This window comes from Ranitomeya imitator, chromosome 2 (assembly GCF_032444005.1).
Source record: "Ranitomeya imitator isolate aRanImi1 chromosome 2, aRanImi1.pri, whole genome shotgun sequence".
Lineage (NCBI taxonomy): Eukaryota > Metazoa > Chordata > Amphibia > Anura > Dendrobatidae > Ranitomeya > Ranitomeya imitator.
Genome location: NC_091283.1, coordinates 353,738,702 through 353,878,862, shown reverse-complemented (window position 1 = coordinate 353,878,862; position 140,161 = coordinate 353,738,702). Strand labels below are relative to the sequence as shown.

At 45.6% G+C, this 140,161-nt stretch overlaps 1 protein-coding gene across 1 annotated transcript; it reads right to left on the bottom strand.

Moving 5' to 3' along the window:
- Positions 1-42,131: 42,131 nt before the first annotated feature.
- LOC138666559 (zinc finger protein 271-like) lies at positions 42,132-113,861 on the bottom strand. The gene is made up of 11 exons (XM_069754764.1): positions 113,688-113,861; positions 110,879-110,988; positions 110,698-110,795; positions 110,409-110,499; positions 104,131-105,411; positions 103,681-103,751; positions 52,173-52,448; positions 51,968-52,091; positions 51,791-51,888; positions 51,401-51,482; positions 42,132-44,102 (listed from the first exon to the last, which is right to left on the bottom strand). Exons 2-11 carry the CDS (start codon positions 110,961-110,963, stop codon positions 43,162-43,164), a joined length of 3,147 nt encoding a protein of 1,048 aa, XP_069610865.1. The 5' UTR covers positions 110,964-110,988; positions 113,688-113,861; the 3' UTR covers positions 42,132-43,161.
- Between the last annotated feature and the right edge of the window lie 26,300 nt (positions 113,862-140,161).

Genomic DNA, 140,161 nt, shown 5'->3' with positions numbered 1-140,161 from the left:
TGTACGGAGCAGAGCCGTGTGTGTACGAGGTGTACGGAGCAGAGCCGTGTGTGTACGAGGTGTACGGAGCAGAGCCGTGTGTGTACGAGGTGTACGGAGCAGAGCCGTGTGTGTACGAGGTGTACGGAGCAGAGCCGTGTGTGTACGAGGTGTACGGAGCAGAGCCGTGTGTGTACGAGGTGTACGGAGCAGAGCCGTGTGTGTACGAGGTGTACGGAGCAGAGCCGTGTGTGTACGAGGTGTACGGAGCAGAGCCGTGTGTGTACGAGGTGTACGGAGAGGAGCCACGTGTGTGCGAGGTGTGTGGAGAGGAGCCACGTGTGTGCGAGGTGTACGGAGCAGAGCCATGTGTGTACGGAGCAGAGCCACGTGTGTACGAGGTGTATGGAGTGGAGCCGCGTTTGTACGAGGTGTGCGGAGCAGAGCCGTGTGTGTATGAGGTGTACAGAGCAGAGCCACAGGTGTACGGAGCAGAGCCGTGTGTGTACAAGGTGTATGGAGTGGAGCCGCGTGTGTACGAGGTGTAGGGAGAGGAGCCACGTGTGTGCGAGGTGTATGGAGAGGAGCTGTGTGTGTACGAGGTGTACGGAGCAGAGCCATGTGTGTACGAGGGGTACAGAGCGGAGCCACATTTCTACGAGGTGTACGGAGCAGAGTCACGTGTGTACGGAGCAGAGCCACGTGTGTACGAGGTGTATGGAGTGGAGCCGCGTTTGTACGAGGTGTGCGGAGCAGAGCCACAGGTGTACGGAGCAGAGCCGTGTGTGTACAAGGTGTATGGAGTGGAGCCGCGTGTGTACGAGGTGTGCAGAGCGGAGCCGTGTGTGTACAAGGTGTGTTGAGCTGAGCTCCAGGCACGTCATTTTAATTCCTTTACTACTCCCTGCTGAAACTCATGAATTGCACTGGTCTATCAATCACATGGTGATTAGGGTGGTCTTTACTTTCGAAAGTGTGTTTTCTTCAGTAGGCATCCATTGATTCTGTTTGATTGTCTTTCTGTATGCAAGTGTGGCCCAAAATGCTCACATATCGCACCATCGCAAAGAAATTATTATTATTATCAGCAGCACATCTACAGTTTACACCGGCGATGTGCTGCTGAGAACAATGATTTTTTTCTGTTCCAATCACTCGTTGAATAGGCAGCATTTTGCTTGTTTAGTATAATACACTCCATAGTCCTCCATATAGTATAATGCACCACATAGCCCTTCACATAGTATAATGCACCCCATAGTCTTCCACAAAGTATAATGCACGCCATTGTTCTCCACATAGTATAATGCACTCCATAGTCTTCCACATAATATAATGCACCCCATAGTCCTCTATATAGTATAATACAACCCATAGTCTTCCACATAGCATAATAAACCCCATAGTCCTCCATATCATATAATGTGCACTATATCCCTACATATACTTTAATACTCCCCATAGTACTCCATATAGTAGAATAGTATAATATACACCCCATAGTCCAATACACTCCCCATAGTCCTCCATATAGTATAATACGCTCCCCATATACTTCCTATAGTATAATGCGCTCCTTATATCCACCTTATAGTATAATGCACTCCCCATAGTCCTCCATATAGTACAATGCACTCCTCATAGTATAATTCAACCCATAATCCTCAATAGAGTATAATGCAGCTCCCTCGTAGAGTATAATGCAGCCACCCTCAAAGTATAATGCACCCCCATAGAGTGTAATTCAGCCCCATCATGAATTATAATGCAGCCCATTCAGAGTATAATGCAACCCCCCCACAAACTCATTATAATGCAGTCCCCGTACACACACGTACAGTATAATGCAGCCATCTCCACACATACGCAGTATAATGCAGCCCCACAGTCCAGCAGTATTACACACACACTATAATGCAGCTTCCCCAAACACACTATATAATGCAGCCCCCCATGCACATTATAAATCAGCCCCTAACACAGTATAATGCAGCCCCCCACACATAGTATAATGCAGCCCCACAGTCCAGTCCTATTACATGTAGTATAACACACAGTATAATGCAGCCCCCCACGCACATACAGTATAATGCAGTGCCCCCCACACATACACATTATAATGCAGCCCCACAGTTTAGCAGTATTACACACAGTATAACACATACACACTATAACGCAGCCCCACAGCATTATAAAAAATAAATAAATATAATACTTACCTTTCCTCCCCGTTCCCACGCTGCACTGGTTTCTGCAGTGCATCTCATCAGCTCCACTGTTGGGACAGCTTGGCGCACGATGAAGTGACATCATTGCACGACCGCTGTATCAGAGGCAGAGGGGGAATGATGGGAGCATCATCTGACTCTCTTTATCATGGCTTTCAACTGTATCAGCATCCATGATGCTGATAAGTTGAATACGTGATGCGTGGGGGGGAGAGCCTGGTCCCCATTGCTCACAGGCCCCATACTAGCAGCATGGTGTGCTGCTACTAGCGGCACGCCAGTGGCTGGGGGCCCCATGAGGAGTGGGAGCCCTAGGCAGCTGCCTTGTCTGCCTGCCCCTAACGCTGGCCTTGTCTGTATGTAAGCTAAAACTGCAGAAAATAATGCAGGCAGACATACACAGATTTAGGGGTCCCTACCTACCGTCAAACTTTCTGGATTTTTCCCTGAGCCAAGTCTCATTTGCACCTTGTCTAAAAGATCAAGATGGCGCAAATTTTGCTCAATATAGCCGGACATTAAAGGGAACCTGTCACCTGAATTTGGCGGAACAGGTTTTGGGTCACATGGGCGGAGTTTTCGGGTGTTTGATTCACCCTTTCCTTACCCGCTGGCTGCATGTTGGCCGAAATATTGGATTGAAGTTCATTCTATGTCCTCTGTAGTACACGCCTGCACAAGGCAAGAGTGTCTTGCGCAGGTGTGTACCACGGAGGACAGAGAATGAACTTCAATCCAATATTGCAGCCAGCATGCAGCCAGCGGGTAAGGAAAGGGTGAATGAGAGAGAGAGAGAGAGAGAGAGAGAGAGAGAGAGAGAGAGAGAGAGAGAGAGAGAGAGAGAGAGAGAGAGAGAGAGAGAGAGAGAGAGAGAGAGAGAGAGAGAGAGAGAGAGAGAGAGAGAGAGAGAGAGAGAGAGAGAGAAAGAGAGAGAGAAGCAAACTGTGATATGAACAATCTCTTTGCAGCAAAACATAAAATAGGTGAAATAGTTGCAAATATACTTTTTGGTGGACAATCCAATAAACCACTATATTTTTTTTATTAGAAACATCATGAGATTTTCTTTGGAGTATCACATCTGGTAAAGAGTCCGAAATAAATAAATATACAAATTAAGTATATTTATCAGAAGCACTGTCTCTCTCCGTTTGAATCAGTTCCTGCACACCATACTTCTTTTTACAGGGGTTACAAAAATAAAACATCAAACATAGCAGCCAGCACCACAGTATGTCAAAGCCAACAACCAGGATTGAAACAGAATTGTGGCTTATTGGACAAATGTCTGATAGCAGTTCATCTTCAACTAAGGCTACTTTCACACTAGCGTCGGCCCGTCGCAGTGCGTCGTGGCGATGTACCGACGCATCCTGTGACAACGCAGCACAACGGGGGCAGCGGATGCATTATTACAACGCATCCGCTGCCCCATTGTGAGTTGCGGGGAGGAGGGGGAGGAGTTCCGGCCGCATATGCGTGGTCGGAAATGGCGGACGCGACGCACAGAAAAACGTTACATGTAACTTTTTTTGTTCCGACGGTCTGCCACAACACGACGGTTGCGACGTGTGGCAATGCGTCGCAATACGTCGCTAATAGAAGCCTATGGAGAAAAAAACGCATCCTGCAGACAACTTTGCAGGATGCGTTTTTTCTGCACAACGACGCATTGCGACGTGCGTCGTACGACGCTAGTGTGAAAGTAGCCTTATTGGACAAATGTCTGATAGATGTCAGTTTAGTTGAAGATGAACTACTGAGAGAGAGAGGTGAGATGGTAATGAGTAGACATTGTTGCAGTATCGGCCTCCGGCCACAAGCGGTCACTGCTGCCTCTTAAATAGACTCTATTGCAGGCCTCGTGTTGTTTTTCAGGTGGAGCAGAGAGCTGACAGAGAGTAGGGCTATCCAATGACATCCTGAAGCTCAGAGTGTGCTCTGTGCTAAAAACTGATCAGAGTACTGAAGCAAAGTGTAACTGTTCCTGTGACTCCTGTTATAGAGAACGAATTACTTTGGGGGGACGACTACAGTTGGATGCAGAGTTGGATTCTCCCCCAAGGAATCTGCTCTGTGACTTTTTGAAGGCTTCTTGTTTTCCTACGCTCCAGGTGATATGTCCAGGATCCACTCCTTGGCCTCCCAGCTAAACGGCAGAACTGGCATTTAGCTAGCCTCATGAAGGACCAGCTTACGGCCGGTAAGTCCTGAGCTCAGACCCCACTGGTGATTCCAGTGGCAGCGTGCATGCAGACTTTAGACTAAGTTCACATTTGCGTTGTGTGGTGCTGCGTCGGCGACGCAACGCACAACGCATGCAAACCGCAGCTTTTTGTGACGCATGCATTCATTTTTGCATGATTTTTGGCGCAGAAATAAATGCATCATGCAGCGTCCTCTGCGCCCTGACGCTTGCGCTAAAATGACGCATGTGTCACAAAATGCAAGACAACGCATGTCCATACGCCCCCATGTTAAATATAGGGGCGCATGACGCATGCGTCGCCGCGGCTGCGCCCGACGCAGCACCGCACAACGCTAATGTGAACGTAGCCTTAGAGACAATTTGGTGCTAAACATAGATTCTCAGAGATTGTTTGCTAGTAGGACTATGTGAACCAGCGCTAGCTACTCCCCTCATTGGGGGGAGCGTTTTTACAGATAGCCCAACAGGATTGTAATCTTAGAGAATTGTTAAAGGGAATCTGTCACCACTTTTATGGCATAGCAGCTAAAAATATCTCATTAAGCGTCTGCTATGCGTTCCCTACATCCTTATAGAACCCCCTGACTCCCCTTGCATACTCACAAAAACTCGCTGTATGGTAATTTCTCTGTCCGGTATGATGGGCGTGGTTTCGGGTCTACATCACATCCATTGGCTGTTGGCCGCTGTTCTACTTCATCGATAACGCCTCCTGCCCCATGTGACATCACGCCTGTTGAGAAATATAGCTTTGTGCGCCTGTGCAATACGCTTTGCCCAACTGCGGGCAAAGCCAAAAAACAGAAGAGCGCATGCGCTGGCAAACGTAGTTCTGTTATATGAGCTTATGTACCGAAACTACGTTTGCCAGCGCATGCGCATTTCTGTTTTTTGAATTTGCCCACAGTTGGGCAAAGCGTTTTGCGCTGGTGCATAAGGCTATATTTTTGAGCAGGCGTGAGTTGTCGCACGGGACAAGACGCGTTACATATGAAGTATGACGGCGACCAACAGCCGATAGGTGTGACGTAGAGACCTTAAACCACGCCCATCGGTCCGGACTAAGAAATTAACATACAGCGCGGAACACATTAAAAAACGTTTTTGTGAGTATACAAGGGGAGTCGGGGGGTTCTATAATGATGTAGGGAATGCGTAGCAGACAATTAATAAGGCGATATTTTTAGCTGCTATGGTCTGTTTAGACACATCATGAGTTCTCCAAACGCAACATGGCAACCGCTGATTAGTTCAGCATATTTTGCATTCAAAAAGTCAAATGGCGCTCCTTCCCTTCAGAGCCCTGCCGTGCGCCCAAACAGTAGATTTCTCCAACATATGGGGTATCCGCGTACTCAGGAGAAATTGTACAACAAAATGTATCATCCATTTTCTCCTGTTACCCTTGCGAAAGTAAAAAAAAAAAAAAAATTAGGTCTAAAGGAAAATTTTTGTGAAAGAAAAGTAAATGTTTATTTTTTTCCTTCCACATTCCATTCATTCCTGTAAAGCACCTGAGGGGTTAAAGTGAACCTGTCATCCCCCCCCCCCCCCCCCAGGGGGGGGATGCCGAAATATTCATTTTTATAAATTGCGCTCCATACCTGTATTGAGTCCGGGGGGTTACATTTTCTCCCCCTGACTCAGCCGCCTATCATCCCACTGGGCTCCGCCTCCTCTGTTTTGTGCCTTCACATGCAACTGCGCTCTGCTATTATTTCTCGGGCATGCGCCGTGCGCGCTGCCCTGGGACTCACATCAAGAACTTGCATCAAGTAGATTGCACCTGCGCACAGTGCCAGATTCCCAGCCCCGCAGTGTGAATACATCATAACACACTGCGGGGCGGGATCTAGGGACAGTGAGGAGGCGGCGCCCGGTGGGATGATGGACGGCTGCGAGGCGGTTGAGTAGCACACTGCTGTTAAAAAGCTGACTTCATCATGATGCTGACACAGGATCAATGTTGAAGCTACATCTCGGTGAATACAGCATATTGGTCATACTCCTACTATAGGTAAGTAGTGATTACTAAGCACTAGTGTTGAGCATTCTGATACTGCAAGTATCTTCGATGACGTCGCGGTCACGTGAGCGCTCAGGTGACCGGTCACCTGACCGCGACGTCATCGAAGGTCCTTCACTCTCTGCAATTCTCGGGAACGGAGGCAGACGCTCGCAGCGGTGACAGCCAGGGTCCTTCGGAGGGGTGAGCATATCCATATTTATTATTTTTATTCTTTATTTTTTACATTAATATGGATCCCAGGGCCTGAATGAGAGTTTCCTCGCCTTCAGACCCTGGGAACCATCCAGGATACCTTCCGATATTTGTGTCCCATTGACTTGCATTGGTATCGGGTATCGGTATCGGCCGATACCATCCGATACTTTCAAATATCGGAAGGTATCGCTCAACACTACTAAGCACTAAAATGCTAGAGTGCTCCGTACTCGAATAGAGCAGGTTGGACGTTTGGAAGGGCTCAACTTGAATACCGAGTGAAGGTGAAATGAGTCAGGGCTGGATAGTATCATCCTGTGCACTTTCTTCCTCCATCTCCACCTGGTCCACAAGCAAAGCTTCCTGTGAGCAGCGAGCGTTCAAGTAGACACAGAAGCGGGATGGTTAAGCCGATAATGGCGTCATCACCGCTCACCATATTGATTTATTCCTCAAAGTTTTATATAACCTCATAGGTGTCAGACCTCTATGCCCACTGGCCGGTTGTTACTGTGTGTGCGGAGGCTGAGCAGAATATCAACCGGCATGTTGATGCTGGTATTTAACTACTGCCCTCTGCTGCCAACAAATTCTTACCAACCTGACGAGGCTGAAGTTGGTTTCTTATTCGGCAATTTTTTCTTTTCTGTTTTTTCTAGGTTTAACAACAAAAAATAATCATCACACTAATAACACACAATGCAGCGAGGTGCCCTGATGTGAATACGCTTAAAAACAGCTACAAAAACAATAAAACTGGCACAAAAATGGGCAGCAAAGAGCGTTGAAGAAAGGGTTAAATGACTTTGGGCCACTGATCTCACAGTGCAGACATATAGAACAGGGAGCCCCACATCTAATCCTGGTATCTCCAGCCTGGCCCAAATGTGTTTTGGGCATCGGAACTGGCATCAAAGTGGGCAGACAGTCAATTTTGACTATTTGAATAAGTAACTGGTGTTTTTAAGGGGTTAAATGACTTTGGGCCACTGATCTCACACTTAGAATACACAGATAGGTTTGATGCAGGGCATCACTATGTCCTTCCAGCCTCGCCCAAATGGGTTCCAGGCACCAGAATTGGCAGCAAAGTGGGCAAACAGCCGATTTTCGCATATTTGAATAAGTGACTGATGTTTTTAAGGGGTTAACTGACTTTGAGCCACTGATACCACACTGCAGACAAAGGCCGGCCTCACACTCAGCGTATAAAAATACGGTCCGTTATTTACGGCCGTAATATGCAGAAAAGTCCCCAAAACAGTGATCCGTATGTCAGCCGTAGGCAGGGTGTGTCAGCGTATTTTGCGCATGGCATCCTCCGTATGTAATCCGTATGGCATCCGTACTGTGAGATTTTCTCGCCGGCTTGCAAAACCGACATACGGACATACAATGGATCCATGGGCTCAAATAATCGTAAAAACATACTGTTATATATACAGTGGGGCAAAAAAGTATTTAGTCAGTCAGCAATAGTGCAAGTTCCACCACTTAAAAAGATGAGAGGCGTCTGTAATTTACATCATAGGTAGACCTCAACTATGGGAGACAAACTGAGAAAAAAAAATCCAGAAAATCACAGTCTGTTTTTTTTATCATTTTATTTGCATATTATGATGGAAAATAAGTATTTGGTCAGAAACAAAATTTCATCTCAATACTTTGTAATATATCCTTTGTTGGCAATGACAGAGGTCAAACGTTTTCTGTAAGTCTTCACAAGGTTGCCACACACTGTTGTTGGTATGTTGGCCCATTCCTCCATGCAGATCTCCTCTAGAGCAGTGATGTTTTTGGCTTTTCGCTTGGCAACACAGACTTTCATCTCCCTCCAAAGGTTTTTTATAGGGTTGAGATCTGGAGACTGGCTAGGCCACTCCAGGACCTTGAAATGCTTCTTACGAAGCCACTCCTTCGTTGCCCTGGCGGTGTGCTTTGGATCATTGTCATGTTGAAAGACCCAGCCACGTTTCATCTTCAATGCCCTTGCTGATGGAAGGAGGTTTGCACTCAAAATCTCACGATACATGGCCCCATTCATTCTTTCATGTACCCGGATCAGTCGTCCTGGCCCCTTTGCAGAGAAACAGCCCCAAAGCATGATGTTTCCACCACCATGCTTTACAGTAGGTATGGTGTTTGATGGATGCAACTCAGTATTCTTTCCTCCAAACACGACAAGTTGTGTTTCTACCAAACAGTTCCAGTTTTGTTTCATCAGACCATAGGACATTCTCCCAAAACTCCTCTGGATCATCCAAATGCTCTCTAGCAAACTTCAGACGGGCCCGGACATGTACTGGCTTAAGCAGTGGGACACGTCTGGCACTGCAGGATCTGAGTCCATGGTGGCGTAGTGTGTTACTTATGGTAGGCCTTGTTACATTGGTCCCAGCTCTCTGCAGTTCATTCACTAGGTCCCCCCGCGTGGTTCTGGGATTTTTGCTCACCGTTCTTGTGATCATTCTGACCCCACGGGGTGGGTTTTGCGTGGAGCCCCAGATCGAGGGAGATTATCAGTGGTCTTGTATGTCTTCCATTTTCTAATTATTGCTCCCACTGTTGATTTCTTCACTCCAAGCTGGTTGGCTATTGCAGATTCAGTCTTCCCAGCCTGGTGCAGGGCTACAATTTTGTTTCTGGTGTCCTTTGACAGCTCTTTGGTCTTCACCATAGTGGAGTTTGGAGTCAGACTGTTTGAGGGTGTGCACAGGTGTCTTATTATACATACTGATAACAAGTTTAAACAGGTGCCATTACTACAGGTAATGAGTGGAGGAAAGAGGAGACTCTTAAAGAAGAAGTTACAGGTCTGTGAGAGCCAGAAATCTTGATTGTTTGTTTCTGACCAAATACTTATTTTCCACCATAATATGCAAAAAAAAATGATAAAACAGACAATGTGATTTTCTGGATTTTTTTTTCTCAGTTTGTCTCCCATAGTTGAGGTCTACCTATGATGTAAATTACAGACACCTCTCATCTTTTTAAGTGGTGGAACTTGCACTATTGCTGACTGACTAAATACTTTTTTGCCCCACTGTATACTAGCTAGTGAACCCGTTCTACGCCCAGGTGGCGAGCAATTATATTGGTATATGGTCTCCATCCTGGTATGTGCTGCTCCATCCTGGTATGTGCTGCTCCATCCTGCATCCCCATCCTGGTATGTGCTGGTCCATCCTGCGTCCCCATCCTGTCATGTGCTGCTCCATCCTGCGTCCCCATCCTGTCATGTGCTGCTCCATCCTGCGTCCCCATCCTGTCATGTGCTGCTCCATCCTGCGTCCCCATCCTGTCATGTGCTGCTCCATCCTGCGCCCCCATCCTCATCCTGTCATGTGCTGCTCCATCCTGCGCCCCCATCCTCATCCTGTCATGTGCTGCTCCATCCTGCGTCCCCATCCTGGTATGTGCTGGTCCATCCTGCGTCCCCATCCTGGTATGTGCTGGTCCATCCTGCGTCCCCATCCTGGTATGTGCTGGTCCATCCTGCGTCCCCATCCTGGTATGTGCTGGTCCATCCTGCGTCCCCATCCTGGTATGTGCTGGTCCATCCTGCGTCCCCATCCTGTCATGTGCTGGTCCATCCTGCGTCCCCATCCTGTCATGTGCTGGTCCATCCTGCGTCCCCATCCTGTCATGTGCTGCTCCATCCTGCGTCCCCATCCTGTCATGTGCTGCTCCATCCTGCGTCCCCATCCTGTCATGTGCTGCTCCATCCTGCGTCCCCATCCTGTCATGTGCTGCTCCATCCTGCGTCCCCATCCTGTCATGTGCTGCTCCATCCTGTGCCCCCATCCTCATCCTGTCATGTGCTGCTCCATCCTGCGCCCCCATCCTCATCCTGTCATGTGCTGCTCCATCCTGCGCCCCCATCCTCATCCTGTCATGTGCTGCTCCATCCTGCGTCCCCATCCTGTCATGTGCTGGTTCCATCCTGCACCCCCTTTCTGTCATGTGCGGATCCTGTGCACACGCTACCTGATTCCTTTCCCGCGCCATTTTCTTGGTCCTCCTGCTGCCGGAATCGGGGCCTGCGCTTTCCGGCGCCATTTTCTTGAAGACACACTGTGTCTTCAAGAAAATGGCTCAGGAAAGCGCGGACTGCGCAGGCCCCGATTCCGGCAGCAGGACCAAGAAAATGGCGGGGGAAAGGAATCAGGTGGCGTAAGTAACAAATTGCTGTGGCATGAAGTGCCACAGCTTCATGCCACAGCAATTTGTTACTTACGCCATTCCTTTCCGCCGCCATTTTCTTGCTCCTCCTGCTGCCGGAATTGGCGCCTGCACAGTCCGCGCTTTCCGGCGCCATTTTCTTGAAGACACACTGCAGTGTGTCTTCAAGAAAATGGAGCCGGAAAGCTGCTCCCCGGAAAGCGCGGACTGCGCAGGAGCCGATTCCGGTAGCAGGAGGAGCAAGAAAATGGCGGCGGCGGCAAGGAATGGCGTAAGTAACAAATAGCTATGGCGGCGGAAAGGAATGGCGTAAGTAACAAATAGCTATGGCGGCGGAAAGGAATGGCGTAAGTAACAAATAGCTATGGCGGCGGAAAGGAATGGCGTAAGTAACAAATTGCTGTGGCATGAAGTGCCACAGCATAATCAGGGCCCAAATTTGTTAAAATAAAGTTCCCGGTAATAACCATGGACCCTCTCCAGGCTATTAATATCTACCCTCGGTCACTGGCTTTACCATTCTGGTGGAGAAAATTGTGCGGGAGCCCACGCCAATTTTTTCCACGATTTAACCCTTTAATAGAGCACCCAAATTTTGCACATACACACTACTAACATTGGTAGTGTGGAATATGCAAAAAAAAAATGGGGATATGAGATGGTTTACTGTATGTAAACCAGGTCTCATATCATGTCGGGTTTGAGAAGGAGATGGGAAAAGCCGGCAATTGAATTACCGGCTTATAAGCTATCTAGTGCTGTATGAAATATTAAAGGGAACCTGTCACCCCAAAAATCGCGGGTGAGGTAAGCCCACCGGCATCAGGGGCTTATCTGCAGCATTCTGTAATGCTGTAGATAAGCCCCCGATGTTACCTGAAAAAGGAGAAAAAGACGTTATATTATACTCACCCAGGGGCGTTCCCGCTGCTGGTCAGGTCGGATGGGCGTCTCTGGTCCGCTCCGGCGCCTCCAATCTTCATTACAAGACGTCCTCTTCTGATCTTCAGCCACGGCTCCGGCGCAGGCGTACTTTGCTCTGCCCTGTTGAGGGCAGACAAAGTACTGCAGTGCGCAGGCGCCGGGCCTCTGACCTTTCCGGCGCCTGCGCACTGCAGTACTATCCTCTGCCCTCAAGAGGGCAGAGCAAAGTACGCCTGCGCCGGAGCCGTGGCTGAAGATCAGAAGAGGACGTCTTGTAATGAAGATGGGAGGCGCGGCAGCGGACCGGAGACGCCCATCCGACCTGACCAGCAGCGGGACCGCCCCTGGGTGAGTATAATCTAATGTCTTTTAATCCTTTTTCAGGTAACATCGGGGGCTTATCTACAGCATTACAGAATGCTGCAGATAAGCCCCTGATGCCGGTGGGCTTACCTCACCCGCGATTTTCGGGGTGACGGGTTCCCTTGAATATACATATGTGTCTCACTGACATATACCGTGTATGTGTGTGTATATATATATCCCTATACTATGTGTAGACCTTTATCTTACCTATTCTAACCTGTCAGTGTGATTTTACTGTACACCGCACTGAATTGCCGGCTTTTCTATAGAACACCGCTGTGTATTTCTCGCAAGTCACACTGTTGGTCCGTGTGTAATCCGTATTTTTCTGGCCCCCATAGACTTTCTTTGGCGTATTTTTTGCGCAATACGGTGACAAACGCAGCATGCTGCGATTTTCTACGGCCGTAGAAGACCGTATAATACGGATCAGTAAAATACAGCAGATAGGAGCTGGGCCATAGAGAATCATCGTACCGTATGCAATCCGTATTTTCTGCACCTCTCATACGTCTGTAAAACTCACTAGTGTGAGGCCGGCCATATAGAACAGGGAGCCCCACATCAAAAACAGGTCTCTTCAGCCTGGCCCAAATGGGTTGTAAGCATCAGAACTGGCATCAAAGTGGGCAAACAGCCCATTTTCACAGATTTGAATAAGTAACTGGTGTTTTTAAGGGGTTAAATGACTTTGGGCCACTGATGTCACTCAACCCTTACATCCCCCATAATTGCTTTATGGTCCGCCGCCATTGTCATTATGCCACTTTTATTAGGGTTAAAATGTAGCAGCAATTTTTCAATATTTTCAAGGAAATTTAAGGGTCTTTGAAGGGTTGAGTTATTTGGAAACCTGTAGAATTATAACAAAAACTGTAGAAAAAAGTGGGCACTCACCATCTGCTAATATTCAGTCTTTATTGTGCCACATGCCAAATGCAGAAATAGGGAGAAACGTGATATAAAAAGACGAAGATCGTTTCGCGCTGCTGCGCTTCCTCGGGTCTTGATGCAGAGTGTGAGTGAGAGGACTCTATATAGCGGAAACCACCACCAGGTGGCCACTCACTCACCTGCATAATCACAATCCTACTAGTCTAATAAAAACATAAGGGTATGTGCACACGTCCGGATTTTTAGCGTTTTTTTTTTGCGGAATTTCGCTATAAAAACGCTATAAATCCGGTAAAAAAAAGCTAACATTATGCATCCTATCTTTTAGAATACATTCCGCATTTTTTGTGCATATGTTAGCGTTTTTTTCCGCAAAAAAAACGCATTCCGCAAAAAGAACGGACATGCTCATTCTTTTTGTGGATTTTTTGCGGTTTCCATAGCAAAATTGACATTCAGGAAAAAAAAAAAAAAACGCAAAAAATCCGCGCAAAAAACGCGCAAATTCCGCGAGAAAAAAACGCGACTTTCTGGCAGAATTCTCAGGATTTTGTCAGGAAAAAATCCTGACGTGTGCACATACCCTAAAGACATTTTAGTCCATAATAATATCAGTACAACCCGATCTAATTGGCTTCAGGACGGGACCCCGCAAGGTAACTACAAATGCGGTCACTGCAATTTTTGTTCGTATCACATGATTGGCAAACTAATAAGGCTAGGTCCTGTCACACATAAAGTGCAGCAGTTTATTTCGTGCAGGACCACATATGTGGTATATGCCTTGTTCTGCCCATGTGGATTTTACTATATTGGGAAAACTATTAGACCGTTGTTAATAATCTTTATTTTTTTATATAGCGCTAACATATTCCGCAGCGCTTTACAGTTTTGCACACATTATCATCACTGTCCCCAATGGGGCTCACAATCTAGAATCCCTATCAGTATGTCTTTGGAATGTGGGAGGAAACCGGAGTGCCCGGAGGAAACCCACGCAAACACAGAGAGAACATACAAACTCTTTGCAGATGTTGTCCTGGGTGGGATTAGAACCCAGGACCCCAGCGCTGCAAGGCTGCAGTGCTAACCACTGTGCCACCGTTGTTTGTGAGGTTCAGAGAACACTTCAATTCGATCAGCACTGGTAAGGGTGTCCCTCGGTTAATATCACATATGCGTTCACATCATGGAGGGGATTCGTCAGTTTTGAGATTTGCGGGACTAGAAAGAGTAGCTCTGTCCTATCGAGGAGGAGATCATAATAAATTACTTCTGAGAAGAGAGGGGAAGTGGATCATGAGGGTTAATGCTACAGGACCCTTGGGGTTAATCGAGAGACTGGATATGTCAGTATATTTATAATGGAGAGTTGGCAATATAATATGTTGGTTGCACAGTTCATGTTCAAGATTTCATATTTATGTAAGGTGCTTATGCTCACATTGTTTTTAATCACTTATGTTTTTGTTAGACTAGTAGGATTGTGATTATGCAGGTGAGTGAGTGGCCACCTGGTGGTGGTTTCCGCTATATAGAGTCCTCTCACTCACACTCTGCATCAAGACCCGAGGAAGCGCAGCAGCGCGAAACGATCATCGTCTTTTTATATCACGTTTCTCCCTGCTATTTCTGCATTTGGCACAATAAAGACTGAATATTAGCAGATGGTGAGTGCCCACTTTTTTCTACAGTTTTTGCTATTTTATGGATTATATTTCTGTGGCAGCAAGCAAGTTCTGCAAGTGGCATATACGCTGGATATCTGACACACACATGTACAGGTGTTTTCACTAGCGGTTGGTGCGGCAATCTGTTTTTATTTTTGCTTTGAACCTGTAGAGTTATAACCTTTTAACAAAACCACCTGTCAGAAAATAGGGAGAAGTTCTGATTACTTCAATTACACATACAGAGCTCTCAGCTGCAGTTTCCTCTGCCTGCCAGCACAAGGCTGGAATTCTAAGGGTATGTGCACACGATGCGGATTTTGCTTTGGATTCGCAGCGTTTCCACAGCTGCGGATCCGCAGCAGTTTCCCATGAGTTTACAGTTCAATGGAAACCTATGGGAAACCAAAAACGCTGTGCACATGCTGCGGAAAAAACGCGCGGAAACGCTGCAGTTTACATTCCGCAGCATGTCACTTCTTTCTGCGGTTTCTGCAGTGGTTTTACAGCTGCCCCTATGAAAAACCACAGTTGTAAATCTGCAGCAAAAACGCAGCGCTTTTGCCCTGCAGATTTATCAAATCCGCTGCGGAAAAATCCGCAGTGGACCATTTTACGTGTGCCCATAGCCTTAGCCTCTCTTCCTCCCTTCCCCCTGCTATATGGCTGTAATGTGAGACCAGGGTGATAGCTCCACTGAGGAATTTTTATGGCTTTGTGCTGTGAAAGCCAGTCCTCTCCCTAAATCCCTCATCCTCCCCTCCCGCCTGATAATAGCTATAGCTGGTACAGCCACTTTCAAACCGCATGGGACTCTTTTTGTTCTTGAAAAGTTATGTTCAAGGACACCGACCTGGTTTTGATGTTGGGCACCCTGTTCTATATGTCTGCAGCAGGGCCGGACTGGCCATCGGGCATTTCTGGCAAATGCCAGGAGGGCCGGTGCCTGTAGTGGGCCGCTCGATCTATTGCTCCTTCCTGCTGTCAGCTTCTGAAGTCAGCAGCGCGCTGCTGTTAAAATCCCTGCCGCTGTATGGGATGAAGTTTGCGGCTGCCCTCTGATGTCCTGGTCACCAGCAGCAGTGAGGTAACTGAGACAGGCAGGGGGGAGGGGGAGGCGCGCTCTGCTCTTCTGTGCTGATCCGACCCTGCTGCCACTTACTGCAGCTGGTGATCAGGACATCAGACCGCCCACTTCCTCCTGTCCAGCGAGGCGGCAGGGACAGAAAAGATTTAGGAGCTGCTGTCTGATAACCTTAAAGTGAGTGTCCTGAGCAGAAGCCCAGGAAGCCCCGGACACGGAGTTGTACCTAGGAAAAAAGAAGCTGCTAAAAGGCAAAAAAAAGCTGTGTCCACTCTGCTCCAATGCCACTGGGTTCACACTTTGTTATGGGCGTCCGTTAGATGGACTACGTTACACCGCGGTGTGACGCAGTCCGTTAACGCCGCCATTAATTCCTATGTCGGACGCATCGCTAGCGAACACCCACAATGGGCGTGCACTAGCGATGTGCCGTCATTGAGTGACGGACCCTGGAACGCGGGCTGCAGCGTTTCCGGGTCCGTCACTGCGAGCGCAGATAGAGCATCTGCTAGCTCTATCTGCACCTAGCGCGAAGACACATCGGCACTTGCAGTAACAGCAGCCCGTTAACACTTGTTGAACGGAATGCTGTTAACGCAATGTGAACCTGGCCTAAGGCTATGTTTCCACAGTCAGTATTGGCAGCGCTTTGGGCGCAGCACATTCCCGCTCCATCGTAAGCGCTGCCGGCTTTTGTTCGTGCGGTGATTCCGCATGTGTTCATTGAACCATGCGGAATCGCCGCATCCTAAACATTGGACTGTGATATTTATCTGGCAGAGACGGAGCGTTTTCACCAGATAAATAGACATGCTGCGGTCTAGAAAGACGCTCCGCATGTGTGTATACGCAGGGAAGCTGCAGGTGTCCCTGCACGCGTAGTGTATATGGGATTTCATAAAATACCTCCACTATGCTGTAACATCTTTACGCTGCGGATTGGACGCTGCGGCTGTGCACAGCGTCCAATCCACAGCATTTACTGACTGTGGAAACATAACCTAACTCAAAAGAAAATTACCACTGCTGTGGTGAACTAGAACTCCCAGCATGCCATAGGAGCTTCTGTCCATGCTGGGAGTTATAGTTCTCCTCAAAGGGATAAGGATAATAGTCAACCATGTGACATAAATGTCACCTATGGGATCTTAAAGGGAATCTGATGGCTGACGCATGCTGCTCGTTCCGCAGGCTGCATGTATCAGACATTGACTGTATGATTCCAGAAAGGTATGTTTGACTCTGAAATGCTGCTGCTGTTTCAGTGAAAACACACTTTAAAGGGACACTGCCACCTGAATTTGGAGGGAACAATCTTCAGCCATGGAGGCGGGGTTTTTGGGTTTTTGTTTCACCCTTTCTTTACCCGCTGGCTGCATGCTGGCTGCAAAATTGGATTGAAGTTCATTCTCTGTCCTCCGTAATACACGCCTGCACAAGGTGCAATCTTGCCTTGCGCAGGTGTGTACTATGGAGGACAGAGAATGAACTTCAATCCAATATTGCAGCCAGCATGCAGCCAGCGGGTAAGGAAAGGGTGAATCAAACACCCGAAAACCCCGCCCCTATGGCTGAAAATTGTTCCCTCCAAATTCTGGTGACAGAGTCCCTTTCAAAGAAGCCGCAAACCAAGGCCACACAGGTGACTAGTCAGACAGGCGGGCCCCTGGTGGCTTCTCCCCATCCGCTCCCACAGAGGGACAAGTTTCTTCCTGCGTGCGAGTACAGAGACAGCCGGAGGGGAGAAGTCAGACATGTTTTTCTCTGTGATGCCGTAGCATTTCAGAGACAAACATACCTGGCTTAGATCGTACAGCCAGTGCTGGATATGTGCTGCCCATGGGTCACACAGCACGTATCAGCGGTCAGGTTCACTTTAAGAGTATGTATAGATGTTCAGTATTGGGGTATGTGCACACGTTGCGGATCTGCAGCGGATTTGACACTGCGCATTCGCTGCATTTTTTCCATGCGTTGTACAGTACCATGTAAACATATGGAAATCCAAATCTGCTGTGCCCATGGTGGAGGAAAATACAGCGCGGAAACGCTGCGTTGTATTTTCTGCAGCATGTCAATTCTTTGTGTGGATCCCGCAGCGCTTTATATCTGTTCCTTTTTTCAGTATCCTGAAAGAGGAGAAAAAGACGTTAGATTATACTCACCCAGGGGCGGTCCCGCTGCTGGTCCGGTCGGATGGGCATCTCTGGTCCGCTGCAGCGCCTCCTATCTTCATTCCAAGACGTCCTCTTCTGATATTCAGCCACGGCTCCGGCGCAGGCGTACTTTGTCTGCCCTGTTGAGGGCAGAACAAAGTACTGCAGTGCGCAGGCGCCGGAAAATTCAGAGAGGCCCGGCGCCTGCGCACTGCAGTACTTTCTCTGCCCTCAACAGGGCAAAGTACGCCTGCGCCGGAGCCGTGGCTGAAGATCAGAAGAGGACATCTTGGAATGAAGATGGGAGGCGCCGCAGCGGACCAGAGACACCCATCCGACCGGACCAGCAGCGGGACTGCCCCTGGGTGAGTATAATCTAACGTCTTTTTCTCCTCTTTCAGGATACATCGGGGGCTTATCTACAGCATTACAGAATGCTGTAGATAAGCCCCTGATGCCGGTGGGCTTACCTCACCCGCGATTTTCAGGGTGGCAGGTTCCCTTTCAGCTCCAAATAAGAAACTGAACGAATAAGAAACCAACTTCAGCCTCATACCAACATGTGTAATGTGGAGTTCCAGCACATGGTCACGTCGCACACCATTCTGTGAGCTGGCACCTGCAAACGCTGCTGCAGCACTGCCAGATCGGCGGCAGCTGTAGCTTACTTGCTTAAATGTGCGCACACGCAGCATACGTTCACAAGTACCTCATGGGTAGGTTTTCAGAAACAGCTGAACGCTTCCCTCGTACAAGTGGACGTGGTTGCTGATGGTGGTTGCGTATGTGCAATGACAGGTCCGGGGGCGGGAGGCAACCACGCCTGCGTCCAGAGGCAGTGGTGTCACCTGCAGACACTGATCGTGGACACAGGCATTAAGCCCAACTAGTCAGGTGCTTGGATGATATGTGCCTGAGCATGCTGGTGGTGGTCGGGCTGGTAGTGGTCTGGCCCCTGCTGAGTTTGGTATGGCACAGGTTGCAAATGACCGTTCTCTTGTTTTCCAAAGTTTCTGTAAAATACACACCAGACTGGGGAACACCTAAACATTGGCCTTAGATCTGTCCATGTGTGGGTGATCTGGGAAACAGTTGACCACTTTCTGCCTGTCAGACCCACTGCCTCTTCCTGCCTGTTGTGGTGCTGCAGATCTCCCTCTCTATGCTGCACTGCTTGCTCTACATGCCACCTTGCCATATTGAGTCAGTGCCTTCATCATCCACCACCTTGTTTCCCACTTGCTCTCTTTGGTCCTCCTGACTTGTTGTCTTAACATGACTTATTGGCAACCGTGTCTCCTCATGATACACCTCTCCAGAAAGTATTTGCCATTGACCACCATCAGTTTCTCCTCACCATGGTTGCTCAAATATTTGGGCATCACCACACACAATCTCCTCATGTCTTTCTTGAAACTTGTACGATGAGAGGCCAGAAGAAGCCTTAAGTGGAAAAGTAAAGAGCTCCTCGGAGTGTCCAAGTGGGGTTACTTGTCTCCTGGGACTCAACGTGGTAGGGGGAAGGAGGATCAGGGTGAGGATTATGTGGTCAAGACTCTTGGCTAGTGAGACTGTACCATGTGGACAGTTTTTTGTGCTGGGAAACAAACTGGAAGCATAATCTGCCATCCAATCCACAACCTGCTTGCACTGTTCTGGCTTCAACAGTGGTGTCCTGCACCCCCTTAAAAAGTGGGGCAGGAAGCCAGGTGTCGTGTATGAGCATGTTTGGTATGCTTCTGCAGCAGGCAGTGTTTCACCTGGACCACAGCTGTGTGCACCATCAGCAGCACATCCACTTCCCCGTCCCCTACCGCACACCTTGCTCATTTTAAATTATCTGCAGAGCTGAAAATGGTATTATTAGAGAACAGAATCTATTTGAATTGTCCCTGAAAGGAGTTTTGGTTGTACATGGCAACACAAAGATCGGTAATCAACCCTCCAGAAGTGTCTTTAACCCCTTAATGACAGCCACTACGTCTTTTAACTGACCTGAGATATAAGAGAGTAGCGTGCCCATACAGGTGACAATGCAGCAGCTGCCGGCTGTACACTATAGCTGACAACTTGCTGCATCAGCCACGATCAGTGTTTGCACCATCCAAATCTGTTTAACCCCTTAGATGCTGCTGTCAATAGTGACTACATCAATATAAATGGATAACAGAGTGTGGAGGCTTCCTATTTAACCAAATTGTTGCCCTCAGATCATGATTGTGTGGTCCTGATGTTTGCAATGGCAATTCATGACCAAATAGCGGCCTTAGAGTCTGACGGCTGTAGTAATCTGTTCAGAAGTTAGAGACATTTAGGTGGTGAAAATACACAGTCATTTCTGTCATGCCACTTTGCATTAATTCCTGTAAAGCACCTGAAGGGTTAATAAACTACCTGACAGCAGTTTTCAATATGTCAGGTGCTGTTTCTGAAATGGTATCACTTTTGGGGGTTTCCCAATATATGGGACCCCTAAAGTCACTTCAAACATGGATAAGTTCGTAAAAAATACATTTTGTAAATTTCCTTGAAAAAATGAAAAATTACTGCTACGTTTTTAAACCTCCTAAAATGCTAAAAAAAATAAAAACCTTTTATAAACGGTGCTGATGTAAAGCCGACATGTGGGAAATGTTATTTATTAATGTTTTGCTGTGGTATGACTATCTGGATTAAAGGGATAAACATTCAAAGTTTGAAAATTGCTAATTTTGTAACATTTTCTCAAATTTCTGATATTTTTTATAAATAAACACAAAACATATCAACCTAAATTTACCATTATCATAAAGTATAATGTGTCACGAAAAAACAATCTGAAAATCACTGGGATTTGTTGAAGCGTTCCAGAGTTATTACCACATAAATTGACACTGGTCAAATTTCAAAAATTTGGCTCCGTCACTAAGGGGTTAATACGCTAATCTCTACTCTGCCAGCTAACCACAAATAAATTTCAGATATCAGTGCTGTTATTAGATAATAGAATCTATTTAAGCTATCCCTGAAAGGAGTTTTGCTTCTACGTGGCAGCACCAAGGTCTGTAAGGCAATCAACTCTGCCAAAATGTCTCTTAATACGCTAATTCCTACTCCGCCAGCTAGCCCTAAGTGACTTGTAGATACAGTTAGGTCCATATATATATTTGGACAGAGACAACATTTTTCTAATTTTGGTTATAGACATTACCACAATGAATTTTAAACAAAACAATTCAGATCCAGTTGAAGTTCAGACTTTCATATTTCATTTGAGGGCATCCATATTAAAATTGGATGAAGGGTTTAGGAGTTTCAGCTCCTTAACATGTGCCACCCTGTTTTTAAAGGTACCAAAAGTAATTGGACAGATTCAATAATTTTAAATAAAATGTTCATTTTTATTACTTGGTTAAAAACCCTTTGTTGGCAATGACTGCCTGAAGTCTTGAACTCATGGACATCAGCAGACGCTGTGTTTCCTCCTTTTTGAAGCTGTGCCAGGCCTTCACTGCGGTGGTTTTCAGTTGCTGTTTGTTTGTGGGCCTTTCTGTCTGAAGTGTAGTCTTTAACAAGTGAAATGCATGCTCAATTGGGTTGAGATCAGGTGTCTGACCATTCAAGAATATTCCACTTCTTTGCTTTAATAAACTCCTGGGTTGCTTTGGCTTTATGTTTTGGGTCATTCTCCATCTGTAGTATGAAACAACGACCAATCAGTTTGGCTGGATCTGAGCACACAGTATGGCTCTGAATACCTCAGAATTCATTCGGCTGCTTCTGTCCTGTGTCACATCATCAATAAACACTAGTGACCCAGTGCCACTGGCAGCCATGCATGCCCAAGCCATCACACTGCCTCCGCCGTGTTTTACAGATGATGTGGTATGCTTTGGATTATGAGCTGTACCACGCCTTCGCCATACTTTTCTCTTTCCATCATTCTGGTAGAGGTTGATCTTGGTTTCATCTGTTCAAAGAATGTTCTTCCAGAACTGTGCTGGCTTTTTTAGATGATTTTTAGCAAAGTCCAGTCTAGCCATTTTATTCTTGATGCTTATGAGTGGCTTGCACCGTGCAGTGAACCCTCTGTATTTACTTGCATGCAGTCTTCTCTTTATGGTAGATTTGGATATTGATACGCCGACCTCCTGGAGAGTGTTGGTCACTTGGTTGGCTGTTGTGAAGGGGTTTCTCTTCACTATGGAGATTATTCTGCAATCATCCACCACTGTTGTCTTCCGTGCCATCTTTCTTTCTCAGGATGTACCGAACTTTAGATTTTGCCACTCCTAGTATTGTAGCAATTTCTCGGATGGGTTTTTTCTGTTTTCGCAGCTTAAGGATGGCTTGTTTCACTTGCATGGAGAGCTCCTTTGACCGCATGTTTACTTCACAGCAAAACCTTCCAAATGCAAGCACCACACCTCAAATCAACTCCAGGCCTTTGATCTGCTTAATTGAGAATGACATAACGAAGGGATTGCCCACACCTGTCCATGAAATAGCCTTGGAGTCAATTGTCCAATTACTTTTGGGCCCTTTAAAAACAGGGTGGCACAAGTTAAAGAGCTAGAACACCTAAACCCTTCATCCAATTTTAATATGGATACCCTCAAATGAAAGCTGAAAGTCTGAACTTCAACTGTATCTGAATTGTTTTGTTTAAAATTCATTGTGGTAATGTCTATAACCAAAATTTGAAAAATGTTGTCTCTGTCCAAATATATATGGACCTAACTGTATGAGAAGTATTATTAGAGAATAGAATTTATTTCAACTAGCCCTGAAAAGGACCGCTGCTTTAATGTAGCAGCACCAAGGACTGTTATGTGATCAACCCAACTCTAAATGCCTCTGATATGCTACAGTATTTCTACTGCGGCGGCTAATCCTACCCCAATTTGAATTCGCCCTAAAAAGGATTGTTAGTTTAGGGTATGTGCACACGCTGCGGATCCGCAGCAGTTTCCCATGCGTTTACAGTACAATGTAAACCTATGGGAAACGAAATCCGCAGTGCACATGCTGCAGAAAAAACCGGCGCGGAAACGCCGCGGTTTACATACTGCAGCATGTCAATTCTTTGTGCGGATTCCGCAGTGGTTTTACACCTGCTCCAATAGAAAACTGCAGGTGTAAACCCGCAGCGGAATCCGCAATAGAAACCGCGATAAATCCACAGGAAAAACCCGCAGCCCTCACAGATACGTGTGCGCATACCCTTAATGTTTCACCAGCAGGTACTGAAGCACTATATAACACACTGTCCTTTCTGCAGCAGAAACTCTCCCTACACTATGTCCAGTTACAATGCGCCCAATGATGCGCCACCGGGTCTTATATAGACCTCATGATGCTATGCAGCCGGCCAATCGCAGTAATACCAGTAGCTATGGTGTTACTGTAACTGGCAGGCAATCGCCGCATTTTTAGATGGGGAATTAAGCATGGCGCCTGAGTACCTGGATACCAGTATAAAAGACCAACCGGAGCACCACTATTAATATAACTATTTAAATGGGGGTGCATTATCAGCAGTAAGAACACATGCTACTAAAAAAATGCTTGTTTTAGTTGCATGAGTACCTGGATACCAGTATAAAAGACCAACCGGAGCACCACTATTAATATACGGTAACTATTTAACCCTGCTGTTCTGTTGGTCAAAAATGACCGAATTTGAACTTCAATATTCTTTAAAATATTCAAGATGCGGCTCTGAAACCCGTGGCCGACCGACCCATCCTCATTTAAGTCAATCAACCACAAGTTTCAGAACCGCATCTTGAACACCCCAAAAAATACCAAAGTTCAAAATAGGTCTCCCCAGACCGAACAGAACAGCAGGGTTAAATGGGGGTGCATTATCAGCAGTAAGAACACATGCTACTAAAAAAATGCTTGTTTTAGTTGCACGAGTACCTGGATACTCGATCGAGCGTCTTGAGCACTAGAATGCCTGATCGGGCCCAGAGCAGTGCTGAATACACTCGCCCATCACTACCTAAATTCATTTTGGTCAGCGTCTATTACTATGTTAATAACCTTAACCCCTTCATGACCGCCGGAGCCCGCATCAAAGCGGGGCTTCTGACCTCGGATGTACTATCCCATCCGAGGTCAGAAAGGGGTTAAAGAGCCTAGCTGCCAGAATTTTGGCAAATAATTTCATATCAATGTTCAGGTATGCTAAGTGATCACTCTTCTGTTTTACAGGCTGACATTTATCTTGGGCTAAACTTTACTAAATAGCTGATAATTAATTTCACCGCATTGGAAAATTTTTGTGACCATGAAGTTATATATATATATATATATATATATATATATATATATATATACATACATATATATATACATACACAAACATGAACAAAATTGTTGGTACCTTCTGGTAAAGTAAAAGAAACCTACAATGGTAACTAGAATAACTTGAAACCGACAAAAAATATTTCCAGTTTAAACGTACTGAATATGAACCAATGAAAACCAAACATTGCTTTTGAATTGTGGTTCAACAAAAAATATAATAATAATAATTAACCCCTTCACCCCCGGAGCTTTTTCCGCTTTTTCATTTTCGTTTTTTGCTCCCCTCCTTCCCAGAGCCATAACTTTTTTGTTTTTCCGTCAATATGGCCATGTGAGGGCTTATTTTTTGCGGGACGAGATGTACTTTTGAAAGATACCATTGATTTTACCATGCCATGTAACAGAAAACGGGAAAAAAATTCCAAGTGTGATGAAATTGCAAAAAAAGTGCAATCTCACACTTGTTTTTTGTTTGGCTTTTTTTGCTAGGTTCACTAAATGCTAAAACTAACCTGCCATTATGATTCTCCAGGTCATTACGAGTTCATAGACACCAAACATGTCTAGGTTATTTTTTATCTAAGTGGTGAAAAAAAATTCAAAATTTTGCTAAAAAAAAAAAAAATGCGCGATTTTCCGATACCCGTAGCGTCTCCAATTTTCGTGATCTGGGGTCAGGTGAGGGCTTATTTTTTGCGTGCCGAGCTGGCGTTTTTAATGATACCATTTTGGTGTAGATACGTTCTTTTGATCGCCCGTTATTGCATTTTAATGCAATGTCGCGGCGACCAAAAAAACGTTATTTTGGCGTTTTGATTTTTTTTCTCGCTACGTCATTTAGCGGTCAGGTTAATCCTTTGTTTTTATTGATAGATCAGGCGATTCTGAACGCGGCGATACCAAATATGTGTATGTTTGATTTTTTTTTTTAATTGTTTTATTTTGATTGGGGCGAAAGGGGGGTGATTTGAACTTTTATATATTTTTTTTTATTTTTTTTTATATTTTTAATCACTTTTTTTTTTTTTAATTTTGGCATGCTTCAATAGCCTCCACAGGAGGCTAGAAGCATGCATAACTCGATCGGCTCTGCTACATAGAGGTGAAGTACAGATCACCTCTATGTAGCAGAAATGCAGGGTTGCTTTGAATGCCGACCACAGGGTGGCGCTCAAAGCAATCGGCCATCAACAACCATAGAGGTCTCCTTGAGACCTCTGGTTGTTATGGCGATGCACTGCTGACCCCCGATCATGTGACGGGGGTCCGCAGTGCGAGCACTTCCGGCCGCGCGGCCGGGAGCGCTAGTTAAATGCCGCTGTCAGCGCTTGACGGCGGCATTTAGCTAGTTAATGGGCGCGGGCGGATCGCGATTCCGCTCGCGCTCATTGCGCGCACATGTCAGCTGTACAAAACAGCTGACATGTCGCGGCTTTGAGATGGGCTCACCGCCGGAGCCCACCTCAAAGCAGGGGATCTGCCAGCTGACGTACTATTCCGTCAGCTGGCAGAAAGGGGTTAAATTGGCCTGGACAAAAATGATGGTATGCTAGAAACAATTGAAAATAATTTTGAATATATGGATATTTTATTTTGTCTTCATCAAATTTGTAATTAGTCAGTCTGCTTGCTTAACAGGTGAAAAGTGGTCACTGTGCTGCTTGGTGTCGAGGTGTGTACCACATTGAATGTGGCTCCAAAAAAAAAAAATGTAAGACAGTTGTCTGAGGAAATTACAAAGAAAATTATAGACAAACATGTTAAAGGTAAATGCTATAAGACCATTTCCTCGTACCATAATTGGATCCAGTTGAATGAACACGTATGTGGGCTGCGAGGCTGGAGTAAATTCTTACCAGCGTCTTTTTCAAGTAAAAAAACAAACAAATGTAATTAGGGTTTTTTTCATTTGAAAAATGACGCCGTTATGGTGTTGAAACTAGTGATGAATGAGTATGCTCGTTACTCGAGATTTCCGAGCATGCTCGGGTGTTCTCCGAGTATTTTGGGCATGCTCGGAGATTTAGTTTGTGTCGCCGCAGCTGCATGATTTGCGGCTTCTAGACAGCCTGAATACATGTGGGGATTTCCTGTTTGTTAGGAAATCCCCACATGTGTTCAGGCTGGCTAGCAGCCGCAAATCATGCAGCTACGGCGACACAAACTAAATCTCCGAGTATGCCCAAAATACTCGTAGATCACCCTAGCATGCTCGGAAACCTCGAGTAACGAGCATACTCTCTCATCACTAGTTGAAACGTGTTGTAAATAAAAAGCATTTTCCTCCTCATCATTTCTAAAGAATTGATTTACTCCAGTATCCCACCTATGTATTCATCCAACTAGACCCAATATCTCCTGGAAGATTTATCCACCAGCCATGGGGCAGCAGCAGCTGTTTTAAAAGCCTACATAGGAGCTGTGTCTGTCACAACTCCACCAGGAGAGGGTAACCAGGACTCTCCTAATCTCCCTCCATGGGGTATCACCCTATTGTGTGCTCTGATTCTCACTTCTAGATTAATAATAATAATAATAATAATAATAAGCGCTTTACAACTTATAGAGGGGACTTCTACAGACAATAGACATTACAGCATAACAGAGATCACAGTTCAAAACAGATACCAGGAGGAATGAGGGCCCTGCTGCTCGCAAGCTTACAAACTATGAGGAAAAGGGGAGACACGAGAGGTGGATGGTGACAATTGCTTTAGTTATTCGGACCAGCCATAGTGTAAGGCTCAGGTGTTCATGTAAAGCTGCATGAACCAGTTAACTGCCTAAGTATGTAACAGTACAGACACAGAGGGCTAATAACTGCATAAAGTGTATGAGAACATGATGCGAGGAACCGGATTGTGTTTTTTTTTTTTTTTTTATTAGGCCACACAGGGATAGTTAGGTTAATGCATTGAGGCGGTAGGCCAGTCTGAACAAATGAGTTTTTAGGGCACGCTTAAAACTGTGGGGATTGGGGATTAATTGTATTAACCTAGGTAGTGCATTCCAAAGAATCGGCGCAGCATGTGTAAAGTCTTGGAGACGGGAGTGGGAGGTTCTGATTATTGAGGATGCTAACCTGAGGTCATTAGCGGAGCGGAGGGCACGGGTAGGGTGGTAGACTGAGACCAGAGAGGAGATGTAGGGTGGTGCTGAGCCATGGAGTGCTTTGTGGATGAGGGTAGTAGTTTTGTACTGGATTCTGGAGTGGATGGGTAACCAGTGTAATGACTGGCACAAGGTAGAAGCATCGGTGTAACGGTTGGTGAGGAATATGATCCTGGCAGCAGCATTTAGGACAGATTGGAGCTGGGAGAGTTTGGTAAGAGGGAGGCCGATTAGTAGAGAGTTACAATAGTCCAGACAAGAATGAATAAGTGAGACCGTAAGAGTTTTTGCAGAGTCGAAAGTAAGAAAAGGGCGAATTCTAGAAATGTTTTTGAGATGCAAATAAGAAGAGCGAGCCAGTGATCGGATGTGGTGGGTGAATGAAAGCTCGGAATCAAGGATGACCCCAAGGCAGCGGGCATGTTGCTTTGGAGTAATGGTGGAACCGCACACGGAGATGGCAATGTAAGGCAAAGGTAGGTTAGTAGAGGGAGAGAACACGAGGAGTTCAGTTTTTGACAGGTTCAGTTTCAGATTAAAGGTAACTTCACACATAACGATTTCGTTAACGATATCGTTGCTTTTTGTGACGTAGCAACGATATCGTTAACTAAATCGTTATGCGTGACAGCGACCAACGATCAGGCCCCTGCTTAGAGATCGTTGGTCGCTGGGAATGATCAGGACCTTTTTTTTGGTCGCTGATCACCCGCTGTCATCACTGAATCGGCGTGTGTGACGCCGATCCAGCGATGTGTTCACTGGTAACCAGGGTAAATATAGTCATGACCTCACCGCTGTGCTCTGCTTTACGGCCGGCCGGCGCTGACAGTCAGTGTGGGAAGCTGACGCCGGGGGACGTGACAGACATCGGAATGTGAGTATGTACTGTTTTTTTCTTTTCAACTTTTACAATGTTAACCAGGGTAAATATCGGGTTACTAAGCGTGGCCCTGTGCTTAGTAACCCGATATTTACCCTGGTTACCCGGGGACTTCGGCATTGTTGAAGACAGTTTCAACGATGCCGAAGTCTTTCCCTGTGTGACAGCTCCCCAGCGACCACACAACGACTTACCAACGTACGCAGGTCATATTGCTGGTCGTGATCATTGGTAAGTCGTTTAGTGTAACGGTACCTTTACACACCTTACCACAATTGCACATATTCAGCAGTGTAAGATCTATGGGACTGTAGCCAACCTCCCTGGACGTGGCCATAAGAGGAAATTAGACAGACAAATGATAAACAGCCCAAAACAACTTCCAAATAGATTAGAGGTGAACTCCAGGGTCATTGAGCATTAGTGTCAGATCGCACCATCGGTCACGATTGTAAAGGAAACCACTATGGAAAGCAAAAAATCAAAAAGAGAGACTGGAGTTTGCCAAAATGCATATTGACAAGCCACAAAGCTTCCGGGATAATGTCATTTGGACAGATGAGACAAAGTGAAGCTTTTTGGCAAGTCACATCAGCTTTATGTTCATAAATGCAAAAATGAAGCCTACAAAGAGAACATTGTACCTACTGTGTGAAACATAGTTGCTTGGTTATGTTTACAGCTTGCTTTGCAACATCTAGTACAAGGGGTCATGAGTCTGTGCAGAGTACAATTAAATCTCTAGACTATCTAGGCACAGGTTATTGGTCCTCCAACAGGATAAATGACCCAAACACACAGCTAAAAACATCCAGGGAATGACTATGAGCTAAACATCGGACTCTTCTGATGTGGCTTCTATAAGGCCTGATCTAAATCCTATTGAACAACTGTGGACAGAAGTGAAACCTCCAGTCTGGAGAAGGTACCGCTACACCTGAGACACCAGGAGTAGTTGCTCACGAGGAGTGGGACAAAATACTTGTGGACAGGTGCAGAAGTGTTATTGAGCGCCACAGAAATCATTTGTTTGTAGTGATGTGTAACAGAATATTAAGTTGAGGGTACCATCACCAGTTTCTTAATTTTTTTTTTTTTTTAGTTTTCTGTTAAAGTAAACCTGTCACCAGGTTTAGCTGATATGAGGTAAGGCCACCACCTTTCAAGCTTGATATACAGCATTCTATAATGCTATATATCTGCCCCCAACCTGACCTGAAAGAGAAGTAAAAGAGCTTTTATTATACTCACCTGTGGGGTGATCATGTCCGAGCAGTGTCAATGTTCTTGGTCCAGCACCATCTTCTTGCGATGCCGACCTCCTTCTTGTTTCATTTTTTTTTTTTTTTTTTTTTTTCAGTAAATATATTTATTGAAATTTTAATGACATTTTAAACAGGAAAACAATAAAAAGAATCATTAAAATGTCCAGAGCTATACATTATGCCTCTGAGAACACAGCACACGTGTAGTTGAACAAGGACTCTTGCACATAAACGGTACATGCTTCTCATTTTGAGAATCACCTCGGGACATGGACCTTATATACAGAACCTGTAAGAAAAGCAATTGTAGAGATAGGAGAAAAGGAACGAAAGAGAAGAGAAAAAAAAAAAAGGGGGGGGGGGAGGGAGGAATGGTGGAGAAGGGGAGTAAGGAGGGGGAGTTAAGGGAGACCCAGCAATGTACACGCCCACGTATTGAGAATTATGAGTCTGTACGCAGTCAAGTCAGGAACCCTGTGCTCTCCTTGAAGGATTGCCAGAGGAACCAGGTGTGTCCCTGGTCATATGCAGCATCACCATCACCCGCCACCAGCGACTCCAGACAATGTAATCTATCCATTTCAGCTATCCATTCCTCCGTGGAGGGGACCTCAGTGGACCTCCAATGTCGGGGAATAACTGCCCTGGCAGCTATGAGGCAAAATCTCAGGATCCCCTTTTTAACGGAAGCTATCGAACTGGGTATCAGGGACAGTAGGGCCGTTTGGGGGGGAGGGCCCGTGGCGGACCCCAGTCATCAAATGAAAGGCATCAAACTTAGTTCCAGAAGGGTTGCAGGGGACCACCAAACATGAAGCATAGAGCCCGTGGCGGAACCACATCTCCAGCAGGCGTCCGAGATCTCCGGGTTAATCCTGTGGAGAAGGGTGGGACACCTATACCAGCGTGTCAGTAATTTATAATTCCTCTCCTGCGCCTGACTGGACATCGTCATCTTATGTGCAAGAGTGAAGATTTTCAGACTATCCGCCTCAGAAAAGGTGATCCCCAGGTCCCTCTCCCAAGCCTCCATAAATCCAAGCGTAGTAGGGGGAAGTGAATTCAAGACCAGGCCATAGAGCACCGAAACCACATGGGAGGGACCCTCGGTAGGGAGCATCAGGGACTCAAATGGCATCAGCGCTCCCATCGGCACACTGGAAAGAAAGCTCCGCATTTGAAGAAACTCTAGCCAGGACAGCGGTGTCGTAAGACCAGAACCTCGTAACCCCCGCATGCCGGAGAGCCCCGCAAGCTTATCCTTTACCTGACCCAGTCCCACTCCGTCAAGTCGCGACCAACACAGATACGTAGATCTATTCATTGCTGGGGGAAAGGCCGGATTGTCAAAAAGGGGACTCAGTCTGCTCAATCGGGAGGTCAGGCGTAATTTCACATAGGATCTATCCCAGAACCTCAAAACAATCTGTGAGTGTGGAGCAAATCTCGACACAGATAGGCGTCCGGTCCCCCCCAGCCAAGGCAGCCAGTACTAAGAAGAGGGCGATAAAAGTTTCTCCAGGAGCACCCACTGTTTATGAGCATCACTGAACCTCCAGTTGACAATCCTAGAGAGCAAGACTGCCTGATAATAATGTTTAAAATCAGGAAGACCTACCCCCCTTTAGTCTTGGGTCTCACTAACACTGAGAATCGAGTCCGCGGCTTCTTAGTTCCCCAAATAAAGCTATTGATGGCCGACTGCAGGCGCCTGAAAAAGCAATCCGGAACCTGCACTGGAGCAGTCTGAAAAAGATAGAGGAATTGGGGTAAAATATCCATATTGACCACTCCCACCCATCCGAACCAAGATAGCTGAGGTCTGCCATACCGTTTAAGGTCCGAGATGGTTTTCTGCAGGAGCGGGATGTAGTTCAGAGCATATGTTGCGCTAATGTCAGCAGGTATTAAGACTCCTAAATATTTTAAGGCATTGGTCTTCCACTTAAAAGAGAAGGACGCCTGGAGCTGAGAGACTAGATCATCAGGCAGGGAGATATTGAGCGCCTCCGTCTTGGAGTAGTTGACTTTAAACTTTGAAACCTCCCCGAACCTACGGAACTCTCGGAGGAGTACAGGAAAAGCCACGGTCGGGTTGGTAATGTACAGCAATAAATCATCCGCATACAGGGATATCTTAAACTCATGTTGGCCAATCTGCAGACCCTCAATATCAGGTGTCTTCCATAATGCCACTGCCAGATGCTCCATCGCAAGGATATAAAGTAAGGGGGAAAGGGGGCAACCCTGACGGGTCCTGTTTCTTATGTCAATGGGCGGGGAAAGGGTACCGTTCACTCTAAGACGGGCCATAGGCCTATGATACAGAGCAAAAATCCTCTCCAAAATGTTGGGTCCCACTCCCAGTTGCTTCAGGGAGGCACGTAGAAAGGTCCAGCCTAGGCGATCAAATGCCTTCTCAGCGTCAATAGATAATAAACATGCTGGTACCTTTCCTGTGCGCATGTACGAGGTCAGAAGCAACGTCTTCACGGTGTTATCCTTGGCCTCCCTGTGCGGCACAAAGCCCACCTGATCACTATGGATGGACCCAGGGAGAATAGGGTTCAGTCTACCAGCTAACACTTTCGCGAACACTTTCACATCCACATTAATGAGGGATATAGGCCTATAGCTTGCACACAATAGGGGATCTTTTCCCGGTTTAGGAATCACGGTGATTGTGGCCATTAGCATTTGGGGGCAAAGGGGCAGCTGGCCGAGATGGAGTTAAACAGTTTGGTCATGAAGGGGACCAGGGAATTCGCATATAACTTATAGAAAGCGACGGAGAATCCGTCAGGACCAGGGCTTTTACCATTAGCCAAAGATTTTATCGTGTCTAAAACCTCCTGTTCCGAGAGAGGACTCTCCAGGCCTCAGACTCCTCCACCGACATAGGTGGGAGCTCAGTGTCCTGGATGTAGCCGTCCACCCATGCTTGAAACTCGGAAGGGGACATATCAGACAACGGGCTGCTTAAATTGTAGAGAGAGTCATAATATGCTCTGAATGAGTCCACAATCTCCTCAGGAAAATGGACCAGTTCACCCGTAGCAGACCTCATGGTAGGGATATAAGTGGTGGGGGCACGGGGGTGCAAAAACCTCGCTAGAGCTCTCCCGGGTTTATCAGAGTACTTATACAGAAATTTATGAAAGCGGTCCCTCTGTCGTGCTAACGTCGTGTCCAACAAGGAACTCAACTCACAGCGTGCCCGAAGGAGATCAGCCAGCACCCCAGCATCTCTAGTCCCTTTATAATCCAACTCCAGAGTTTGGATACGAGTCAACAAACCCACAATGTTAGTCTCCCTCTCTCTCTTCAGTCGGGCCCCCTATTGTATAAATACTCCCCGTATAACTCCCTTCAAAGCCTCCCATTGGTATGGGATGGCCGTGGGGTCATGCTTGTGAAAATCTAGAAAGTCCGAGATTGCTGTTCGCACGGCCGCCTGACACGTTAGATCTCCAAGGAGACCAGGGTTTAAGGACCAGGTCCATTCTCTCGGAGGAAGGCTCGGCAGCCGAAGGGTGAGCAAAACTGGGGCATGGTCTGACCACAACATTGTGTCAATGTCAGACTTTATGTCAAGAGACAGGAGCCCGTGGCTGATCAAAAAATAATCCAATCTACTATAGGAATTATGTACTGTGGAGAAGTAGGTAAAATCTCGGGTAGTGGGGTTTAGTAACCTCCACACATCTACCAACCTTGAGTCCATCAGGGCCCGCCGCAGTCTCTCCAGCTGTGAGAGGGACACCGCCGACCTGCCCGAAGAGGAATCCACAGCGCGGTCCAACACATATTGAAGTCCCCTCCCATAATCACATAGCCTTCCGGAAAGGCCGAGAGGTCCCGTAGGTACTTTCTGCACGCTCTGACCTGGTCTTGATTGGGGAGATAAATGTTAGCTATGGTGAACAAATCATGGGCAATTTTGAGCTTTAAAAACACATATCGACCATTAGAATCCGCTTTAGAGGCAACTACCTGAGCCTGTAAAGACTTGTGCAATGCAATGCTGATTCCTTTAGACTTGGAGTCAGAGTTACTGCCATGGAACCACTGTGTGTAGTATTTATGGTTAAGCTTGGGGATTCTGTCTGATCGGAAATGTGTCTCCTGCGCAGAAGTATGTCAACCAGTTTCTTATCCATACCGTATAAAACCTTCGATCGCTTTTCAGGGACATTAAACCCCCTGACATTAAGCGAGCAGAGTTGTAGGGATGCCATAGGAACTATAGGGCCTGCGGGTGGTACAATCTGGTCGGAAAGGAGTAGGAGGGGTGGGAAGTTGGGAAAAATAGAAACAGAGAAAGTAAAAGCACCAAGGAAAGAGCGTAGTTCAGCCGGAAGACAGGGTTCCGACCAAAAAGAAAGCGAAAAACCAAGAAGCCACTAGGCCTCAAGGGGACAGGACGATATCAGCGAAAACTCTGAGAAGTAGTGTCAGAGACACACCTTAGTGGGGAGGTGATTGAGCAGAGAGCAACCAGCCGAGCCCCTGCAGCAAAAAAGAAAATAAAGAAATCCAACTCTACCCAATAGGCCCATGACCCTAGTAACATAAACATTGTTAACGAACATAACAGCGGATCGTGGGCCAAGTACATTTGTCGAAATGAGCAGAGTCATAACAAGCCCCCGAAGGGGTATCATCAAAAGTCACATTTCAGGAGAAAGAGCAGCGTTAGCCAACATAAAATAACATTAGCACATTAATGCGGTAGTGCAACAGTTGAGCACAGTACATGAGGAGTCAATTGAAGTAGGTGGACATTCATAAATAGTGCAAAATGAACCATGCTAGGAACCCCGCTCAGGAGTCCCAGGTAGAATCAAATAGAAATGGAAATGTCACCGCTACAAAACATGTGGCTCCAATCCATCCACAATTAACAGTCTAAAGCAAAGTCATGACCAAGCCCCCCGTGGGAGCCCTGCAACATGGAGGGACAATGTTGGCGGCAAGAAAGCAAAAAGAGAAAAGGGGCAGTAGTGATCATAAGGTCTGAATTAGGTGATCAAGTGTCATCAGGATGAGAAATTGAGGCACGTCTACGGTGGGAGCCCCGTTTCCTCTTTCCCAGCGACCCGACGGGAGTGCCTCCAGGACGGCGTGGGCCCCATAGGTCAGACGCAGTAAGGAGAGGCCAGTCTCCCAGTGTGACCATGGGTAAGCCCAGTGCAGCGGTGAAGTTCTGCAGATCTGACGGGGATCTCAAAATTATCAATCCTTTATCGCTGCGTACTTGTAATTGAAATGGGTAACCCCAACTGTAGGGGATCTTATTTTCCCGCAGCACCTCCTGGAGGGGGCGCAGAGCCCTCCATTTAGCCAGGGTGAAGCATGACAGGTCAGACAAGAGAAGGACATCAGACCCATTAAAGTCAAAAGCATCGTGGTCCCTCGCCTTACTCATGATGTCATCCTTAGTTTGGAAGTAGTGAATCCTACAGATGATGTCCCTCGGCTTAGATGTATCGGGGTTCTTTGGGCCTAGCGAGCGGTGGGCTCTGTCAATTTCAATGTGTTCAGTGGGTGACCTCCCTGAGAGAATTGAAAATTCCATGGAGGGCCGAGAAGAAGTCACGTGGGGCTACGGACTCAGGGATCCCACGGAGCATGATATTATTCCTCCGGTTCCTGTTCTCGGAGTCCTCCAGCATATCTAGGACCACATTGAAAGTCTCCGAGTGCAGGTCCAGAAGCAGCTGCTGACTCTGCAATTGTGAGGAAAGCGACTCCACTTTAGCTTCTAATGCAGAGACAGTGGTGGTAAGGTGGGACACGTCCTCCTTAAGGGACCCCACTTCACTCCTGCACACTGCCTCCAGAGGCTGTATATAGCCCTCCATGTCAGCCTTTGTAGGGAAGGCACTCAGCTGCGCTCTCAGCTCAGAGGCAGTTATATAGTCATCAGAGCCTAGGGACTTAACAGGAGCCTGTGTGGGGAGGCCATGAGATGCAGTGATGGTGGGCACAATGTCCTGGGGCACTAAACTGGGAGAGGCCCCTCTCTCATGTCTCCCTGGTGGTAGTAGTGGGGGGGCCCATTTCAGTTTCCTGAGCCTGATAAGGGTGCAGTATAGGGGGAGACAGGTCCTCAGCCAGCTCAGCCTGTGACATGATCTGTCCAGGGGGGGAGGGGCAGGTCACAGCTCTCACCTCTCCCTTGCTCTGTGCTGGGCTCCCTCCTGTCAGCTTCTGTGGTGAGCGGCTGGTCCCTGGTGCAGCAATCACTCGTCCTCCTGTGCCTTCTATGCTGTGGCCCCATTCTTCTGTGAGCCTGCATTCCCAGGTGGAGAGCTCCTGTGTGCGTGCTGCTGCATGGAGGAGGATGCACCTCCCCCCTCCACCATGGCTGAAAGAGCTGCTCTCTCTTTCCTGCCCTTCCAGACACCGACATGTACCTGGTGATGCTGGAGCCTGCGGGACCCGCTGTGAGCTCCCTGGGTGCGGACCCCGACCTTGCTCTTCAACATCGGTGGGTGAGTGGAGCTGATGGTGGCTATATAATTGCTGCAGAGGTCTCAGGCACGCTGGAGCTCAGGAGAAATGTGTGCTCACAGCTCCATGCCCAAGCCACGCCCCCCCTTCTTGCTTCATATGAATAACACATCTCTACGTCATCCACACAGTCTTCCTGGCATGGTGCTGAATGGTGGTGGCCTTACCTCATATAGGCCAAACCTGGTGACTTGTTCCCTTTAACTTAAAATACAATTGCAATATCTGATTTTCACTAGTTGATATTCAATAAATTTAAATTGCAAATTACTTTTGTCAGTTTCACGTTATTTCAGAGACTATTGTGGGCTTTCTCTTCTTTTAACGGAAGGGTAATTATCCACATGTGTAGATGTGAAATATTTTATGACATGATTGATACGTATGTTTATTTGAATTTAATTTGCTGTTCTATAACATATCTTTATGGGTTATTATATAAATTTCCTAATCATATAGATGATGTTCAATAACAAATTTTATTTTGGTACCGTGCTAGCCAGAAAAATCAATGTGAATATTTTTCTGCCCAGTGATGACAGAAGTATTCTAGGAGTGATGCCTATATTGGCTAACCAGAAAATGTTTGCAAGCTTTCAGAGCACAAAAGGCTCCTTCTTCAGGCAAGATTACAAATAGATTAATAAGAAACAAGCACATTTAAAGAATAGTACAGGAGGACATTTGTTAGGGGGTGGGAAGTGTGAGGACTCCATAGATAAGCCAAGGTAATCAAATTAGGCATTTTCTTACAAATGGAAAGGCAGTGGGAATAATGTTCTTAGGGTACCGTCACACTATACGATTTACCAACGATCACGACCAGCGATACGACCTGGCCGTGATCGTTGGTAAGTCGTTGTGTGGTCGCTGGACCACCGCTGTGCTCTGCTTTCACTTTACGGCCGGCAGTCAGTGAATGCGGGAAGCAGACGGCAAGGGACCTGACGGACACAGGAATGTAAGTATGTACTGTTTGTTTGTTTTTTACGCTGGTAACCAGGGTAAACATCGGGTTACTAAGCGCGGCCCTGCGCTTAGTAACCCGATGTTTACCCTGGTTACAAGCGAACGCATCGCTGGATCGGTGTCACACACACCGATCCAGCGATGACAGCGGGAGATCCAGCGACGAAAGAAAGTTCCAAACGATGTGCTACGACGTACGATTCTCAGCAGGGTCCCTGATCGCTGCTGCGTGTCAGACACAGCGATATCGTATGGATATCGCTGGAACGTCACGGATCGTATCGTCGTAGCGACAAAAGTGGCACTGTGAGACGGTACCCTTAGTTATCTGGAGTCCATCTGGTGGAGGTGTGAATTGTATCCATGTAGTGACTCATAAATCCAGGTGTTAAATTGAGTCCTAGTGTCAAAGAATTGAACATCTTCATTAGTTTGTATTCCCAAATTTTTCTTTCCCTGTGGTCCTTAAAATTACCTTTTAGTATTAAGACTTTTAAGTCTGCCATACTGTATCCAGGTCCAGAGAAATGTTTTCCCACAGGTGTGTCCACTTCATTCCCGATTGTGTGTCTGTGTAGATTCATCCTAGTTTGTAGTCTTTGCATAGTTTCCCCAATATAGATACTTCCAGGGCACCTCGTACATTGTAACATGTACACCACGTTGGAGGATGCACAAGAAAAGGAACCCATGACCTTATAGTCCTGATTGATAGGGCTCAGTTTTGTAGTGATATCGAGGAATTCTTCCGCAGATTGAGACTCAAAGAATTCTTTCATAACCATGCAGATATCACATCACAAGACAATGTGACCCACACAGCAAAAAAGAAAAAGAGGACAAACTGGACCCCCCCATCCTGGGCACAACCAAACGTTGGATCACTACACTGACTTTCCGTAAAAAAGTTAAATCTGACATTTTGGACAGACACCATAAAGTGCCACAAAATATCACTATGGAGGAAACAAAAGCCATACAATCCTTAACAGACAATAACAATATCATCAGACCAGCTGACAAAGGAGGAGCTGCAGTCATCATGAACACGACAGATTACATCCAGAAAGCAAACAGACAACTCTTGAATATAAAATACTACACTCCACTTCAGGGAGATCCGACCAAAAAATACACAGTGGAACTAACACATATCATCAATGGATTTGATTCCACTTCATCCTCACTGCTGGAACTAATACCAGACAATCCCCAAACAGGTACCTTCTACATGTTGCCTAAAATACATAAAGAACCTAATCCTGAGAGGCCTATCATCTCTGGTATTGGGACTTTAACTGAGAATATCTCAGGTTGGGTGGAGAACATTCTGAAACCCTTGGTGAGGCGCACACCCAGCTATATCCAGGACACCACGGATATTCTTTGCAAATTGAAAGAAAAAAAGTGAGCTGCAAAACTATAGAATCCAAAGAGAGGCTGAATGGAGACTTTGGGTACCGTCACACAGTGCCATTTCGATCGCTACGACTGTACGATTCGTTACGATATCGCTGTGTCTGACACGCAGCAGCGATCAGGGATCCTGCTGAGAATCGTACGTCGTAGCAGATCGTATGGAACTTTCTTTCGTCGCTGGATCTCCCGCTGTCATCGCTAGATCGGTGTGTGTGACACCGATCTAGCGATGCGATCTAGCGATGCGTTCGCTTGTAACCAGGGTAAACATCGGGTTACTAAGCGCAGGGCCGCGCTTAGGAACCCGATGTTTACCCTGGTTACCAGCGTAAATGTAAAAAAAAACAAACAGCACATACTTACATTCCGGTGTCCGTCAGGTCCCTTGCCGTCTGCTTCCCGCACTCAGTGACTGCCGGCCGTAAAGTGAAAGCAGAGCACAGCGGTGACGTCACCGCTGTGCTGTGCTTTCACTTTACGGCCGGCAGTCACTGAGTGCGGGAAGCAGACGGCAAGGGACAGACACTGGAATGTAAGTATGTGCTGTTTGTTTTTTTTTACGCTGGTAACCAGGGTAAACATCGGGTTACTAAGCGCGGTCCTGCGCTTAGTAACCCGATGTTTACCCTGGTTACCGGGGACTTCGGCATCGTTGGTCGCTGGAGAGCTGTCTGTGTGACAGCTCCCCAGCGACCACACTACGATTTACCTACGATCACGGCCAGGTCGTATCGCTGGTCGTGATCGTAGGTAAATCGTATAGTGTGACGGTACCCTTTAAGTAAATGGTAATCCGATGAGTAAATGGAGGCGCTCGCGTGAAAATGAGAAATCAAGTCATGGTAAATCAGAACAAACGCGTCAGCACTCACCGGTCCTGTAGTCAGAAGTTCCTTTATTCAAACATAGACAAACATCTTCACGGCTCGGGGGAACAGGGCAGTGAGAGGAGTGTGCAGGAGGAGACGGCCGTTTCACGCTTGAAACAGCACTTCTACGGGTCCATTCTTTGCAAATTGTCAGCACTGTGCCCACTTCCAGAGAACACGCTACTACCCACCATGGATGTAGAGTCTCTCTATTCCAACATTCCTCATGAGGATGGAACTGCAGCATGTAAACATTTCCTGCAGAAGAACAATCTAGCCACAGAACCAACACTGCAATTTATCAGGTTTGTGCTCCATCACAAATATTTTTTTCTTTTGGGAACAATTTATACCAACAGTGTATGGGCAGCGCCATGGGAAGCAAAATGTCCCCACAATATGCTAATTTATTTATTGCGAAACTAGAGGAAGAATTTTTGTCATCTTGTTCTGTTAAACCTTTTGCATACTTCAGCTACATTGATGATCTGATAATAATATGGACAGGCTCAAAAGATAATCTACTCGCCTTCCACGATAACTTCAACAAGTTCCACCCAACCATCAAGCTCACCCTCAACGTTTCAAAGACCCAAATACACTTTCTGGACATGACCATGCAAATCAAGGACAATGCCATACAGACATCCATTTACCACAAGCCCACCGGACTTCCGGCTTACATTGGATGGAACAGCTTTCATCCAAGACACACTAAAAAATCCATCATCTACAGTCAAGCTCTGAGATATATTCGGATCTGTTCAGACTGCAAAGACAGGGAACTACAGCTACGAGGAATACATTCCTACAACAAGGATACCATCCACTGGTAATAGATGAGCAGATCCACAGGGCTACAAGGATCCCAAGAAGCAGCCTCCTGGATTACAAACTGTGAGAGGATAACAGGGTGGTCACATACAACCCCCACATGAACATCCTGAGGAAAATTGGTGCTGATCTCCAACCCATATTCCATAGAGATCACAAATTGAAAGACATATTCCCAGAACTACCACTTCTCCCCTATAAACAGCCCCCTAACTTAAGGAATCTGCTTGTCAGAAGTGTCCTATCATCACCATCAGTGAATGGCACATTCCCCTGTAACAATAAAAAATGCAAAACGTGTAGCCACATATTACCAACAGATATAGTCCGTGTACCAAACACAAATCAGGACTATAAGGTCATGGGTTCCTTTTCTTGTACATCCTCCAACGTGGTGTACATGATGCAATGTACGAGGTGCCCTGGAAGTATCTATATTGGGGAAACTGTGCAAAGACTACAAACTAGGATGAATATACACAGACACACAATCAGGAATGAAGTAGACACACCTGTGGGAAAACATTTCTCTGGACCTGGACACAGTATGGCAGACTTAAAGGTACCTTCACACTAAGCGACGCTGCAGCGATACCGACAACGATGTCGATCGCTGCAGCGTCGCTGGAGAGCTGTCACACAGACAGCTCTCCAGCGACCAACGATGCCGAGGTCCCCGGTAACCAGGGTAAACATCGGGTTACTAAGCGCAGGGCCGCGCTTAGTAACCCGATGTTTACCCTGGTTACCATCGTAAAAGTAAAAAAAAAAAACACTACATACTTACCTTCAGCTGTCTGTCCCCGGCGCTCTGCTTCCCGCACTGACTGTGAGCACAGCGGCCGGAAAGCAGAGCGGTGACGTCACCGCTCTGCTTTCCGGCTGACCGGCGCTGACACAGGATGCAGGAGGAGTGCAGAGAAGCGGACGCCGGGGGACAGAAAGCTGAAGGTAAGTATGTAGTGTTTGTTTTTTTTACTTTTACGATGGTAACCAGGGTAAACATCGGGTTACTAAGCGCGGCCCTGCACTTAGTAACCCGATGTTTACCCTGGTTACCAGTGAAGACATCGCTGAATCGGCGTCACACACGCCGATTCAGCGATGTCTGCAGGGAGTCCAGCGACGAAATAAAGTTCTGGCCTTTTAGCTCCGACCAACGATGTCACAGCAGGATCCTGATCGCTGCTGCGTGTCAAACACAACGATATCGCTATCCAGGACGCTGCAAGGTCACGGATCGCTATCGTTATCGTTGTGAAGTTGTTTAATGTGAAGGTACCTTAAGTCTTAATACTAAAAGGTAATTGCCTTGCGCAGGCGTGTACTATCGAGGACAGAGAATGAACTTCAATCCAATATTGCAGCCAGCATGCAGCCAGCAGGTAAGGAAAGGGTGAATCAAACACCTGAAAACCCCGCCTCTATGGCTGAAAACTGTTCCCTCCAAATTCAGGTGACAGAGTCCCTTTAAGGACCACAGGGAAAGAAAAATTTGGGAATATAAACTAATGAAGATGTTGAATTCGTTGACACTAGGACTCAATTTAACACCTGGATTTATGAGTCACTACATGGATACAATTCACATCTCCACCAGACAGACTCCAGATAACTAAAGGTACCGTCACATTAAGCGACGCTGCAGCGATAGACAATGATGCCGATCGCTGCAGCGTCGCTGTTTCGTCGTTGTGTGGTCGCTGGAGAGCTGTCACACAGACAGCTCTCCAGCGACCAACAATGCCGAAGTCCCCTGGTAACCAGGGTAAACATCGGGTTACTAAGCGCAGGGCCGCGCTTAGTAACCCGATGTTTACCCTGGTTACCATTGTAAATGTAAAAAAAAAACCACTACATACTTACATTCCGGTGTCTGTCGCGTCCCCCGCCTTCAGCTTCCCTGCACTGTGTAAGCGCCGGCCGTAAAGCAGAGCGGTGACGTCACCGCTGTGCTCTGCTTTACGGCCGGCCGGCGCTGACACAGGATGCAGGAGGAGTGCAGGGAAGTGGATGCCGGGGGACACGACAGACACCGGAATGTAAGTATGTAGCGTTTTTTTTTTTGTTTGTTTTTTTTTTTTTACATTTACAATGGTAACCAGGGTAAATATCGGGTTACTAAGCGCGGCCCTGCGCTTAGTAACCCGATGTTTACCCTGGTTACAAGTGAAGACCTCGCTGAATCGGCGATGTCAGCGGGTGATCCAGCGACGAAATAAAGTTCTGGCCTTCTAGCTCCGACCAGCAATCTCACAGCAGGATCCTGATCGCTGCTGCATGTCAAACACAACGATATCGCTATCCAGGATGCTGCAACGTCACGGCTCGCTATCGTTCTAAAGTCGCTCAGTGTGAAGGTACCTTAAGAACATTATTCCCATTGCCTCTCCATTTGTAAGAAAATGCCTAATTTGATTACATTGGCTTATCTATGGAGTCATCACACTTCCCACCCCCTAACAAATATCCTCCTGTACTATTCTTTAAGGCTATGTGCACACGTTCAGGTTTTTTCGCGGTTTTTTTGCGCTATAAAAACTCATTAAAAACGCATACATTATGCATTCTATCATTTAGAATGCATTCTGCATGTTTTGTGCACCTGAATGCGTTTTTTTCCACGGAAAAAACGCATCGTGGTAAAAAAATGAGCATGTTCATTATTTTTGCGGATTTTCTGCGTTTTTCCCGCAATTCTATGCATTTGGGAAAAAACGCATCAAAAACGCGTGAAAATCGCGGTAAATACACATGCGGATTTCTGGCAGAAATGTCCGGTTTTTGTCAGGAAAATTTCTGCAAGAAATCCTGACGTGTGCACATACCCTTAATGTGCTTGTTTCTTATTAATCTATTTGTAATCTTGCCTGAAGAAGGAGCCTTTGTGCTCTGAAAGCTTGCAAACATATTTTCTGGTTAGCCAATAAAGGTATCACTCCTAGAATACTTCTGTCATCATTGGGCAGAACAATATTCACACTAATCATATAGTAATTTTACGTGTTCTTTCTTTCTATTGTGGACATGTGAGTTTACCTTGGTTTTATCGGTTGTATTTTTCGTTTTACATTTTGTCAATACCTTAAGTAAGAAAAGTAACTGGCTTGTCCCCTGTGTGATTTCCTTGATGTTTAAGAAGATGAGATTTCTGGGTAAAACATTTTCCACATTCTGGGCATGAAAATGGCTTCTCCCCTGTGTGAGTTCTGTGATGTGTAACAAGATGTGATTTCTCTATAAAACCTTTACCACATTCCGAACATGAAAATGGCTTCTCCCCTGTATGACTTCTCTGATGTCGAACAAGATGAGATTTCTCAATAAAACATTTTCCACATTTGAAGCAAGAATATTGCTTCTCCCCTGTATGAATTCTCTGGTGTTTCAGAAAATATGATTTGTAGGTAAAACACTTTCCACAGTCTGAACACGAATATGGCTTCTCCCCTGTATGAGTTACCTGATGGGCAACTAAAACTGATTTTTGGTTAAAACATTTTCCACATTCTGTACATGAATATGGCCTCTCCCCAGTATGAATTCTCTGATGTATAACAAGATGTGATTTGTCTATAAAACATTTTCCGCATTCTGAACATGAAAATGGTTTCTCCCCAGTGTGACTTCTCTGATGTCTAGCAAGATGCGATTTCTCTATAAAGCATTTCCCACATATGCTACAAGAAAATTGCTTATCCCCTGTGTGAATTCTTTCATGTTTGAGTAAATGTGATTTGTAGGTAAAACATTTCCCACATTCTGAACATGAATATGGCTTCTCCCCTGTGTGAGCAAATTTATGTTCAACATTCTTTCTCTTATTTTTCTTTTGCTTAACAGTCTGTGATGAATTAGATTGATCTTTTTCAACAGAATCAGATGATAGATGTTTGCTGTAAAGATCTGGAGGTGTAGCTGGGATAATACTGTGCTCTTCATATGTATCTTCTGTGATACCATAATCATCTGCTTTAAAGTCTGAAGATATTGGATATCCATCTAATGTCCAGGTACAGTCATCTGCTAAGAATAAAAGTGATTTTATTACTTTTCAATTACAGTGTGTTGAATTTATATGAGTCATTACATTTTATAAAATACTATTTTTCAGAAAAAAAAACACAATTGTTCATATAACTGTATATAGAATTGTGAGGGTACTCACAAGCTAAAAACTAATTTTTATTTCTTTATAGCAGGGGTCCCCAACTCCAGGCCTGGAGGGCCGCCAACAGTGCAGGTTTTCAGGATTTCTTTAGTATTGCATCGGTGGTAATGTGATCATCTGCACAGGTGATGATTCCAACCCCTGTGCAATACTAAGGAAATCCTGAAAACCTGCACTGTTGGCGGCCCCCGAGGCCTGGAGTTGGAGACCACTGCTTTATAGTGAAGACAATAAAAAATGGGGTAGCGAAAGAAGGATTTGGAGGCTAGTGAAGGCCATTTAGCTTCACATAAGCTTCAACTAACGTACACGTGCACATGAAGCAGAATCCCCTTTAGGTAAAGCCATCTCTGAGGCGGGGGTCAAACTAGAGAGAAATACAGACGTATGAGAAGCGCAAAAACAACGCATTGCACTCGGACCAATGTTTCTCTATGGGGCAACTTCCATCAGACGTATATTTCTCAGCCGTATTTTATGGGCTGAGAAAATCGGAGCATGCTGCGATTGTCAGTGTATTCCGAGAACTTAACTTGCGCGAAATACGCAGCGGTGTTCTATAGAAAAGTTGGCAATTCAGTGCGGTGTACAGTAAAGTCACACTGACAGGTTAGAATAGAATAGCTAAAATAAATGTCTACACATAGAATGTGTGTGTGTATAAAAAATATATATATTATATTACAGAGCTAGACAGCATAAAAGCCGGTAATTCAATTGCCGGCTTTTGCTATTGCTAACTCCTTACCAAACCTGACAGGATATGAGACATGGTTTACATACAGTAAACCATTTCATAGCCGTTATATTTTTACATATTCCTCACTAATAATGTTAGTAGTTTGTGTGTGCAAAATTTGGGAGCTCTAGGTGTTAAAATAAAGGGTTAAATCACTGAAAAAACTGGCGTGGGCTCCCACGCAATTTTCTTCCGCCAGAGTGGGAAAGCCAGTGACTGAGGGCAGACATTAATAGCCTAATATTTGCACACACACCACTAACATTATTTTCTGCTATCTAACTCTGTATTAAAAAATATATACCGTATATACTCGAGTATAAGCCGAGATTTTCAGCCCAAAATTTTGGGCTGAAAGTGCCCCTCTCGGCTTATACTCGAGTCAAGGTGGGTGGCAGGGTCAGCGGGTGAGGGCGCTGAGGCATACTTACCTAGTCCCAGCGATCCTCGCGCTGTCCCTGCCGTCCCACGGTCTTCTGTGCTGCAGCTTCTTCCCCTCTTCAGCAGTCACGTGGGACCGCTCATTACAGAAATGAATAAGCGGCTCTACCTCCCATAGGGGCGGAGCCGCCTATTCATTCCTCTAATCAGCGGTGTCGGTGACCGCTGATAGAGAAAGAAGCTGCGGCACCGAAGACCAGGCAGAGGGACAGCGCGAGGATCGCCAGGACTAGGTAAGTATAGCATATTCACCTGTCCTCGTTCCAGCCGCCGAGCGTCGCTCCATCTTCCCGGCCGGCGCCTCCATCTTCCCGGCGTCTGCGCTCTGACTGTTCAGGCAGAGGGCGCGATGACGCATATAGTGTGCGCGGCGCCCTCTGCCTGATCAGTCAGAGCAGAGACGCCGGGAAGATGGAGGCGCCGGAACGAGACGCCGGGAGCTGCAATCAAGGGAGGTGAGTATGTGTGTTTTTTTTTTTTTATTGCAGCAGCAGCAGCAGCGGCGGCGGCAGAGATTTATGTGGAGCATCTATGGGGCACAATGAACGGTGCAGAGCACCGTATATGGCACATCTATGGGGAAATATGAACGGTGCAGAGCACCGTATATGGCACAGCTATGGGGCACCGTGAACGGTGCAGAGCACCGTATATAGCACATCTATGGGGCACAGTGAACGGTGCAGGGCACCGTATATGGCACATCTATGGGGCACAATGAACGGTGCAGAGCACCGTATATGGCACATCTATGGGGCACAGTGAACGGTGCAGAGCACCGTATATGGCACATCTATGGGGCACAATGAACGGTGCAGAGCACCGTATATGGCACAGCTATGGGGAAATATGAACGGTGCAGAGCACTGTATGGCACAGCTATGGGGAAATAATGATCTATTTTTATTTTTGAAATTCACCGGTAAATGCTGCATTTCCACCCTAGGCTTATACTCGAGTCAATAAGTTTTCCCAGTTTTTTGTGGCAAAATTAGGGGGGTCGGCTTATACTCGGGTCGGCTTATACTCGAGTATATACGGTATAATTTTTTTGAGCCCCTGGATCCATTATGTCCATTTTGCAAGCCAGCGAGAAGCAAAATACGCAGCCACACCTTGCCAACGGATGACATACGGATCACTGTTCAGGAACTTTTCTGCGTATCTCTGTCGTAAAGAACGGACTGTATTTTTATATGTTATGTCTGACCCCGGCCTTAGCCTCCACCACCTCATTTTCATTTAAGTAGCCAGACTTCATTAAAAGTAGTAAACAAAAGAGAAACAGGAGTACCAAACCACCCATAAATAAAGTCAAATATTTATTAGTAGTAAATATAAAAACGTGACATAAGTACAATATAAAATACAATAATATATCAAGGACAAACAAGTTAAAAAATGTGAAGGACACAGACAGAAAGCAACCAAGTTTACATAGTGTAAAAAGGACCATGGGTGTATAGCATAATGTGTATATCACCATCTAACACTGGCTATAAGGAAAGATCCAGGGTAAAAAAACCGCATAAATCACCACAAATGTGGCCCAAGGTTCAGAATCCAAACCCAGTGTGATGTGTATCGATATAGCTAAAATTACATCTCACCCGAGTAGGTCCGTATACGAGGTTGCACGCAGCCCCAACGCAAGTTTCGCGTGGGCTTCCTCAGGGGGCTATTAAAAGTAGTGCCTGGTCATTGTCATCATCTTCATGCTTGTCGTATGCGGAATATTCCTCATCCATAGCTGAATGTGTGGACAGGAAACAATATGTGCCCACTCATCCGCTTGTATGCCAAATGAAACCTTACTTGGCCGAGTAGTTGGTGGTGTAATTGTCACTTTGTATTTTCACATGTTGTAAAAGGCGGACTGCTACTTGGAATTGTCATTGCACTGTAAAGTGCACTCTACCATCGAAGCATAGAGCAGAAAGGGGCAGTATATGTTTTTCACAGCTCGCTAGGTAAATATTTTGCTTGGAGCAATGACAATGTTAACTGCAAGGCCAGGTGAGGGGCCAGTAACACCTCAACAGTTGGGCAGGTCAAGCACATCTCTACTTCAATGAACATCTTTATGTGCACAACAGCAATACAGCAGATTGTAGTTTCCACTCCCCTTTACTCCTTTCATATGTGTAAATTGAAGCTCTGCATTGCTGAAATGGCTGATTAGCCAAAGCAATAGAAGCGACAGAGTGGAAGAGTTGCTGACCTCCACTGAGCAGTAGATTTCCTACTGGATGTCTCTCCGCTAATTGATTCAATAAGGGATAGAGAATGAACCGCTTCCACATAATGATTGCTACCCTGGGGCTGTTGGGGAATTGAAGAAATATGGTCATCTGTAGGAGGATGTAGAAAAGGATGCGGAACGAAGGAGGCTGAGGAGATGGACACAGTTTTGTCAGTTTTGGCTATGGATGAGGCTGACACCATAGTGATGATGCACAAAGCACATTCATACGGGTAACATACAAACCAGGGAGATAAACACCTCAATCTGATCCCTGTTCAGACTAGGAAAAGCCCTTTTCTGACCCTGCTTGACCACGCAGTTTGACACCCTAAGACAGTGAAATAGCACCCCCACTCGATGGCTTACCATGAATGTCCTTAGCAGCTCTTAGGTTCAGTAGACAAGTAGTCTTCTAAGGAGTAAAGGAATCGCACACAAAACAACTGCAACCAACACAAACTACAGCAAAGTGAATGAATCCAGAAAAGTCTTATCACCAGCACGAAACACTAGAAGTGAGTGGGAAGGTGTTTAAAGCTGCATCTGAAAGGTGATAGGACAGACAGAGTAAATGAAAATCACCTGTTACCCAAAACCGACAGAAAAACAGAATTAAAACTCCCAAAGAAAAGGTGTATCTGTTGTGGCTCAGCAGGAAGAGTTGCTGAGAACAGAACACAGAATCAAGGGTTCGAATCCAGAAGCATGACAGTCGCTATGACATGGCGGTGTGTGGTGGAGTATGAAATAATTGAGCTCTTGGTCACACTGGTAAGCACAGAAAACAGAATTATATCAATGCTAGATATGCCCAACCATTGCAGTAAAGGGTAGAGAACAAAGTAAACTGACACTGACAATCGTGACACTGACAAGGAAGGCAAGTTACATGCTTTGTTCCCTACCTGCTGACAGGTGTATAGTTAGCATGAAGCATAGAGATGTCTATTGAATAGACCCTTGGTATAAAAGAAAAATGGGGGAAATTTTTCATGCTTTTGAAAGCAAAATTGCTGGATTATCAGGATTAGTTGTGTATCCAACTTTACCCCAAGATTTGCTCAGCAGATACAAGCTGGTACCATGTCTAACTGGAAAGCTTCTCTTTGCTCCCCACTGAGTAACAACTCTACCACCTCTGACAGTACCACGTCTATAACAAGTAGCCGAAGCAGTAGTAGCCTACACAATTTCTGGAACAAGATGGATCAGTTATTTTTTTTCATAGCTTATATGCATCAGGTCGCTGTAGCAAACGGACACAAAGCCTGAACAACCAGATTCAGTAGTATCTGAGTTGTGCCTCTTTTCTATAAGATACCCTAAATTCTTACCCAGTGGACCTCATATTCAGAAGACTGGGCCTGCAGCAAGAACTGTCCTAGTTTGCCAGTGGTCTTTTCCAACTTCAAGCTTACTATCAACGAGGCTATTTAGATATGACAATGCCATCTGCCACTCTGAACGGACAAGGCTGTCCTCCACAAGCATGGAAAATGTATGAGAAAATAAATCACGCATGGATCCATGAGGATTTTCACACTATTACCGCTGATGGCAATTATTACACAAGTTTTTGTTGACAGTAGGTACTAAGTATTTAGCACTAGTCCAATGAAACCACTGCTGCTGTTTGTCTATCACGTTGCATGCTGTACTGCTGCTTTTACCCCCCAAACAGCTGGACATATCCTGTCTATTATGTTCCATACTATACTGCTGCTGCCACAACCACTTTCTTTACGTAGCCTGATGCAACGTGCTTGTCCATCATGTTCAAGTCTACATTGCTGTTGCTACCACTGACCCTACATAGCCTAATATCTCCTGACTGTCCATTATGATCCATACTGTACTGCTGCCACTCTGTGCCCCTACGCTGTTGAACAGCTGATGCATGTTCTTCAAACTTTAGGCATAATGTTGCTGCTACCACTCCCATTACACAGTCACACATCTCCTGTTTGTCCATCATGTTCCATATTGTTCTGCTGGGAACCATAGACTTCACAGGGCAATTATAACAAACCTGAAACTGCTCACAAAAAGGGAAAATTCTTGGATGGCTATTTGTTTCTTTATTCTCAAATTAAACCTGCTGCTACTCCCATAAGTATATTAACACCTGCAGGCATCTGCCCCAAAGGGATAATTTTTTGGCCGTTGCCACCAGTTCCTATCCATTTATCCATAGCCATATGTGTTTTATGTGACTTTGACATTACTAAGGCTGTCTTTGTGTTAAAGGATTTAAAAGAGGTTGGACACAGTCACTGGAGACCTCAGCATGCCATCCATGTCTTTTCATCCATATCTTTTCAGGGCAATTGGAGGATTTGGAACACTTTTGATTTGTACATAATCAGTTTTTCAAAAAACAACTTTTGGGCTGAATCAGACCCGAAATGTATCTCTCTAGTTGATACATCCTCTGTTTGATCTGGCTCTGCATAGTGTTGCCTAATGGCTAGTCTGTTACATTAACTCCTGACTATGCCTCAAAAGGCAAAACAAGTCAGGACGACATGGCTTTCTGATTTCAAGTAAACTGTTACATACCCACTGTCTGCTGCTTTCTTTTTAATCAGTGGTGATGTCACATCAGTCAGAGGCCAAATGCTCAAAAAGGCTACTTTTGACAGATTTGGCACAATGCATTCAGTCTGTCAGATTCCAAAGGAATTCAACTTTGCATAACCCCTTTATAGGGAACTGGTCTTACAATGGGGTCCACTGGATTGCTTCCACGGAAGGGCTGCCGGCTGAACGAGCGAACCAGTGGCAAGTGTCGCCACGCAGGGTCAATGCCAAGAAGTCAAGTCAGAAAGGAACAAAAGTGGTAAACTAAACAGATGAAAAGAATTCGAGCAAAGGTCGGAAAACAGGAGGGATCAGGAAGACCACACAACAGCAAAGACAAGCGTTACAAGCTACGTAAGAAGGTTGTTGCTAAATGATGCGCAAGCAAGGTACATGGTGAATTAGTTCCTCTGTGCATGTGTCCAATTGTCCATTGTGCTGTGGATGATTATAGGTGAGGTAATAGGCCAGAATGAAATATCACCCTCAGTCCAAATGCCATGTTAGGCTATGTTCACACTTTGCGGATTTTGCTGCGGTTTCTTCTGCGGATTTTCATCTGCAGTTTCCTATTGGAGCAGGTGAAAATCCGCAGAAAAGAAGTGACATGCTGCGGAATGTAATCCGCTGCGTTTCCGCGCGTTTTTTTCCGCAGCATGGGCACAGCGTTTTTTGTTTCCCATAGGTTTACATTGTACTGTAAACTCATGGGAAACTGCTGCAGATCCGCAGCGGATTTTCACCTGCTCCAATAGGAAACTGCAGATGAAAATCCGCAGAAGAAACCGCAGTAAAAACCGCGATAAATCCGCAGTAAAAACCGCGACGGGTTTTCACTGTGGATTTTGGAATTCTGCTGCGGAAAAATCCGCAGTGGAATCCGCAAAGTGTGAACTTAGCCTTAAACTCTGGCTGGTGATTAGCTGCAGTGGTCTCATCTGTACGGCCAGAACAGAATTTCTGGAGATAGGATCTGCCAATTTTGCTCACTGAAATTTAGCATTGAAACTGTTTTAATAAAAAAACATTTTTCTGACATTGATTACAATACAGATTTTTTTTAAATCAAATACTCTGTAACATACCATTGAAATATAACATATAATAGCATCAGCCAGTGAATGTGTACAATCTATTATACTACTCACCTGGGAGGTTATCTGTTGGAATCTCCTCTTTACACCAATCATCACCTATCACATATGTAACAATATTGTCCAGATCTTCATCCTGAAATAAATATTTTTTAAATATTACAGAAAGCTTAATAATTAACATGATGTATAGAAACCAAAATGTTATGACATACATTGGTATTGTAGTTAAATTAGATTCATACCAAAAACCTGCAGTAATTTGTTTGTTCTTTATTCCAGCCAACAGTGTCCATAACTAGACATTTGTAAGATGCTTCAAACAACTAATGTCTATGAGCAGCTCTAATCCTGCCATCTTCACCATTCTTATTACACAAGCATGAGCACAAGACCTTCACAGCCGTCTACACATCATAGGAAAGATCTCATGACTCGATGTACCTGATGATCCTGAGGAACATCTAGATTTTCTTGCTTACAGTCCTGTGGAAGAAAAGGACGGGAACATCTCTCTGGTGTTGTCCTCTTACTGGATAGATCTGGAGGAAACACAAACAGCGACTGAATTAATTCTTTACATACAGATAATTATAGGCCGTGTGTATTTAGTCCTATTACCTGGTGATGTGAGGGGCTGGGGAACCTCCATTATGACTTCCTGGTACAGATCTTTGTGTTCTTCTAAATACTCCCACTCCTCCATGGAGAAATAGACGGCGACATCCTGACACCTTATAGGAACCTGACACATACAATGATACCGTCATCCCCGATCCCTTCATAGCATTACTGTATAATGTCCCAGCATTCACAGCAGTGTCACCTCTCCAGTCAGCATCTCAATCATCTTGTAGGCGAGTTCTAGGATCTTTTGGTCATTGATGTCCTCATCGATCAGCGGTTGAGGTGGGGGCCCTGTGATTGGGCTCAGGGGTCTTCCCCATCTCTCAGACACAGGGGTCTGACAGCGCTCACTAGAGGTTTTCTTCACTACAGTGTAATCCTGGTTATGGAGACACACATTAATAAATCTCACTACAAATATTTCCAGAGTCCTCACCTCTCCAGTTCTGTCCATCAATCCCATAGATAAGAATAATGTAATGTTAGGTCATCAGATTCTCTCACCTCTCCAGTAAGCTGGAAGAGAATCTCTAGGGTGAGGTGTAATAACTTCTCAGCCATCTTGTCCCTGTCCCTATCCATCCTTGATGGGTCAATCAGGAAAATTCTTTAAATAGAGAAGATTTTCACTGAGGATCTGATATCGTACGGTCCTGAATGTGAAGAAGATGAGCCGATGTAACATCATAAACGAACCCATGTAATAATGCAATTACTGGAAATAATAAGGGGAAACATATGAGGAGATAGTAAAGATGTTGTCCCAACTTGGACATTATTGGCATTTTAATAGGTTGTGCTATCAATGTCCAATAGCCTATCATATAGTTAATAGTCCTAATGTTTGAGCAAGACACGAGTCTATTGGATTCAACCTGTAACCTAACGCTGATCCAGAGGAAGGCAAAGAAAACATGAGTCAGATGCTAATTGCCCCATATTAGGGGAAAAATTCCATTCCAACTCCACATATGGCAATCAGACTAGTTCCCTGTATCATCCCCATCACCTGTAATGTTAGATTTTTCAAGTAAGGCAGCTAGGCCTCCTTGAACTTTGTTTGACTGGTTTCACATTTGCAGTTGTGTCTGCAGCGTTTCTGATGCTAGCGGTGGATTCCACGTCGGCAGCTCTACATGTTAGGCCGCTTGCATGTTGTTCCTTATAAGTTCATTTTCTCCACTCACGGGATACCAGTACCGATTTGTCCAATTCACTAGTTAAGTGTAATCATTCACCTCCGTAGTGCTTACAAAACGCAACTGATGAAGGTCGCTGTTGAGACCGAAACGTTTTCTGTTACTGAACCACAAGTTGGAACAGAATAAATCCACTTGCATTACAACAAGTTGAGTGCCAGGTTCTTATTATACAGGAACTGATTTAGACACACCCATTGAGACATGCCCTCATGGAAATATCAAACACATGCGCATAAAAAGCGCAAACGCACGTAAAAACCGCAAACGCTGCTTTTTTTGCCGTCATGCGTAAGCTGATGCGGATAAAAAATGCTGTGTAAGCATGCGTTTGCGTATGCAGATGATACACTGCAGCCTCCACTGCAAATGTGAACCTAGCCTTAGTGAATCGACCGTTACATCATCATGTGGTAGAGGGTTCCATAGTCTCACTGTTGTTACAGTAAAGCATCATCTTTTGCGTTGATTATTGCAGGGGTTATCCAGTCTCAGACACAAAGTCTGTAGCTATTTTATATGACTTCAGGTTTCTGAATCATGACTTCGATTCATATTTCTTGTTTGCATGCTGCAGCGCTACAGCGTGCAACTTTATTTGTTATTATATATAGAGGTTACAACTCTTAGTTTGCACACACTAAGTACACACTTGTTTTGTGTTTGGAAGTGATGGCCAGTCTATTTGAGATATATACTTCAGAAGGCATTAGCACCGAAACGCGCGTTGGGGTGGACGCTGTCCTGGAGCCTGGGTCCCATACTACACTTTGTAAGTTTCTGTAACTTAATTATTATCACAATTCCCTGTGACCCCGTGTTTACCACCGGCTCTGCACTAATTTTTAAGTGCCTGCTTACATATGCCAGCACACTTTTTATGATTGCATTTTGCCTATTACTTCACCGTGTTGATATACTTTTTTATCACTAGTTGCACTTTATTTGCTTTGAATTATTTACAGTTTGGGACATTCATTTTTTTTTCTTTTTTTTTTGTTTCACTACCTACTCTGCATTTTATATATTTTTATTGTTGAATATTATGTCCTCTTAGCACTAAAAGTATTGGCTTGGTTTTTATCAAATGGTGCCTTGCAGCTGTATAAATTTTACCTGGGACAGCGTCTTGATATATCTGTGAATTTTCCCTTTATCATGTCTTTTTAATATTGTAATTTAACATAATAAATCTTATTTTAGTGGATTATATGGTCAGTTCTGGTGCTCTTTTTTTTGGTTGTTTCTATCTTGGTATTGCATCTCAAACATTCTCTTTAAAAACCTTGGTCGCTCTTCTTTGCACTTGATCTAGTTCAGCTATGTCCTCTTTATATACCGAAGGCCAACATTTAACACAAAATGTGGCCACACTAGTGACTTGTATAGAGGCAAAACTATCATCTCAACATAAGGATCTGTCTTATTTAATACATCCTATTTATTTTATTTAACTTGACAGCAGCTGACTGACACTAGTCACTAAAGTTGAGTTTACTGTCCACCCAAACGTCCAAACCTTTTTCAGTGACAGTTTTTCTCAGTGTTTTACCATTTATTACATATAGGTAGTTCGTAGACTACAAATTCATTACATTCTGTAGCTTAGTTCGTAACCCGAATATGTATGTAAGTAGGATCAGGGCCTCACATCACTGATCTCTATGGCTGCCATATGATCCTCTTCTTTCTCCATCACATGCGACAACTCCAGCCCCTTTATTAAAGACAAGGGCTTCCATTCGTATCCAGGCCCTGGAGGTTATTGTGCTTCATAAAGTCTCAACGTTGATGTTGTGATCTTATGACGTGCAATGACCTCTGGGGCTTAGATGCAGCCAGAAGTCTCGAGGCCGTGGGACCTTATACCAATGAGCTTCTGCTAAGTTCTGGTCTAAAGTGAAGTGGCCAAAGATTTGGATTGCAATGGTGGAAAGAAGAAGCAGCTGGACTGCTTGTAATTATACATTTAATTTCCTCGGCCTAAGTACATGATGTTACATTTATCTATAATAAACTTAAATTTCCATTTCTCCTTCCAATCTTGAGCTTTCATAAATCCCTCTGTAATATCAATCCTTTTCTGTTTTGTTTGGGGGTTTTTCTCCCCTTTTTTTTAAGTCACAATTTTTTTTTTTTTTAGTCAAGCCATATGATGACATGTTTTTTTTTTGCAAGACGAGTTGTGGTTTTGAATAGCATCATTCATTTTATCATATGATGAACTGGAAAATAGAAAAATAAAATCCAAGTATAGTCAAAGGGTGAAAGAAGTGTAATACTGCCATTGTGAGGAGTATATAAGGGAGGGTCAGGCAAGGGCCTGATAGATTGTAATGTAGCGCTTACCACTTCCTATACTTTCATGTAAATGGTGCTGAGAGTTTTCATATTGTGATTAATATTAATCACACTGAACTCACTTAAATATGCAATTTAAAGTTTTATTGATAAGTCAGAATATGAAAATGGATACGACAGCCCATGTTTTGGTCTGTCTCAAGCCATAATCATGAACAATGTTGATGGACATAGGCCGGGAACCAAAGTCTGTGACAGACCAAAATGCTGACCGTCCTATTTTCCCATGCTATCCTATCAATAAAACTGTAATTCATAATCCTGCTTAATGTAAGTGAAGAATGGGCGCTCCCACGCATTTGTCATGTGGGTCTCTTGACAAAGGCGAGAGAGCACATGTTTTTCACTTACATCAAGTGATATTATAAATAAGACCCGGGAAGTGTCGAAACCAGGGCTGTGGAGTCAGTAAGGCCGGTTTCACACGTCAGTGGCTCTGGTACGTGAGGTTACCGTTTCCTCACGTACCGGAGACACTGACTCACGTAGACACATTAAAATCAATGTGTCTCTGCACATGTCAGCATGTTTTCACGGATCATGTATCCGTTTGAAAAACACGGAGACATGTCAGTGTTTGTGGGTACCGCAAACGGATGCTGTCCGTGTGCACTCCGTGTGCCATGCAGGAGACAGCGCTACAGTAAGCACTGTCCCCTGAGCTTGTGGTGCTGAAGCCCCATTCATTCCTTCTTCCCAGCAGCGTTCGCTGGAGAGAAGGAATGAAAAATCTTTTTTTTTTTGTAAAAATAAAGTTCCCGGTAATCTCCCCACCCCCTGTGTGCCCGCCCGCTGGCATTAAAATACTTACCCAGCTCCCTCGATGCTTCCATCCTCTCAGCGTCACAGCTCTTCCTGTATGAGCAGTCACGTGGTGCCGCACATTACAGTGATGAATATGCGGCTCCACCTCTCATAGGGGTGGAGCCGCATATTCATCACTGTAATAATAGTGACCGCTCATAAAGGAAGAGCTGCGACGCTGAGAGGAAGCATTGAGGGAGCTGGGTAAGTATTTTAATGCCAGCAGGTGGGCGCACAGGGGGAGGGAGGAGATTACCGGGAACTTTATTTTAACAAAAAAAATAAAAAACTTTCATTCCTTCGCTCCAGCGAACGCTGCTGGGAAGAAGGAATGAATTCTGGATTCAGCACCCAAAGCAGGGGACAGCGCTTAACTCTAGCACTGTTCCTGCACGGTGCCACACTGATGTGCCACGTGAGCACACGGACACGGATACCTCCGGTACCGATTTTTCCGGTACCGGAATTATCTGGACGTGTGGGACAGGCCTAAGACAAACCTCCGACTCAAACTTGAATTCAGACTCCACAACTCACTCTACAGCACTGGTCACTACTGATTATATACATAAAGTGCAGCACAGATCCATCTCAACTAAAAGCCAAGATCCTTAGATCAGGGATAGAACAGACCTTTTATAGGACATTTCACAACTTTCCCAAATTGTTATGAAAAAAATTACATCTCAAACTGCATTGTACTACTGTACCCAATTTATTATATATTTTTGGAGTCTGAGTCAATCCGTTTTATACCGACTCCACCAAAATGGACACCAACTCCACAGCCGTGGTTGAAACGTTAAAAAAATAACAGTTCATGTCTCTACTTTCTACACCCTTAAATGTCTGTGCTTGAGTCTGCTTTTCTACACGTGCAATAAATTGTTTGCATATCTAAAGAAGTGAATTTCTAAGTCTCTAGCAGTGGGCGGGGACCGACCTTTCTGAGCAATATCTCTTATGACCTATATGCCTGTGTTCGTACAGCCAATGTCTCATACACGCTGTCCATGGATCGGGCAGAAGGTATCAGAGACAAATATATATGGCTGTGATCGTACAGCCAACATCTCATAAATCCTGTCCGTGGATCGGGCACAAGGTATCATACACAAATATATATGGCTGTGATCTTACAGCTAACGTCTCATAAATCCTGTCCGTGGATCGGGCACAAGGTATCATACACAAATATATATGGCTGTGATCTTACAGCTAACGTCTCATACCTTCTGCCCAATCCATGGACAGGATGTATCAGACTCAAACATAAAATGGCTGCGATCGTACAGCCAACATCTCATCCATCCTGTCCATAGATCGGTAGAAGGTATCCGCTATTAGATTGGTTCCCTTTATAGTGGGTGATGTGGCATTTTGCACTATTGTTTGTACCCTGCGACAAACCATCACTGTCTTTCTAGATACAAATGCCAGCCAGATGATTGATATTAGTCACACTGATCGCCCAGGTCCAGTTTCTAGTCCTCTATGATTACTTTAATAGTATGTGACAGAAAGCACCTGAAAATACTATTGATTAACCACTGGGATCAAGTTATAACAGCTGTTATTAGAGGTAACCCCCAGCCTCAGCTCTTTGACCTCTTTATGGGGGATACAAAGTTAGGGAGCTGCCTATGTGACCCTATTAAGACCCTCCAACATAATAAGATGCAATGGAAGTCCAGGGTCTAACAACGTAAGCCACGAGTGGTTCTATTAACAAATATGACTCATAACGCAAAAAAATAAGAGAAAATATAGCTGGAATTATATGCCCCCAAAATGCTTCTATTACACCGCAGATACCGGCCCCTCACACAGCTACATCACGGGGAGATGAAGAATTGTCACCTGGAGTGTCACCACAGAAAATCACCAAAATAGTCCTAGTGCTGAAGGGGTTACTGCCCCCGCCCAGTATTGGGGAATCTCCAGCACCTACCTCCACCTGCAGAGCCGCCCACCACATATATGGCTGTTCTGTGCCCACAGGACCTGTGATGAGGTCACAGGAGGGGAGGAGTCAGGGGTCACATGATCAGGGGCCTCAGTGTATGCAGGACTCTGCTGTGCTGGTTGTCATGGTGCTGGAGGAGGGGAAGTTTGTGTGGGGTCAGGAGGGGTTTACTTCTTTTAGCTAAAATCAAGTGTAGTATCCTTCAAGAAGGCGGATTGTTCAGGGGGCCGTCCTGTTAATACAATATGCACACTGGGCATGGCACGCTGGGTACTATGAAGGGTGGCGTATATAGTCATACGGTGGAAACCGCGGCCCTCTACGTTTGATGCAATTACATAGTTATTAAGGTTGAAGGAAGACTTTAAGTCTATCTAGTTCAACCCATAGCCTAACCTAACATGCCCTAACATGCTGATCCAGAGGAAGGCAAAAAAAAACCCATGTGGCAAATAGTAAGCTCCACTTTGGGGAAAAAAATTCCTTCCCGACTCCACATACGGCAATCAGACTAGTTCCCTGGATCAACGCCCTATCAAGGAATCTAGTATATATACCCTAGGCTGGATAAGTTTGAAAGCCCGAGGTGTGAATTGCTCCAGGAATGGTTACCCCGAGGAGCCTTAACTCGTCAGGAAAGGGAACCAGACTTGAGTTTTGGCACTTTTGCACAAGCACTTCAAATTTTCACATACATTTGTGCACAAACCCTTTTCTGGCCTTTTTGGCTAGGCTGGGTGATTTGTAAATTCAACGTCAAAAGTCCGGCTAGAATTACAGTGGATTACCTTCATTTTTCTATTCGCCACGACAGCACCCACTAGAGAGAGGGGATCTGCCCCTAGGAACAGGAAACCTACAGAGAGATAAAAGGGGCGGCCCCCCCTCGCTCCTCAGTTGGTTTCCTGTTCCTAAAGGGGAACCCACAGAGAAGACTCTATGGATGCTGAAGAAGAGGAAAATCCACCTGGATGCCGACTGTCCGTCTCTGCTGAACGACAGGGGCTCCAGGGCGGGTAGACAGAGTCGGGGGTTCCTGCTGGCTCCCCCCTCATCTGCTGCAGCCTGCTGCGAGGATGGACAACGATCTCCCTGCTGGGACATCGTTGCAAGGAAAGACCGATGGAGCGGCATGTACCTCGTCCGACCCAGACCTGGGTCAGGTAATGGGCTTCTGAACGTGTAAGGAGCCGTGTTGCGGTGTCTCTTTCCCCGGTCCCTCAGAAATGGAGGTGGCTGGATGCGGGGGCAGCGGTAAGATCTGCCGACAGGCTGCAGAGACGCCGGCGCATGCACAGTACAGCGGCGTTCCCTGAACTTCCGGGGTCGGAGGATCATTTCCGGGGGAACCGCCCTATTGGATTCCTCTAGGCGGTTCCGTCCTCCTGGTGCCATACTGGAGCGCAGGTAATAAAAAAAAAAAATAAAAAAAAAGGAAAGCAGGAAGGGGTGTGTGAGATCTGGCGCTATAAATTGCAGCTCGGCGGTGCAGAGGGTGCGTCGTCATGTCGTCCCATGAGGAGGTTTGTGAGCGCCCTATAGAAGTGTTAGCTGTACCCAGTGAGGATACCAGAAAGAGGAATAGTGGACACTCGAAAGTGAGTGACTCCACTGACAAGTCAGGGAGGAGGTCGTCCCGTGGCACACCCCAGGCCGAACAAAAAACCCGAGAGCCGGTATAGAGATATACTTCGGGGTGAGTGTTTATGCAGCTTCATGGAAGCTTATGTTGGTCTCCTCTCCTTATGTTTTAGGCGAAGAGGACTGGGAAAACCAAGCACAAGCAGTGTGCAATATGTACCGAGCCTTTACCTGATTCTTATAGTAAAAAACTGTGTCAGGCTTGTATAGATAACACCTTGCGGCAGGAGGCGTCCGTTAAAATGAATGAGATTTGTCTTATGATTCGTGAGGAGCTTCAGTCTTTAGGAAGTGGTCCATCCGTGAATATTGAGAGGAGAAGTAGGAGAGCATCCTCGCCTAAGGCTGACACGTCGGCAGAGAGTGGGGAAGTTGAGTCAGATGTCTCTCAGTTATCTGGTTCCTCAGATGAAGAGGACTATGTCTGTTTTCCTACTGATGGCATAAATAACTTGGTTAAATCAGTAAGGAGTACTATGGGGTTTTCAGAGTCAAAAGAACCTCAAACACAACAGGAGGTTATGTTCGCAGGTCTCTCTCAACGGAAGGGACATGTGATTCCAGTAAACCAGGCTATAAAAGACCTTGTTAAAAAGGAATGGAGTAAGGGACAAAGGGGGTTTGTACCAGTGTCCTGTAAGAGGTGCTACCCCTTTGATGATGAGGACTTGGCCACCTGGGCGAAAGTGCCAAAAGTTGATGCGGCTGTAGCATCTGCCGCTCGCCGTTCCTCTTTGCCGGTAGAGGATGCGGGTTCTTTGTCCGATCCTATGGACAGAAAATCTGACGCACTTCTTAAAAAATCATGGGAAGCCTGTGTCACTGCCTTTTAAACCAGCAATCTCAGCCTCGTGTACTAGCAGGTCTATGCTGGTTTGGTTGGAACAACTGGATCAAAATATCAAGAGTGGCGTTTCCAGAGAGAAGTTGCGTGCCTCTATTCCGTTGGCTGCGGCTTTTATATCCGATGCCTCAATAGACTCACTCCGCCTGGCGGCCAGATCAGCTAACCTCTCTAATACGGCTCGTCGAGCGTTATGGTTAAAAAACTTGAAGGGTGATGCCCAGTCCAGGTCTAAGTTGTGTGCCATACCCTGTCAGGGTGAGTACCTCTTTGGAGCTGTTCTGGATGACATACTTACTAAGGCGGGTGAGAGGAAAAAGGGGTTCCCTAATCCCTTTATTCCTTCCTACAGAAGGGCGTTCAGGAAGCCGCCATTTGGAAAGAAAGGAGGCTTTAAGGACCGCTGGAGTAACAGGGAGTTCAGGCAAAAGGGAAACTTGTTCAAAAAGCGTCCCTTCAGACCAGCGGATAAGTTCCGAGAACCAGTGGCGTAACTACAAAGTTAGGGGCCCCGGTGCGAACTTCCAAATGGGGCCCCCCCCCTGCAGCCCTGCCATACAACTCAATGTAACCCCCATAGAATAATGGCCACACATGATGCTCAATACTGTATAACGGCCACCACACATGATGCTCCATACTGTATAATGGCCACACATGATGCTGCATACTGTATAACGGCCACACATGATGCTCAATACTGTATAATGACCCCCCTCCTGTATGCATGGCTCATCTCCCTCCTATCCCATATACATAGCTCATATTACCCCTCCTGTATGCATGGCTCATATTCCCCCCTGCATGGCTCATATTCCCCCCTGCATGGCTCATATTCCCCCCTGCATGGCTCATATTCCCCCCTGCATGGCTCATATTCCCCCCTGCATGGCTCATATTCCCCCCTGCATGGCTCATATTCCCCCCTGCATGGCTCATATTCCCCCCTGCATGGCTCATATCCCCCCTGCATGGCTCATATTCCCCCCTGCATGGCTCATATCCCCCCCTGCATGGCTCATATTCCCCCCTGCATGGCTCATATTCCCCCCTGTATGCAGGCTTAGCTCTCCGCTCCTGCTCGGCGCGCCGGCTTATGTCCTCCCTCATCCCCCCCCCCTCGTCCCCCCGTCCCCCCGTCCCTCGTCCCTCATACTCACCTGTCTTCCCACTGCACGGCCGTGCCGACATCCCTCGCGCTCTGTCCCGACTCCAGAAGGCGGCGCCGGCGCAGCACCTTCTTCCTGCTTGAGCGGTCATGTGACACCGTTCATTAAGATCATGAATATGCGCATATTCATGATCTTAATGAGCGGTGTCACGTGACCGCTCAAGCAGGAACGAGCTGCAGTGCAGACGCCGAGACCATCGCTGGAGCAGGGTGAGTATTCAAGGCGGCGGCGGCGGGGAAGGGGGGGGAGGCCCTGGAGCGGGGGGAGGCACTGCCAGTCCGAGCCTGCCTGCCGGGCCCGGGCCCCTGACCTGCCGGGCCCGGTCGCACTGGCGACCGCTGCGACCGCGGTAGTTACGCCACTGCCGAGAACCCTATTCCACTGGTGGGCGGTAGACTACTACAATTTGTTGAACAGTGGAAAGAAATAACTGTTAATCCATGGGCCATAAATTTAATTTCTTCAGGCCTCACCTTAGACTTCATCCGGACACCTCCGGATTCTTTTCTTCTTACCTCCCTAAAATCCAGGCCACAGCAAGAGGCACTGGAAACTGAAATTAAATCTCTTTTGTCCAAACGAGTTTTAATAAAAACACAAAAGCTATATTTTCTCTCTGAGCCCTGTTCATACAGGTACTATACAGATGATCAGGTTTTTAAATACATCAGATAGGGATTATATACATTAGGCAGGACTGCTCTATTATGGGTATACCTTGGCGATTGGTGGAGCAGCTTAACATACTTTTTTTTTTGCAAAAAAACGTATTAACTAAATACCCTGTATTTTTTCATTTTTTGACTAGCACTTGCTTATTTACTGTGACTTTTTTACAACAGAGTATTTTTAGACCTCTCTGTGCGCTTTTGTGTTTTCAAGTTCTTTGGTGGTGTGAACAGGTTCCTACAGACTTGTTCGCTATGCAGGTGGCCCATGTGTTTTTGAGTTTTAATAAAAGTTCCATCATCTCAAATAGGGAAGGGGTTCTATTCTCCCTTATTTCTAATTACTAAGCCTGATGGGTCCTTTAGAACTATATTTAATTTGAGGAAATTGAACACCTTCATAAAACCTAAAGCTTTTAAAATGGAATCTATTCGTTCAGCTATTAAAAATTTGTTTCCCAACTGTTACATGGTAGTACTGGATCTTAAGGATGCTTATTACCATCTTCCTATACACCGGTTACACCAGCAGTTTCTTCGGGTAGCAGTTGTAATAGATGGTCAGGTTTGTCATCTGCAGTACAGAGCAATGCCTTTTGGCCTATCAATGGCTCCGAGGGTGTTCGCTAAATTATTATTGGAAGTAATGTCCTTTCTGCGATTAAAAGACACACTGGTCATTCCATATCTGGATGATTTACTAATAGTGGGAAAAGACTCCCTACAGTGTGAGCAGAGGTTGGAGGAGGTGGCATTTTCTTTACAAACGCTTGGCTGGATTATCAATTAGGAAAAATCCAGACTCCGACCTGTAACATGTCAAAAGTTCCTTGGGCTCCTTTTGGATTCAGTTGATCAAGTATGTTGGCTGCCAGAGAATAAAAAAGCGTCCATAATTGATAAAGTGAGCTTAGCAATCAAGAGACGTAGTATGTCATTGAGGAGTGCCATGTCATTGCTAGGTTCATTAACTTCTTGTATTCCTGCAGTTGAGTGGGCACAATTTCATACCAGGCAGCTGCAGAAATTTACATTACAAGAGAGTATTAAAGGTCAGGGACGTTTAAATCAGACAATTTTTCTACCGTCAGAGGTAGTACACTCCCTTACATGGTGGTTGGATTGGGAAAATCTGTCAAGAGGAGTCCTATGGGTAATTACTCCTTCAAATTTAGTGACCACAGACGCTAGTCCTGAAGGTTGGGGGGCACATTTTCAGGATCAGATGTTTCAGGGTCTTTGGTCCAGATCAGAGTCTAATAATTCTTCTAATGTTAAAGAATTAAGGGCTATATATTATTCCCTACTCCACTTTATTCCTCAGCTGCGAGACCCTCACACAAGGGTCCTCTCAGACAACACCTCGGCGGTGGCCTATCTAAACCATCAAGGAGGTACACGGTCGGATACTCTCATGGAGGTGGCATCAGACATCATGATGTTAGCCGAAAATCATCTGTTGTCCTTGTCAGCAGTACACATAAGAGGCATAGACAACTTTCAGGCCGATTTCCTCAGCCGTCACACCCTTCATCAAGGAGAATGGATGATCAACAGGAGGATTTTCAGATTGATAACAGCCCGATGGGGCATACCTCAGATAGACTTGTTCTCAACAAGGTCCAATCGTCAGGTCAGAATGTTTGCCTCCCTATGCAGGCTAGACAATCCGGACATATTCGATGCCCTTCAGGTACCATGGACATTCAACCTGGCGTATGCATTTCCCCCATGGAATCTATTGCCCATAGTGATAAGAAAAATAAGGGAGGAAGGGACAAGAGTTCTGTTGATAGCCCCTTTTTGGCCCAAAAGGCCATCGTTTTCATGGCTCAGGGCAATGTCAATTACAGACCCTTGGATTCTGCCTCAGACCAAGGACCTGCTGTCTCAGGGACCGTTTTTCCATCCTCAGGTAAAGGGCATGAACTTGACTGTTTGGAATTTGAGAGGCAGTTACTAAGTCTGAGGGGGTTTTCTAGTGGGTTAATAGATACCCTCATGAAGAGTAGAAAGCCTTCTACTACCAAAATTTATGTCAGGGTCTGGAGAAAATTTCTTGAGTTCCATACAACACAAATTTCAGAGGTGCCTATATTTTCAATACTAGAGTTCTTGCAAAAAGGACTAGAGTTGGGGCTCTCTGTAAATACTCTGAAAGTTCTGATTTCAGCTTTAGGAGCCCTCTTCAGTTATGATGTTGCAGGTGATATGTGGATATCCCGTTTTATATCTGCATGTGAACAGTCAAAACCAATAAATATACCACAGGTGCCTCAGTGGGATCTATCTTTGGTCCTGGATGCATTGACACAGAGCCCGTTTGAGCCTCTTCATACAGCCTCATTAAAGAACATCTCGTTGAAAGAGATATTATTAGTAGCATTGGTATCGGCTAGAAGAGTGAGCGATCTACAGGCCTTGTCAATAGATCCTCCATTTTTATCTGTAACACCTGATAGGATAGTTTTGAAAACGGACCCATGTTATCTCCCTAAGGTAGCCACTAGTTTTCATAGATCCCTGGAGATCTTGTTACCTACTTTTTATAGAGACCACTCAACTCCAGAAGAAGTAAGCCTTCATACCCTAGATGTAAAAAGGACTATTCTGGCCTATTTAGAGAGAACTAGGGACTGGAGGAAGAGTAGGGCCCTCTTTGTGTCTTTCCAAGGTAAAACCAAGGGATCCAGAGTCACAAAGAACACATTATCTCGCTGGATCAGAGAAGCCATAATCTTGGCGTATAAAGCTAAAGGAAGAGATCCTCCAATGCATGTGGGGGCACATTCTATAAGGGCCTTGTCGACTTCCTGGGCAGAAAGGGCAAACGTGCCAATAGACCTTATATGTAAGGCCGCAACTTGGGCTTCGCCTGGTACCTTTTATAGGCACTATAGATTAGACCTATCTGCTGCTTCTGATCTAACTTTTGGGGTTTCGGTTCTTGACTCAGTTAACCCACCCAATCTATAGTCTCTGTAAATCTCTCTAGTGGGTGCTGTCGTGGCGAATAGAAAATACCGGATTACTCACCGGTAATGCTCTTTTATAGAGCCCACGACAGCACCCATTCACATCCCTCCCTTTTCTTTATATAGTTGCACGTGGTGCCGTTGTGGTGAGGTGTAAATATTAGAAAGATATAGTATAAGGTTGTAAATATGTATATATGCCTGAGCCTATTAACTAAAACCTGGCGGCGGTTCCTCCTATTCTCTGTAAAACAACTGAGGAGCGAGGGGGGGCCGCCTCTTTTATCTCTCTGTAGGTTTCCTTTTAATAGGGGTGGATCCCCTCTCTCTAGTGGGTGCTGTCGTGGGCGCTATAAAAGAGCATTACCGGTGAGTAATCCGGTATATTTATTTCAATTGTTTTTCACTGTCACCCTATCACTGGGCGTTTGTCACTAGGACTTTTAAGGCTGTGGTTCCCTAAGGGTAGGTGCACACACGGTCAGTAAGCGCTGTGGGTTGGATGCTGCGTACTTGCACAACGTCCAGATGTTACAGCATAGTGGATGGGATTTCAAGAAATCCCATGCCAAAAATGGTCCAGAGACATGCAGCGTCATATTTAGACATGCTGTGTCCAAAGCTCTGTCAATTATTAAACATCTGCACATACACTTACAGGGTCAATCCTGATTGGTCTAGGCAGGGACTGTGTGGTTATAATGATCTGCTTCCTCTGACTCTCCTCTCTCGGGAGGGGAGACGACTATCGATGGCTCCTAGTTCTCGCTTGGAAGGGAGCCCAGGCAGACGCTAGGGGCAAGATTGGTTCTCTCTTGGCTTTGACTAGAGGAGGCTACTTGTTCCTTACCCTCGCTGTAGTCTTCTGGCTCGGGAGGAGAGTTATTGGGGGCCTTTCTGCTGTTGGAGAGGGCTATGACAGACTGCATCCTAGTGCATTTTTTGTGACATTTTTTGGTACTCACTTATTGGGGTTTAAAAAAAAATCAGGAAAAATTTATAGAATCATGCAGAATTGCATCTCAAGATGAGCACATTTTTTTTAAAATTAATTCGGTAAGTGGAGAAAAAAATTGGATTTTGACAAACTATAAGTTATGAATTGAAAGTTCTCCAAAAGCCCCCAATTGGTTCAACAAAATGTGGATGTCACTCTGAGGTCTCCTAGGACTGTATCCAACCCCTTTTGAGCTCTTTAACTCAAACCCATCCTTAGTATGGCTATGTATCCACAACATATATGGGTAAATGGTTGGTAATCAGGTTATTTAAAAACACCATGCACAACCAGCATTTCTCTGCTTTTTTTAAATAAATTAAAAAAAAAGGTCTAAAAAATGATCCCTTTTCTATTGCAGATGCATATGTGATGGTACTTAAACACATGCAGTGTGTAAAAAGCAGCTATGGCTTTTTAAGAGCACTTTTTAAAAACACAAAAATAACTTTTTAACCCCTTAGTGACAGAGCCAATTTGGTACTTAATGACCGAGCCAATTTTTGCAATTCTGACCACTGTCACTTTATGAGGTTATAACTCTGGAACGCTTCAACGGATCCCGCTGATTCTGAGATTGTTTTTTCGTGACATATTGTACTTCATGTTAGTGGTAACATTTCTTCGATATTACTTGCGATTATTTATGAAAAAAACGGAAATATGGCGAAAATTTTTAAAATTTTGCAATTTTCAAACTTTGTATTTTTATGCCCTTAAATCAGAGAGATATGTCACGAAAAATAGTTAATAAATAACATTTCCCACATATCTACTTTACATCAGCACAATTTTGGAAACAAAATTTTTTTTTGTTAGGGAGTTATAAGGGTTAAAAGTTGACCAGCAATTTCTCATTTTTACAACACCATTTTTTTTTAGGGACCACATCACATTTGAAGTCATTTTGAGGGGTCTATATGATAGAAAATAACGAAGTGTGACACCATTCTAAAAACTACACCCCTCAAGGTTCTCAAAACCACATTCAAGAAGTTTATTAACCCTTTACGTGCTTCACAGGAACTGAAACAATGTGGAAGGGAAAAATGAACATTTAACTTTTTTTTGCAAACATTTTAATTCAGAACCATTTTTTTTATTTTCACAAGTGTAAAAACAGAAATGTAACCATAAATTTTGTTATGTAATTTCTCCTGAATACGCCAATACCCCATATGTGGGGGTAAACCACTTTTTGGGCGCACCGCAGAACTTAGAAGTGAAGGAGCGCCGTTTGACTTTTTCAATGCAGAATTGGCTGGAATTGAGATCGGACGCCATGTCACGTTTGGAGAGCCCCTGATGTGCCTAAACAGTGGAAACTCCCCACAAGTGACACCATTTTGGAAACTAGACCCCTTAAGGAACTTATCTAGATGTGTGGTGAGCACTTTGAACCCCCAAGTGCTTCACAGAAGTTTATAACGTAGAGCCGTGAAAATAAAAAATCGCTTTTGTTTACACAAAAATGATCTTTTCGCCCACAAATTCTTATTTTCACAAGGGTAACAGGAAAAATTAGACCACAAAAGTTGTTGTGCGATTTCTCCTGAATACGTCGATACCCCATATGTGAGGGTAAACCACTGTTTGGGCGCACGGCAGAGCTTGGAAGAGAAGGAGCGCCGTTTTACTTTTTCAATGTAGAATTGGCTGGAATTGAGATTGGACGCCATGTCGCGTTTGGAGAGCCCCTGATGTGCCTAAACAGTGGAAACCCCCCACAAGTGACACCATTTTGGAAACTAGACCCCTTAAGGAACTTATCTAGATGTGTGGTGAACCCCCATGTGCTTCACAGAAGTTTATAACGTAGAGCCGTGAAAAAAAAAAAATATTTTTTTTTCCACAAAAAAGATTTTTTAGCCCCCAAGTTTTTATTTTCACAAGGGTAACAAGAGAAATTGGACCCCAAAAGTTGTTGTCCAATTTGTCCTGAGTATGCTGGTACCCCATATGTGGGTGTAAACCACTGTTTGGGCGCACGGCAGAGCTCGGAAGGAAGGAGCGCCGTTTTGGAATGCAGACTTTGATAGAATGGTCTGCGGGCATTATGTTGCGTTTGCAGAGCCCCTGATGTACCTAACCAGTAGAAACCCTCCACAAGTGACCCCATTTTGGAAACTAGACCCCCCAAGGAACTTATATAGATGTGTGGTGAGAACTTTGAATGCCCAAGTGCTTCACAGAAGTTTAGAATGCAGAGTCGTGAAAATAAAAAATATTTTTTTTTCCACAAAAAAGATATTGTAGCCCCTAAGTTTTTATTTTCACAAGGGTAACAGGAGAAATTGGACTGCAATAGTTGTTGTACAATTTATCCCGAGTACGCTGATGTGCCATATGTGGGGGTAAACCACTGTTTGGGCACACGGCAGAGCTCGAAAGGGAAGGAGCGCCGTTTTGGAATGCAGACTTTGATAGAATGGTCTGTGGGCATTATGTTGCGATTGCAGAGCCCCTGATGTACCTAAACAGTAGTAACCCCCCACAAGTGACCCCATTTTGGAAACTAGACCCCCAAAGGAACTTATCTAGATGTGTGGTGAGAACTTTGAATGCCCAAGTGCTTCACAGAAGTTTAGAATGCAGAGTCGTGAAAATAAAAAATATTTTTTTTTTCACAAAAAAGATATTGTAGCCCCCAAATTTTTATTTTCACAAGGATAACAGGAGAAATTGGACCACTAAAGTTGTTGTCCAATTTATCCTGAGTATGCTGATGCCCCATATGTGGGGGTAAACCACTGTTTGGGCGCACGGCAGAGCTCGGAAGGGAAGGAGCACCGTTTTGGAATGCAGACTTAGATAGAATGGTCTGTGTGTGTTATGTTGCGTTTGCAGAGCCCCTGATGTACCTAAACAGTAGTAACCCCCCACAAGTGACCCCGTTTTGGAAACTAGACCCCCAATGAACTTATATAGATGTGTGGTGAGAACTTTGAATGCCCAAGTGCTTCACAGAAGTTTATAATGCAGAGTCATAAAAAAAAATATATATATATATTTTTCCACAAAAAAGATTTTGTAGCCCCCAAGTTTTTATTTTCACAAGGGTAACGAGAGAAATTGGACCCCAGAAGTTGTTGTCCAATTTATCCCGAGTACGCTGATGCCCCATATGTGGGGGTAACCCACTGTTTGGGCGCACGGCAGAGCTCAGAAAGGAGGGAGCACCATTTGACTTTTTGAGCGCAAAATTGGCTGTCGTGTTTGGAGACCCCCTGATGTACCTAAACAGTGGAAACCCCCCAATTCTAGCTCCAACCCTAACCCCAACACACCCCTAACCCTAATCCCAACCTGATCCATAATCCTAATCACTAACCCTAACGATAATCACAACCCTTACCCCAAAACAACCCTAATGTCAACCCTAACCATAACCCTAATCAAAACCCTAAATCCAACACACCCCTAATCCTAATCTCAACCCTAACCTCAAACCTAACCCTAATCCCAATACACCCCTAATCCCAACACTAACCCTAATCCCAAACCTAACCCTAATCCCAATACACCCCTAATGCCAACCCTAACCCTAATACCAACCCTAATCCAAACCCTAACCCCAACTCTAACCCTAACTTTAGCCCCAACCCTAGCCCTAAATTTAGCCCCAACCCTAACCCTAAATTTAGCCCTAACCCTAGCCCTAACCCTAGCCCTAACCCTAGCCCTAACCCTAGCCCTAATTTTAGCCCCAACTGCTGTTCTCCTGCCGGCCAGCAGATGGAGACAGATGGCGGGCGCACTGCGCATGCGCCCGCCATTTTCTTTTGCCGGCGGCCAGGAGGAGCAGCAGGAGGATCCAGGGACACAGGTGAGTATGCTAGGGTCCCCGAATCCTCCTATTTCTCTGTCCTCTGATGTGCGATCACATCAGAGGACAGAGAATTACTTTACTTTTTTTTTTTTTTTTTTTGCGGTCGCCGGTAAACAGTTAGTTACCGGCGATCGCAAAACAGGGGTCGGTAAAACCGACCCCGATCATGTTCTTTGGGGTCCCGGCAGCCGAGACCCCAAAGATTCTCCCGGCGGCGGGCGCACTGCGCATGCGCCCGCCATTTTGAAGATGGCGGCGCCCACCGGGAGACACGAGGAGCACCGGGGGAGATAGGTAAGTATTGGGGGGCTACCTGGGACCCCTTTTCTCTGTCCTCCGATGTGCGATCACATCGGAGGACAGAGAAATTAAAAAGAGATCGCGTTTTTTTTTTTGCGATCGCCGGTAAACTGTTAATTACCGGCGATCGCAAATGCGGGGTGGGTAAAAAAAACCCCGAATCATGTTCTCTGGGGTCTCGGCTACCCCCGGCAGCCGAGACCCCGGAGAAAATCTGACTATTCACTTTTTCCACAGCGCCGTTAATTAACAGCGCTGTGGTTTAAGTACCCTTAGCGGCCGCCGTTAAAAGGCGTATCGGCGGTCGCTAAGGGGTTAAACCAAGTATAGGCACTTGGTGTACATTTGGCAAGGCCAGACAGTTCAGTGAACGTTCCCATCTAGTTGTTTTCTCTCCATCTCTGCCTCTTTCCGCTCTGGCTTTACAAAAGCCAAACCTGTCTGTCAAAATAGAGGAAGGGGAGTGGAGAAAGATGGAAATCCAAGTAGCTGGAATGTGCACTTAAATATCTGGCCATGCCAAAGGGAGCACCTATGGCCTGTACTTGGTTTGAACAGTCATTCTGTCCTGATCGTGTCACTTTCAAGGGGTTGCCCACTACTAGGACAACACCTTCTTGATCTAAATGTATGGCCCTAATAAAATATAAAAGCTTATGCCCACCTTTCATGTCAGCGCTGTTCCAGCAGGTCCCGGATCTCTCGTGCAATTGTTACAACCCGTGAATCTGGCGCCCTATCAGCACTGGCGTCATTGTCCCCATTGTATGTGGAATTGAGCATGAAAAGTAAGTCAGGGCTGCGGCTGATCTGACTTACTCTTCTTGTTCAATTCGCCAGAAGACATTGATGCCAGGGGTGATTGAGTGACGGACTAACGTGTCACAACAACCGCATGGGAGCCTCGGGGGGAGCGAGTGCCAACATTGCAGGAACGGTGCAAGCATGGAAGTTGAGTATAAGCTTTTTTTATTTTATCTGGCCGAAGTGTGGGGTATGATAAGGAGTTGTCCAAGTAATGGACAACTTCTTTAATAAACTGCAGTCTAAGAATTATCTCTTTTTTTGGAGTAGCAGAAGATTTGGTGTTTGTAAACATAGATCATCACAGAAAAAGAAACATCCTTTCCATGGCGATTGATGCTGGGGAATCTGAATCCTCTGCTGACATCATTTCTACAGAGCCGAGGCTTCTTTTTCCTTACACTCTGTCGACAGGGAGGGACTTCTGGCGTCATTCTGATTGACAACCAGATTACCGCAGCCTAACTGGGGGGAGCCGGCTGTCAATCACCGGGGAGTTACTCGGCATCACCCAACATGTCTGGGACTCCTCGCTAGAGGTAGCCAAAAATTATGTTAAGGCCCCAATCTCACAGGATCCCTGCAGGACTTCTTCAGGGTCTGTCACTGGTCCTGTTATCTTACTGGATGACGAGGGTCCAGAAGGCAGGACGTTACCTGCGTTCTGGGCTCTCGGGCCGTGGGTGACCGCACCTAGACAGGCAAGGTGATAACATTTTCCTATTTGTCCAACAGGCTGTGGGACATACCTGCCCACCACCCTGACCGTCTGTGGATCCTGCATTTCAATCACCTTGAAGGACTCGGTACAATTTTCCACCCTTCTGACAGGCTATAAGTAGCTTTTTCCCATCTTCCTGACAGACAGTGGGACACATATTTCCCTCACCCTGCCGTGGGACATACCATCCCACACCATGGATGGTGTCACGATTCACACTGTGACTGTCACCCCTACGTCACGAATCGGGGTGAACTTAGGCCAACAGACAGCTATCACATGTGCAGGGGGGCTTATCTTAGTTATCCCTCCACTGCTACACTGTGATGAAAACACACAAGGCTATTGACCTTTTAGTTTACCGCAGGGGCTTATTTTAGTTATCCCACTGCTCCTACAATATAACACGAACTGCAGGGATTTATGTATATCCAGCTTTACAGTTCCGCTCAAAAACTTGCAGCTCTCTGGCGCCCCCTTATTCTCAGGTCAGATTAGGTACTGCACGTAGGGTAATTAGTCGCCAGAAAGGCTGCCTGCTATGTACTGGCTATTGGGCACGCTGCAGCGAGGCGATATAACTACTCCAACTCAGGCAGGAACAATAATTATCAACGCCGCTGTCGCTACAACGACTCCCAAAGGTACAGAACAAGGTATGCTGCCACCAGCTTTGTTTAACGGGGCCGAAGCTAACCCAAAACAGTAGCATAATTCCCTTCAGAAGACTTAGGGTACATTTTAGAGTAGGAAGAACAAAAACTAGTAATTTAAATATTTTACTCCGAAAGATTTAAGGCAGTGTTTAGAAAAAGGTATATAAAGATGTTACAATATGAGACAATTGAAAACATGTACAAAGGTAATTATAAAATAACAGGGGTTAAATGAGAAGTTAACACTTACATGTGTTCAGGTCATTTCAGGCCAAAACCAGGCTGGTGGATGGAGCTCCAAATATCCCAGTTCATCAGGGCTAGCAGTAAGAGCTCCTCAGGTAAGACTGAAGGCTGGGTGAAGTGCAGAAACTTAAAAACTGCAGCCTTGTGACATCACTAAAGGGGTTGAGTTAACATCGCCCTCCCCTCTCCTCAGCTGTACAGTTTTCTCCAACAATTCTTATAATTCTTGTATTTTCGCTCCCGAACGTGTCAGAATCATAACACACCCAGCATTCATCTTATTTTAAAATTGGCTTTCTAATGAGACCAAATTTGTCCTAGCTGGGACACCCAGGTCCGGAGAAATCTGTACTCAGTACCCGTTGGACTCAGAAGCTCGCGCTTACTGTGGCCGACAGATCCGCCGATGGAGATTCGCAAAATGGACTTATTATTTTACTAGCCAAAATCGTTGGCCCAATATCTTACAATATTAGAACAAAGAACCTCCTGTCTTAGAGAGAGATCAGACCAGTTTCAGCTAGAGGGAGATTTGAGCCTACACAAGCGCCATAAAAATTCTTCTGGGAGGGGCATGAGGGGTTTGGGATCTATTAGTTCCCAATAACACATTTGTGGGGAGATTCTCCAAGACCCCCTCTTCCCTTATCCCCCTCCCCATGCTGCAATCCAGAAAAACGCAGGCCATCGGTAAGAGATGCCGAACACCCACAATCAGGGTCTTCCCAGGAATGAGTTCCTCCGGTAACACAAACTCAGGGTGGATGAGAGTACATTCTGCGCTAGTGTCCTTAAGCCCGGTTGCAAATTTTCACTGGCCCTCCCAACTACTCCACCCACAAAAATGGCTGCAGTCGGCAGACGGGATTCATGCATACACGATGTGCATCTCTCTACAAGAACAAAGATCATAATTCGGCTTGATCTTTTATCAGACCGAGTGCCACCCACACACCCTCCCCATGATGACCTCACATGGGCTGGGTTGTGGGCTGTTCTCAGCCATTCAGGATTTTATGAAATCCCGACTTATGTGATAACTCCTCACTGGATGACCATATAAGTTCAAAACTGATGCCACATTTTTTTTTATCGGGATTTTATCTTTACTTAAAAACCAAACATGTCATAGCTGTTGGTAGTTATATGGCACCTATGGATATGGGGCCTTTTGCTGAGGGTTATAGTTATGAAAAAAATATGTATCTTTTTCCCTGGTTAGCCCGGCACCGAAAATGTATGTTTCATTAATATCGGATTCATACAAATTCCCATATTCTATACTAGCTTTCAAAGACACACTGTCTGAGCTCAGTTATTGTAACGTTTCCCCTGGCAATAACCCAATGTCATCTGAATTCAACATGCATCTCTTGTAGACAAAAGGGGCTTCCATTGTCCTGTTTATGTGTAGGCTGCGTGACCATGGCTATTTCTAAAGGGTGTGAGATATTCCCTTTAATTCGCTCAAAACTTAAAAAGCCTTTTCCTGTCCAAACTATTTGTCCAATCTGTACTCTTTATGCACAATATACATCCTCGTTCAGTCACCTAGTCATAAAGAGGACTCCATACATTTTAATTAAGATGGTTCACATCTCTTTGTACACCGCCATTTTACGTAACGGCAGCTTTAGATTGCCATCTTCTATTTCCTTACTGCAAATGGGAGAGGAAGAAGAGGGGTTTAGTATCGGGTCCTCTTACTCTTACTGTAAATTGGTGTGAGAAAAAAAGGAGGGAGGGGGATGTGAGGGACTTCAGAGATTATTAATATTTTCTATGACAACGGGTATGGGGAATTTTAGCCTATACACAAATATCACATGACGGAACATACGCTTACAATCCTACAGGCCAGGAAAGTGAGAGAAGGTGTGGCTTATGCTTACAACTCCACTCCCCATGCCATTACTGCAACCATCATGGAAGCAGGAGCAACACAACGCTAATTTGAGTGATGGAGGCAGAAAGGATAACCGAGGGCAGCATGTATTATAAGTTTAAATGATAAAAGGGAGTCACGGGGGCGTGTCCAGCTTAAGGGGCGTGTCCAGCTTCTGGAGAAGAAGGACGCATGGTGGAGATCTCCAGCAAAAAAGGAGACATAGGCTTTTCCCCGGCCTTATTCAAGACGCAGACCACCAGATATCCTACACCAATATACCTGGATCAAGGGGGACCCTCTGCTTGTGGCTCCTCGCGACGAGGAGTCGGCACATCGGACCCTCAGACGCGAGGCGGCCCTGCAGCACAGCCGCGTCAGAAGCAGGCCGGCACAGTGAGGACACCGCAGGCCCTGCAGAAGGCACAGAGCGGACCGGCAAGTGGTACACATTAAGGAGCGCGGCGGTAGAGAGACGGCCGCGGACCCTCCACCGAGCCGAGGGGGTGGGGAGGGAGAGGTGAGAGTGGCCTTCCCGCCCTTGGATCTCCCATAGCATCTGAGCGGAGTGTGCCGCGGACGTGCCCAGCCGGAGCTCCTGCAGAGAAGGCTCCAGGGAATACGCGGTTCGTGCCCCAGCATAGAGACCGAGGTAGGACTGGTGCAAGTGAGACAGGGGGCCCCTGAAGCACCCGCCATTGTGTCTCTCGCTCCGGTTGTTTTCCCGCCATTGGGAGGTGGACGCCATAAATAAAATAAAAATAGCTCTTCTTCAAAAGAGCCACAGACTTCACATGTCTCTCCTATAAAATCAACAGACAACAGTAAAGGAGATAAAGACCTGCCTGAAGACATGAATATAGCTGAACTAAGCAAATATATTAAAGCTCTCCCAACAAAAACAGACTTAGAGGGCTTTGCATCCAGGCTTGAGAACTTGTACAAAAAGGAGATACATAACCTGCAGATGGAATTCACATCGCGTATAGAGGACGTGGAAAAGATGCAAGAAGATTTCTCTGTGTGTCTGAAGTTCTTGTGAGATATCTTAATGGATCATACTATGAAACTGGAGGAAATATCATCTGGTCTTGAGGACTTGGAAACCCGCAACAGGCGTAACAATATCCGTATACGAGGCCTCCCGGAGTCCGCCAGTCCTCAGGATTTAGACCGCACAGTTCAGAGAATATTTCTGGACATTCTTGGCGACTGTGAGGACAACACCATTGAATTTGACAGGATCCATAGATCTCTTGGTCCCAAACCCACATCTGATTCACGCCCCAGAGATGTCATCTGTAGGGTGCATTATTTCAGAATTAAGGAAGCCATCATGATGGCCTCTAGGAAAAAGGGATCTCTCCAGTTCGAAGGCCAACCAATTCTACTCTTGCCAGGGAGAGAACAGCTGACCGCACCACCGCTACTCACACCCGCAACATGAAACCCACAGACTTTAGCCGGGCAGCAGACCTGAGGTGCTGTAACCAGAAAGACGACCATCAATGATGCAGGGATAAGGAAGAAACTGTGCAGCACTCACCGATCTTCTAAAACAGGTACTTTATTAGCCAAACTTCACGGCTCGGGGGGGTGTACAGAGAATGTAGCAACCGAACCATCGGTAATAAAGTACCTGTTTTAGAAGATCGGTGAGTGCTGCCACAGTTTCTTCCTTATCGCTGCAATTCTACTCTTGTCAGACCTATCCAGACGTACCCTATTTTTACGCAAAGCCTTGAAACCCCTGTTAGCGGTTTGCAAAGAGAGAGATATCCCCTATAGATGGGAGTTCCCATTCCAACTAACAGCATTTAAAGTTGGCAAAAGCGCATACTGTCGTCGGATTGGGGACCTGGCTAACTTCCTCGGAACATTTGAACTTCCGCTAATAGATCTTCCAGAATGGCCTTTAACCCCAGCACTTCCAGATGCTCCTCCAAGGTGGCTTAAGGTCCCTCATTCTTCGTGTTCTATTACTTTTTCTTTACCCTGCCTTTCTTCCCTCTCCGCCATTGTTCTCTCCCTATCACACTTGGCTGTCTTGTGTTTCAGCGGACGGGGTGCATGATGCTACGAGATACTGTTAAAATTTTAGATAATGGATAAAATCTAATTTTGCTCCTTTAACGTAAAGGGGCTAAATATCCCAGAAAAAAGAAGGCGGGTCTTGTATGATGGTCACAAACAACAGGTCTCTGTGTTACTGCTCCAAGAGACACATTTCAAAACTGGAGTGGTGCCACACTGTATCATGAAAAATTATCCCAAATGGTACCATAGCCCAAATCCATATTCTAAATCAAAAGGTGTTTCAATAGCTTTTCACAAATCCTTTATGCCTGAGATCCTGAATTCTTTAATCGACAAAAATGGTAGATACCGTATATACTCGAGTATAAGCCGACCCGAGTATAAGCCGACCCCCCTAATTTTGCCACAAAAAACTGGGAAAACTTATTGACTCGAGTATAAGCCTAGGGTAGGAAATGCAGCAGCTACTGGTAAATTTCAAAAATAAAAATAGATGCTCCATACCGTTCATTATTGCCCCATAGATGCTCCATATACAACTGTGCTATATAGAATGCTCTGCACTGTTCATTATGGCCCCATAGATGCTCCACATAAAGCTGTGCCATATATATATTGCTCTGCACCGTTGATTATGGCCCCATAGATGCTCCACATAAAGCTGTGCCATATGGAATGCTCTATACCATTCATTATGGCCCCATAGATGCTCCATATAAAGCTGTGCCATATATATATTGCTCTGCACTGTTCATTATGGCCCTATAGATGCTCCACATAAAGCTGTGCCATATGGAATGCTCTATACCGTTGATTATGGCCCCATAGATGCTCCTTATAAAGCTGTGCCATATATATAATGCTCTGCACTGTTGATTATGGCCCTATAGATGCTCCTTATAAAGCTGTGCCATATATATAATGCTCTGCACCGTTGATTATGGCCCCATAGATGCTCCTTATAAAGCTGTGCCCCATATATATAATGCTCTGCACCGTTCATTATGGCCCCATAGATGCTCCTTATAAAGCTGTGCCATATAGAATGCTGCTGGTGCTGCAATAAAAAAAAAAATCACATACTCACCTCTCTTGCTCAGGATGCCAGCGCTTTCAATATTTACCTGCTCCTTGTGCGGCTCCGTCCCCAGCACTGACGCTCAGCAGAGGGCGCGCACTGACTACGTCACCGCACCCTCTAACCTGAGCGTCACTGCTAGAGGACGCTGGAGACGGAGCCGCACCAGAGCGAGGAGCAGGTAAATATAGCGCAGCTCTGCGCTCCCCGTATACTTACCTGCTCCTCATGCGGCTCCATCTCCAGCACTGACGCTCAGCAGAGGGCGTGCACTGACTACGTCACCGCGCCCTCTAACCTGAGCGTCACTGCTAGAGGACGCTGGAGACGGAGCCACACCGGAGCGAGGAGCAGGTAAATATAGCGCAGTGCTGCGCTCCCCGTATACTTACCTGCTCCTGGCGCAGTCCCTGCAGTCCCTGGCTTCCCCGGCGCTGCAGCTTCTTCCTGTAATTGAGCGGTCACAGTTACCGATCATTTACAGCAATGAATATGCGGCTCCTCCCCTATGGGAGGTGGAACCGCGTATTCATTTCTGTAATGAGCGGTGCCATGTGACCACTCAGTACAGGAAGAATCTGCAGCGGCGGGGAAGCCAGGGACTGCAGGGACCGCGCCAGGAGCAGGTAAGTATAACTACACAGCCCCCACTCCCCCTCCCCTGCCGACCTCCCGGTATATGACTCGAGTATAAGCCGAGAGGGGGACTTTCAGCCCAAAAAAATGGGCTGAAAATCTCGGCTTATACTCGAGTATATATGGTATATCTTCCTACTTATCACATGGGCAACACATAAACTTGTAATAGCTAACGTATATTTCACAAACCAAGGGCAGCAGAAATTTGGAGCTGACTGCAAAAGACGTCTCGAGGAGTTTGCTGGCTCCTCTCCTGTGATACTTGGAGGCGACTTTAATATTCCAATGAACCCTGCCGTGGATGTCTCTTCAGGTAAGTCTTTCTATTCATCTTCTATTAATAAAATAAGATCCCAGCTGCGCAGTTTGAGACTGGTAGATGTCTGGAGGGTTCTGAACCCTACAGTTAAGGACTATAGCTTCTTCTCGAAAATCCATAATACCTATAGTAGAATAGACTATTTTTTTGTTTCACATAAGCTGCTTGATTTACAGGTAAAGGCAGACGTGGGGTCGATACTATGGTCGGATCATGCACCTATTTACTTATCAATCTCACTTCATACTGCCTTGAGACCTGGTTTCTCCTGGCGTCTGAATGAAAATCTGCTTCAGGATCCCATATGTAAATCCGAGATTGAACAGACAATCGCGGATTTCATGACAGACCACGAGGAGGACACCACGTCTCCCACTGTGAAATGGGAAGCTTTGAAAAGCGTAGTGAGAGGTGTTCTCATCTCCCATGGTGCTCGGTTGAAAAAAGAAAGAGCGGCGGAAATAATTAACTTAACGGAGCAAATCCATCAACTAGAAAACCAACATAAACGAGATCTTGAGGCCAGTACATTTGCTCGGCTCTCATCAGTCAGGCAGAAATTGTTGACTATTATAGATCAAAAATCCAAATGTCTTAGGGAGAGACTCAGGAGCCGCTTCTACCAACTCGGCAATAAAAGTGGTAAACTCTTAGCCAGAGCTCTTAACCAACGCAATCCTAATACCTACATTCCTTTTATTAAAAACAAAGAAGGGAAAAAAGTGTACAATACCAGAGATATTCTTTCCAACTTCAGCGAATATTACAAATCTCTATATAATCTAGCAGGACACTATAAAGATGCACCACTACAATCTCTCCGTAATAAAATTAAATCATACTTACAGGAACACAAATTACACTTACTGCCTGAGGACGACCTAGTTGATCTTGAAAGGGAATTCTCAATGGAAGAGGTTTCTGAAACCATTAGCACCTTAAAACAAGGAAAGAGTTCAGGCCCTGATGGGTTCTCAGCAGGCTTCTACAAGTCGTTCAACACACGGCTTAGTCAAATATTCCTGAAAGCTTGTAACTCTGTCTCTCTTGGAGGTTCTTTCCCTACACAGGCACTTACCGCCCACATCACGGTGCTTCCCAAACCTGGTACAGACCTTTCTACGTGTAATAATTACCACCCGATTTCTTTGATAAACTTAGATATTAAAATATATGCGAAGATGTTAGCAAATAGATTATGCCCCCTCTTACCAAAACTAATAAATCAGGACCAGGTAGGCTTTGTCCCAGGACAGGAGGCGAGAGACAACACAATCCGAACTATCTCTCTACTTGACAGAGTGGGCAGAGAGGGGGATCCCCTGTGTATCATGTCAATTGACGCTGAAAAAGCTTTTGACCGGGTTCATTGGGAATTTATTTTTCAGACCCGAGAGAAAATTGGCTTAAAGGAAAATATGCTGCGTAGGATCTCCGCTTTATATGCCTCTCCTAATACCCAGGTCAAGGTCAATGGCACACTTTCAAATGTGTTCCCGGTCAGAAATGGTACAAGGCAGGGGTGCCCACTCTCTCCCCTCTTATACATATTAACAATGGAGCATTTTTGCAAATGATATCCTTCTATATATCACATCCCCATCTACGAGCCTACCAAACATTATTTCGGAACTGCACAAATTTGGCCTCGTAAGTAACTTTAAAATAAACTCCCACAAATTCGAAATCTTAAACATTTCATTACAACTCCCCTTGGGTGACCAATTAAGGACGACCTTTCCATTCAAATGGCGTTTTGACTTTTTCACTTACTTGGGCATTAAAATTACAGGCAAGACATCTAAATTGTTTGAGGCTAATTTTACAACAGCCCTGCAAAAAATCAACTTAGACTTAAAAAAATGGCATAGGCTTCAGTTATCTTGGTTAGGCAGGATTAACGCAGTTAAAATGGACCTCTTACCACGCCTCTTATATTTCTTTCAAACAATACCTTTATACCTACCAGCTTCCTTCTTTTACTCGCCTCAAACAAATAATCACCCAGTTATATGGCCTCCCGAATCTTGCGATCTATAGTTATGCATCAATAGGAGCATGTATCCTGGACCTCTACCACAGCAAAAATAGCAAAAAATGGGTAAAGCTAGAAAATGATCTTAATGGCTGTGACTCTCATGGGGCCAGGTGTCTACATACCCTTCCTCACACGAAACGTATTGCTTCTTATTAAAAATAGAAACAAAGACCTTCAGATCACAACCCTCCCCGGCCCTTTGTTCCCAATCTATGATAACCCTGCCTTCCCTGCGGGGTTAAATAGAGAGATGTATCTAAACAAGAGAAAAGATTCCAAACCCATTCTTCATGATTATTTAAAAGAGGCTGGGATGAAGTCCCTTCAGGAACTATTTCCGGAGGAGGAAGCACCCCCTGCTGATTGGTTTTTCTACGAACAACTTAAAGGTACCATCACACTAAGCGACGCTGCAGCGATACCGACAACGATGTCGATCGCTGCAGCGTCGCTGTTTGGTCGCTGGAGAGCTGTCACACAGACAGCTCTCCAGCGACCAACGATCCTGAAGTCCCCTGGTAACCAGGGTAAACATCGGGTTACTAAGCGCAGGGCTGCGCTTAGTAACCCGATGTTTACCCTGGTTACCAGCGTTAACGTAAAAAAACAAACACTACATACTTACCTTCCGTGTCTGTCCTCCGGCGCTCTGCTTTCCTCTGCACTGTCAGCGCCGGTCAGCCGGAAAGCAGAGCGGTGACGTCACCGCTGTGCTTTCCAGCTGGCCGGCGCTCACAGCCAGTGCAGAGAAGCACAGCGCCGGAAGACAGACACGGAAGGTACAGTGGGGCAAAAAAGTATTTAGTCAGTCAGCAATAGTGCAAGTTCCACCACTTAAAAAGATGAGAGGCGTCTGTAATTTACATCATAGGTAGACCTCAACTATGGGAGACAAACTGAGAAAAAAAAATCCAGAAAATCACATTGTCTGTTTTTTTTATCATTTTATTTGCATATTATGGTGGAAAATAAGTATTTGGTCAGAAACAAACAATCAAGATTTCTGGCTCTCACAGACCTGTAACTTCTTCTTTAAGAGTCTCCTCTTTCCTCCACTCATTACCTGTAGTAATGGCACCTGTTTAAACTTGTTATCAGTATAAAAAGACACCTGTGCACACCCTCAAACAGTTTGACTCCAAACTCCACTATGGTGAAAACCAAAGAGCTGTCAAAGGACACCAGAAACAAAATTGTAGCCCTGCACCAGGCTGGGAAGACTGAATCTGCAATAGCCAACCAGCTTGGAGTGAAGAAATCAACAGTGGGAGCAATAATTAGAAAATCGAAGACATACAAGACCACTGATAATCTCCCTCGATCTGGGGCTCCACGCAAAATCCCACCCCGTGGGGTCAGAATGATCACAAGAACGGTGAGCAAAAATCCCAGAACCACGCGGGGGGACCTAGTGAATGAACTGCAGAGAGCTGGGACCAATGTAACAAGGCCTACCATAAGTAACACACTACGCCACCATGGACTCAGATCCTGCAGTGCCAGACGTGTCCCACTGCTTAATAATAATAATAATTTTTATTTATATAGCGCCAACATATTCCGCAGCGCTTTACAAATTATAGAGGGGACTTGTACAGACAATAGACATTACAGCATAACAGAAATACAGTTCAAAACAGATACCAGGAGGAATGAGGGCCCTGCTCGCAAGCTTACAAACTATGAGGAAAAGGGGAGACACGAGAGGTGGATGGTAACAATTGCTATAGTTATTCGGACCACCCATAGTGTATGGCTCGGGTGTTCATGTAAAGCTGCATGAACCAGTTAACTGCCTAAGTATGTAGCAGTACAGACACAGAGGGCTATTAACTGTGTCACGCCCGCACATACTTACCCATCTTCTTCCATCCAGCGGCGCACTCGCGATCCCGTTCCTCGCCGCTCTGCTGCTTCGTTCTCTGGCTCCCGGCGTCCAGCGTCTTTGCGCATGCGCGGTCGCGTGTCCTCCAGCGCTGAGCCCTCTGGGAGGTCGCGACCCGATAGCTCCGTCCCAACATGGCGGCGCCCATCGGCTATTTCTTCCCGGCGTCTTCCTAGGTAAGACGCCTTTGCTTTGTAGGTGCACTGTCTGCCGCCAGTGTCCCTATGCCCTAGGCTCCCCTGTACCAGTGTCTTTTCTCAGCCCAGTCTTTACTTTGTCTCAGTATCCTGCCAGTCCGTGTTCCTGCTGTGTCCTGCCTGTCCATGTCCCTGCTGTGTCCTGCCTGTCCGTGTTCCTGCTGTATCCTGCCAGTCCGTGTTCCTGCTGTATCCTGCCAGTCCGTGTTCCTGCTGTACCCTGCCAGTCCGTGTCCCTGCTGTGTCCTGCCAGCCCGTGTTCCTGCTGTATCCTGCCTGTCCGTGTTCCTGCTGTATCCTGCCAGTCCGTGTTCCTGCTGTATCCTGCCAGTCCGTGTTCCTGCTGTATCCTGCCAGTCCGTGTTCCTGCTGTGTCCTGCCAGTCCGTGTTCCTGCTGTACCCTGCCAGTCCGTGTTCCTGCTGTGTTCTGCCGTTCCGTGTTCCAGTCATTTTCAGTTAAGTCTTGTTTTCCTATTATTCCCTGCCATCCTTATAGCCTGTGGTTTCCTTCTTTATCTTGGGTCGCCCCTTTGGCTCTAGCTGTTGTGTCTCCATTCCCTCGAGGTCCTGCTCCTAACACTCCCTGTATAGGGGGTGATTCCATCTGGTCCGCTCGACCCCGGGGGCTCTAGAGTCACGACCCAGAGGGTCCACTCTCGGATTTCTGCCCGAGTACTTACAGTAAGCAAAGGCCATGGACCCCGCTGGGGCCTCTGCTGCGCAGAAAGAGCTACTCTTTTTGCGAGAGAATCAGTCCCGCATGATGTCTTTCATGAAAGCTATGGATTCTCGCTTGTCCACGCTCCAGTCCTCCGATCCTGGCAACGCCGCTCTACTCGTTGGCTTACAGCAAGAGTTAGCTCAGCAGCGTGACACCCAGGCCCATATACTTAGTTATATGTCTTCTATTGACGACCGGCTGCTTTCCATCCAGACAGCCACTTCTACGTCTGCTCCTGCGTCCCGCCCTCCACCCCGCTTGGCTAAACCGCCTCGGTACAATGGGGATCCTAAGTCCTGCCGAGGATTTCTAAACCAATGCCGTCTTCACTTTGAGCTTCTGCCCCAGCATTACCCGACGGATCGGTCCAAAGTTGCGTTTTTGATTTCCCATCTGGAGGGTGACGCCTTGGCATGGGTTAACCCACTCTGGGAGAGAGACGATCCCCTAGTCTCCCGGTTGTCTGAATTTTTGGAGACTTTCCGTCTTGTCTTTGACGAACCTGGACGTCTGGCCTCTACAACTGAAGCTCTATTTTCTCTCCATCAGGGATCATTATCCGTAGGCCAGTACGCTATTCAGTTCCGCACCCTCTCCTCTGACTTGGGCTGGAACAATGAGGCATTGGTGGGTGCTTTCTGGCGGGGGCTCTCTGGGCGCATAAAAGATGAGTTAGCTGGTCGGGACACCCCTACTGTTTTGGAGGAATTAATTTCCTTAGCTACCCGTATTGACCTTCGGTTCCAAGAACGCGCCCGCGAGCGGAGATCTCTTCGCCCTTCTTCTGCCACCCGTAAGCCACTCAGTCCTCAGCCTAGAACCTCCTCTCAGGCGTCCGCACCAGAACCTATGCAAGTGGACCGTCTTAAGATGTCCGAACAATGTCGTAAAGAGAGGCGCACTCAGGGGTTATGTTTTTACTGCGGAAGTTCTGCTCATTTATTGCGCTCTTGCCCTGAACGTCCGGAAAACTCCTCCGCCTAGGTCAGGTAAGAGAGGCCTCCCTAGGTGTATGTGATTCCTCTCAACCCCTTACTTTGTCCGTTCTTTTGCATATTGCGGGCAAGGGCATTTCTCTATATGCGTATGTGGATTCGGGCGCAGCAGGGAATTTTATCAGGTTGGAAGAGGTTTTGAAATTCTCCATTCCAGTCAAAACCTTAGAGGCTCCTGTGGTTCTTGCATCTGTGGATGGTAAACCTTTACAAGAGACCATTATTCAAGTAACACTTGAGGTGGAACTTCAAGTTGGGGCTCTGCACAAGGAGAGAATTGCATTTTATGTTTTAGCGGGTCTGTCTCATCCTATGCTCTTAGGTCTTCCTTGGTTACGGTTCCACGAGCCCGTTTTAGATTGGCGCAATGGCAATATCTTGCGCTGGGGTGAGCTTTGTCGGGAACGTTGTCTGCTGCCGGTGCGTCCTGTGGGGTCTTCCTCTAATTCTTCTCCTTCCTCTTCTCTTCCCGCTTTACCCTGTGTCTACAGCGCTTTTTCTGATGTCTTCAACAAGAAGGAGGCTGAGGGCCTTCCGCCTCACCGTCTCTATGATTGTCCCATAGATCTCGTGCCAGGAACTAATCCGCCCAGGGGCAGAATCTATCCTCTCTCTCCTGCTGAGACTCAAGCTATGTCTGAGTACATTCAAGAAAATCTTGCTAAAGGATTCATTCGCAAGTCTTCTTCACCGGCTGGAGCAGGGTTTTTTTTCGTGAAGAAGAAAGACGGTTCTCTCCGCCCCTGCATTGATTATCGAGGCTTAAACAACATCACGGTGAAGAACAAATATCCTCTGCCACTCATTCCGGAACTCTTCGACCGTCTGCGGGGTGCGCAAATTTTTACCAAATTAGATCTACGTGGCGCATACAATCTGGTTCGTATTCGTGCAGGCGATGAGTGGAAGACTGCCTTCAATACTCGTGACGGTCACTACGAATACTTGGTTATGCCGTTTGGTCTCTGCAACGCCCCCGCGGTTTTCCAGGAATTTGTGAACGATGTATTTCGGGATCTTCTCTACTCCTCAGTCGTGGTTTACCTTGACGACATTCTCATCTTTTCTCCGGATCTCTCCACTCACAGGCGAGATGTCCGCCGAGTTCTGCAAAGGCTAAGAGAGAATCATCTGTTCGCTAAGATTGAGAAGTGCGTCTTTGAACAATCTTCTCTTCCCTTCCTTGGGTATATTGTCTCAAGATCTGGCTTAGAGATGGATCCAGAGAAGGTTTCGGCTGTCCTGAATTGGCCTCGTCCTCTTGGAACAAAAGCAATCCAACGTTTTCTTGGCTTTGCCAATTACTATAGACAATTTATTCCTCATTTTTCTTCCATGACCAAGCCTATCTCTGCCCTAGTTCGCAAGGGAGTCAATTCCGGTCTTTGGACCCCTGAGGCTGAAGAGTCCTTTCTGTCCCTTAAACAAAGTTTTGCTACGGCCCCTGTACTTCATCGTCCTGATGCTAATAGACCGTTTGTCCTTGAGGTCGACGCATCCTCTATTGGAGCTGGAGCAGTACTTTTGCAAAGATCTTCGTCCGGACGTTTGGTGACCTGTGGTTTCTTTTCTAAAACTTTTTCCGCTCCTGAGCGTAACTACTCTATAGGGGATAAGGAACTATTGGCTATCAAGCTAGCCTTGGAGGAATGGCGTTATCTTCTTGAGGGGTCTCTTCATCCATTCACCATTTACACAGACCACAAGAATCTGGCCTATATTCAGTCAGCCCAAAGACTAAATCCACGACAAGCCAGATGGTCTTTATTCTTCGGACGATTTGAGTTTGAGCTTCATTTCCGACCCGGAAATAAGAATGTCAAAGCAGATGCTCTTTCGAGATCCTTTCAGCCTCAGGACATTGAGGATTCTCCGGCTCACATCATTGATCCTACGAAGATCGTCACTCTTGCTCCTCTAAGAGTGATTTCAACTCCTCCTGGCAAGACTCTTGTGGCTAATCAAGACAAGGAGAGAGTTTTACGTTGGGGTCACTCCTCCAAAATTGCAGGACATGTAGGAGTCAAGAAAACACTTTCTCTTATCTCTCGGCACTACTGGTGGCCATCTCTCCGATAAGACGTCACCAAATTCATCGCTTCTTGTCCTTCTTGTGCTAAAAATAAAGTTCCTAGGCAGCCTCCTTCCGGTCTCCTGCATCCTCTGCCTGTACCTTCCGTTCCTTGGAGTTTTATAGCTATGGACTTCATCACTGATCTACCTTGTTCCTCGAATTGTTCTGTCATCTTGGTTGTTGTAGATCGGTTCTCTAAAATGGCTCACTTCATCGCATTGCCTGGTCTGCCTTCCGCTCCTGAGTTGGCAAAGATCTTTTTACACCAAGTCTTCCGTCTTCATGGTTTCCCACATCATATCGTCTCTGACCGTGGAGTACAATTTACCTCACGTTTTTGGAGAGCTCTCTGCAGTCTATTAAAGGTTAACTTGGACTTCTCTTCCGCCTATCACCCTCAGTCCAACGGACAAGTGGAGCGAGTTAATCAAGTTCTGACTACATATCTGCGACATTTCTCCAATGCACACCAAGATGACTGGGTCTCTCTTCTCCCCTGGGCTGAATTCTCTTACAACAATCTTCCCAGCGAGTCTTCCTCCAAATCTCCCTTTTTTGTAGTCTATGGTCAACATCCGAACATTCCTCTTCCTGTTTCTCTCTCCTCGGGGGTACCGGCAGCGGATTTCTTGTCCCGGGAATTCTCTACAATTTGGAATGAGACCAAAGTGGCTCTTGAGAAAGCTAGCCTTAATATGAAAAAGTTTGCTGACAAGAAGCGTTTGGATGCTCCGCCATATTCTCCGGGTGATAAAGTTTGGCTCTCCTCTCGCTATATCAAGCTTAAAATTCCCTCTTGCAAACTGGGTCCTCGCTATATTGGTCCGTTTCCTATCTTGAGTCGCATTAATGATGTCTCTTATAAGTTGAAGCTACCTGCCTCTTTGCGCATTCCCAATGCCTTCCATGTGTCTCTTCTCAAACCCGCAGTCTTTAATCGTTTTCACTCCGCTACCTCTCCCTCTCCTTAGCTCTGTACTTCTGATGGAATCTTTAACGTTAAAGATATTCTTGCCAAAAAGGTAGTTAGGGGTAAAACTTATTTTTTGATTGATTGGGAGGGATTTGGTCCTGAGGAGAGGTCCTGGGAGCCTTGAGAGAACATCAATGCTCCCCTTATCATGAAAAGATTCCTTTCTAGCCTTAAAAAAAGGGGGACTAAGGAGGGGGGTACTGTCACGCCCGCACATACTTACCCATCTTCTTCCATCCAGCGGCGCACTCGCGATCCCGTTCCTCGCCGCTCTGCTGCTTCTTTCTCTGGCTCCCGGCGTCCAGCGTCTTTGCGCATGCGCGGTCGCGTCTCCTCCAGCGCTGAGCCCTCTGGGAGGTCGCGACCCGATAGCTCCGCTCCAACATGGCGGCGCCCATCGGCTATTTCTTCCCGGCGTCTTCCTAGGTAAGACGCCTTTGCTTTGTAGGTGCACTGTCTGCCGTCAGTGTCCCTATGCCCTAGGCTCCCTGTACCAGTGTCTTTTCTCAGCCCAGTCTTTACTTTGTCTCAGTATCCTGCCAGTCCGTGTTCCTGCTGTGTCCTGCCTGTCCGTGTTCCTGCTGTGTCCTGCCTGTCCGTGTTCCTGCTGTATCCTGCCAGTCCGTGTTCCTGCTGTATCCTGCCAGTCCGTGTTCCTGCTGTACCCTGCCAGTCCGTGTTCCTGCTGTGTCCTGCCAGCCCGTGTTCCTGCTGTATCCTGCCTGTCCGTGTTCCTGCTGTATCCTGCCAGTCCGTGTTCCTGCTGTATCCTGCCAGTCCGTGTTCCTGCTGTATCCTGCCAGTCCGTGTTCCTGCTGTGTCCTGCCAGTCCGTGTTCCTGCTGTACCCTGCCAGTCCGTGTTCCTGCTGTGTTCTGCCGTTCCGTGTTCCAGTCATTTTCAGTTAAGTCTTGTTTTCCTATTATTCCCTGCCATCCTTATAGCCTGTGGTTTCCTTCTTTATCTTGGGTCGCCCCTTTGGCTCTAGCTGTTGTGTCTCCATTCCCTCGAGGTCCTGCTCCTAACACTCCCTGTATAGGGGGTGATTCCATCTGGTCCGCTCGACCCCGGGGGCTCTAGAGTCACGACCCAGAGGGTCCACTCTCAGATTTCTGCCCGAGTACTTACAAACTGCATAAAGTGAATGAGAACATAATGCGAGGAACCTGTTTTTTTTTTTGTTTTTTTTTAAATAGGCCACACAGGGATCGTTAGGTTAATGCATTGAGGCGGTAGGCCAGTCTGAACAAATGAGTTTTTAGGGCACGCTTAAAACTGTGGGGATTGGGGATTAATCGTATTAACCTAGGTAGTGCATTCCAAAGAATCGGCGCAGCACGTATAAAGTCTTGGAGACGGGAGTGGGAGGTTCTGATTATTGAGGATGCTAACCTGAGGTCATTGGCGGAGCGGAGGGCACGGGTAGGGTGGTAGACTGAGACCAGAGAGGAGATGTAGGGTGGTGCTGAGCCATGGAGTGCTTTGTGGATGAGGGTAGTAGTTTTGTACTGGATTCTGGAGTGGATGGGTAGCCAGTGTAATGACTGGCACAAGGTAGAGGCATTGGTGTAACGGTTGGTGAGGAATACAATCCTGGCAGCAGCATTCAGGACAGATTGGAGCGGGGAAAGTTTGGTAAGAGGGAGGCCGATTAGTAGAGAGTTACAATAGTCCAGACGAGAATGAATAAGTGAAACAGTAAGAGTTTTTGCAGAGTCGAAAGTAAGAAAAGGGCGAATTCTAGAAATGTTTTTGAGATGCAGGTAAGAAGAGCGAGCCAGTGATCGGATGTGGGGGGCTTAAGCCAGTACATGTCCGGGCCCGTCTGAAGTTTGCTAGAGAGCATTTGGATGATCCAGAGAAGTTTTGGGAGAATGTTCTATGGTCTGATGAAACCAAACTGGAACTGTTTGGTAGAAACACAACTTGTCGTGTTTGGAGGAAAAAGAATACTGAGTTGCATCCATCAAACACCATACCTACTGTAAAGCATGGTGGTGGAAACATCATGCTTTGGGGCTGTTTCTCTGCAAAGGGGCCAGGACAACTGATCCGGGTACATGAAAGAATGAATGGGGCCATGAATCGTGAGATTTTGAGTGCAAACCTCCTTCCATCAGCAAGAGCATTGAAGATGAAACGTGGCTGGGTCTTTCAACATGACAATGATCCAAAGCACACCACCAGGGCAACGAAGGAGTGGCTTCGTAAGAAGCATTTCAAGGTCCTGGAGTGGCCTAGCCAGTCTCCAGATCTCAACCCTATAGAAAACCTTTGGAGGGAGTTGAAAGTCCGTGTTGCGAAGCGAAAAGCCAAAAACATCACTGCTCTAGAGGAGATCTGCATGGAGGAATGGGCCAACATACCAACAACAGTGTGTGGCAACCTTGTGAAGACTTACAGAAAACGTTTGACCTCTGTCATTGCCAACAAAGGATATATTACAAAGTATTGAGATGAAATTTTGTTTCTGACCAAATACTTATTTTCCACCATAATATGCAAATAAAATGATAAAAAAACAGACAATGTGATTTTCTGGATTTTGTTTTCTCAGTTTGTCTCCCATAGTTGAGGTCTACCTATGATGTAAATTACAGACGCCTCTCATCTTTTTAAGTGGTGGAACTTGCACTATTGCTGACTGACTAAATACTTTTTTGCCCCACTGTAAGTATGTAGTGTTTGTTTTTTTATGTTAACGCTGGTAACCAGGGTAAACATCGGGTTACTAAGCGCGGCCCTGCGCTTAGTAACCCGATGTTTACCCTGGTTACCAGTGAAGACATCGCTGGATTGGCGTCACATACGCCGATTCAGCGATGTCTGCAGGGAGTCCAGCGACGAAATAAAGTTCTGGAGTTTCTGCAGCGACCAACGATCTCCCAGCAGGGGCCTGATCGTTGGTCGCTGTCACACAACGATTTCCTTAACAATATCGTTGCTATGTCACAAAAAGCAACGATATCGATAACGATATCGTTATGTGTGACGGTACCTTAAGAGTTTTATTTACGCGATCTCTAAACAAACCAATATTGGCAGGCTGCTAACTCCTTTTGAGATGCTTTGCACATCAACAAACCCTCCGGACCATACTGTCTCACTGCTATATAAAATCTTCCAGGGAGGGAGGGCTCCGCTGCAGGGTTCGCCAATGTTCTTCTCAAAATGGGAGGGCGATCTGGGAAGGCCCTTATCACCTGAAGACAGAGAAAAAATGCTTCTCTTCACGTTTAGATCGTCATTATGCGTGGTGTCACAGGAGAGGAGCTATAAGATTCTAACACGATGGTATAGATGTCCCTCTATGGTGCATGCGGTGTTCCCCACGACTCCTGACACCTGTTGGAGATGCTTAAGAGATAGGCTCTTATATGCATATTTGGTGGGACTGCCCCCCCATAAATGTCTTGTGGTTGGCCGTCTTTGAACTTCATAATAAGATGTCTATCACACAGATCCAACCCTCAGCAAGCCTAGCATTACTGTCCCTATGTGATTTGTCGATTTCTCGGTTTAAGAGGGGCATCCTCAGACACTTACTGCAGTTAGGAACCTAATCCCACGCTTCTGGAAACAAGAAAAATTTCCTTCACGTGCGGAGTTAGTGGCAGAGCTCAATGACATTTATAGAATGGAGCAGTTGATAAATCAGTCTCCAGGCAATGTAGACAAAACTTACAATACATGGGCTCCCTGGATTGCTTTTAGGGAAACTCCTGATCTAGATCTCTGGATTTCTAGAACCTGACGCACTACGTAGCTCGCTCTCGTTTATTACTGAACCATCTTTCAGTCCGCGCCCTGGCTGCTGGAACAGGATGACAGCCACACTTCTTCCCAGCATATCCCACTCCCCCACCCATTCCTCTCCTCTTCTCTCTATCCCCCTTCCTCTTATCTTACTTTCTTTGTTTGTCTTCCCCTTATTTAGTTTGAATGAACATTGTGATTCTCGAACAATCTTAAAGAGACTTAAGGCCCCTTCACATTAAGCGACGCTGCAGCGATACCGACAACGATCCGGATCGCTGCAGCGTCGCTGTTTGGTCGCTGGAGAGCTGTCACACAGACAGCTCTCCAGCGACCAACGATGCCGGTAACCAGGGTAAACATCGGGTAACTAAGCGCAGGGCCGCGCTTAGTAACCCGATGTTTACCCTGGTTACCATCCTAAAAGTAAAAAAAAACAAACACTACATACTTACCTACCGCTGTCTGTCCCCGGCGCTCTGCTTCTCTGCACTCCTCCTGTACTGGCTGTGAGCACAGCGGCCGGAAAGCAGAGCGGTGACGTCACCGCTCTGCTTTCCGGCTGACCGACGCTCACAGCCAGTACAGGAGGAGTGCAGAGCAGAGCGCCGGGGACAGACAGCGGTAGGTAAGTATGTAGTGTTTGTTTTTTTTACTTTTACGCTGGTAACCAGGGTAAACATCGGGTTACTAAGCGCGGCCCTGCGCTTAGTTACCCGATGTTTACCCTGGTTACAGTGAAGACATCGCTAGATCGGTGTCACACACGCCGATCCAGCGATGTCAGCAGGGAGTCCAGCGACGAAATAAAGTTCTGGACTTTCCTCAGCGACCAACGATCTCCCAGCAGGGGCCTGATCGTTGGTCGCTGTCACACATAGCGATTTCCTTAACGATATCGTTGCAACGTCACCAAAAGCAACGATATCGTTAACGATATCGTTATGTGTGAAGGTACCTTAAGTAATGGTTATCAACTATTCTTGTTGTTCTTTATTGTTAATACTTTATAATACCAATATAACCAGTAGTATTATATACCAGAATGTTAAATTGCAAGATTCATGGTGATGTCACAATTTCACAACGTATTACTTGATTAACTTGTAACTCTGCCTAGTATCCTGCTGATTTACTTGATTGTACCATTTACATTTATTTTTTTTTTGCTTTGATCAATAAACCTGATTTATACAAAAGGGAGTGACTTTCCAGTGACAAGTGGAAAGTTGCTTTAACCCCTTCCCGACCTGTGACACAGCGTATGCGTCATGAAAGTCGGTGCAAATCCGACCTGTGACACATATGCTGTGTCACATAATGATTGCGCTCCTGCAGGTCGGGTGAAAGGGTTACCTGTAATTTTACCCGACCTGCAGGTACAGGAGGAGTGGTACTTCAGCCCAGGGGGGGTGGCTTCGACCTCCCCCCCCCCCCCCCCGCGTGGCTACGATCGCTCTGATTGGCTGTTGAAAGTGACGGTTTCACTTTCAATCAGAGCAATAGTAATGTTTTGCCAACGAAAATTGGTGAAATATTACAATCCAGCCATGGCCAATACTGCAATATCATTGGCCTTGGCTGGAGACCCCGATCTGCCCCCGCCACTGATCTCCTCCCCTCCGTCCTGTCCTCCGCTCCCATCCGTCCTCCTGTACGCTCCTCCCATGCTCCGATCCCACCCCCCATACTTACCGAGCTCCGGTGTCCCTCCCGGCGTCTGTCCGTCTTCTCCATGGGCGCCGCCATCTTCCAAAATGGCCGGCAGATTCATTCCAGGTACATTTTGATCACTGTGATAGAACCTATCACAGTGATCAAACTAAAAAAATTGTAAATAACCCCCCACCTTTATCACCCCCATAGGTAGGGACAATAATAAAATAAAGAAAATATATTTCCTTTTAGACCTAAGACTAACATCCCCTGTAATCCGAACCTCACACCTCCGTCTCCAAGACTTCTCTCGTGCTGCGCCAGCTCTCTGGAATGCACTTCCCTAGACGATCAGACTGATACCCAGCCCCGACCTATTCAAGCGCGCTTTGAAAACCCATCTCTTCAAACAAGCCTACCACATCAACTACTCAGTAAACTAACTTTGCCCTGTTCCCACCTTCCAAATATTACTCTGAATCTGCACCCTACTATTCATCTGTCTCCACACCCTCCATACACATGATAACTGCACTTAATACTTGACTATTGCAATTAAAAACACAGGCTGATGCAGCTTTGTATGAAAATCCCTATTTATTATAATTGCCAGACCTGAAATACCAAGCACTTTTCACCTATTGTGTCCCATTTCCTTGTAGATTGTAAGCTTGCGAGCAGGGACCTCACTCCTAATGTCACTGTTTAAATTGTCTTAACTCGTACCGAATTTATTGTCGGTACATGTCCCCACTTAATTGTAAAGTGCTGCGGAATATATTGGTGTTATATAAATAAAAATTATTATTATTTTATTTTTCCACTAGGTTTAGGGTTAGAACTAGGGTTAGGGTTGCAATTAGGGTTAGGGTTGAAATTAGGGTTAGGGCTGCAATTAGGGTTAGAATTAGGGTTAGGGTTGCAATTAGGATTAGGGTTGCAATTAGGGTTAGAATTAGGGTTGCAATTAGGGTTAGAATTAGGCTATGTGAACATGGTGCGGATTTGGCTGCGGATCCGTAGCAGTTTTCCATCACGTTTACAGTACCATGTAAACCTATGGAAAACAAAATCTGCTGTGCCCATGGTGTGGAAAATACCATGCGGAAACGCGGTGTTGTTCCTCAATAGGAATCCGCAGGTGAAATCCGCACAAAAACACGGGAAATCCGCAGTAAATCCACAGGTAAAATGCAGTGCCTCTTACCTGCGGATTTTTCAAAAACAGTGCGGAAAAATCCTTACACGAATCTGCAATGTGGGAACATAGCCTTAGGGTTAGAATTAGAGTAAGGGTACCGTCACACAGTGGCATTTTGATCGCTACGACGGCACGATTCGTGACGTTCCAGCGATATCCTTACGATCTCGCTGTGTCTAACACGCTCCTGCGATCAGGGACCCCGCTGAGAATCGTACGTCGTAGCAGATCGTTTGAAACTTTCTTTCGTCGTCTAGTGTCCCGCTGTGGCGGCATGATCGCATGGTGTAACAAAGGTGTGCACGATATTGTATACGATGTGCGCATAGTAACCAACAGCTTCTACATCGCAAATACGTCGTGAAGTTATCGCTGGAGCGATATTGGAGCGATGCTGGAGCGTCACGGATCGTGCCGTCGTAGCGACCAAAGTGCCACTGTGAGACGGCACCTTTAGGGTTGGAATTAGGGTTAGCATTGGAAATAGGGTTAAGATTAGGGTTAGGGGTGGGTTGGGGTTAGGCTTGTGGTTAGGGTTAGGATTAGGGGTGTGTTGGGGTTAGGGTTGTGGTTGGGTTTAGGGTTGTGGTTAGGGGTGTGTTGGGGATAGAGTTGTGATTAGGGTTATGGCTTGAGTTGGGGGTTAGGGTTAGGGGTGTGTTGGGGTTAGTGTTGGAGTTAGAATTGAGGGGTTTCCACTGTTTAGGCACATCAGGGGTCTCCAAACGTGACATGGCGCCACCATAGATTCCAGCCAATCTTGTGTTCAAAAAGTCAAATGGTGCTCCCTCTCTTCCGAGCCCCAACGTGCACCCAAACAGTGGTTTACCCAAACATATGGGGCATAAGCGTACTAAGGAAAAATTGCACAACAACTTTGGGGGGGTCTAATTTCTCCTGTTACCCTTGGGAAAACAAAAAAATGGGGGCTAAAAAATTATTTTGTGGGGAAAAAGAATGATTTTTTATTTTCACGGCTCTGCGTTATAAAATTCTGTGAAGCACTTGGGGGTTCAAAGTGCTCACCACACATCTAGATAAGTTCCTTGGGGCATCTAGTTTCCAAAATGGGGTCACTTGTTGTGGGTTTCTACTGTTTCAGTACATCAGGGGCTCTGCAAACGCAACGTGACGCCCGCAGACCATTCCATAAAAGTCTGCATTTCAAAACGTCATTACTTCCCTTCCAAACCCCGACATGTGCCCAAACAGTGGCTTACCCCCACATATAGGATATCAGCGTACTCAGGACAAATTGGACAACAACTTTTGGGGTCCAATTTGTCCTGATACCCTTGTGAAAACAAAAACTGCTTGCTGAAAAATAATTTTTGAGGAAAAAAAATGATTTTTTTATTTTCACGGCTCTGCGTTATACATTTCTGTGAGGCACTTGGGGTTCAAAGTGCTCGCCACACATCTAGATCAGTTCCTTGGGGGGTCTAAGTTTCCAAAATAGGGTCACTTGTGGGGGGTTTCTACTGTTTAGGCACATCAGGGGATCTGCAAATGTAACATGACGCCTGCAGACCATTCCATCAAGTCTGCATTCCAAAACGTCACTACTTCCCTTCCGAGCCCCGACGTGTGCCTAAACAGTGGTTCCCCCCACATATGGGGTATCAGCGTTCTCAGGACAAACTGGACAACAACTTTTGGGGCCCAATTTCTCCTGTTACCCTTGTGATAATAAAAAAAATGCGGGCTAAAAAATAATTTTGGATGAAAAAAAAATGATTTTTTATTTTTACGGCTCTGCATTATAAACTTCTGTGAAGCACTTGGGGGTTTAAAGTGGTCACCGCACATCTAGATTAGTTCTTTGGGAGGTCTAGTTTCCAAAATAGGGTCACTTGTGGGGGAGCTCCAATGTTTAGGCACACAGGGGCTGTCCAAACACGACATGGTGTCCGCTAACGATTGGAGCTAATTTTTCATTCAAAAGTCAAATGGCGCTCCTTCCCTTCCGAGCCTTGCTGTGTGCCCAAACAGTGGTTTACCCCCACGTGAGGTATCGTTGTACTCAAGAGAAATTGGCCAACAAATTTTACAATCCATTTTATCCTGTTGCCCATGTGCAAATGAAAAAAATTGAGGCTAAAAGAAATTTTTTGAGAAAAAAAAAGTACTTTTTTATATTTACGGATCAATTTGTGAAGCACCTTGGGGTTCAAAGTACTCATTATGCATCTAGATAAGTTCCTTGGGGGGTCTAGCTTCCAAAATGGGGTCACTAACCCCAACACACCCCAATCTTTAGGCACACAGGGGCTCTCCAAAGACGACATGGTGTCCGCTAAAGATTGGAGCCAATTTTTCATTCAAAAAGTCAAATGGCGCTCCTTCCCTTCCGAGCCCTGTCATGCGCCCAAACAGTGGTTCCCCCCACATATGGGGTATCGGCGTACTCAGGACAAATTGTACAATAACTTTCGTGGTCCAGTTTCTCTTTTTGCCCTTGGGAAAATAAAAAAATGGTACTAAAAGAATTTTTGTGACTAAAAAGTTAAATGTTCATGTTTTCCTTCCATGTTGCTTCTGCTGCTGTAAAACACCTGAAGGTGTCTTGAATGTGGTTTTGAGCACCTTGAGGGGTGCAGTTTTTATAATGTTGTCACTTTGGGGTATTTTCAGCCATATAGACCCCTCAGACTGGCTTCAAATGTGAGGTGGTCTCTAAAAAAAAATGGTTTTGTAAATTTTGTTGTAAAAATGAGAAATCGCTGGTCAAATTTTAACCCTTATAACTTCCTGTAAATAGCAAAATAAGGGGACCTAAAACATAACATTTATTATACTAGTTAAAAATGACATAACCCAACACACATAGACAAACATGTAAAATACCAACAGTTGGTCAAACAATTATCCAAGAAAAATCACAAAGACAAAACGGTACTTAAAGCAGAAAAAAAAAATCAAGATTAACAACTGCTTTTCCTGCTAGCATGTTCCTACCCAGGACTCCAGAAACACAGCTGAAGGAGGGTATATACAATAATGCTGCTCTTTGTACCTATGTGCTTTTGCTCAGAAGTATGACCTCAAAACAATATCATCAACTGCATCTGCAAAAGTCACAAACAGTGCACCACATAGTATGGAACAATCTCACCCGTTCCTGAAGAAGCCATACACAGGGTGCACGCCACCACTCGGTCATTTAGGAGGTTTCAAAAAATTCAGTATCACACTCCATAGACCATCTCTTGCTCAGGACCACCTCCCTACGCGTTTCATTCTCCTGGGTGGAGAGAAAGTATTGATGGCTGGGTATTCCATCATACATGACCGCTACCTGACCTTTATCTCCCCTGATGAGTTCCTTTTCCCGGAATGAAACGCGTAGGGAGGTGGTCCTGAGCAAGAGATGGTTTATGGAGTGTGATACTGAATTTTTTGAAACCTCCTAAATGACCGAGTGGTGGCATGCACCCTGTGTATGGCTTCTTCAGGAACGGGTGAGATTGTTCCATACTATGTGGTGCACTGTTTGTGACTTTTGCAGATGCAGTTGATGATATTGTTTTGAGGTCATACTTCTGAGCAAAAGCACATAGGTACAAAGAGCAGCATTATTGTAGATACCCTCCTTCAGCTGTGTTTCTGGGTAGGGACATGCTAGCAGGAAAAGCGGTTGTTAATCTTGATTTTTTTTTTCTGCTTTAAAGGGACACTGTCACCTGAATTTGGAGGGAACACTTTAAGTACCGTTTTGTCTTTGTGATTTTTCTTGGATAATTGTTTGACCAACTGTTGGTATTTTAAATGTTTGTCTATGTGTGTTGGGTTATGTCATTTTTAACTAGTATAATAAATGTTATGTTTTAGGTCCCCTTATTTTGCTATTTACATTAATATTTTTGGGCACCCTTGGCTTTCATAAATATTGTGGTTGGCCTCAACCATTTTGCTTATTTTCCTTATAACTTCCTAACAAAAATTTTGTTTTCAAAATTGTGCTGATGTAAAGTAGACATGTGGGAAATGTTATTTATTAACTATTTTGTATCACATAACTCTCTGGTATAACAGAAAAAAAATTCAAAATTTGAAAATTGCGAAATTTTCGCCAAATTTCCATGTTTTTCACAAATAAACACAAAAATTATCGACCTAAATTTACCACTAACGTGAAGCCCAATATGTCATGAAAAAACAATCTCAGAACCGCTAGGATCCGTTGAAGTGTTCCTGAGTTATTACCTCATAAAGGGACACAGATCAGAATTGCAAAAAATGGCCAGGTCATTAAGGTCAAAATAGGCTGGGTCATGAAGGGGTTAATAAAGACTATTTGTACAAATTATTATAGTTGTTTGGACTCAGTTTATTATGTATATTTTTGTGCGAGCTTTTGCTCCTTTTTGCGCTTTGTAGGATAAGATAAAAGTACAATAGAATACAGGGAATTGGCCTTTCACCTATTCTTTGAGTCGGCTATCAGTTTAACAATCAGTTTGGAGAATGGGCAAAATGCCGCCCCAAGCATGAGGCAGCCAACTAGGCCCCACGGCTGCTGTGACTGGGGCACATGCAACCCTCTCTAGTCACCTGTTTAAGGAAGAGCCGACAGGCATTTTTCATATATGTGTACCGGTCATTTGTTTAAAATATAAAAAAGATGCATAATCCAATGTATCATGTGTTATCTGTGCTATTCTCGCACATTTTATGCTCCCTCCAGTTGCTTGATCCTCTCACCATTCTTCAAGTTCTCCCAAGAGCAAGGTGGGTGCATACTGTGCTAGCTGAGCTTGCAAGCAAGCAGTGTGTGCACCAACTTCTCTTCCCTTACTTCCCACAATGCACTAGGCAGATGTGCATTACGGAATAAAGAGGAAAGCAGATTACGGGTGGGAAGAGATAGCAGACAAAGCTGGGATGAGAGAGAAGGGTAGAATAGAAGTGCTAATTTTCTATAAAATTCAAAGAGGCAATCATGCGACGAGTGAGGCGGCAATCACAGCAAATGTATCCGGAGGACAGCAGGAAGTACAAAAGTGCTGCTGTTATTTTCATCAGCCTGCTAGTCTGTAAAATCCTAAAATAATCACTGCTTAACCCCTTAGCGACCGCCGATACGCCTTTTAACGGCGGCCGCTAAGGGTACTTAAACCACAGCGCCGTTAATTAACGGCGCTGTGGAAAAAGTCCATAGCGCCCCCCAGAGGCCGATTTTCTCCGGGGTCTCGGCTGCCGAGGGTAGCCGAGACCCCAGAGAACATGATTCAGGGGGTTTTTAACCCACCCCGCATTTGCGATCGCCGGTAATTAACTGTTTACCGGCGACCGCAAAAAAAAAAAAAAAAAAAGTAAAGTGTAATTCTCTGTCCTCTGATGTGATCGCACATCAGAGGACAGAGAAATAGGGGGATTCGGGGACCCTAGCATACTCACCTAGGTCCCTGGATCCTCTTGCTGCTCCTCCTGGCCGCCGGCAGCAGAACATGGCGGACGCATGCCCAGTGCGCCCGCCATCTGTCTCCATCTGCCGGCCGGCAGGAGAACAGCAGTTGGGGCTAAAATTAGGGGTAGGGTTAGGGGTAGGGTTAGGGTTAGGGGTAGGGTTGGGGGTAGGGATAGGGGTAGGGTTAGGGGTAGGGTTAGGGGTAGGGTTAGGGGTAGGGCTAGGGTTAGGGTTGGGGCTAAATTTAGGGTTAGGGTTGGGGCTAAATTTAGGGTTAGGGTTGGGGCTAAACTTAGGGTTAGGCTTCTTTCACACTTACGTCGGTACGGGGCCGTCGCAATGCGTCGGCCCGACATACCGACGCACGTTGTGAAAATTGTGCACAACGTGGGCAGCAGCTGTAGTTTTTCAACACATCCGCTGCCCAATCTATGTCCTGGGGAGGAGGGGGCGGAGTTACGGCCACGCATGCGCGGTCAGAAATGGCGGATGCGACGTACAAAAAAACGTTTCATTGAACGTTTTTTTGTGCCGACGGTCCGCCAAAACACAACTGATCCAGTGCACGACGGACGCGACGTGTGGCCATCCGTCACGATCCGTCGGCAATACAAGTCTATGGGCAAAAAACGCATCCTGCGGGCACATTTGCAGGATCTGTTTCTTGTCCAAAACGACGGATTGCGACGGAATGCCAAACGACGCAAGTGTGAAAGTAGCCCTAGGGTTAGGGTTGGGGCTAAAGTTAGGGCTAGGGTTGGGGCTAAAGTTAGGGTTAGAGCTGGGATTAGGGTTTGGATTAGGATTGGTATTAGGGTTAGGGTTGGCATTAGGGTTACGCTTGGGATTAGGGTTAGGTTTGGGATTAGGGTTAAGGTTAGGGTTGTGATTAGGGGTGTATTGGGATTAGGGTTAGGTTTGAGGTTAGGGTTGAGATTAGGATTAGGGGTGTGTTGGATTTAGGGTTTTGATTAGGGTTATGGTTAGGGTTGACATTAGGGTTGTTTTGGGGTCGGGTTGTGATTATGGTTAGGGTTAGTGATTAGGATTATGGATGAGGTTGGGATTAGGGTTAGGGGTGTGTTGGGGTTAGGGTTGGAGCTAGAATTGGGGGGTTTCCACTGTTTAGGTACATCAGGGGGTCTCCAAACACGACAGCCAATTTTGCGCTCAAAAAGTCAAATGGTGCTCCCTCCCTTCTGAGCTCTGCCGTGCGCCCAAACAGTGGGTTACCCCCACATATGGGGCATCAGCGTACTCGGGATAAATTGGACAACAACTTCTGGGGTCCAATTTCTCTTGTTACCCTTGTGAAAATAAAAACTTGGGGGCTACAAAATCTTTTTTGTGAAAAAAAAAATATTTTTTATTTTTACGACTCTGCATTCTAAACTTCTGTGAAGCACTTGGGCATTCAAAGTTCTCACCACACATCTAGATAAGTTCCTTGGGGGGTCTAGTTTCCAAAATGGGGTCAATTGTGGGGGGTTACTACAGTTTAGGTACATCAGGGGCTCTGCAATCGCAACATAATGCCCACAGACCATTCTATCAAAGTCTGCATTCCAAAAAGGCGCTCCTTCCCTTCCGAGCTCTGCCGTGCGCCCAATCAGTGGTTTACCCCCACATATGGCTCATCAGCGTACTCGGGATAAATTGGACAACAACTATTGCAGTCCAATTTCTCCTGTTACCCTTGTGAAAATAAAAACTTGGGGGCTACAATATCTTTTTTGTGGAAAAAAAATATTTTTTATTTTCACGACTCTGCATTCTAAACTTCTGTGAAGCACTTGGGCATTCAAAGTTCTCACCACACATCTAGATAAGTTCCTTGGGGGGTCTAGTTTCCAAAATGGGGTCACTTGTGGAGGGTTTCTACTGGTTAGGTACATCAGGGGCTCTGCAAACGCAACATAATACCCGCAGACCATTCTATCAAAGTCTGCATTCCAAAACGGTGCTCCTTCCTTCCGAGCTCTGCCGTGCGCCCAAACAGTGGTTTACCCCCACATATGGGGTACCAGCATACTCAGGACAAATTGGACAACAACTTTTGGGGTCCAATTTCTCTTGTTACCCTTGTGAAAATAAAAATTTGGTGGCTAAAAAATCTTTTTTGTGGAAAAAAAAAATATTTTTTATTTTCACGGCTCTGCATTATAAACTTCTGTGAAGCACTTGGGCATTCAAGGTTCTCACCACACATCTAGATAAGTTCCTTAAGGGGTCTAGTTTCCAAAATGGTGTCACTTGTGGGGGGTTTCCACTGTTTAGGCACATCAGGGGCTCTCCAAACGCGACATGGCGTCCAATCTCAATTCCAGCCAATTCAACATTGAAAAAGTAAAACGGCGCTCCTTCACTTCCAAGCTCTGCGGTGCGCCCAAACAGTGGTTTACCCTCACATATGGGGTATCGACGTATTCAGGAGAAATCGCACAACAACTTTTGTGGTCTAATTTCTCCTGTTACCCTTGTGAAAATAAGAATTTGTGGGCGAAAAGATCATTTTTGTGTAAACAAAAGCGATTTTTTATTTTCACGGCTCTACGTTATAAACTTCTGTGAAGCACTTGGGGGTTCAAAGTGCTCACCACACATCTAGATAAGTTCCTTAAGGGGTCTAGTTTCCAAAATGGTGTCACTTGTGGGGAGTTTCCACTGTTTAGGCACATCAGGGGCTCTCTAAATGTGACATGGTGTCCGATCTCAATTCCAGCCAATTCTGCATTGAAAAAGTCAAACAGCGCTCCTTTACTTCTAAGTTCTGCGGTGCGCCCTAACAGTGGTTTACCCCCACATATGGGGTATTGGCGTATTCAGGAGAAATTGCATAACAAAATTTATGGTTACATTTCTGTTTTTACACTTGTGAAAATAAAAAAAATGGTTCTGAATTAAGATGTTTGCAAAAAAAAGTTAAATGTTCATTTTTTCCTTCCACATTGTTTCAGTTCCTGTGAAGCACGTAAAGGGTTAATAAACTTCTTGAATGTGGTTTTGAGAACCTTGAGGGGTGTAGTTTTTAGAATGGTGTCACACTTCATTATTTTCTATCATATAGACCCCTCAAAATGACTTCAAATGTGATGTGGTCCCTAAAAAAAAATGGTGTTGTAAAAATGAGAAATTGCTGGTCAACTTTTAACCCTTATAACTCCCTAACAAAAAAAAATTTTGTTTCCAAAATTGTGCTGATGTAAAGTAGACATGTGGGAAATGTTATTTATTAACTATTTTTCGTGACATATCTCTCTGATTTAAGGGCATAAAAATACAAAGTTTGAAAATTGCAAAATTTTAAAAATTTTCGCCATATTTCCGTTTTTTTCATAAATAATCGCAAGTAATATCGAAGAAATGTTACCACTAACATGAAGTACAATATGTCACGAAAAAACAATCTCAGAATCAGCGGGATCCGTTGAAGCGTTCCAGAGTGAACGCCTCATAAAGTGACAGTGGTCAGAATTGCAAAAATTGGCCTGGTCATTAAGTACCAAATTGGCTCTGTCACTAAGGGGTTAAAGGTAAAAACTGGTTTGATGAAGAATCCAGCAGCTCGCTAAGGTGTGCTTGGCTTTGTGCAGCAAGGATGTTGTTTCACACTGTATACGATCTGACAGTGATAGCAGGCACATAATGACATGCCCTCACTTCCTGTAACCTGTACTGCTTATCTGTTTCAATAGATGGATCAGTCTTGACAACAGCCAGTGAACAGATAACTGCAGGAGACAATTAGTACCCATAAATATAGAACAATTTTACACCCCGAAAAACATCATTGCCCAAATATTACATGCACATAAGGAAGCAGACACACTTGATGTTTAATATTAAACAATGGTTTATTAAAGTTTGGAAACCAGGTATATATATTTATTAGTATATTTATTAGTGTCAAACATTCAGTGCATGCTTTATCTATTTGATTTTATTTGCTGGTCAGATAACAGACGTCTATTAGTAATTGCATACATTTCTTAATTCTAATTAAGGTACTCCCTTTGATAAAGTCATGTGTTCTTAAAAACCCATGTGACTTTACTTGTTTTCTTGTACAGTTTGTGTGGCTGTTTTCATTTGTGAGTTTTCCAAAGTTTTAGTCACCTTCTGAGAATGTAAATGAATTCTCCCCTGTATGAGTTCTTAGATGTTTAACAAGAGTTTTTTTGTGAAAGTAACATTTCCCGCATTCTGGACACGAAAATGGCTTTTCTCCTGTATGACTTCTCTGATGTGTAACAAGACTTGATTTATGCCTAAAATCTTTCCCACAGACTGAACATGAAAAAGGCTTCTCACCTGTATGAGTTATTTGATGTCTAACATGATCTATTTTCCGGTTAAAACATTTTCCACATTCTAAACATGAAAATGGCTTCTCTCCTGTGTGAATTCTCAGATGCGCAAGCAAACATGCTTTCTGGTTAAAATATTTCCCACATTCAGAACAAGAATATGGCTTTTCCCCTGTGTGGATTCTTTGATGTCTAATAGCAACCGATTTCTGGCTAAAGCATTTCCCACATTCTAAACATGAATATGGCTTCTCCCCAGTGTGAGTTCTCTGATGTGTAACAAGATATGATTCCTGCTTAAAACATTTCCCACATTCTGAACATGAAAATGGCTTCTCCCCTGTGTGACTTCTTTGATGTCTAATATGTTCTGATATCTGGTTAAAACATTTCCCACATTCTGAACATGAAAATGGCATCTCTCCTGTGTGACTTCTTTGATGTTTAATGTAATCTGATTTTTGGTTATAACACTTCCCACAATATGAACATGAATATGGCTTCTTTCCAGTGTGAATTCTCTCATGTATAACAAGACTTGATTTCTGCTGAAAATATTTCCCGCACTCTGAACATGAATATGGCTTCTCCCCTGTGTGACTTCTTTGATGTCTAACAAGATCTGATTTCTGTTTAAAACATTTCCCACATTCTGAACATGCATAAGGCTTCTCTCCTGAGTGAATTCTCTCATGAATAACAAGACTTGATTTATGCTTAAAATATTTCCCACATTGTGAACATTTAAATGGCTTTTCCCCTGTGTGTGTTCTTTGATGTCGAACAAAAACTGACTTTATAAAAAAATACTTCCCACATTCTGAACATGAATATGCCTTCTTTACTGTGGAATCTCTTTGATTTTTAACAACCTTTCTGTGACTTTCATTTTTATTAAAAGTTTGTGATAAATCAGAAGTTAGGACTTGTTTATAAGGGTCTGTTGTTAGATCCTTGTTGAGCAGAGCAGAGGGTGGATTTGGTACAGTGGGATGCTCTTCATAAGTATCTTGTGTTAAACCAATATCATCTGTTTTAAATTCTGAAGATGTAATATATTCCTCTGATCTCAAATCATAATCATCTGTCAAGAATGAAAAATAATTATTTCTGAACATCACCTTGAAAATAATTATTTAAATAATTTCAAAAAAATCTTCATATAGAAATTGAAAGATTAATTATCATTGATTGAGGCAGTCAACTAAACCATTGACACTTATCAGTAGGGCTTGGAGTCTATGGTTGGCCATTGTTCTGTTTTCTAACAATTTTTTAATTCTGTATTGAAGTGAGTATATCCATAGGCCATTCTAGTAATGACATTCTGGTTCTCCCCTCCAGGCTTTGTGCAATTGGTTGCAGTGATGACTAGCCATATATAACATGTGACAGATGGATCATGTGTTCTATACCATAAGGCCAGTGATGGTCTGCAGTGCTCACAGTAGTATAAGGAACGTTACCATGGTGTTGGAGAGCTGAAACATCTGAGAAATGGGAGATTTGAATAAACTTTCTCTTGCTTTTATATCATATGAAACCCCTTGCCCCTAGAGGGGATAGGCAGAATGGACAACAGGATGTCTGAAAACTGTAAGCCCCACAATTAAAAAAAAAAAAAAGATAGACATGTAAGTGAATCCTTTAGATTCTGCTAAATGAATGATCACAGAAGATAAACAATAGGTAAACAATCATCCCAATCAACAACGTGGGACGTCATATAGTGGTAATAATCTTGGCTAAAGAAGCTTTATTTTGAAGAAATACAGAAAAACAAATTATGGTTCTGTATTCTTTCTTCAGAACAAGGAATTAAGGACATCACATGGTCTTTTTCTCCAATTTCAGGGTCACAAAAAACGCCAAAAAACAATTAAAGGGACCTGCCAACTTAATCTATAAGACACCTCTCCATTAAAGGGACCTGCCAACTTAATCTATAAGACACCTCTCCATTACTAACCCCATAGTCATGTTTTAAATAAACACACAGCAAGAATAAAGTCCTTTATTTGAAATAATACAAAACACACTTTCACATATAAAAAAAACAGTTATTCTCACCTTACACCCATTCCATTTAAACCCCTTTCCCCTGTAAAAAAAAAAAACAGAAAAAAAAAACGTGTACTCACCTTATGCCCATTCCATTGAAGACCTTGTCTCCGGTAAAAATAATAAACCACTATATCCCTCACCTGTCCGATAACTGCTGCACAACCTGGACTGTGCATTTCTCGTGGTGATCTCATTGAGGTCACCGCAGTTCAATGTGCCGCACACAATGAAGTGTGGGAAAGAAGCAACAATGACCGGCGGTGAACTCTATAACGTCCCTACTCATCACTGTAGCTGCGCTCATAGCACCTCATTGTATCCTGCACTTCAGCCTGGACGGACGCATCTTAGCACCGTCCAAGTTGTGAAACAGTTATCACTGAGATGGATTATGTCATGGTATATGGTTGCTAAAAAAAAAAGAAAAACAGAGGATGAGGGCTTCAATGGAATGGTCTCAAGGTGAGTATAACTGTTTGCTTTTAAATAAATGTGTTAAAAAAGGGTGTTTTGTATTATGTCAAATAAAGGACCTTGTTCTTGCTGTGTGTTTATTTACAATATGATTTTGGCGCTAGTAATGGATAGACAGACGCCTTATAGATGCCTCTCCATTCCTAACTCCTGGGCTTGATGTCACCTGACAATACAAAGGAACCATCAATCCCCAACCCAAATTACCCCACTTGCCAAAACCACAGGGCAACTGGAAAGAGCGAGGCTAAGTGCCAGATTTGGTACATCTTATTGATGCGCCATTTCTGGGGCGGCTGGGGTCTGATGTTGGTAGCCTGGGGGGTGGGAACATTATCACTGACCCCTGTACAGGCTATTAATATCAATCCATCACTGGTTTGAATTTACAGGAGGGCCCTACATCATTTTTTTTTCTGGGGTTCTCAGTAAATTCACCAGGAGAGGGTAAACAAACAGCTGTGAGCTGTTATTAATAGCCTGGGAACCTCATGGGGTATTGTCCCAGGCTAATCATTCCTCCGCTATGGGCTTTCCCTTTGCTGGTTAGGAAAACTGCAAGGGAGCCTACACTTTTTATTAATTTATTTATTTATTTTACACAGCTGCGACTAGGTCCAACTCAAATCATGGTCTCCTGGTCACATTGAGATCAGCAAGAGCAGGAGACAATGATGACAGCTGCCTTCAGCCGCTGGTCAGAGGCAGTGAACAGCGCAAACTGTACCACTTGCTCCCAGGTGCCGATATGTGTCACACTGATGACACACAGATGTCATCCTTCTGCACATGTGCAGCACGCATTTTGTCCATGTTGCGCAAAACAAACTGCAGGTTTTTTACAATGACACATGTCCATTTGGAAAAACCTGACAAATGCACCCGGCCATTGAATACCATGAGTGTGTATGTCCGCATTTGCGGTCCTTAAAAAATGGACGACTGAAGAAGGCCTAAAACAGCTCACCTCTGTTCTATATTCGTGGAGTTTGTCTTATGAACTACTTGCTGCGGGTCCTTCCACAACATTTTTAAAAGATTAAAATCAGGACTTGTTCATTCCAAAAGTTTATTCTTCTTAATCTTTAACCATTCTTTTGTAGAATGTCATGTGCTTTGGTGTTACTGTGTCTCTCGAGGGTCATGTTTAACACAGAACTTTCCTTTTTTCCCTATATCCAATCACTCACTTGCTCATGTTAACTGCATCTTAATAACATCTCCAGAATCTGATCTTCTCTCACTGAAAATGTAAAAACTCTTGCTGTCGCTCTTATTCATTCCTGTCTGAACTACTATAACTCTATACTGATCAGTCTCCCTCTAACCAAACTTTCTCCTCTCCAATCGTTTTTGAATGCAGCATCCAGGGTCACATTTCTGTCCAGCCATTTCATCAATGCCTTCACCCTGTGCCAGTCATTACACTGGTTACCCATACACTACAGAATACAATGTAAACGTATCTCTCTCACTCACAAACGTTCTACATTGTTCTGCACCACCCTACAACTACTCCCTTGTCTCTATCCATCATCCCACCTGTGCTCTCCGCTCCACATTTGAACCAAGACTAACATGCTACATATTCCGAACCTCCCAATTCTCCAAGACTTCTCTCGTGTTGTGCAAGTTTTCTGCAATGCACTACCCTGGACAATCCGACTAATACCTAGTCCCCACATTTTTAAGCCTGCTTTAAAAATCACGATCTCTTTAGACAGGCCTATCACTCAGAATCTGCTCCCTCCTACTCATCTGTGTCCACATCTTCCATGCTCCAATAGCACACTGTAACTACAATTACACAGATCCTGCCTGATGACAAAATCATGCAGCTTATTTGAAATGCCCTATTTATTATAAAGATGGTTGCACTGTACATAAAAAGCAAGTTCTACCTATTCTTTCCCCCCATTCCATTTCCTTAGATTGTAGTTTGCGAGCTGTAATCCAACTCCTCCTGCAACTGGTGAATTACTTGTTACTTTGCATTGTTTTTAATGTCGGTACATTTTCTTTCTAAATTGTAAAGTGCTACAGAATATGTTGCCACTATACAAATAAAATTATTATTATTGTGTCCTAAAGAGGTGTCTTGGCATTTTTCTTCAGCATTTAGAATTCATTGTTCCATCAATAATGGGAACATGTCCTGGCCAAGATGCAGAAAAACAGAGCGAAACCTCGATACCATCATGTTTCACAGATGCTATGAGAAGTTTATCCTGTAACACAGGTTTTTTGTTCTCCAATCATCGTGATTCTCATTTAAATAAAAAATATAAATTTTGATTTTATCTGTCTACAAAACATTGTTCCAATAGCCTTCTGGCTTGTCCAGGTGATCTTTACCAAACTGCAGAGGGATGGCAAGATTCTTTTGTTGAGCAGTGGCCTAATTGCAATACTTCCATACATAACATTATTGTTCAGTGTCCTAATAATGGTGAAGCATTAGCTAATGTGACAGATGCCTTTAGTTGCTCAGAGAGTAACAGAGTGGGAGAGTAATAATAGTATTCAATTTCTGCCATTTGTACACAATCTGTCTGACTGTTTATCAGTGGAGTCCAAACTCTTTCATTTTTTAACCTTTTCCACCTTGATGAGCATCAATAACTTTTCTTCTGAGGTCCTCAGTAGTGATGAGAGAACATGCTTGGATAAGGCGTTATCAGAGCATGTTTGTGTGCTAACCGAGTGTCTTCGGTGTGCTTGAAAAATCTGTTCAAGTCCCTGTGGCTGCATGTCTCGTGACTGTTCAACAGCCACAACAAATGCAGAAATTGCCTGTTTGTTAGGAATTCCCTACATGCGTTGTGGCTGTCTAACAGCCACGAGACACGCAGCCCCAGGGACTTGAACATAGAATTTGAGCACTCTTAGCACATGAGCATGCTTGGATAGCACTTTGTCCGAGCATGTTTGCTCATCACTAGTCCTCAGAAATCTTCTTTGTTCGTGCCATGACATACATCAAGAAAAATGAGTTGTGAAAAATCAAACTTTGATAGATCTCTTTCATATATATAAAATAGTTTGATCTTGATAGATTTTCATGCCATAGATTAAGAACACCAGCCATCTGATATTGAATCATTTTTCTCATTTTAAAAAAATGACAATGTCTAATGCAGTGGTCCCCAACTCCAGGCCTCGAGGGCCGCCAACAGTGCAGGTTTTCAGGATTTCCTTAGTATTGCACAGGGGTTGGAATCCAACCCCTGTGCAATACTAAGGAAATCCTGAAAAGCTGCACTGTTGGCGGCCCTCGAGGCCTGGAGTTGGGGACCACTGGTCTAATGTTTTTGAATTGGTTCTGTTTATCTACTTTTAGGGCTTACGTGAAAATCTTAAGTAGTTTTAGGTAAAATTTGTGCAGAAGTATGGACAATTTTGAAAGGTTCACAAGCTTTCAAGCACCACTGTGTTGGAAGAAAACACAACATCAAACCTGACAGACAACAGAACATAAAGAAAATAAAAAATGTAGCAGCCAGTGACTGAGGAAAATGTGTGAATTTAAAGGTTACTACTCACCTGTGTGGTCATATGTAGGAATCTCCTCTTTATATCGCTCATCACCTCTCACATATGTCTCTGTAGTATTAATATGGGTCAGATCTTCACCCTGAAACAGATATTGTAAAAGTCACAGACAGATGAAGAAGTCGCATCTATGATCAGCTCTAATCCTGCCATCTCCACCGTTCTCATTACACAAGTATAAAACATATAATACTGGTGGATAAAACAAGACTGAACACAAGACCTTCACAGCCGTCTACACATCATAGAGGAGATCTCATGACACCTTCTCTCCATCTACCTGATGATCCTGAGGAACATTGGGATCTTCTTGTTTACAGTCCTGTGGAAGAAGAGGACGGGGACATCTCTCTGGTGTTGTCCTCTTACTGGATAGATCTGGAGGAAACACATACAAGGACTGAATTCCTTTTTTACATACAGATAATTATACCCCAAATGTATTTATTCCTGTCTATTACCTGGTGATGTGAGGAGCTGGGGAACCTCCATCATGACCTCCTTGTACAGATCTTTGTGTCCTTCTAAATACTCTCTCTCCTCCATGGAAAAAAAACTGTAGCCTTCTCTTCTACAACAAAAAACATTGATTCCTCACTTTGTTCACACAAATATTCGAGCAATGAGCAAATCTTTTGAAATTTAAATTAGCCAACTTTGTTGAATTGCCAAAAGTCAGAGGGAAACCTTAACCTGGGCATTGAATCAATGACAATACTGGAGCCAAAATGAATACTTACACATACGTTGACGAGCAAAAGGGTAACAATTAGTGAATGAGCGAATATACTCATTACTCGAGATTTCTCGAGCATGCTTGGGTGTCCTCCGAGTATTTTTTAGTGCTCGGAGATTTAGTTTTTATTGCCGCAGCTGAATGATTTACATCTGTTAGCCAGCATAAGTACATGTGGGGATTCCCTAGCAACCAGGAAACCCCCACATGTACTTATACTGGCTAACAGATGTAAATCATTCAGCTGCGGCAATAAAAACGAAATCTCCGAGCAATAAAAAATGCTCGGAGGACACCCGAGCATGCTCGAGAAATCTCAAGTAACGACTATATTCGCTCATCACTAGTAACAATGTTTTGAACTTTTGATTTTCAGGCTCCATATCTCACCATCCGCTACTGCTTCTAACGTGAGACTACCATCATTTTATAGACAATCATCTTGGCCATCTCATACATAAATTTGTCTTGTAACTATGTAGCATATGATTAGCTTTTCAGATACTTGTCATGTCACTGCATGGTTATGGTTTTGCTCCTGGTGGTGGAAAAAAAAATCTTTTTCTTCCTGTATACTACAAAATACAACCTGTTCTCACATTCCCTAATAGCTCAGTGTATTATTAGGTTGATTCCCAAGTGAAAGGTCACTGGTTCGAATCGACGAGCTGCCATGTAGAAGATTTCCCAACAAGAGAGAAAAAAAAGCATCATTCAGCTCATTGATAGCGGTCTCTTGGCCAAGAAAATTGCCAAACTGCATCATGTGAGTGCCCTGACAGTTGGAAGAATATGAAATGAAAGCCAAAAGGTGAATATCCATGCAAAATGTCAGAAATCAACAAGTTGGTCATCACAAGGTCTATTAGTTTTGGCGTGACCAACACAGCAGTAGAGGTGGCTCATATGCTTCGTAATAGTGAGATCACAGACGTCCATCCAAGCACCGTACATTACACAATTCTGGAATGGTGGCCCATAAAAAGGTGAAGAAATCTTGACATCAATATCATGCAATAAATAAGGGAATACGGTGGTTCAGAGCCCGCGCTGCCCGAGGTTCAAAGGTACAATCATACACAAAGGTGAAGCATAAATGCAGTTTATTGTGTCAACGTGTTTCAAAGTTTTCAAACCTCTTTATCTGATCAAACCACAATTTTCAACTTCAATAACGTCATAAAAAGTGTCAGATTGAGTTTGCGAAAAAGCACGAAAAGTGGAAACAGTTAATTTGGAGCAATGAGACAAAAGTCAATAGACTAGGCTATGATGGGTGCCAATGGGTCTGGAAGAAATAAGGGAAAAAGGGGCGGACAGATTGAGAAATTGAGGGAACTGTCAAGTTCGGTGGAGGAAACCTGATGGTATGGAGTTGTTTTAGGCTACGTTCACATTAGCGTTCCGCTAATGTGCGTCGCTGTTGCGTCGGCGACGCAGCGGCGACGCAGCCCTATGTTTAACATGGGGGACGCGTGCCTTTTTTTTGTTGCGTTTTCCGACACGTGCGTCGTTTCCGACGCTAGCGTCGGACGCAAGAAAATGCAACAAGTTGCATTTTTCGTGCGTCCAATTTTCATCAAAAAACGACGCACGCGTCGCAAAACGCAGCGTTTTTGCGTGCGTTTGCGCGAGTTTTTTTGTGCGTCGTGCGTTGCGTCGCCGACGCAGCGGCGCGCAACGCTAATGTGAACGTAGCCTTACAGCCAAAGGAGTTGAATATTTGACTAAGATCTATGGTGGTCTCAATGTTGAGCTATATGCGAGTATCCTACAAGATGAGTTAATTTGCACACTCAAGTACTATGGGTATGAAATGGACAACATTGTGTTCCAACACACTTGTGGGTAGAGTTGAAGAAAAAACTGTATACATACTCAAGTAAGTCGACCAGTATCTACAAACATCGGTAACGTATAGAAGAGACCTGAGATCAGAAGATTTCGGTCTAGACATGGTGGAATTAGATTGGGAGTATGAATAGAAAAATTTAAAGTGGAAAGGTGGATATACAAAATGATAAAAATTTAAATATAGATTTTTAGGCGCAAAACATTAACAATGCAATGACATAAGAATCTGCATAACTAATCATATGCTAAATAGTTGCAAGTCAAATTTATGCATGAGATATCCAAGATGATTGTCTATAAAATGATGGTAGTCTCACTTTAGAAGCAGTAGTGGATGGTGAGATATGGAGCCTGAAAGTCAAAAGATCGTAACCCTTTTGCACGTCAGTATATATCTGATAGTCGCACATAAAAAACTGAACTATAATGAAACCACTAACGATAATCGAATCCTGCTCACTTATACACGGACATATAATGGGCCACGGCTTAGCTCCGATCGCTGCTGTTAGAGGCGGATGGAGGCTGTGTAGAACTTAAGGTCAGATACACCTGCGCCGTACATAGACCATGCCAGTACATCCGATGTCGGGAAGGGGTTAACCTAACGCTGAACTCCAGCACACAGTGATGTATTATTATGTAGTTAGTACAGATGGGCGGCCCCTCGGCCTTCTCACCTCTGGTTTCCTCTGTCCCCACCGGTATTCCCACTCCTCTGTGGCAGGAGCCTCCTGCTGTCCGTCTCACCGACCCTTATGCAGACACGCGCTCTCCTCAGAACAACAGATCACAGCTCAGCAGCTACACACAATACATAGCTGGCGGTGTATTGTTCTGTGTGCACAGGACCTGTGCTGAGGTCACAGGAGGGGAGGAGTCAGGGGTCACATGATCAGAGGCCTCAGTGTATGCAGGACTCTGCTGTGCTGGTTGTCATGGTGCTGGATGAGGGGAAGTTTATGTGTGGGGTCAGGAGGGGTTTACAGTGTGGAGGTAGCAGAGCCATGTGTGTACAAGGTGTACGGAGCGGAGCCGTGTGTGTACGAGGTGTACGGAGCGGAGCCGTGTGTGTACGAGGTGTACGGAGCGGAGCCGTGTGTGTACGAGGTGTACGGAGCGGAGCCGTGTGTGTACGAGGTGTACGGAGCAGAGCCACGTGTGTACGGAGCAGTGCCGCGTGTGTATGAGGTGTACAGAGCAGAGCCACATGTGTATGAGGTGTATGGGGCAGGGCCATGTGTGTACGAGGCGTACAGAGCTGAGCCGTGTGTACGAGGTGAGCGGAGCGAAGCCGCATGTGCACAATGTGTACAGAGCGGAGCAGATTGTGTACAATGTGTACGGAGCAGAGCCGCGTGTGTACGACATGTGCGGAGCCACGTGTGTACAAGGTGAGCGGAGCAGTGCATGTACTGTATGTTTACAGAGCAAAAGCATGTGTTTATGATGTGTATGGAATGGAGTGGAGCCGCATGCGTGTATGATGTGTACAGAGCAGAGTCGTGTGTATGGAGTGGAGGTGTATTCGTGTATGATGTGTACAGAGCAGTGTTGCGTGTATGATTTGTATGGAGCCGACCTGTGCTGTGTGCACACGATGCAGATTTAGTGCTTTGCGGACCGTGCTGCCGGAGAAACGTGGACATGTCTCTGTGTTTTGCACACGGACATAAGGTCCGTGAAAACACGCTAACATGTGCAGAGACATTTATTTTGATGTGTCTACGTGAGTCAGTGTCTCTGCTCCGTGAGGAAACTGTCACCTCACATACCGGAGCCCCTGACGTGTGAAACCGGCCTTGGTCTGTTTCAGTAGGCTCCATAATCATGGGGAAGACTGCTGACTTGACACATGTCCAGAAGGCAGTCACTGACACACTCCACAAAGAGGGTAAACCACAAGGAGTAGACTGCTGCTGGAGTCATTGCTTCAAGAGCCACTACACATAAATGTATCCAGGACATGGGCTACAAGTGTCGCATTCCTTGTGTCAAGCCACTTATGACCAATAGACGTCAGAAGCGTCTTACCTGGGCCAAGAAGAAAAAGAACTGGACTGTTGCTCAGTGGTCCAAGGTGTTGTATTCAGATGAAAGTAAATTTTGCATTTCATTTGGAAACCAAGATCCCAGTGTCTGGAGGAAGAGTGGAGAGGCCACAATCCAAGCTGCTTGAGGTCTAGTGTGAAGTTTCCACAATCAGTGATGGTTTGGAGAGCCATGTCATCTGCTGGTGTAGGTCCACTGTGTTGTATCAAGACCAAAGTCAGCGCAGCTGTCTACCAGGAAATGTTATAGCACTTCATGCTTCCTTCTGCCAACAAGCTTTTTGGAGATGGAAATTTCATTCTTCAGCAGGACTTGGCACCTGTCCACACTGCCAAAAGTACCAATGGCTGGTTTAAAAACAACAGTATCACTGTGCTTGATTGGCCAGCAAACTCGCCTGACCTTAACCCCATAGAGAATCTATGGGATATTGCCAAGAGGAAGATGAGACACCAGACCCAACAATGCAGACGAGCTGAAGACTGCTATCAAAACAACCTGGGCTTCCATAACACCTCAGCAGTGTCACAGGTTGATCGCCTCCATGCCACGCTGCACTTCAACCCCCGGAATACTGCAATCAAACAAGATCGCAGCGTTCTGGTGGCATAGGGAAGCATCGCGCAGGGAGTGGGTCCCCTCGTGCTTCCCTGAGACCCTCAGAACAACGCACTGCGCCCTGTTAGCCTCACATGAGCACAAGCTTACTGCCAAGCTGATAGCAGTCTGTGGTTATGCAACATGCAATCTCCTCACCGGAGAAGCCAGTATTCTAGGGGCTTATTTCAGCCGGGTCCCTGAACACTCTCACACAATCTCCTCACCGGAGGTGCCGGTATTCTAGGGGCTTATTTCAGCCGGGTCCCTGAACACACTTATGCATAACCACACTGGCGCAAAGCACATATGAATTGATACTAGCGCATGGCAGTGCGGCCATGCGAGCCTTAAATAGCTGCAGCATGTTTAGGACTTTTCAAAGAAGGACCAATGGAGTGCTGCAGCACCTGAGCATGTGACCGTAGATCTCCACTGAGAGATCTCGCCCTGGGCATGCTCAGAGTGCAAAGCAGGATTTAATCCTAGCAGCTACAAGGACCTTAGCTGCAGTATCTGATCATGTGACCCTCGATCTCCACTGAGAGATCTTACTCTGGACATGCTCAGAATGTGAAAAGCAGGACTTAGCCCCAGAAGCGTCCGCTCGCCGCTGCCCAGCACTGACTTCAATGGGAGAAGCAGGAAACGCAGCAGTAACTCTTAGCACAGAGTCAGACTGAGCGAGACGCTGGGATCGACGTCTCCGCTGAGCAGGATCCACTGCGGCAGGAGAAGAATGGGAGACCTCAGCGGAGATGGCCCGAGATTCCCCCTGTGCAGAGGCAGGAACTCGACCCCTAACATTACCCCCCCTCCTAGGGCCCCCCCCCCTTGGGCCTCACTACGTTCGAAGGCAGCAATGAGCTGCGGAGCCCGAATGTGCTCAGCAGGCTCCCAGGACCTATCCTCAGGGCCGTAACCCTTCCAGTCCACCAAATAAAATTTTTTGCCACGTACCACCTTGCACCCCAAAATAGCGTTCACCTCGAAATCGTCCGTAGACGAACCCGATGTCCCGGCAGACGACACATAAGGAGGGACACATGAAAGGTGTCGGTGATACCAAGGCGTGGAGGAAGGGCCAGACAGTAGACCACAGGATTAACCTGTTCGAGGACCTTGAAGGGACCCAAGTAGCGAGGTGCAAACTTAGTGGACTCTACACGCAGCCTGATGTTACGGGCGGAGAGCCACACTAAATCGCCAGGAGCAAAGGTCGGGGCAGGGCGCCGATGTGCATCGGCAGAGGACCTCATTCTCTCCTTCGAGGCCCGAAGGGCATCCTGAGTGCGGTCCCAAATGTCCCGTGCCTCCACTGCCCAGTCTGCCACCCTGGAGTCAGCAGAGGACACGGGCATAGACACAGGAACCCGTGGATGCTGGCCGTAATTAAGGAGGAAAGGAGTCTGACCGGTGGAGTCGGCTACAGCGTTATTAAGGGTGAACTCTGCCCATGGTAATAAAGATGCCCAGTCATCCTGCCTGGCAGAAACAAAATGTCGTAGATATGTGACCAGAGTCTGATTGGCCCTCTCTACCAACCCATTCGTCTTGGGATGATATGCGGAAGAGAGATTTAACTCAATGCTGAGAAACGACAAAGCTCTCTCCAGAACCGAGACGCAAACTGGGGACCCCGGTCACTGACAATTTTGTCTGGCATGCCGTGTAGGCGGAAGATGTGTCTTATGAACAACGCTGCCAAGGCCCGTGCAGAAGGTAACCGTGGGAGCGGCACCAAATGCACCATTTTCGAGAAATGATCGGTAATAACCCAAATGACGGTACAGCCGCGAGACTTGGGCAAACCCACTACAAAGTCCATCCCGACCATCTCCCAGGGCCTGTCTGACACCGGCAAGGGATAGAGTAACCCAGACGGCCGTTGTCGAGGAGACTTATTTTTGGCGCATGAGACGCACGCCAGAACGTAATCTCTGACATCTCGGAGCATATGCGGCCACCAGTACGTCCTCGCCAGCAGCTCAGATGTCCTTTTTGTCCCAAAGTGTCCACCCACCCTGGAGGAATGAGCCCAAGAGAGAACCTCCGGTCGCAAATTTATGGGCACAAAAGTCTTGCCCGGAGGCACAGACTCAAGCGACACCGGAGCCACGGTTCTCAAGCTCTCAGAAGGAACAATAAGCCGAGGCTCTCCTTCCTCCTCCTCAGATGACACAACAGAGCGAGAAAGGGCATCAGCTCGAATGTTCTTCTCCCCAGCGAGATAATGGAGGGTGAAGTGGAATCGGGAGAAGAATAAGGACCATCTGGCCTGGCGAGAATTTAGCCGCTGGGCTGTTTGCAAATATAGCAAATTTTTGTGGTCTGTGAAAACTTGAAAGGGAAAACGAGCCCCCTCCAAGAGATGTCTCCACTCTGAGAAAGCCAATTTCATCGCTAGCAACTCCCTGTCCCGGATGGAATAATTCCTCTCCGCTGGTGTGAAGGTCTTAGAGAAGAAGAAGCACGGATGCTTCCGACCTTGAGCATCCTTTTGGAAGAGGACTGCTCCAGCACCAACGGAAGAGGCATCCACCTCCATTATAAGCGGCTTATCGACATCGGGACGATGTAGGATGGGAGCGCTAGCAAAATGAGACTTAGTAGAAGAAAAGGCCCTGGAGACCTCTTCAGACCACACTTTGGGATTTGCTCCCTTCTTGGTGAGGGCTACCAAGGGAGCTACCAAAGTTGAGAAATGGGGAATGAACTGGCGGTAATAATTAATGAACCCCATGAAGCGCTGCACTGCTTTAAGTGAATGGGGCTCTTGCCAGTCCATCACAGCCTGTAGTTTGGCAGGATCCATAGCCAATCCCTGGGCAGAGATGATATAGCCCAGGAAAGGTAAAGACTCCTGCTCAAACACACACTTCTCCAACTTTGCGTAAAGAGAGTTTGCCCGTAAGAGATCGAAGACTCTGCCAAAATCTCTCCGGTGGGAGTCAATATCTGGAGAGAAGATGAGAATATCATCCAGATAGACTACGACCGAGGTGGAAAGCATATCCCGGAAGATGTCGTTGACAAAGTCTTGGAAAACGGCTGGGGCATTACAGAGCCCGAAGGGCATCACCAGATACTCATAGTGCCCATCTCTGGTGTTAAACGCCGTCTTCCATTCGTCCCCCTCACGGATGCGAATCAGGTTATAGGCCCCCCGCAGGTCTAATTTGGTAAATACCTTAGCTCCCCGTAGCCTATCAAAAAGCTCAGAAATCAGGGGCAGCGGGTACTTATTCTTAACGGTGATGGCGTTAAGACCCCTGTAATCTATGCAAGGACGCAATTCTCCATTCTTCTTCTGTACGAAGAAGAACCATGCCCCTGCTGGTGACACTGACTTCCTAATAAACCCTCTTGCCAAATTCTCCTGGATGTATTGGGACATAGCCTCCGTTTCCAGGAGAGAGAGGGGATAGACACGTCCCCGAGGAGGTTCTGCTCCAGGCAAGAGATCTATAGGACAGTCATAGGGATGGTGAGGCGGAAGGGTCTCCGCGGCCTTTTTGGAGAAGACGTCTGCATAGGACCAATAGTATTTGGGGAGAGTAGAGAGATCTGCGGGTATCTCAGTGGTGGAAACCTGAACGTACTCTTTCACACATCTGCCCTTACAGGATTCACTCCAACCCAATATCCTCCCAGAGGTCCACTCAATATGTGGGGAGTGGAAACGGAGCCAGGGTATTCCCAGCAGAATCTCATCCATTCCCTCGGGAAGGACAAGAAGGGAAATAATCTCCTGGTGGGATGGAGACATGGCTAAGGTGAAAGGGACAGTCTGATGTGTGATCTGTAACGGAAGTGTCGAGCCATTCACCACTCTAACAGTTACTGGTTTGGCAAGCATAACCAGAGGTATTGCGTGGCGCAGAGCAAAAGCAGAAGACATAAAATTTCCCTCTGCTCCTGAATCCACACAAAGCTCTACTGTAAGAGTGGATGTGCCTAACAGGATTGTCCCTTTAAAGGACAATTTGGAGGAAAATGCCGCTGTGTCCAGTGAACCTCCTCCAATGGTCACTAGACGCGATCGTTTTCCCGACCGCCGTGGACATTTATTAGCGTAATGTCCAAGTTGCTGGCAATTTTTACACACCACAGGTACTCGAGCGGTCTGAGACCTAGGTCCCGCTCGACAAACCTCCATGGCCTCATGGGAGTCGGACGCCATAACAGGAGATTCTAGAGGTTTGGCAAAGGTGGGAGCCAGCCGAAACCTCTGCCTACACTGGGTCCGCTCCAACCTCCGCTCGTTAAAACGGAGATCGATGCGGGTAGATAAAGTAATGAGCTCCTCCAGTGTGGCAGGAATCTCCCTGGTGGCCAAGACGTCCTTTACATGATTTGCCAGTCCTTTCCAGAACACCGGAATAAGGACTTTATCCGGCCATTCCAGCTCAGAAGCTAGAGTCAGGAATTGGATGGCGAACTGGCTGACCATGGACGAACCCTGAGTAGTTGCCAACAATTGGAGCGCGGTTTCGTGGGTGACACGGGGTCCCAAAAAGACCTGCCTCAGAGCGTCCAGGAAGATAGGAGCACTCTGTACCACATGATCATCACGTTCCCAAAGCGGCGTTGCCCACTCCAACGCCCTGCCCGACAAAAGAGATAAAATGAATCCCACTTTCGCCCGTTCCGTAGGAAAACGTGGAGCCAGCAGCTCGAGATGTATGGAGCACTGGCTCACGAATCCCCGACATAGCTTACTGTCACCAGCAAACTTGTCTGGAAGCGGGAGACGGGATAAAGTCGGAGCAGGGGTGGCAGCGGACAAACTGGCTGCAGCTATACTTGCAGCCTGAACAGCGACAGCAGTAACGTCCACAGCTGAGGTTGCATGCTCTAGAGCCGCCAACCTACCCTCCAGCTGCTGGATGTACCGCTGTAGATGCTGATCGTCCGCCATTTACTAGCCAGACCCTGGCGCTAGTATTATGTTAGGGCTAGCGGAACGCTCCGAGTAAAAATAGATATGTATTATAAATGGTGCGTTCGCAGCCCGGGGTCCACCGTGCAGGAAGAACCTGCTGCTAGTGAATGGTGGCACTGTTTGGCGGTATAGACTAGCTCTGTTACCTCACAGAGCAGCCGCGAGAGGAAAGCACTGCGCCCTGTTAGCCTCACAGGAGCACAAGCTGATAGCAGTCTGTGGTTATGCAACATGCAATCTCCTCACCGGAGAAGCCGGTATTCTAGGGGCTTATTTCAGCCGGGTCCCTGAACACTCTCACACAATCTCCTCACCAGAGGTGCCGGTATTCTAGGGGCTTATTTCAGCCGGGTCCCTGAACACACTTATGCATAACCACACTGGCGCAAAGCACATATGACTTGATACTAGCGTATGGCCGTGCGGCCATGCGAGCCTTAAATAGCTGCAGCATGTTTAGGACCTTTCAAAGAATGACCAATGGAGTGCTGCAGCACCTGAGCATGTGACCGTAGATCTCCACTGAGAGATCTCGCCCTGGGCATGCTCAGAGTGCAAAGCAGGATTTAATCCTAGCAGCTACAAGGACCTTAGCTGCAGTATCTGATCATGTGACCCTCGATCTCCACTGAGAGATCTTACTCTGGGCATGCTCAGAATGTGAAAAGCAGGACTTAGCCCCAGAAGCGTCCGCTCGCCGCTGCCCAGCACTGACTTCAATGGGAGAAGCAGGAAACGCAGCAGTAACTCTTAGCACAGAGTCAGACTGAGCGAGACGCTGGGATCGATGTCTCCGCTGGTCAGGCTCCACTGCGGCAGGAGAAGATTGGGAGACCGCAGCGGAGATGGCCCGAGATTCCCCCTGTGCAGAGGCAGGAACTCAACCCCTAACACACGCGATCAAAAAGACGGGTGTAAATAAAAATGGTACTGCTGAAAAAATCATCTTGTCCCCCAAAAACGAGCCGCCATATAGCGTCATCAACAAAAAAATTAAAGTTATAGCGCTCAGAATAAAGCGATGCAAAAATAATTAGTTTTTATGTAAAATAGTTTTTATTGTATAAAAGCGCCAAAACATAAAAAAAATATGAATGAGATATCACTGTAATCATACTAACCCAAAGAATAAAACTGCTTTATCAATTTTACCCCACGCAGAACGGTATAAACGCCCCACCCCAAAATAAATTCATAAATTGCTGGTTTTTGTAAATTCTGCCTCCCAAAAATCATAATAAAAAGCGATAAAAAAAAAGTCATGTGCCCGAAAATGGTACCAATAAAAACGTCAACTCGTCGCGCAAAAAACAAGACCTCACATGACTCTGGATCAAAATATGGAAAAATTATAGCTCTCAAAATGTGGTGACGCAAAAACTATTTTGTGCAATAAAAAGCGTCTTTTAGTGTGTGACAGCTGCCAAACAAAGCCCACTATAAATAGTAAATCAAACCCCTCTTTATCACTTATCCCCTTAGTTAGGGAAAAATAATAAAATTAAAAAAATTATTTATTTCCATTTTCTCATTAGGGTTAGGGCTAAAGTTAGGGTTAGGGTTGGAGCTAAAGTTAGTGCTAGAGTTGGGGTTAGGATTACATTTACGGTTGGGTTAGGGGTGTGTCAGGGTTAGGGGTGCGTTGGGGTTAGGGTTGGGATTAGGGGTGTGTTGGGATTAGGGTTGGAGTTAGAATTGGGGGTTTCCACTGTTGAGGCACATCAGGGGCTCAGCAAACGCAACATAACGTTCGATCTCAATTACATCCAAATCTGTGTTAAAAAAGTAAAACGGTGCTCCTTCCCTTCCGAGCTCTGCCATGCGCCCAAACAGTGGTTTACCCCCACATATGGGGTATCGGCGTACTCAGGACAAATTGGACAACAACTTTTGTGGTCCAATTTCTCCCGTTACCATTGGGAAAATAAAAATCTGGGGGCTAAAAATTCATTTTTGTGGGAAAAATTATTATTTTTTTAATTTCACAGCTCTGAGTTATAAACTTTAGCGAAACACTTGGGGGTTCAAAGTTCTCACAACACATCTATATAAGTTCCTTGGGGGGGTCTAGTTTCCAATATGGGGTCAATTGTGGAGGTTTCAACTGTTTAGGTACATCAGGGGCTCTGCAAACGCAACGTGACGCCCGCAGACCATTCCATCAAAGTCTGCATTCCAAAACGCCACTTCTTCTCTTCCGAGCCCCGACGTGTGCCCAAACAGTAGTTTTCTCCAACATATGGGATATCAGCATACTCAGGACAAATTGGACAACTTTTGGGGTCCAATTTCTCTGGATATCCTTGGGAAAATACAAAACTGGGGGCTAAAAAATCATGTTTGTGGAAAAAAAAATGTTTTAATTTTCCCGGCTCTACATTATAAACTTTAATGAAACAATTGGGGGTTCAAATTGCACACCACACATCTAGATAAGTTCCTTAGGGGGTGTACTTTCCAAAATGGTGTCACTTGTGGTGGGTTTCCACTGTTTAGGCACATCAGGGGGTCTCCAAGCGCGACATGGCGTCCTATCTGAATTCCAGCCAATTTTGCATTGAAAAGTCAAATGGCGCTCCTTCCCTTCCGAGCTCTGCCATGCGTCTAAACAGTGGTTTACCTCCACACATGGGGTATCGGCGTACTCAGGACAAACTGTACAACAATGTTTGGGGTCCAATTTCTCCTGTTATCCATGGTAAAATAAAACAAATTGGATCTGAATTAATTTTTTGTGAAAAAAGTTAAATGTTTATTTTTTTTTAAACATTCCAAAAACTCCTGTGAAGCACCTGAAGGGTTAATAAACTTCTTAAATGTGGTTTTGAGCACCTGGAGGGGTGCAGTTTTTAGAATGGTGTCACCTTTTGGTATTTTCTATCATATAGACCCCTCAAAGCGACTTCAAATGTGATGTGGTCCCTAAAAAAATGGTGTAAAAATGAGAAATCGCTGGTCAACTTTTAGCCCTTATAACTCCCTAACAAAAAAAAAATTGGTTCCAAAATTGTGCTGATGTAAAGAAGACATGTAGGAAATGTTACTTAAGTATTTTGTGTAACATATCTCTGTGATTTAAGGGCATGAAAATTCAAAGTTGGAAAAATGCGAAATTTTCAAAATTTTTGCCAGTTTCCATTTTTTTCACAAATAAATGCAAGAAATATCAAATAAATTTTAACACTATCATGAAGTACAATATGTCACGAGAAAACAATGTCAGAATCACCAGGATCCGTTGAAGCGTTCCAGAGTTATAAACTCATAAAGTGACAGTGGTCAGAATTGTAAAAATTGGCTCGGTCATTAACGTGCAAACCACCCTTGGGGGTAAAGGGGTTAAAATCATTTTTCAAGCTGGTGTTCTAAAGTATTCTCATTTACTGAGATAATGACTTTTGGGTTTTCATTGACTGTAAGCCATAATTATCAATATTAACAGAAATAAACACTTTAAATAGATCACTCTGTTTGTAATCACTATATAATATACAAGTTTCACTTTTTGTATTGAAGAAGTGAAATAAATTAACCTTTTGATGATATTCTAATGTTGTGAGAAGCACCTGTATATGGAAAGCATACGATTATTACATAGGACATAGGTTAAGATTTAGCTATAAGATAGGATTGGGTATACTGCAGTGATGGGCACAATATGTTTAGGAAGTAGACAGGTTTAGGATAGAAACAGTTAATGTGTTCTGGAACAGCCCCATGGTGGAAAGAGCAGGGACAGTTAACAAGAGGAACAATTCATGGTTAGTGCAGTCAGAGTAAGAGATTAGATGGTGAGAGACTAGTAGTTGGAGGTCTGAGGGCACAAGGAGCATGGGCTGTAGAACAGGAAGAGCATGTCAGGCATAAACTCAGAGCAGACTTTCCTGAAACCTCCGGGCCTATGGTTCAACTGTGGCACTGAGAAGAGCGCCTCAATATCTTCCTAGGAGAGGAAGTTGGACAGGGAATCGCATAAGGGAGTTGGGACGAGACTCATGGAAGCTGCAGAGATGCCAGAAAGGAAAGGGACAGCTCAGGGCGAGCGGACATCAGAGCATGCTGTGCTATGGACTTTGAAACCGGAAAAGTTTGTGCCCAATGCTGCGTGTTTCAATATGATGAAAAGGGACAGGTAAGTAAATTTCTTTATTATAAAACAAATATGATGTCCCTAAAGTGCGTGCAGCGGGTCCTGAAGTTTAAGAACCAGAGACGGCAGAGGCCTACGACCAAAATGTGTTATGCACCTCACGCATAGCACGGGATAATCGGGACACTATATTTGCAGGGTGCAGGAATACAGCAGCCCCTCACTCATGACTACCGCGCCATGCACCTTACACCCGGATCAGGGTAGGATACAAATTGCCCAGCAGTACAGTAGTGCAGTTCTGAGTGATACTGTGTGTAAATTGCCTCATGTATCACAATATGTCATGTTGGTCAACACTACTGCCTTCCGCAGATGACAAGTCAACCGGCAGGAAGGAGACAATAGACCTCAGCTATTTCTTAGGCCATGTTCACACGTTGCGGATTTTACCGCGGATCCGCAATGTTTTTGACACTGCGGATCTGCAGCCGTTTCCCATGTCGTTTACAGTACCATGTAAACCTATGGAAAACCCAATCCGCTGTGCACATGCTGCGGAAAAAAAACACACGGAAACGCAGCATTTTTTCCACAGCATGTCAATTCTTTGTGCAGATCTGCAGCATTTCTGCACCCATAGACTTGAATTGAGTTGGGCACATCCGCAGCAAAACCACAGATGTAAAAAAGATCTGCGGTTTAGCTGTGGATGAAACGCAGATCGGGAGGAGGGAGTGTGTGGGTGGTTACGGTGTGTGTTTATGTGTGTGCGGGCGGGGTCTGCCGGTGCATCTGCGGGGCTGTCGTGGGACTGTCGGGGGTCTGTGCATGTGTGTGTGTGTGCGTGCGTGAAGGCATTGTCCGATGGGACTACAAGTCCCATATGGCTATGCCTGCTACAGTGACAGTGATTGACACATTAGCCAATGATGGGACAGTAGTAGTCCTATCATCCGGCTAATGTGTTACATGTTAAAAAACAAACAAACACATACAGTACATACAACATAACATACTACATACAACATACAGTACATGCAACAGAACATACAACAGTACATACAACATATGACTTACTGTACATACAACATATAACATGACATACAGTACATACAACATATGACATACAGTACATACAACAGTACATACAACATATGACATACAGCACATACAACATACAGTACATACATATACACATACAGTACATATACACAACACATACAGTACATACAACACAGTACATACTCACCATCACCTTTATCCCTGAAGCCATTGCTCACCTGTAAAAAATATTAAAATAAACAAACAATATACACCCTGTGTCCGCAGATATCCAATTAATACGAGTGTCCCACAACGGTCTCCCTGATGCGACCGCTCGCCAGGGGCACTGACAATACAATGACGGAAGGTATCCTTCCACACTGTATTCCTCTGCCGCTGTGAGAAATAGTCCTTATTCTCACTTGTGGCACTGCTGTTGGGAAAATTCCCACGCAGCTTTGCCACAAAGTGAGACCCTGAACTCAGGTAACTTCTTCAGTGATGCACTGCAGGAGCCATTGTCTCCTGTCAGTGTGTCACTGGGAGGCCCTATAGAGCAGTGACATCACCCAATGTCACTATTCTATAGGGGAGATCGTCGTGATACACTCGTTATTAATTGGACTACGGCAGAAAGTGAATATACAGTTGGTTTATTATTTTTCATTTTTTGCAGGCAATTGAGTATGGTAAGTATGGTGAAATTAAGAATATTAACCCCTTTCTGACCTCGGACGGGATAGTACGTCTATTCTGCCACCGATATATGTGGATGAGATGTGTCTGAGGGATGTGATCACAAATCGCTATATAAGCAATGGCAGGTAGCGTTACTCGCCAACCTGTGCCACCAGTCTCTATCAGCCGCGCGTGGTGATCCGGAAGGATGATGCAGTGATACATTCAACAGGTTTATTTACAGTACCTTGGTGAGAGTGAGGACTGTAGGTTAGAGCTGTTACAGAATCACCAGATAGAGATAATAGAAGCTTCAGGTTAGAGGTAACAAGAGAATCCTTTCTCCAGCTCTGCAGCACATGTGGGATCCAAGATGGCACGGAGTACAAAACAGGAAGAGAAGGAAAAAGATAGGAGGAGCTAAAGACAGAAAGGTGTTGTGGGAAAATTCCATAACAAATATTACAGTGATATAGCAAACGGCCAGTAGATGGCAGCAAAGTATAACAAATGATAGAACCAGGCTTATTAGCACTACATAATGTCCATGTATGGCTGAAAGTCTATCATAATAAACTGAGCAGCACACTCCCCGTCTGAAATCCTTGGATTTCACTATACCATAAGTCTCGAATTGGGAGAGTTCACCAGAAGTGCATGGAGGGATACCTCAACCTTTAAGATAAAAACAACGCATGCAATGCAACAATAACATATTGAATAACAAGTCTAGAACGATTTCTTGAAGTAATCCAAAGGATAACCCATCTTCGGATTGGAGAAGCCGCGCTAGGCCAAACTGTCTCCAACCCATTTGTAATCCAAAGGTTGAAGTTCCTTGAAAGAGTTCCTACTGATTGGATGGATAATCAATCCTCAACCGGTATGAGTAAAATAATCTCTGATATAGGCCTAATGAAAGTTTTGGGGTCACCTTGCTTAGTAACTGTCACTTCTACCTTGCGTACCTTGCCATCGTCACTTGGAAAGGTTTTAGAGATAAGTCCCATAGGCCATGTGCTTCTTTCCTCCTTCTGGTCTTTCATGAGGATAATATCTCCTACTTGTAAATTTGGCTTTACGTGTTGCCATTTTCTTCGTTTTTGGAGAAGTGTCAGGTACTCCTTCTTCCATCTATTCCAGAAACAATTAGCCAGATGTTGCACATATTTCCACCGTCTCTGATATTTGTTACCGGACACAGAGTCTTCAGGCGGGTTAGGAACAGTTCCAAGTTTCTGGGTGAGGAGAGTTGCCGGAGTGAGAATTGTAGGAGATTCTGGATCCGTAGATATGGGTACAAGTGGTCTTGAGTTTACTATAGCAGAGACTTCTGTGTTATGGCTGGCAATCAGGCAACACAGCGTGCAGTAATCAGCGCACATACAGAGATCTGGCAATAACCAAAAACAATAGGACGAGCTCTGAGACGTGGAATCTCTGTAGACTGCAGTACCTGATCTATCCTCACACAACTATAAGCAGCAGTGGATTGCGCCTATCACTACCTATGCAACTCGGCACTGCCTGAGGAGCTGACTAGCCTGAAGATAGAAATACAAGCCTGACTTACCTCAGAGAAATACCCCAAAGGAATAGGCAGCCCCCCACATATAATGACTGTTAGCAAGATGAAAAGACAAACGTAGGAATGAAATAGATTCAGCAAAGTGAGGCCCGATATTCTAGACAGAGCGAGGATAGCAAAGAGAACTATGCAGTCTACAAAAAACCCTAAAACGAAAACCACGCAAAGGGGCAAAAAGACCCACCGTGCCGAACTAACAGCACGGCGGTGCACCCCTTTGCTTCTCAGAGCTTCCAGCAAAAGTTAATAGCAAGCTGGACAGAAAAAACAGAAAACAAACTAGAAGCACTTATCTAGCAGAGCAGCAGGCCCAAGGAAAGATGCAGTAGCTCAGATCCAACACTGGAACATTGACAAGGAGCAAGGAAGACAGACTCAGGTGGAGCTAAATAGCAAGGCAGCCAACGAGCTCACCAAAACACCTGAGGGAGGAAGCCCAGAGACTGCAATACCACTTGTGACCACAGAAGTGAACTCAGCCACAGAATTCACAACAGTACCCCCCCCTTGAGGAGGGGTCACCGAACCCTCACCAGAACCCCCAGGCCGACCAGGATGAGCCACATGAAAGGCACGAACAAGATCTGGGGCATGGACATCAGAGGCAAAAACCCAGGAATTATCTTCCTGAGCATAACCCTTCCATTTGACCAGATACTGGAGTTTCCGTCTAGAGACACGAGAATCCAAAATCTTCTCCACAATATACTCCAATTCCCCCTCCACCAAAACAGGGGCAGGAGGCTCCACAGATGGAACCATAGGTGCCACGTATCTCCTCAACAACGACCTATGGAATACATTATGTATGGAAAAGGAGTCTGGGAGGGTCAAACGAAAAGACACCGGATTGAGAATCTCAGAAATCCTATACGGACCAATAAAACGAGGTTTAAATTTAGGAGAGGAAACCTTCATAGGAATATGACGAGAAGATAACCAAACCAGATCCCCAACACGAAGTCGGGGTCCCACACGGCGTCTGCGATTAGCGAAAAGCTGAGCCTTCTCCTGGGACAAGGTCAAATTGTCCACTACCTGAGTCCAGATCTGCTGCAACCTGTCCACCACAGAATCCACACCAGGACAGTCCGAAGACTCAACCTGTCCTGAAGAGAAACGAGGATGGAACCCAGAATTGCAGAAAAATGGAGAGACCAAGGTAGCCGAGCTGGCCCGATTATTAAGGGCGAACTCAGCCAACGGCAAAAATGACACCCAATCATCCTGGTCAGCGGAAACAAAACATCTCAGATATGTTTCCAAGGTCTGATTGGTTCGTTCGGTCTGGCCATTAGTCTGAGGATGGAAGGCCGAGGAGAAAGATAGGTCAATGCCCATCCTACCACAAAAGGCTCGCCAGAACCTCGAGACAAACTGGGAACCTCTGTCAGAAACAATATTCTCAGGAATGCCATGTAAACGAACCACATGCTGGAAGAACAAAGGCACCAAATCAGAGGAGGAAGGCAATTTAACCAAGGGCACCAGATGGACCATTTTAGAAAAGCGATCACAGACCACCCAAATGACCGACATTTTTTGAGAAACGGGAAGGTCAGAAATGAAATCCATCGAAATATGTGTCCAAGGCCTCTTCGGGACCGGCAAGGGCAAAAGCAACCCACTGGCACGTGAACAGCAGGGCTTAGCCCTAGCACAAATTCCACAGGACTGCACAAAAGCACGCACATCCCGTGACAGAGATGGCCACCAGAAGGATCTAGCAACCAACTCCCTGGTACCAAAGATTCCTGGATGACCGGCCAGCACCGAACAATGAAGTTCAGAGATAACTTTACTAGTCCACCTATCAGGGACGAACAGTTTCTCGGCCGGACAACGATCAGGTTTATTAGCCTGAAATTTCTGCAACACTCTCCGCAAATCAGGGGAGATGGCAGACACAATGACTCCTTCCTTGAGGATACTCGCCGGCTCAGATAACCCCGGAGAGTCGGGCACAAAACTCCTAGACAGAGCATCCGCCTTCACATTTTTAGAGCCCGGAAGGTATGAAATCACAAAATCAAAACGAGCAAAAAATAACGACCAACGGGCCTGTCTAGGATTCAAGCGCTTGGCAGACTCAAGATAAGTAAGGTTCTTATGATCAGTCAAAACCACCACGCGATGCTTAGCACCCTCAAGCCAATGACGCCACTCCTCGAATGCCCACTTCATGGCCAGCAACTCCCGGTTGCCCACATCATAATTACGCTCAGCAGCAGAAAATTTCCTGGAAAAGAAAGCACATGGTTTGAACACTGAGCAACCAGAACCTCTCTGTGACAAAACCGCCCCTGCACCAATCTCAGAAGCATCAACCTCGACCTGGAACGGAAGAGAAACATCAGGTTGACACAACACAGGGGCACAGCAAAAAACGACGCTTCAACTCCTGAAAAGCTTCCACGGCAGCAGAAGACCAATTAACCAAATCAGCACCCTTCTTGGTCAAATCGGTCAATGGTCTGGCAATGCTAGAAAAATTACAGATGAAGCGACGATAAAAATTAGCAAAGCCCAGGAATTTCTGCAGACTTTTTAGAGATGTCGGCTGAGTCCAATCCTGGATGGCCTGAACCTTAACCGGATCCATCTCGATAGTAGAAGGGGAAAAGATGAACCCCAAAAATGAAACTTTCTGCACACCGAAGAGACACTTTGATCCCTTCACGAACAAGGAATTAGCACGCAGTACCTGGAAAACCATTCTGACTTGCTTCACATGAGACTCCCAATCATCTGAGAAGATCAAAATGTCATCCAAGTAAACAATCAAGAATTTATCCAGATACTCACGGAAAATGTCATGCATAAAAGACTGAAAAACAGATGGAGCATTGGCAAGTCCGAACGGCATCACCAGATACTCAAAATGACCCTCGGGCGTATTAAATGCCGTTTTCCATTCATCTCCCTGCCTGATTCTCACCAGATTATACGCACCACGAAGATCAATCTTAGTAAACCAACTAGCCCCCTTAATCCGAGCAAACAAGTCAGAAATCAATGGCAAGGGATACTGAAACTTAACAGTGATCTTATTAAGAAGGCGGTAATCAATACACGGTCTTAGCGAACCATCCTTCTTGGCTACAAAAAAGAACCCTGCTCCCAATGGTGACGACGATGGGCGAATATGTCCCTTCTCCAGGGACTCCTTCACATAACTGCGCATAGCGGTGTGTTCAGGTACGGACAAATTAAATAAACGACCCTTAGGGAATTTACTACCAGGAATCAAATCGATAGCACAATCACAATTCCTATGCGGAGGTAGGGCATCAGACTTGGACTCTTCAAATACATCCTGAAAGTCCGACAAGAACTCTGGGATGTCAGAAGGAATGGATGACGAAATAGACAAAAATGGAACATCACCATGTACTCCCTGACAACCCCAGCTGGTTACCGACATAGAGTTCCAATCCAATACTGGATTATGGGTTTGTAGCCATGGCAACCCCAACACGACCACATCATGCAGATTATGCAGTACCAGAAAGCGAATAACTTCCTGATGTGCAGGAGCCATGGACATGGTCAGCTGGGCCCAGTACTGAGGCTTATTCTTGGCCAAAGGTGTAGCATCAATTCCTCTCAACGGAATAGGACACCGCAAAGGCTCCAAGAAAAATCCACAACGTTTAGCATAATCCAAATCCATCAGATTCAGGGCAGCGCCTGAATCCACAAACGCCATGACAGAATACGATGACAAAGAGCACATTAAGGTAATGGACAAAAGGAATTTGGACTGTACAGTACCAATAACGGCAGAGCTATCGAACCGCCTAGTGCGTTTAGGACAATTAGAAATAGCATGAGTAGAATCACCACAATAGAAACACAGTCTGTTCAGACGTCTGTGTTCTTGCCGTTCTACTTTAGTCATAGTCCTGTCGCACTGCATAGGCTCAGGTTTACTCTCAGACAATACCGCCAGATGGTGCACAGATTTACGCTCGCGCAAGCGACGACCGATCTGAATGGCCAAGGACATAGACTCATTCAAACCAGCAGGCATAGGAAATCCCACCATTACATCCTTAAGAGCTTCAGAGAGACCCTTTCTGAACAAAGCCGCTAGTGCAGATTCATTCCACAGAGTGAGTACTGACCACTTCCTAAATTTCTGACAATATACTTCTACATCATCCTGACCCTGGCATAAAGCCAGCAGATTTTTCTCAGCCTGATCCACTGAATTAGGCTCATCGTAAAGCAATCCCAGCGCCTGGAAAAATGCATCAACATTACTCAATGCAGAATCTCCTGGTGCAAGAGAAAACGCCCAGTCCTGTGGGTCGCCGCGCAAAAAAGAAATAATAATCAAAACCTGTTGAATAGGATTACCAGAAGAATGAGGTTTCAAGGCCAAAAATAGCTTACAGTTATTTCTGAAGCTCAGGAACTTAGTTCTGTCACCAAAAAACAAATCAGGAATCGGAATTCTTGGTTCTAGCATCGATTTCTGATCAATAGTATCTTGAATCTTTTGTACATTTACAACGAGATTATCCATTGAGGAGCACAGAGCCTGAATATCCATGTCCACAGCTGTGTCCTGAAGCACTCTAATGTCTAGGGGAAAAAAAAGACTGAAGACAGAGCTAAGAAAAAAAAATGATGTCAGGATTTCTTTTTTCCCTCTATTGGGAATCATTGGTGTGGCTCCTTGTACTGTTATGGCTGGCAATCAGGCAACACAGCGTGCAGTAATCAGCGCACATACAGAGATCTGGCAATAACCAAAAACAATAGGACGAGCTCTGAGACGTGGAATCTCTGTAGACTGCAGTACCTGATCTATCCTCACACAACTATAAGCAGCAGTGGATTGCGCCTATCACTACCTATGCAACTCGGCACTGCCTGAGGAGCTGACTAGCCTGAAGATAGAAATACAAGCCTGACTTACCTCAGAGAAATACCCCAAAGGAATAGGCAGCCCCCCACATATAATGACTGTTAGCAAGATGAAAAGACAAACGTAGGAATGAAATAGATTCAGCAAAGTGAGGCCCGATATTCTAGACAGAGCGAGGATAGCAAAGAGAACTATGCAGTCTACAAAAAACCCTAAAACGAAAACCACGCAAAGGGGCAAAAAGACCCACCGTGCCGAACTAACAGCACGGCGGTGCACCCCTTTGCTTCTCAGAGCTTCCAGCAAAAGTTAATAGCAAGCTGGACAGAAAAAACAGAAAACAAACTAGAAGCACTTATCTAGCAGAGCAGCAGGCCCAAGGAAAGATGCAGTAGCTCAGATCCAACACTGGAACATTGACAAGGAGCAAGGAAGACAGACTCAGGTGGAGCTAAATAGCAAGGCAGCCAACGAGCTCACCAAAACACCTGAGGGAGGAAGCCCAGAGACTGCAATACCACTTGTGACCACAGAAGTGAACTCAGCCACAGAATTCACAACACTTCTGCTAAGAAAGTGATCAAGGTCTTGTGAGTGAGTCTTGAAAGATTTGAGTCCATCAGCATAGATTCCAGTTCCTTGTGAAAAACATTCTGCTGCACATTGCGTATCACAATGAGTTCACTCAGAGCAATGTCTTCTGCAGAGAGAGGCTTATGGCAGATATGCCAACCATGACAATCAGTGTTACTGTCCTTATTGCGATAGCATTGTACAATGTGTACTAACCTTGCAATGGCTTGAACCAGCCTCGTCCATCTTGAGAAGCGATCAAAACGCCGACAGTCCAAGCCAACCTCCTCCTTGAGTTTGGTGATGAAGGTGCTGACATCAGGACGGATCTCTGGGTCGACATCTGGATCCCGAAGGCTGAAGCTGTCTTCAACGGCAGTCTCTTTGCACTGTTCATGAAGAAACTCCGGTCCTGTCAACCAAGAAGAGCTTGCGAAGGCACCAATAGACACTGGTCTAGTAGCAAGGTCCGCAGGGTTAAGATGGGATGGGACGTGCTGCCATTGCTGGGGTTTGGAGGATTTCCTGATCCTTTCCACTCGGTTACTGACATAGACGTAGAAGCGTTTCGTCTGGTTGTATATGTAGCCCAGAACTACCTTACTGTCTGTGTAGAATTTTGTGTCAAACACGTGAATAGCTAGTTCGCTCTGTATGAAGTCTGCAATCTCTATGGCTAGTACAGCCCCACAGAGCTCGAGTCTGGGTATGGTGTGCTCGGGTTTAGGAGCCAGTTTAGCCTTTCCAAACAGAAATCCAACATGGGCTTCATTGTTAGAGTCTACAACCTTCAAGTAAGCGACAGCGGCAATAGCTTCAGTGGAGGCATCAGCGAATACATGAATCTCCTTCCTTTGACTTGTAGTTAGGGATGCTGGAGTGTAACAACGTGGTATGTGGATCTTATCCAAGGCGCAAAGAGATTCTCTCCATGACTTCCACTTTAGTTGTTTGTCTGCAGGGAGTGGTATATCCCAGTCCTTAATGTGCTCTGAGAGTTGTCTCAGCAGGAGCTTGCCTTGTATAGTCAGGGGTGCGACAAACCCAAGTGGATCATATAGACTGTTCACCACTGACAGAACCCCACGCTTAGTAAATGGTTTTTCTGCACCACTAACCTGAAAGCTGAAGGAGTCATTTAGCAAGTTCCACCTCAGGCCTAGACTTCTCTGTACTGGTGGATTGTCTGAGCCTAGGTTCAAGTCCCTAAATTCTGCGGCATGATCATTAGGGTGAAAGGCCTTCATGACAACAGCACTATTGGAGGCAATTTTATGCAATCTTAAATGAGCTTTAGAAAGCATACCTTGTGTCCGTTGGAGCAGATCTATGGCTTCCTCCACTGTAGGAAGGGATTTAAGACCGTCGTCCACGTAGAAGTCCTTTTCAACGAACTGTTGAGCATCCTTCCCGAACTCTGCTGCACCATCGGAGGCGGTCCTACGTAGGCCGTAGGTGGCGACTGCAGGAGGACTGTTTCCGAAAACGTGCACCTTCATGCGGTATTCGATCATTTCCTTGTTGGTGTCGTTGTCTCGGTGCCATAGAAAACGGAGATAATTTCTGTGATCTTGTTGCACGATGAAACAATGGAACATTTGTTCGATGTCGGCGGTAATGGCGACCGGTTCCTTTCTGAATCTCATGAGCACTCCCACCAGGTTATTAGTCAGGTTCGGACCAGTGAGGAGAACGTCATTCAGAGATACGCCGTCATGTTTGGCGCTTGAATCGAACACCACCCTGTTTCGGCTTTCTTGGATGATACACTCCAAAGGAAGGTAGATACCAGCATTCTTCATCAGCTTGCAATGGTGGAGCTGGCTCTGCGTGATCATTGCGAAATATCTTGTCCATAAAAGCTATGAAATGTTCCTTCATTTCAGGCTTGTTCCTTAATGTTCTCTGCAGTGAGATGAATCTAGATAAGGCCTGTTCTCTGTTGTTAGGAAGCCTGGTCCTTGAAGCCTTGAAGGGTAAGGGAGCAACCCAGCGGTCAGATTCATTTTTGAAGAATCCACTGTCCATGATTTTAAGAAACTCCTTGTCTTCTATGGATATGGCAACTTTGTTGTCATCTTTTGTTGTGTGAAACACTGTTCTCCCTAAGTCATCACCGTAGGGAGTGGGAATGTCAGGCTCCTGGATGGAATCAGAGAACCTCTCTTTCACTTCGTAGTGATGAAGGCATGGCTTAAAGTGAGTTGCGCGACCATTTTGGAGCACATACGTTTTACAGGCGTTGACTTCGGATGCCTTGTGACTCCTATCCAGACATACATCGCCCACGATTACCCAGCCTAGGTCGAGTCTTTGGGCTTATGGAGCATCATCTGGGCCGTTGCATTGTTGGCGTACCTTGTGGACCTTCAGAATGTCCCTTCCGAGTAGGATTAGAATATCAGCATTCATGTCCAGAGGAGGAATTTCATTAGTCAGGTGCCTCAAGTGGCGATGATAAAGTGCGGCTTCCGGAGTGGGAATCTCCTCCCTGTTATCAGGTATCTGGTCATATTCAATTAGGGTTGGCAAAGGTATATGCACATTTCCCTTGATTGAAGAGACTATGTACCCAGAGGCTCTCCTGCCAGAAGTCTCAATACGACCAGAGCAGGTGTTGAGGGTGTATGGAGTCATTTGTCCCTTTATGTTGAAGATCTCAAAGAATTTGGGCCTTGCTAGAGATCGGTTACTTTGCTCATCTATTATGGCATACATTTTGGAGGCCTTGTCGGGTTGTCCTTCTGGATAGACCTTAATCAGACATACCTTGGCACAGCATTTAGGATCAGTCCCTTCTCCACATACCTCAGTACAGCGGTTGCAGTTGGGTCAGGGACCTGTGGTTCCCCGCCATGCTTTTGAGCAGGGTTAGATGCTGCAGAAGGTTGTGAGTTGTATGGAGCTGGCGTGGGATGCATGGCTGTGACGTGTTTATCACTGCTACATTCAGTGCACTTAATGGCAGCCTTACACTCCTTAGCGAGGTGGTCTGAGGAGGTGCAACACTTATAACATATCCCAAGCTCCTTGAGGGTATCTTTACGCTCCTGCAAAGTCCTTGCTCTGAATCCACGGCATTCTTTAAGTGGGTGAGGCCTTTTGTGGCTAGGGCACATATGGTTACTGTCCATGACTTTAGGAGCAACATTATTTGTCTTAGTGAAGGCAGGTGTAGTAAGTGGAACGTCAGTCTTTCTCACAGATACTGTGTTCCTTGAATCTCTACGTTTGGCAATGTTATCATACCTTGTAGATGATGATGATGCTGGTGGAGTAGGCTCAGTGAAGTCGAAGCTGGGATCATTCTTCTTCCGAGCTTGGTCACTGATGAACCTGGAAAACTATGAAAAGGGGGGAAAGGACACATTATACTGCCTTTTATACCGTGAGCCGTGGTCTGCCCATTTATCCTGCATGCCGTGTGGCAACTTGGACACTATTGGATTAACGCCATGAGCAATATCTAGGTAGCTCAGTCCTGAAAGACGTGGGTCTAATTTTGCCAATTCTATTTCCTTTAGCAGGTCGCTCAGATCTTGAAGTTTTCTATTGTCCTTGTTAGTTATCTTTGGGAAGGTTTGCAGTCTTTTAAATAAGGCACATTCTATAGCTTCTGAGCTGCCATAGGTTTGTTCCAGTCTCTCCCAGGCTGCAATAAGACCTGCATCTGAATAGTCCATATGAACTGCCCTTATTGTCTTTATGCGCTCTGCTGATTCAGGGCCTAACCAGTTAACAAGCAAATCCAGTTGTTCCTTGCCGGTGAGATTAAGGTCTTGGATCACTGCTTGAAAGGTGGATTTCCAGGCTCTATAATTCTCAGCACGATCATCAAACTTTGAGAGACTAATGTTTATTAACTCCTGGCGAATCATGTATCTGGCGAAGTCAGACATATCCGATCTCCCGGTCATTGTTGCAGGATGAACTTGTGGTATCCGTAGGGAATGTAAGTTCTCTGGCTTATATGACTGGGACAAATCAGGACGAAATGATGCGGCATAAGGGTTAAACTGCGGTTTAGTCTCTATAGGTTCTGCTGGCTGTGGCCTAAATTGTGAGTCAGAGCTGGAAGTTACCTTGTCCGCAGTAGGTGGCGACATTTCTTGACTTGCGGGCGCATCCGTGTTAGAAACTGGAGGTGGTGCTGGTGCAGATGTTGCATGTCTTAGCACGTAGTCTGAAGTTCGATCAGCTGTGTCTTCCATTTCTTCTGGAATAAGACAGTCCGGATTATCATCTTGTCCCAGTGCTTGTTCAAGGACCTTCAGTTTAGCAAGGGCTGTTGCTTCTTCCTTTTCTGCTTGGAGTATTTTTAATTTCCTTTGAGCTTCCATCTCATTTCTTTGAGCTTCCACTTTGTTTCTTTGAGCTTCCACTTCCACTTCAGCCTCCCTTTTAGCAAAGGAGCTTTTTACCCTAGCTTCCTCTGCAGCTGCACGGATCTCCAGTAGCTTGTCAGACAATGTTGATTTCCTGGAGTGAGATGATCTGGAAGACCGAGCTGTGATTTTGGTCGATGTTGTGCGATGTGACCTAACCTCTTGGAGGTGAGCGATGCGGAGTTCTGCTTTATCCTGGGCATCTCGTACTAATGAGGTCTTTTCTTGGAGAAGAGTTTCCCTTTCAGTTACTTCTGCATGGGCATCTTCCATGTCACAGTTACTCAGGAATGTGATGAACTTTGCAGACAGTCTCTGGTAGCGATCATAGGCGGCAGATAAACTCTTCAATGTGGCGGTTAAACCTGCAGCGTCACTCTGATAGCGTGGAAGAGCTGCTAAATAGTGATCAACTCTGCCCCATAAATGTTCTAGGTTATCATGGAACTCGTCTCTAGTAGTCTCAAAGTTCTCTCTGGCCTTTTGTGTCGGCTTGGTTACACGTTTGGGTCGTACGTCTTGCTCTGCAGTAAGTGTGGACTCTGCTCCTGCAGCATCTATGGTGTCGGGAACATGATGTGCTTCACTTGCAGATGGGTCCATGGTGCCCTTTGTGGACATGTTTTAGATAAGATGGCGGACGGTTAAGACTTGCTAGCAGACAATGCATATGCACACAGACACTGTTGACTTAGGTCTCTTGTTACTATTCTGCCACCGATATACGTGGATGAGATGTGTCTGAGGGATGTGATCACAAATCGCTATATAAACAATGGCAGGTAGCGTTACTCGCCAACCTGTGCCACCAGTCTCTATCAGCCGCGCATGGTGATCCGGAAGGATGATGCAGTGATACATTCAACAGGTTTATTTACAGTACCTTGGTGAGAGTGAGGACTGTAGGTTAGAGCTGTTACAGAATCACCAGATAGAGATAATAGAAGCTTCAGGTTAGAGGTAACAAGAGAATCCTTTCTCCAGCTCTGCAGCACATGTGGGATCCAAGATGGCACGGAGTACAAAACAGGAAGAGAAGGAAAAAGATAGGAGGAGCTAAAGACAGAAAGGTGTTGTGGGAAAATTCCATAACAAATATTACAGTGATATAGCAAACGGCCAGTAGATGGCAGCAAAGTATAACAAATGATAGAACCAGGCTTATTAGCACTACATAATGTCCATGTATGGCTGAAAGTCTATCATAATAAACTGAGCAGCACAACGTCCGAGGTCAGAACCCCCGCTTTGATGCGGGCTCCGGCGGTGAGCCCGCATCAAAGCCGGTGTAACAACCCTGCCGGCATCACCGCATGGCCTTCCATTCCCCACCTGCCTATTATATCTACTCACTCACCATGTGCCATGCTGTGAGATCTGTCTGCCGCCGGCTCCATGCCATGTGCTCCATTGCCGCTTGCTCTGTGTACACTTCCTGGCTGTGTGCATAAGGGAGCGGCGCCAGCAACTACGGATTCTTATTGAGACTGTGTGCACCTCCCTAAGGTGCTCCTGGCCAATAGCCTTGAGGCCTCTGATACTTAAGGCATCCTCACCCATTGGAGGATGCCTGAGCAAACTATCTCCCTCAGTTAGCACTTGCTACTGAGCTGCCAGGTCATGTCTGTTTCCTGTCTCAGAGGGCTGCAATTAGCAGGCCTTAATCTGTGTTCTGTTTGTGTGTCCGTTCGTGCCTGTACTCTGGTCTATGTTCGTTCCTGTCTGTACTCTGCTCTATGTATGTCCCTGCTCCTTTGTCATTAATCATTTCCCACTCTGCTGTGTGTACCTCCGCCTTATCTTTCTGCTCTGTTCGCCACTGTCTGTGGCTCTGCTTATCTCTGCTCAGTTCTACCACAACCAGTGGTTCTGTGTCTCGGCTTTTCCCTCAGCTCTGCACTCTGTGGCTTTGCTCTCAGCTCTGCTCTCTGTAACTTTGCTCTGCACTCTGTGGCTTTGCTCTCAGCTCTGCACTCTGACCTTGCTCTACACTCTGTGGCTTTGCTCTCAGCTCTGCTCTCTGTAACTTTGCTCTGCACTCTGTGGCTTTGCTCTGCGGTTCTGCTCAGCTCTCGCTCTGCGGCTCCGCTCCTTGTGGTTCTACCTGGCTCTGCTCCTTGCGGTTCTATGTCTCTTGCAAGTGGCTCCGCCTCCTGCTTTTCTGCATGTGGCTCAGTCTCCAGCTCTTAGCTCCGCCTTCTCCTTCTCTGCTCTTAGCTCTGCCTTCTCCTTTTCTGCTGTTAGCTCTGCCTTCTCCTTCTCTGCTCTTAGCTCCGCCTTCTCCTTCCTGCTCTTACTCCGCCTCCTGTGGTTCTGCTTTGCA

Bases quoted from the DNA above. Each gene is read 5' to 3' on its own strand.
- LOC138666559 (XM_069754764.1), bottom strand. From the start codon at position 110,963: ATGGAGGAGAGAGAGTATTTAGAAGGACACAAAGATCTGTACAAGGAG. The intron at 110,796-110,878 runs GTAATAGACAGG...TGTTTCCTCCAG, and splicing joins CCAGCTCCTCACATCACCAG to ATCTATCCAGTAAGAGGACA. The intron at 51,889-51,967 runs GTAATAGGACTA...TGTTTCCTCCAG, and splicing joins CCAGCCCCTCACATCACCAG to ATCTATCCAGTAAGAGGACA.